Source organism: Ictidomys tridecemlineatus, chromosome 12, assembly GCF_052094955.1.
Source record: "Ictidomys tridecemlineatus isolate mIctTri1 chromosome 12, mIctTri1.hap1, whole genome shotgun sequence".
NCBI classification, from domain to species: Eukaryota; Metazoa; Chordata; class Mammalia; order Rodentia; family Sciuridae; genus Ictidomys; species Ictidomys tridecemlineatus.
The window spans coordinates 8,152,789-8,296,967 of NC_135488.1; positions in this window are offsets into that span (position 1 = coordinate 8,152,789).

The window sequence follows — 144,179 nt, forward strand, 5'->3', positions numbered from 1 at the left end:
TTTCTTAAGAAGACAATCTCATGGGCAAAGCCCCTTGATTATACCTGTTGTGGGTAAGATAATCTCATGGGCAAAGCCCCTTGATTACACTAAATGGGAACCCACAGCACTTGAGCAAGGAGGAGACTCTTGTCTATGTGCTTGGGTTTCTTGGTATTTTGTATTGGCGGTAGGGTTGGGACTCACAGGACCCAATCTGAGGACACATCACTCAGTGGCGCCTCCTCTGAATTCACAAGGGCAAGTCACCATCACTGCACACAGGGCAGCACAGTCCTCACAAATGTGGCCCTGCTCTGTCACACATCCTGGCCCACTGCTGACCCTTAGTTCTGACCCCACTCCATGAGTCCTCAGGGAACTTTCATCATTGCCAGGTTGTGGTCATTACATATCACAAAGTGAAATAAAAAATGCTCATAAATTGCTGATGGGAAGACTTGGCCCAGTGAATACAGAGCCCCAGCAGTCCTGGGCCTGAGAGCTGTGCACAGCTCCCAATATTTAGGGTCCCTCCTGGGCAGGACATAGATACTTACTCAGGGCTTCTGAGATCTGGCCTCTGGGCTTTATTTTAAAAGTGGGGTTTGTTCACATTCTCATGGCAGGTAGATGTCACAACAACTTGTGGGATTTGGGGTCTGTGGACCCAGTGTCTTGACTGTGGATTCCTTCTTTCACATTTTTTAAAAATACTTTTATTTGTAGATAGACACAATGTCTTTATTTTATCTTCATGTGGTGCTGAGGATCGAACTCATTGCCTTCCACATTAGAGATGAGCGCTCTACTACTGAGCCACATCCCCAGCTCTCTTTCACATTCTTGAAGCTGATCTTCTTCCATCTGTCACTGGGCAGAATTCTGTAGGAAATGCAAATGAGTTCTGGAACTAGTTAAGGAGAGAAGACTAACATTTCACAAGAATTTCATACAGATATCCTCATACAATTTTTAAACCTAATAGATATGAACCATTAGGATTTTAAATGGACTTGCCATGATCCACACTCTTGATATGAAATCATTTCAAATATACTTTCTGTCCCCAATGGGAAGCAGGATCTTAGGTTTCTATCGCTGCATTCTGTGTATCACACTGTGTTCTGACATGTGACTGAAATGACCCATTATTACATCGGATGTAAATTTGGAGCACTTCTTCAGATACACCTGTTGAAAGCAAAACATCTGTATGCATTTACAAGTAAAATAAAATCATGTTCAATTTCATGTAATTATGATGTCATGAAAATAATCCACTTTTATATTTTCTTTTAGCAAAAGATCAAAATTCTCATCTTGAAAACTGTTGAAGATATTTATAAAATTCCTAGAATTTGAGGTAAAAATAAAAACCTCTATTTTTCCTGTGCTACATGGTGTATACTTGTTCTTCACTGTTCAGTTTCTGCCCTTTATTTTCAAAACTCACAATAAGAATGGGGTGAACTGCCTTTTCAATCAGTGAACAATAACTGGGGCAAATAAAGTATGTTGGATTAGGATCTATATCTGCCATGATTGTGTTCAAAAGGCAAACATTGCTATAAATAATCCACTTCTCCCTTCTCTAAGGGTTGGTGTATCATATGATTTCCTAAACATGTTTATCAAAAGGGTAGATGGTAAAGTGGATGTGAGAAATTAGGTCAGCGTGAAAAAGGAATTTCTGAATATTACCAAATATGTGAAAAATAACAGCCTACCATTTATTTCCAGCAGGTACTGGACTTCTGTTCTATTGATTTGCACCAATGACCTGATTGTCATGTGGAGTAATTTCTCATCAACTGTGGGCAAATGAGGAAGACTTGGGCTGAGCTGTCACTCAGCTCTGCCTGTCACGCCTCTCTCCTCCTACTGCTCCTCCATTCAGGGCAGCTGTAGAATAGAAGCCTGAATATGTGAACCATGAGCTGTCAGCCTGTTCCCTGAGTTCCTCAGCATCTTCCTCTAATGCAGACTCAAAAACCTGTTGTTAGACAAGCAGCACATATAGCTTTCAGCAGATCAATTTAAAGTAGTGCTCCAAATCTGCATTTGATATATTAACAGGCCATGTCAGTGACATGTCAGAACACAGTGTGATAGAAAGAATGCAGTAATAGAAACCTAAGATCCTGCTTCCTGTTGGGGACATAAAGTATATTTGCTGAGTCACTATTGCAAAGAGATTTTTGTTTGGGGCTGTACACTGTGAGAGGAGCATGTGTACCTTGCCTGCAGTAATACACTCCAGCGTCCTCAGCCTCCTTCCTGCTGATTCTCAGTGCAAAATCTGTCCCTGACCCACTGCCCCTGAACCTGTCTGGGACCCTAGAGAATTGGTTGGAAAATTTGTAGATGAGAAGCTTTGGAGACTTGCCTGGCTTCTGCAGAAACTAACACAAATAGATGTTTCCATTACTATGTAGGAGATGGCAGGTGGCTGTCCAGGGGTGACAGGCTTGGAGACAGGAGTCTGGGACAAAATTGCCACTGGACCATGAAATGATGATAGAAAAGCAAGGTTATGTACCAATACTGTGAGCAATATTCATTATTTTCAGTCTGCTACTTATTTCAATATTTTCTGATTCATGCCAGAAAAAAATAAACCTACAAAAATAATTTGCTATTTTATATATGTCACAAAGTGCTATTTGTTATTCATGATTTTCATTAGAACACTGGTTATTGTTGAGTGGATGCTAATGCTAAAAATATCAAATAATTTTCTGATTCATACCAAGGAAACATAAACCAGTAAGAAATAATTTGCTATTTTATATATAAGTCACAATGTGTTCTGTGTTATCCAAGATCTCCATTAGGGCATTGGTCATTGTTAAGTGGATCCTAATTCTAACAGAAAAAGTATGAAACACCATTCCCTGGAACACAAAATACTTGCCTCTACTGCAAGGGAAGAATAAATATGACAAGAAATGGCACCCTTCCACCCCATTCTTCTTTCCTAAAACCCTCTGGCCTTATCAGGGACCCAAAGCATCAGCAGCCCCAAGATCTGAGCAGTACAGAGCAGAAGGTTAAGTTGAGCAGTCCTGGTGAGTCAAGGCCAGATTAGAGCTAAGCTTTTTCTCAGATTTGTAAGAAAGAGCCTTCCTGTGGGACAGTATGCATATCCCATGGTGGGTGCAGTGGAGTGAGACAACCTGCTGGATGAAGTGGGAGAAGAGAGCAGGATGGGCCCTCCTCTGTAAACAAGGTGACATAAAACATCTCTTGTGGTACATAGATACAGATTAAGTCAGTTTGCTTGTGGAAATATGGAAGAACCATGTGACAGCACCTGATTAGAATATGGTCACATGGTTTTGAGGTGCCACTCTAAGACAGCAAGTCCCTGACAGTGCAGGGTGTCTAGGATTAATCTGAGAGCTGAATGCTATCCAGCTTGTTTTGCTCCCAGAAAATGTGGAGAAGGACACAGCTCTCATAACCACAATTCTGATAGGCAGAGCCTCCAGATGCAAAGGTGGTCTTGAGAAAATTGAAGAGTCTTTCATCTGCGTCACAAGTTGGAGTGCTGGAGAATGTTAGATGCAGGTTTTGGAAGCTGCTTTCCATTGTACCTAAAATCCACAAAAGCATTCTTTTGAAGGTCATGACAAGGAGAAGAGCATGAGTGTGTCTCTTACACATCGAAAGCTGACAGCCCAATTTAAGTAAGAGGAAAATAAGATATAATTCTATACCTTATGTAATAGGTATGAAATTCCTTGTGGTGAGTTGTTACAATTTGATGTATTTCCCATCATAACTTCCTTAACAAATACCAGATAACCCACAGGTGTTTATTAGTAGAAGAACTTCTCAATTTAATGGTACAGAATGAAAATTAAAAGAAAAAAAAGTTTTTTAAGTGAGTGGTGTTAAGAAAAACTCTGGTCACAGTCTTACCTGGCCCTACAGAACCAGTTCCTTCAGGATTCTGCTCCTTGTCACTGTGTGAGGTCACTCATCTCTCCTCTGGCCTGTATGGGGAGCAACAGCCTTAAATCAAGATGCAAGGGAGATTCCCTGTAAGAAAAGAGCAACAATTGCATCCTATGCAGTAATGTCTTGGGGCACCCTGTGCCAGCACTGACATTTTCCTGGGCCTTCATTTAAAAATGGTGCCTGCTCAGGGATCATTCTACCATGTGGCTAGTTACCTCAATAGGGAAGAAACTTCACCTTTTATCATTTGTTATCAATACACTTAATATTAAATTCAACAGATCATGGAAAATGCCTTCTACATAAATAGGAGAGTTACAATCCTGGAAGAAAAAAAACAAATCCTGAGGAAATGGAAAGACAAGTTTGAACTGCAAAGTAATCTTAGATAATTTAACTCAAAGTCATATTTAATAGCTAAAACAAACAAACAATGAAATTGTACACATGATTTCACAAAAATAAAGATTATTTTTAATAGATTTTGGGAAAATGTACCAAACTAAGACTCTTTAACAAGGCTCGAACAGATAATTGACAAAAAATAATGTTTACCTTTAAGGTTAGACATCATGGGAAGAATATGGATTTTCTTCTGTAGATAAATCCAGATTCTGTTAAGCCTAGCTCACCCACACCAAACTGCAGTGAAGCAATATTCCACTTACTACCTAATTATTCAGTGTCTTACAAGTTCTCCTCCTTGTCTCCTAAGATTCCATGTCAGTTTGCATTTTTGAGGACACAGGCCTCTGTCCTCCAAAGAAGCTGTCTATAAATATGGTTCACTTGTGAGATGAGGAATAGATAACCCAAAAAGATTTTAAAGACTGTGAATTTCAATATTTTAAACTTTACTTAAAGCTTCTTCTAAATTTTTCTCATAAAAATTTATAGAACACACCAAAAAGATTGAAGACAAAGGTTTTGGTTTTTTATTTTAGATAAGACATTGAGATTTTACCTGAACATTTTCATAAGTATTCCTTTTTTCATACTGAAATCCAAGAGTCTACAAAATAGTTGTATGGATTTTCAATAAGGGAAATTCAAGATACTCAGAAAACTTAGGATAAAATTCATCCATTTAATATTATTTGTCAATAAAATGTTTTCTTCCTTTTATTCCATAGTAAGAAAAAATCAAAAATTAAGAGCAAGAAAGATACAAGAAATGAATGGATTATTTAGTGCCTGATTTTTGTCTTATTACAACAATCAATGCAGCAACTGCTGGAGGGTGACCCTCTGCCTTAAGGAAGCTGACCTCACAGTAGTGAACTTCACAGTCTCTTGTGTTTCCTGTTCAAGAGCTAAGAATAAGCCAATGTTGAAATGCATTTCAAAGTGTCAACTACCTTCAACATTCAAAGGATCTAGATATTTGAATGCTGGCTCATCAAAACACCTCCAAGCAAAATAATTATGAAGAATCAGCAATAAGTATAAAATAACATAAGCAGGCATGCTCCTAGAGAAAGCATGTGGGAAATCTCCTTCATGTTGGCATTAGTAATAATTGTTTTTTATGTCACATCAAAAGCTAAAACAACAATAGCAGAAATAACCAAATGGGACTGCAGCAACCTAGGATGCTTCATCACAGAAAAGGAGCTATCAACACAATAAAAAGATAGCCCATTAAATGGTAGAAAATATTTGTAAATCACATAACTAATAATGGGTTCATATCCAAAATATATAAGGAACTAACACAACTACATAGACAACAAAAAAGAAAGCAAAAGAAAATCAATAATCCAACTGAAAATTATGAAAATGACCAAATGATATACTTTTGAATTATACATCAATAAAGCAAATTAAAAATTTAAAAAAATCCATCTACACAGTATGGGAATAAACACAGACACACAGCTGTAAGATCCAGAGTTCACAAAGAAAACTTCACATTTAAGGTTTAATGATGCTCAGCCAGGGACATAGTTGAATGGGAGAGAGGACAATCTTTTCAGTAAAGTGTGTAGGGAAAATCAGATACTAAAAATGAATTAAGTTGAATACTTAACTTGATCCATGAATAAACAAATAAACAAAAAATTATTGGCCTAAGAGTAAGAGCAAAAACTGAAAAAGAAAATACAGGGAAATGTTTCATGACATTGGATTTGGCAGTTATTTCTTGGATGTGACACTAAAACCAACGTCAATAAGAGTAAAAATTAAAGTTAAAAACATACGTGTATCAAAGAGTCTCAAAAACTCTATCAACAGAATGAAAATGCAATCCACTTAATGGAAGAAAGTATTTGTAATGACTTTGCTAATTCTTTTTGTTCCATTTGACTGATTTCTCCTTAGAATTCTCAATATCCTCCCCGTGTATCAATCTCATACCTTGTAGAATTTTCATAATTCTATCAAGTCTTGAACTTTTTAATGATTTTTTTCATGTTGTATTTCACCTCATTCTGATAGGTCTCCAGCTTTCTGCTCTAGCTAAACAGTCTTCCATTTTTTAGAGCATCTGTTGTGTCTTCTTCAACAGATATTTCAAAACATTGCATATATCCTGTTATAGTCTCTTATATTTATACTTATAATTTATACATACATCTTATGGATATACTTCTAAATATTAAATATAGTTTTACTGAACTATTTCCTCTCCCAGTTCTCAAGGCTTTTAGCATTTTTCTGCGTACATTTTATGCTTTCTTTAAAGGCAGTATATCTGTAAATATGCCACTTTTAGTAGATGTTCATATAACATAAGGGCTAACACAACTACATAGACAACATGAATGTACAAAATGCGTTTTTTCTGTATTTAAACACAGAAAAGGCACACTGTATAAATTGAAGAAATATGAATTGTACATACAAGCATTTTTGTATATTAATCTTTCAGATCAAGATATAGAGCTCTCCAAACTTCCTTTGTATGTCTTCCAAGTCAACATTTGTCTCTAACCTCTAGCAAAGGAATTGTTACTCTGCAGATTGTCAAATAGTTTTTTTGTTCCTGGATTGGAACATCATGTACACTGAAGTAAGCATACTTTTGTTTCCAGCAACTTTCCCTTATCATTCTGTTTGAGATACAGTGGATTCCTGCTGCTATATAGTAAATGTTCTATTTGTTATATACAGTTGTTCTGTGAATATTCCACAATTCATACATTTGTAGTTAAGTCAGTTAGATTGTATCCAACTTTTGGCCATAAAGTTAGATCTTTTATGCACATTCATCTACATATCCCTTTGTGGACATATTCACTTGTATATCTTGGTAATAATCCTGGAAATTTACTGATGCTCTAATAAAACTTGGATATATTGAGCACCTTTAATGATATTTCTTTCCAATGTACACATCTACATGCAATTTATGAGCACATCAGATTTAAATCTTCACAGATTTAAATTAAGCTGTGCACTGTACATTCATAGTGTCGAATTTTTGTTACATTAAATTGGTGATTATGAATTCACTTACAAGAGATTTCCTTACCTACTTAACATCACATGATGCCTGTTTTCTAAATCTACTAGGTTCTTCAATTCCATTCACATCCCCTTTTTTGTTAATTTCTCTCACATTGCTCTTATGTATGCACCTCAAATTGCATGACATTGCTCTGGCTCTTACATGCAGCAAAAGCTACTCCTCATCTATACATATGTGTCCTCTTTCCAGTGTTGCTCTCTCAAAAAGCTTCATATTTCTATCCAGGATTATGTTCTGTCAGAACTATCCTTTGCTTTATATTTTACACCCTTCTGCTGATTACTAATTATTTTGGTTTTTCAAACAACATGTGTTAGAATGTTCTTTCTGCCAAAATTTTCTCTTCTCTCTTTTTCTGGAACTCCAAATATTCTTTTTTTATTATTAGTTGCTCAAGACAATGCAATGATCTTGACATATAATACATTTGATTCAAATAAGGTATGAATTTTCATTTTTCCACGTATACAAATTGCAGGATCACATTGGTTATACATCCATGTGTACACATACAGCAATTCTAGTGACAGTTGTATTCTGCTGACCTGCCTATCCCCCATCCCCTCCCCTCCCATCATCTCTCTCTACCCATTCTATTGTGATACTTCCCTCTCTCTTTTTTTCCTCCCTTCCCCCTCACACCATCATATATGTATTTTGTGTAACCATGAGGGTCTCCTTCCATCTTCCATGCAATTCCCCTTCTCCCTCCCATTCCCTCCCACCTCTTTTCATTGTTTCGTGGTAATCTTCTTCTCATGCTCTTCCTCCCTACTCTGTTTAAAGCCACCTCCCTTATACCAGAGAAGACATTCAGCGTTTGTTTTTTAGGGATTGGCTAACTGTGCTTAGCATAATCTGCTCTAATGACATTCATTTCCCTGCAAATGCCATGATTTGTTATTTTTAGTGCTGATTAATATTCCATTGTGTATAAATGTCACATTTTTAATCCATTCATCTGTTGAATGGCATCTAGATTGGTTCCACAATCTAGCTATTGTGAATTGTGCTGCTATGAACATTGATGTAGCTGTGTCCCTGTAGTATGATCTTTTTAGGTCTTTTGGGTATAGTCTGAGAAGGAGAATAGCTGGGTCAAATGGTGGTTCCATTCCCAGCTTTCCAAGGAAACTCCATGCTGTGCTCCAAATTGGCTGCACCAATTTGCAGTCCCACCAACAATGTACAAGTGTACCTTTTTCCCCACATCCTCACCAGCACTTGTTATTGTTTGACTTCTTAATGGCTGCCATTCTTACTGAAGTGAGATGGTATTTTAGAGTGGTTTTAATTTGCATTTCTCTGATTGCTACAGATGGTGAGCATTTTTTCATATAATTGTTGATTGATTGTATATCCTTCTCTGTGAAGTATCTGTTTATATCCTTGGCCCATTTAATGATTGGGTTATTTGTTGTTTTTTTTGTTCTTGTTGTTGTTGTTTAACTTTTTGAGTTCTTTGTATACTCTGAAGATTAGTGCTCTATCTGAAGTGTGAGGGGTAAAAATTTGTTCCCAGGATATAGGCTTCCTATTTACCTCACTTATTCTCTTGCTGAGAATAAAAAATTTTTATTTTGAATACATCCCGTTTGTTGATTCTTGATTTTAACTCTTGTGCTATAGGTGTCCTATTAAGGAATTTGGAGCCAGACACCATGAGATGGAGATTAGGGCTAACTTTTTCTTCTATCAGATGCAGAGACTCTGGTTTTATTCCTAGCTCCTTCATACATTTTGAGTTAACTTTTGTGCATAGTGAGAGAAAGGGATTCAATTTCATTTTATTGCATATGGATCTCCAGTTCTCCCAGCACAATTTGTTGAAGATGCTATCCTTTCTCCCTTGCATGCTTTTAGCACCTTTGTCTAATATAAGGTAGTTGTAATTTTGTGGATTGGTCTCTGTGTCCTCTATTCTGTACCATTGGTCTACCTGCCTATTTTGGTACCAATACCATGCTGTTTTTGTTACTATTGCTCTGTAGTATAGTTTAAAACTTGTATTGCTATACCACCTGTTTCACTCTTCCTGCTTAGAATTGCTTTAGATATTCTGTGTCTTTTATTTCTGCAAATAAATTTTATGATTGCTTTTCCCGTTTCTTTGAGGAATGCCATTGGGATTTTGATTGGCATTGCATTAAATCTATAGAGCACTTTTGGTAATATGGCCATTTTAATGATATTAATTTTGCCTATCCATGAACAAGGTATATCTTTCCATCTTCTAAGGTCTTCTTCTATTTCTCTCTTTAGGGTTTTGTATTTTTCATTGTAAAGGTCTTTCACCTCTTTTGTTAGGCTTGATTCCTAAGTATTTTATTTTTATTTTTTGAGGATATTGTGAATGGGGTGGTTGTCATGATTTTCCTTTCAGAGGGTTTGTCACTGATATACAGGAATGTCTTAGACTTATGAGTGTTGATTTTATATCCCACCACTTTGCTGAATTCATTTACTAGTTCTAGAAGTTTCTTGGTAGAACATTTTGGGTCCATTAGGTATAGGATCATGTCATCCACAAATAGTGCTAATTTCAGTTCTTCTCCAATTTTTTTGTCTTCAATTTCTATCATCTATCTTATTGCTCTGGCCAGTGTTTTGAGAACTATGTTGAATAGGAGTGTGAGAGAGGGCATCCCTTTCTTGTTCCAGATTTTAGAGGGAATATCTTCAATTTTTCTCCATTTAGAATGATACTAGCCTGAGGCTTAGCATAAATAGCTTTTACAATGTTGAGGTAAGTACCTGTTATTTCTAGTTTTTCTAATGTTTTGAACATAAAGAGATGCTGTATTTTGTCAAATGCTTTTTCAGCATCTCTTGAGATGATCATATGGTTCTTTTCTTTAAGTATATTGATGTGGTGGATTACATTTATTGATTTCCGTACATTGAACCAGCCTTGCATCCCAGGGATGAATTCTACTTGATTATGGTGCACAATCTTTTTGATATGTTTTTTATCCAATGTGCCAGAATTTTATTGAGGATTTTTGCATCTATGTTCATTAGAGATATAGATCTGTATTTTTCTTTCTTTGAAGTGTCTTTATCTGGTTTAGAAATCAGGGTGATGTTGGCATCATAGAATAAATTTGGAAGTACTCCCTCTTTTTCTACCTCTGGAAAGTTTGAAGAGTATTTGTATTAGTTCTTCATTAAAGTTCTTGTAAAACTCTGCTGTATATCTGTCTGATCCTGGGCTTTTCTTGGTTGGTAGTATTTTTATGGCTTCTTCTATTTCTTCAATTGATATTGGTCAGTTTAGGTTGTCTATATCCTCCTGACTCAATCTGGACAGATCATATGACTTAAAAAATTTATCGATGCCTTCACTATTTTCTATTTTATTGGCATATAAGGTTTCAAATAATTTATTATTATCATCTGTATTTCTGTAGTGTCTATTGTGATATTGCCTTTTTCATTCTGTATGCTAGTAATTTGAGTTTCCTCTCTTCTCTTTGTTAGCATGACTAAGGGTCTGCCAATCTTATTTTTGAAAAAAATAACTTTTAGTTTTATCAATTTTTCAGTTGTTTCTTTTATTTCAATTTCATTGATTTCAGCTCTGATTTTAATTATTTCTTGCCTTTTACTACATTTGATGTTGTTTTGCTCTTCTTTTTCAAGGGCTTTGAGATAAAGTGTGAGATCATTTATTTGTTGTTTTTTTTTTTTTTTTGGTTTTTTATTTTTTTGAGGAATGAACTCCAAGCAATTAATTTTCCTATTAGAACTGCTTTCATTGGGTCCCATAGATTCTGATATGTTGTGTCTGTGTTTGCATTTGTCTCTATGAAGTTTTAATTTCTTTCTTGATGTCTTCTGTAACCCATTGGTCATTCAGTAACACGTTGTTCATTCTCCAAGTGATGTAGAATTTTTCCCTCCTTCTTTATCATTGATTTCGAGTTTCATTCCATTATGATCAGATAAGATGCATGGTATTATCTCTACTCCTTTATAATTGCTAAGAGTTACCCTATGGCATAATATATGGTCAACTTTTGAGAAGGGTCTATGTGCTGCTGAGAAAAAAAGTATATCTGCTTGCTGATGGTTGATATATTCTATATATGTCAGTTAAGTCTAGATTATTAATTGTGTTATTGAGTTCTATAGTTTCTTTATTCAACTTTTGTTTGGAAGATCTGTCCAGTGGTGAGAGAGGTGTGTGGAAGTCACCCATAATTATTGTGTTGTGGTCAATTTGTCCCTTGAACTTTAGGAGAGTTTGTTTTAAGAACATAGCAGCACCATTTTGGGGGGAATATAAATTGATAATTATTGTGTCTTGTTGGTGAATGGTTCCCTTTAACAATATATAGTGTCCTTCTTTATCCCTTTTGATTAATTTAGGCTTGAAGTCAATTTTATTTGCTATTAGTATAGCCACCCCTGCTTGCTTCTGCGGTCCATGTGCAAGGTATGATTTTTCCCAACCTTTCACCTTCAGCCTATGTATGTCTTTTCCTATCGGATGAGTCTCCTGAAGGCAGCATAATGTTGGATCTGCTTTTTAAATCCAGGTTATTAGCCTATGTTGCTTAATTGGTGAGTTTAAGCTATTAACATTTAGAGTTACTATTGATATATGGTTTGTACTTTCAGTCATGTTGATTTATTTATTTTTAAAAATTTGGTTTGTTTTTCCTCTTTGATTAGTTTTTTATCCCCCACCTCTTTACTGAGGTACTTCCCACTGTTGGTTTTTGTTGTTGTTTTTCATTTCTTCTTCGTGTAGTTTTTTACCCAAAATTCTTTGCAATGTTGGTTTTCTAGCTTTGAATTCTTTTAACTTTTGTTTATCATGGAAGAGTTTTTTTCATTGTCAAACTAGTTTTTCTGGATACAATGTTCTTGGTTGGCACCCATTATCTTTCAGTGTTTGAAAAACGTTTTTCCAGGATGTTCTCTCTTTCAGCTTTTTTGGTGAAAAATCAGCCATTAACCTAATTGATTTACCCCTAAATTTTATCTGCCTCCTTTATCTTGTAGCTCTTAATATTCTTTCTTTGTTCGGTATGTTGGACATCTTCATAATAATGTGTCTTGGCACTGATCTGTTGTGGTTTTGTACATTCGGTGTCCTGTAGGCTTCTAGGATTTGGATATCCATTTCATTTTTCATGTCTTGAAAGTTTTCTAAAATTATTCCATTTAACAGATTGCTCATTCCTTTGGATTGGACATCTATATGATCCTCTAGCGTGATGACTCTTAAGTTAGGTTTTTTTATGATATCCCATATCTCTTGGATGTTTTGCAGATGATTTCCTACCAACCTTTCTGAGCTGACTATACTCTTTTCAAGATGATATATTTTGTCTTTGTTGCGTGATGTTCTGTCTTCTACTTGGTCTACTCTGCTGGTAATACTCTCATTTGAGTTTGTAATTTGGCTTATACTTTCCTTCATTTCTAGGATTTCTCTTTGAATTTTTATAACCTCTATCTCCCTGTAGAATTGTTCTTTTGCTTCTTGAATTTGTCTATGTAATTCATTGTTGAAGTGATCTTTGATTGTTTGCATTTGCTGTATAATGACCTCTTTAAGATTCCATTCCATCTGAATCAAGTATGCCTTGAGTTCTTTATCTGACCATTTTTCTGATGCATCTAGCATCTCCTGTATGTTTAAGCTGTCCTGCATTGTTTGTGTTCCTTTTTTTCCTCTTTTTCATGATGCTCATTTTTCTTTCCAGCTCTGTTTGACTGCTGAGTTGGGAACCGGCAGCTTACTCTTTTGATTCCCTCTGATAGCCACGCTCCTGAGAGCTGGAGAGACAGGTTTCGTTTTTTGCCACTGGTGGGAGGAGGAGTTGGAGGTCAGGTGCCTTTTCTGTTCCCCAGGCCTCTGATATTCACACCCACCGAGAGCTAGGGAGAGATTTCATGAGATTTCTCAGCTATATAGGAGGGGGGTTGAGTTTCACACACCTGTTCTGCTTCAGAATTTGCTGTGATGGGATCGGATCTGCGGAAAGCTGACAACAATGACATCAGCCCCCCAATATAGTGGCTGATGGCTTCCTCACTGGTGTGTCCAGTGTGGAGGGCAGATCTGGGCCATTCCTCTCCCCCATCCCAACCCCAGAACTTGGTCTAGAGCACTGTGGAGGCACAGTTGGCAGGGCCCCACAAGATCCATAGGTCGATTTCTCTGCATTGCTGACACTTTGGCGCAGTTAATGTTCTTCTGTCATTTTCATCCCATTGAATTTACGAAAATTTGTGCTCATTGAAATTCTGGCTGCACTCAAATAAAAGGACTCCCTGGAAGGAAAGAATACAGCTGAGCTTTGGCAATTAAATAAACCGTCCTCACAACACTGGACATGAGCTTATCCCATAACATCTGGTGAGGTTTTTCATTGGAACTTAGGTCGATGTCTGGGCTGGGAAATGTGATTGAGTAGCTGGGATAGAAATAGAGAGCAAACCTGCAACATTATTACCCACCCCCTGAAAATGCTACACTGATTGTCCTTCATGTATGTCTGCTACATGGTCCTTAGTCTCCTATTGTACCTCATGGTCCTTAGTCTCCTATTGTACCTCCTGCTGATCTTTCCAGCCCCAGAATTTCCTTCTAGTCCTATTCAGCTTAACGACATGGTCTATTCTGAATGAACATCCTCTCTCAAACAATGTCAGATATATAATTGTTCAGAAACAACTTTTGAAACATTGCTTATGCTCTACTGGATTGATTTAGACTGTATGCCATAACTAAAGCGTATTTCAAAAGGAAGTTCACTAACCATTTTCTTGTTTCAAACCTGGAGTTCTGCATGTCCTACTTCCTCATAAGCTTGCAATCACATGAGGACCTAACCTGAAAAATACAGGTAGGGTTCTTCAAGTCTGTGATTCTTGCTAAGATATACATCTCAGTTTCTGACCAGGTGGTTCAAAGATCTAGCTCAACCCCATCAGCATTCCTTGCCCAGCATGTGAGCCCAAGGTTTGGTGTTGTGTCAAGAGCTGATTACTCCTATGTGCCTTTCATGTCTTTTTTTTATTACACTCTTCCCCAAATCTTCAGATTCTTATTTTTTTATTGGGGGAGGAATCAATGTTTGTGTTTCTCTAATTATTTTTATCCTCTCTAACTTTTCATAATTCAACATTGGAATTCAGATAATGCCCATTTTTTTCTTTTTATTAATTTTTGTTTTAATTTATTTATTTGTTTTAATTAGTTATACATGACAGTAGAATACATTTAAGTACTTTGATATATTATACATAGATGAGATATTATTTCTCATTTTTCTGAGTATACATATTGTAGAATCATATTGGTCATGCAGTCATATATATACATAAAGTAATAATGTCTATTTCATTCTACTATCTTTTCTATTCCCACATCCCCTCCACTCCCCTCCCTTTACTTCCCGCTGCCTAATCTAAGTTAACACTATTCTTCCCTAGTGCCCCCTACCTTATTTTGAATTAGCATATGCATATTAGAGAAAACATTCAGCCTTTGGTTTTTTGGAAATGGTTTATTTTGCTTAGCATGATATTCTCCAACTTTATCCATTTACTGACAAATACCATAAATTCACTCGTCTTTAAAGCTGAGTAATATTGCATTAAGTAAATATACCACATTTTTCACATTTCCTTTTTCCATTCATCTGTTGAAGGACACCTAGGTTGGTTCCATAGTTTAGCTATTGCAATTCAGCTGGTATAAATATAATATATCCAGTTTAAATTAAACCATTTAAATCACATGAATAAGAAAAAAAAAATATTTGGATCAATTTTTCATGAGTGCACATCATATATGATATATGGACATACACACATACAAACATACAACACAAAACACAAGTGTGCACATATAATATAATACATACAACACATAACATAATAGAAAAGGCCTTATAACTTTTATTTTCATTTTTTAATCTAAGTTCATTATTTTATTAATTTTAAGTGTTCAGGATATATTTTCAGTGCACAGAATAATTTAAAAGGCCTTCCAAATCTCAACATCATCATAGCCATGTCTACTAACACAGATTTGCCACTTTCTATGTATCTGTATCAGGAAATCTAATGTACTTCATTTTTCTGGGTAATGCTATGAAGTTTCTTCCTTCATTGTGCACACAAAACAGGCTGTTTTATTTATTTTTTTAAAGTGGTAGATAAAATCCTTTATTATTATTATTATTATTATTATTATTATTATTATTATTATTGATTTTTAAATTCTAATTTGTTATATATGACAGCAGAATGCACTATAATTCATATTACACAATTTTTCATATCTCTTGTTGTATACAAAGTATATTCACACCATTTGTGTCTTCATACATGTACTTTGGATAACAATGTCCATCTCATTCCACCCTCATTTCTATGCCCGTGCCCACTTTCACCCCTCTGCCCTATCTAGAGTTCATCTATTCTTCCCATGATCCCTTTCCCTGCCCCACTATGAATCAGCCTCCTTATATCAGAAAACATAAGCATTTGATTTTTGGGGATTGGCTAACTTCACTTAACATTATCTTCTCTAACTCCATCCATTTGCCTGTAAATGCCATGATTCTATTCTCTTTTATTGCTGAGTAATATTCCATTGTGTGTATATATCACATTTTTTAAAAATCCATTCATCTACTGAAGGACACCTAGGTTGATTCTACAGTTTAGCTATTGTGAATTGTGCTGCTGTAAAGAATTATGTGTCTGTATCCCTGTAGTATGCTGTTTTAAGTCCTTTGGTTATAAACCAAGGAGAGGGATAGCTGGGTCAAATGATGGTTCCATTCCCAGTTTTCCAAGGAAGAAGTGGTAGAAGTGGTAGATACAATTCTATGGAGGTTTAGAGAAAAGAAATTCCTTCTAGTCAGGAGATTCAGTGAGAATGTTATATAATATAAAATTTATAGTATTCACAGGCTGGAAACCTAAAATAACATGATTTAAAAAAATGCCTACTGATCATGTTTAATGGATTTTAGGCTTGTAAAAAATCATCAATGAGTTGGTCATTTGCATGAACAGTGGTGTTTTGGACAATAGATTTTCATTAATTTTCCTGAATTCAGAAGGAAGTGTATAAATCTATGGGTAAAAAGGAAAGTTAACTAAAATGCTTACATACTTTTTTATTTGTTTGGCAATCAAATATTCCTTAATCTCTAATTTTCCTATTGCACATAGAAAACATGGAACTCTCTGATCTGTGGGGAACTGCTAATTCCTCTGACTTGCTGTTGCCTCATGAAGTTCCTAGGAGGAAGCTTGGATTTAGCATTAACAAATAAGGAAGCCATTCTTACCTATCCCTCAAAGATTGCTTGATAAATAGTGTAAAGTTTGCAAAGAATCAAGCATTTACTTAATGCTTTTAAGTTTACTTAATGTGTGCTGGTTTCATTGGATATAGAGTTCATTTGAAGGAAAATTAGAACATTTAAACATATGATATTAAGCATATAAAGTTCAATGCAACCATAGATATTTAAGCTCTATTGAAATGCTATGGTGATTTTAAACATTTTTAAAAATTTGTTCCCTTTAGATATACATGACAGTAGATATGGTGATTTTTTTGATAGAGAGATGGAAAAATTATATTATTGAATCTGCAACTGAATAAATATTATAAATGCATGAAACAGAATGTTCTTTTGATTCAGGTACTCATCTTCTATTCAAAAATTGTGCATCCTGTACTTTGTTTTCATATCCACTAATCTGACACGTAGAAATATTTTATGTACCACAGTGTGAGAGAAGATCCTCTAGCATTTTAGCTTTTAGTACTAATTGTGTCATAGTTATTATTCTATCCACTATTGATCCAAAACAGCATCCTGTGAATCTTGGCTATAGAAGGGGCGATAAATTGCATTCACAAGCTCGTTTTTCCCCATGTGTTTCTCCTAGCAACCAGGCCTCCTGGTATGTGCCACTCAGACGAATTTCAGTGCCAAGGAGATGGTACCTGCATTCCAGACACCTGGGAGTGTGATGGGCATCAAGACTGCACCCAAGGGCCTGATGAGCACCGAGGCTGTGTCACCAAAACCTGCTCTCCGTCTCATTTCCTCTGTAACAACGGAAATTGCATTTACAAAGAGTGGGTCTGCGACGGGGACAATGACTGCAGGAATATGAGTGATGAGAAGGACTGCCCTGCTGAAGCCTTTCACTGTCCTAGCTGGCAGTGGGAGTGTCCTGGCTATAGCGTCTGTGTGAATCTGAGTGCACTGTGTGATGACATCCTTGACTGCCCCAATGGGACAGACGAGTCCCCACTTTGCAGTAAGTTTCCCAACCGCAGTTTACTGGACGTAAATTCCTTCTGAGCAGTAGCCTGGTGTGCCTTGCCATTGTCATAGTCCCTATGTAGCTTTCAGGAAGGAATTTTTAGTTTCTCTATGACTTCAACTCTGTGTAGGGACAAGCATAATTGAATTCAAATAAATCATCACTGGATAATATTTCTCATTAAAACCTTTGCACTTGGCTATGTGTTTTTCCTTATTTTCATGTCACCATTTAGAAAAACGAGGCTAAGTGAGGCCATTAGACTGTCAAATTAAATTTGATTCTGTTGGTAATGTGCTCATGAAGTTTTCTAACTTCAGTATTTTCTAATTTCAATCAGAACTTGCCACAAAACAAATGAAGTCCAGCGATTTGTGTTTGCTGTGATTGGCATGTGATCCTAATTTCTGTCCTTTCTTTCTTTCCTATTTAATCAATGCTCACTCTCAGATGAACCGCAGCCAGGTATGATTGTGAAGTATCTTAGATTTTTATTATTTCATATGTGTTGTGTTTGTGCTGAAAATGTTCTAATTTTTGTAACTTAACCCTGCTAGTGCATGTTCTATGTCATGACTCTTATTTATAAGTTAGAGATTTTATGGAAATAGAGGGGGTTTGTATCCCTAGGCATGTGACTTGTCTTTTTTTTTTATTGTTGGTTGTTCAAAACATTACATAGTTCTTGATATATCATATTTCACACTTTGATTCAAGTGGGTTATGAACTCCCATTTTTATCCTGTATACAGATTGCAGAATCACATCAGTTACACTTCCATTGATTTACATATTGACATACTCATGTCTGTTGTATTCTGCTGCCTTTCCTATCCTCTACTATACCCACTCCCCTCCCCTCCCCTCCCCTCTTCTCTCTCTACCCCCTCTACTGTAATTCATTCCTCCCCCTTGTATTATTTTTCTCTTTCCCATCACGTCCTCTTGTATGTAATTTTGTATAACCCTGAGGGTCTCCTTTCATTTCCATGCAATTTCCCTTCTCTCTCCCTTTCCCTCCCCCATCTCATCGTTGTTTAATGTTGGTCTTCTTCTCGTGCTCTTTTTCCCTAGTCTGTTCTTAGTTACTCTCCTTATATCAAAGAAGACATTTGGCATTTGTTTTTTAGGGCTTGGCTAGCTTCACTTAGCATAATCTGCTCTAATGCCATCCATTTCCCTCCAAGTTCTATGATTTTGTCATTTTTTAATGCAGAGTAATACTCCATTGTGTATAAATGCCACATTTTTTTTTTATCCATTCGTCTATTGAAGGGCATCTAGGTTGGTTCCAAAGTCTTGCTATTCTGAATTGTACTGCTATGAACATCGATGTAGCAGTGTCCCTGTAGCATGCTCTTTTTAGGTCTTTAGGGAATAGACCGAGAAGGGGAGTAGCTGGGTCAAATGGTGGTTCCATAACCAGCTTTCCAAGAAATCTCCATACTGCTTTCCAAATTGGCTGCACCAATTTGCAGTCCCACCAACAATGTAGAAGTGTATCCTTTTCCCCACATCCTCACCAGCACTTGTTGTTGTTTGACTTCATAATGGCTGCCAATCTTACTGGAGTGAGATGGTATCTTAGGATGGTTTTGATTTGCATTTGTCTGACTGTTAGAGATGGTGAGCATTTTTCTATGTACTTGTTGATTGATTGTATGTCCTTCTCTGAGAAGTGTCTGTTCAGGTCCTTGGCCCATTTGTTGATTGGGTTATTTGTTATCTTATTGTCTAATTTTTTGTGTTCTTTATATATTCTGGATATTAGGGCTCTATCTGGAGTGTGAGAAGTAAAGATTTGTTCCCATGATGTAGGCTCCCTATTTACCTCTCTTATTGTTTCTTTTGCTGAGAAAAAACTATTTTAGTTTGAGTAAGTCCCATTTGTTGATTCTAGATGTTAATTCTTATGCTATGGGTGTCCTATTGAGGAATTTGGAGCCCGACCCCACAGTATGTAGGTTGTAGCCAACTTTTTCTTCTATCAGATGTCGTGTCTCTGATTTGATATCAAGCTCTTTGATCCATTTTGAGTTAACTTTTGTGCATGGCGAGAGAAAGGAATTCAGTTACATTTTGTTGCATATGGATTTCCAGTTTTCCCAGCACCATTTGTTGAAGATGCTATCCTTCCTCCATTGCATGCTTATAGCCCCTTTATCAAATATAAGAAAGTTGTAGTTTTGTGGGTTGGTTTCTGTGTCCTCTATTCTGTACCATTGGTCCACACGCCTGTTTTGGTACCAGTACCATGCTGTTTTTGTTACTATTGCTCTGTAGTATAGTTTGAAATCTGGTATCGCTATACCACCTGATTCACACTTCCTGCTTAGCATTATTTTTGCTATTCTGGGTCTTTTATTCTTCCATATGAATTTCATGATTGCTTTCTCTATTTCTACAAGAAATGCCATTGGGATTTTGATTGGCATTGCATTAAACCTATAAAGAACTTTTGGTAATATCACCATTTTGATGATGTTAGTTCTGCCTATCCATGAACAGGGTATATTTTTCCATCTTCTAATATCTTCTTCATTTTCTCTCTTTAGGGTTCTGTAGTTTTCATTGTGTAAGTTTTTCACCTCTTTTGTTAGGTTGATTCCCAAGTATTTTGTTATTTTTGAGGATATTGTGAATGGAGTGGTTGTCCTCATTTCCATTTCAGAGAATTTGTCACTGATATACAAGAATGCCTTTTATTAATGCATGTTGATTTTATACCCTGCCACTTTGCTGAATTCATTTATTAGCTCTAAGAGTTTCTTTGAAGACCCTTTTGGGTCTGCTAGGTATAAAATCATGTCACCTGCAAATAGTGATAATTTAAGTTCTTCTTTTCCTGTTTTTATGCCTTTAATTTCTTTCATCTGTCTAATTGCTCTGGCCAGTGTTTCGAGAACTATGATGAACAGAAGTGGTGAGAGAGGGCATCCCTGTTTTGTTCCAGATTTTAGAGGGAATGCCTGCAATTTTCCTCCATTCAGAATGATGCTAGCCTGAGGCTTAGCATAGATTGCTTTCACAATGTTGAGGTATGTTATCCCTAGTTTTTCGAGAGTTTTGAACATAAAGGGATGCTATACTTTGTCGAATGCTTTTTCCACATCTATTGAGATGATCATATGGTTCTTATTTTTAAGTCTATTGATGTGGTGAATAACATTTATTGATTTCTGTATATTGAACCAGCCTTGCATACCAGGGATGAATCCTACTTGATCATGGTACACAATTTTTTTGATACGTCTTTGTATCTGATTCGCCAAAATTTTATTGAGGATTTTTGCATCTAGGTTCATTAGAGATATTGGTCTGTAGTTTTCTTTCTTTGAAGTGTCTTTGTCTGGTTTCGGAATCAGGGTGATGTTGGCCTCTTAGAATGAATTTGGAAGTTCTCCCTCTTTTTGTATTTCCTGAAATAGCTTGAAAAGTATTGGTATTAGTTCCTCTTTGAAGGTTTTGTAAAACTCTTCTGTATACCCATCCGGTCCTCGGCTTTTCTTAGATGGTAATCTTTTGATGGTTTCTTCTATTTCCTCAATTGATATTGGTCTGTTTAGGTTGTCTATATCCTCCTGAATCAATCTGGGCAGATTATATGACTTAAGAAATTTATTGATGCCTTCACTATCTTCTATTTAATCGGAGTATAAGAATTCAAAATAATTTCTGATTATCTTCTGTATTTCTGAAATGTCTGTTGTGATATTGCCTCTTTCATCCCGTATGCTAGTAATTTGAGTTCTCTCTCTTCTTCTCTTCTTTAGCATGGCTAAGGGTCTGTTGATTTTATTTATTTTTTCAAAGAACCAACTTTTAGTTTTGTCAATATTTTCAACTGTTTCTTTTGTTTCGATTTCATTAATTTCAGCTCTGATTTTAATTATTTCTTGCCTTCTACTTCTTTTGCTGTTGTTTTGCTCTTCTTTTTCTAGGATTTTGAAATGAAGTATAAGATAATTTATTTGTTGTTTTTTTCTTTTTTTAAGGAATGAACTCCAAGCAATGAATTTTCCTTAGAACTGCTTTCAATGTGTCCCATAGATTCTGATATGTTGTGTTTTCATTTAACTCTAAGAATTTATTAATTTCTTCCTTGATGTCTTCTAAAACCCATTGATCATTCAGTAACCTATTGTTCATTCTCCAAGTGATGCATGATTTTTCCTTCCTTCTTTAATCGTTGATTTTCAGTTTCATTCCATTATGATCAGATAAGATGCATGGTATTATCTCTACTCCTTTATATTGTCGAAGAGTTGCCCTGTTATATAATATATGATCTATTTTTGAGAAGGATCCATGTGCTGCTGAGAAAAAAGTGTAACTGCTTGATGTTGGGTGGTATATTCTATATATGTCAATTAAGTCTAGGTTGTTAATTGTGTTACTGAGTTCTATAGTTTCCTTATTCAACTTTTGTTTGGAAGATCTATCTAGTGGTGAGAGAGGGGTGTTGAAGTCTCCCATGATTATTGTATAGTGGTCTATTAGACTCTTGAACTTGAGAAGAGTTTTCTTGATGAACATAGCTGCACCATTGTTTGGGGCATATATATTTATGATTGATATGTCTTGTTGGTGTATGGTTCCCTTGAGCAGTATGTAATGTTCCTCTTTAACCCTTTTGATTAACTTTGGCTTGAAATCTATTTTATTTGATATGAGTATGGACACTCTTGCTTATTTCCGCAGTCCATATGAGTGATATGATTTTTCCCAACTTTTCACCTTCAGTCTATGTATATCTTTTCCTATCAAATGCGTCTCCTGTAGGCAGCATATTGTTGGGTCTTGTTTTGTGATCCATTCAACTAGCCTGTGTCACTTAATTGGTGAGTTTAAGCCATTAACATGTAGGGTTATTATTGAGATATGGTTTGTTCTTCCAGACATATTTGTTTATTAATGTTACTAAACCTGATTTATTTTCCTCTTTGATTATTTTCTCCCCTTTACTGTCCTACCTCCCACTGTTGGTTTTCATTTTTATTTTCCATTTCCTCTTCCTGTAATGTTTTGCCAAGGATTTTTTGAAGAGATGGTTTTCTAGCTGCAAATTCTTTTAACTTTTGTTTATCATGGAAGGTTTTAATTTCATCTTCCATCCTGAAGCTTAACATCGCCGGATACACGATTCTTGGTTGGAATCCATTTTCTTTCAGTGTTTGAAATATGTTATTCCAGGATCTTCTAGCTTTCAGAGTCTGTGTTGAAAGATCAGCTGTTATCCTAATTGGTTTAACCCTAAATGTAGTCTGCTTCTTTTCTCTTGTAGCTTTTAAAATTTTCTCTTTATTCTGTATGTTGGGCATCTTCATTATAATGTGTCAAGGTGTGGATCTCTTATGGTTTTGCATGTTCGGCGTCCTGTAGGCTTCTAGGATTTGGGATTCTCTCTCATTCTTCAAGTCTGGGAAGTTTTCTCTTATTATTTCATGGAATAGATTGTTTTTTTTTTTTTTTTTGTTTGGACTTCTATGCTTTCCTGTATCCAAATGACTCTTAAGTTTGGTCTCTTTATGTTATCCCATATTTCTTGGATGTTCTGCTCATGGTTTCTTAGCAGTCTTGCTGAGCTGTCTATGTTTTTTTCAAGTTTAAATACTTTGTCTTCATTGTCCGGTGTTCTATTTTCTAAGTGTTCTACTCTGCTGGTAGTATTCTCAATTGAGTTTTTAAGTTGGATTATGGCTTTCTGCATTTCTAGGGTTTCTATTTGTTTGTTTTTTATTACCTCTATCTCCCTGTGTAATTGATCTTTTGCTTCTTGGATTTATTTATGTAATTCATTGTCAAAGTGATCTTTCATTGTCTGATTTTGCTGTCTCATGTCTTCCTTGAGACTCCAGATCATCTGAAGCATGTATATTCTGAATTCTTTGTCTGACATTCCATCTGTTGCAGCTATTACCTCTTCTAGAGTTGAGTTGACCTACATTGCTTGTGACCCTTTCTTTCCTTGTCTTTTCATACTGCTTGCATTTCTTTCTGCTTGGTGAAACTGTTGTGTTTTTGAAATTTTCCCTCTATTTATTTATATAGCTCTTGTATAGTTGAAAAAACTCCTTTACAGGTGAAATCTCCTTTGCAATGTTTAAAATCTCCATAGTCAAAAAATAGAACTGATCAGCAAAACATTAACCTAGGTCTGTATGAGCTCAAAAAACAAAATATAACTTTATGATGTGGGAAAGGGCAATAATAAAATAGATATTGAAAAAAAAACATCCTGGTTTCATTAGCCTCCAGGTGTTGAAGAACCACTGTCACAGATGTAAGGATAGCCAAACTGGAGTTCTGGATATCAGCTGATGTGGATTTGAGTCAAATCATCTTCTTTTTGGTCTGTATAAATCCCTTTAGTTAATCTCTCTGGAATCCAAATTGGCTGCTGTTCTCCCTGTGAAAACACACAAAGAGACCCCCGACTCCAGACAATCACTGGGTCAGGACCTCAGTTAATCTCTCTGGAATCCAAATTGGATGTAGTTCTCCCTGTGGAAACACACAAACAGACCCCCAACTCCAGACAATCACTGGGTCAGGACCTTTCCATTGTCCTGTTAGAATATCCTTCCAAAGTACCTTGGGCTTATGTACATTTTTTGGACACATATGCCTTTCAGTAGCACTAAGCCCTGAAGAATTAAAATTTTAAAAGTTTAAAGTAAAAACGGTTATGTTAAGTTTATCTTTGGGGGATATATGCCCCTTCCTGATTCCCTCTTTTTGCTTTAATAAGTACATTTTAATAGTTTGATGAGCTCTTTCAACTATGCCTTGTCCCTGTGGATTTTATGGAATTCCTGTTATATGAGTAATGCCAAATGTTGAGCAAAATTGTTTAAAAGAAGTAGAAGTATAGCCAGGACCGTTATCTCTTTTTAATTGTTTTGGAACGCCTACATGGCAAAGTTTTGTAAGCAATGAGCTATAATATATTTAGTTTTTTCTCTGGCATGAATGGAGCCCATCAAAAATAGGGAAGAAGTATCAACTGTAACATGAAAATATTTTAATTTTCCAAGTTCTGGCAAGTGTGTGACATCCATCTGCCATATATGGTTAGGTATCAGTCCTCTAGGATTGACTCCAAGATTAACTTGTGGTAAAAAGGTCACACAATTTTGACATTGTTTTATTGATTTATTTTTGCTTGTTTCTTAGTTATTTTAAAATGCTTTTGTAAACTATTGATATGGAACCTTTTATGAAAATTTGTAGCTTCTTCTAGTGTAGAGAAAATATGTATGTCATGTGTTGTTTTATCTGCTAAATCATTGCCCAAACTAGGGGTCCAGGCAATCCTGTATTTGCCCTGATATGTCCTATAAAGAATGGATCTTTTCTGTCCGAGATTAAATGTTGTATTATGGAAAACAAAGAGAAAACAGTAGAGGAAGGGAAAATCCTACCAGCATCTTCAAGGGATAATATAGCATTAACTACATATTCACTATCAAAAAATAAGTTAAATACAGAATCTTTCAACATTGCAAAAACCTGTAATACTGCATTAAGCACTACCTTTTGAGCTGATTGTTTGGGTACTAAAAATGTAAAAGTTTGATCAGGGGTAACTACTGCTGCTGTACCATTATTTGACCCATCAGTGAATATATTTGGAGCATTCATGATAGGTGCTTTTTCTTGTCAGTTTTCAAAAAACTTCAGGGTGTTAAGACCAAAAAGACAGCAAAGGATTAGACGGTAAGTGGTTATCAAATGAAACATTACATTTGGACATGATTATTGCCCAAGTATTTAACTCATTAGCTAATTCATAGTATATGGAGTAATAATTTTATTGGGAGAAATTCCAAACACTCACTTTGCTGCTTTTATTCCTTTGAGTATTAATTGTCCTACAGTCCCAGGATACCTAGTAAGAATAGTGTTAGAAGAATAAGATAAATGTATTCATAATAACAGACCTTCTTGCCAAAATACTCCTGTAGGAATATTTTTAGTTGGTAGTACAATAAATAACAGAGACAAATTTATATCAATTCTATCCAACTGCATATTTTCCATACATGTTTCAGTGATTTTTAATGTATTTCTTGCTTCAGGCATTAACATGTGGGGCTAAATTGGATCTGATGGACCTTTTAGGATATCAGATAAAGGTCCCAACTCTCCTGTTGGTATGCCTAGATAAGGCCTTATTCAATTTATGTCTCCTAATACCTTTTGAAAGTCGTTAAGTGATTTGAGTTGATCTATTCATATTTGAATTTTTGGTGGACGGACCATGGTTGAGGATAATAAGAACTCATAAATAATTAATTGGAAAATTTAACTGTGCTTTATCTATAGCTATCTCTAGATTATAATTTTTTAATAAGTTTGTAAGTGTTGTATAACATTCTAGCAATGTGCTTTTATCTTTGTGTTCTAATACCACATCATCCATTTAGTGAAATATTTGTAGTTTAGGATTTTGATTTCTATGTGGCTGGATTACTTTGTTAACATAAATTTGACACATAGTTGGGCTGTTAGCCATCCCTTGAGGAAGTACTTTCCATTCATATCTCTGATCAGGACCTTCCTGATTCAGTGCAGGGATAGTAAATGCAAAACTTGGACTATCCCCAGGATGAATTGGAATTGAAAAAAAAAATCTTTAATATCTATAACTAAAAGATACCAGGTTTTTCCAAAGCAGACAATTAAATAATCCCCAATTGAGCAGGTCCCATAAGAGCCATCTCATTATTAATGGCTCTTAAATCTTGCAATAATCTCCATTTACCAGATTTCTTTTTGATGACAAAAAATGGGAGTATTATGGGGAGATACAGAAGGTTGTATATGTCCTCCGCTAATTGTTGTTTGACCAGGTTATGGGCTGCGTGTATCTTTTCTTTACTTAGGGGCCACTGAGGAACCCATACTGGCCTTTCTGATTTCCAAGTAATTTTTATTGTCTCAGGTACCCTTCCCCAAAACCCAATCCATGTCTATCTATTTCTTGATCTGTTTGTATTGGTGCTACTATACTTTGTCTTTTTTCTTCCAATCCTTTTCCTTTCCTAAATCCTTGTCTAGCCAAAATAGTGGACACACTTGAATTGATGTTATTTGTTAATGATAGTCCTAATTGATCTAGGACATCTCGTCCCCATAAATTTATAGGAATATAATCAAATACATATGGCTGTATAGTTCCCTTATATCCTTCAGGATAATTCCAATCTAATACCATCACACTTCCATGGGGATTAGTTGCCACTTCTAGGCCTCGAAACATTTGAGTGGCTTGTTGTAGTGGCCAATGTTTTGGCCATTCTTGACGAGAGATGATGCTAATGTCTGCACCTGTATCCAGTAGCCCATTAAATTTATGTCTTTGAATACTTAGCTTTATCATGGGGCAAGAATATAAATTTAAAGAAAGCATAGCCCAATCTACACCTGTGGAGCCTAATCCCCTGAAACCTCTTTCTACAGTAGGACTGGAAAATTTATCATTTATGCTGGGTATTATTAATAACTGTGCTATTCTATCTCCTGGTGAAATTACTGATATACCCTTTGGAGAACTGGCTATAATTTTTATTTCACCTTCATAATCAGGATCAATTACCCAATAACTTATCATAAGTCCTTTTAGAGTAGAAGAACTGTGTCTGAATAATAAGCCTACTTTTCCTTGGGGCAGAAACCCTTTTTCCCCTGTAAGAATGATTTGAACTCTCTTCTCTGGAGTTAGTACTGCTCTGGTGGAGGTGCAGATGTCCAATCCTGCACTCCTTCTGGTTTGTCTAGGGAGGGATCTAATGGATAATGTGTTTTGGGCACTACACTGATGGTGTTGCTGGGTTCCTCCAGTGCCCCGTATATTTGTGTTCGTGGGCCCCAGAGCATTGGGCCACCCTGTCTGTCTTTTGGAAATGGAACCTGATACCTTTCTCCATGATATCATGGGTAAACACCTGGTCCTTTTCTATTTTTTGATAATGGAATACCCTCTATGGTAGTTTGAAAATGACATTCATTAGTTCAATTTCTCCCTCTATGGTATCATGGGCAAATACCCAGTAATCTACCCCTTTGATAACTAGTTTTGTGAAACCCTCCTCCTATGGGGCAATTCCTTTTAAAATGTCCTGTTTGTTCACAATTGTAGCATGTTTTTGGCCTGGCATATAAAGCCTGTTGTACTGCAGCTGCCAAGACATGCCCTTGTTCATTATTGTCTCTACATAATTTAATATATGTGTTTAAATCTCCATCATGTTTCCATGGTCTAATGGCCTCCTTACACCATCTGTTTGCTTGTATATAGGCTAGCTGTTTAATTAATGGCATTGCTTGTTCTGTATCCCCAAAAACTCTCGTAGCTGTTTGAACAAGGCTATCTATAGATTCAGCGTAAGGTTCATTATCTCCTTGTATTACCTTAGATAATTGACCTTGTAAATCTCCATGTCATTTTAAAGTCTTCCATGCCCTAACTGCACCTGCAGCAATTTGTGAGTATATGGCAGGATCATATGCAATTTATTGCTTCTGACCTTCATAAGGTCCCTTTCCTAACAACATATCTAGATTTCCCTGAGAATAACCAGCTGCTGCATTTCACCTAGCTATATCCGTGCAAAATTCCTCATTGGCAACCTTTCATAACAGGTGTTGTCCTCCATTTAGCACAGCTTTTCACATACTAGTCCAATCTGCTGGCGTCATGTTCAAATTGGTAATGGATTTGCCCATGCTTACAGTGAAGGGTGCTTGAGGACCATAGGTTGTTACAGCCTCTTTTAGCAGCTTTACTGTTTTGAAATCTAAAGCATGGTGAAGTTGCTGCCCTCCTGCCTGCTCAAATACAGGGCATGCTAATTTTTGAGGTCCTGTCTTAGGATCCCATCTATCACTACGGGGGTTGTCTCCATAGTTGGAGCTGTTGGTTGGACACTTACGCCATCTGGTGATAGAAAGGTGTTAGCAGCAGCCTCCTGTTGTAACTTCTCTCATTATGGCTTTTTCTGCTCTAAACTTTCTTCCCCTTTCTGTCTATCTTGAGAGGCCTCCTCTGTTTCTTTATCTAAAATGTCTTCTCCTTGACTAAACAAACAAGATTGTACCAATGCCCATAACAGTAATGTGCCAACTGGCAGAGTTCCTGGGCTTTCTTTTTCTATCCTTCTTAAATCTTCAACGTATGCCCTAAATGTTCTTGATTTTACTGGGGTGCCTCCTTCCTCTAACAATTTTCTTAACATTCTTTTGGTTTGCTTTTTACTAATTTTTAATTCCATATTTTCATGACAAAGATACCCCTCACTAAGATAATGCTCAACAAAACCGAGACAAAATGAAACAAAAATGGAACAAAGATTTATTATATCAGCCTTTCTATCCTCCTGAAATGTCCATCTGTCCTATCTCCCTATCTGTTCCTCAGATGCAAATAGTTTTTCCTCAGATGTGAGCGCTTTTTCTTCCATCTCACTCATCTCCAGGGACAGGCCACATAAAACAAAAGTGAAACAAAATGAAAGAAGAATCTTAAAATGGCTACCCATCCTCTCGCACTGCCCTCAGGAGCGAGCAGTTTACCTTATCACTTACCCTCAGTCGTTCCCCTTATGGGCTACCAAATGCCACAGTCTGTCTGGGCACAATTCATGTGCCACTTGTCAAGAAGGAACGATCTTTATTTTTAGAACGCTTGCTGCACCACACAAGCTCTCCAGGAATTCCTCGAGAGCCCAACCGCCACCTCTGGCACTTCCGGCGAGTACTGCCAGAACTCTTAGGTCCTGTCCTTGAGGCAGATTTGCTGAGTCTCATGGGAAAAGCCAAAAGAGTCCCCCAATGAGCAGCTCAATGGTCTGAAAGGGTGGGGAAACAGTCCAATGAGCATCACCGCAGAGGAGCCAATCAGCTGGAACTTTACTGGGGCCATTTCGGATGTGGCTCTTAACATACTGGAAAAGAGCATAAGCTAGAAACAGTGGAAGTAGGAAGGCTGGGTAGGAGAGGAACACACTGTCTAAATAATACCAAATATTTTTCTGCTGCAGGTATACTATTAACTGACCAACCAAAAAACCACAGTAAAAACAATATATTAAAAAATGCATGAGTTCTGTATTGCCATGAGTCATTCTTAGCCCCAGCTGTGTGGCTGTGACTGTAGATTTATGTAATAACTGCCTGTGCACAGGTTGAGAAAATTAGGATGGGCTACAAGTCAGATCTCTTGTCTTTTTTTCCTAGCTGTTCCAAGGCAATGGTACCCTCTTCATTCTTCTGCTGCTTAGGTCATATCCAGAATGCAGCAGTGATGAATCTAGCTGAGACATGCCTTATCCAGAGGCATCAGGTGTGCCCTATTCTTCTGAGTTCTCAGCCTCTTCCTCTCACAAAGGGTGTATATCTTACTTCTACATAGTCATCACATGGCAGCTGGGCTACCACAACCAGGGAGGTTTTTGTTCAGAGCTGTACCACTATGTGAGGAAGTGTATACCATCATGGCAATAATAGACTCCAACATCCTCAGCCTCCACCCTGCTTATTTTCAGTGTGAAATCTGTCCCTGACCCACTGCCACTGAACTTTTCTGGGACCCAGAGGCCCTGTTGGAAACCATATAGATCAGAAGCCTTGGAGAGTGGCCTGGCCTCTGCATGTACCAACTCAAATAACTGTTGCCATCACTGTGTAGGAGACTCTGACTGGATTGGCAGGAGATGGAGGCTGGCTGTCCAGGGGTAATTGACAGAGAGAGAGGAGTCTAGGTCATCACATTATCCCTATTGTATCCTATAATTATGACAGAAGCACATGGTTATATATAAATGTTGTAATTTTTGTATTTTTATTCATTTCTGGATAAATGTTTTTCATAGCTTTGATTAACATTGTAAAAATATTCAATAAAAGTCACAGATAGTTTAAAGCATAGAGGGTTCTTAGGAAATCAACTGTAATCTGGCTTTATTACTATTAGTGTTCACCTGATCATAGGTCTTTGCTTATTCTTAAGACTTACTCTTTCTCACAGATTTAAACAGCACATGCACAACCCAACGGACTGAACTGCACATTGCTCATGTGTACACAATACACATGGGCAACAGAGGATCCTCAGAGCTCACCCTCTTTCCCCATTATCCTTCCTTGTGCCCTTACCAGGGATCCAGAGCAGTAGCAGCCCCAGGAGCTGAGCAGGGAGCCTCATTTTGTGAAGCTGAGCTGAGGAGTCCTGGTGACTCAAGGCCAGGTTAGATCTAAGCTTTTATATCAGCCTTGCAGGAAGGTCCTTGCAAGGAAGCAGCATGCAATCACCTGGTAGGTTCAGCTGACCCAATCAGAAGAAACAATAAAATCCTGTGGCCTTCTCTTGTGAGAAAGTGTCATAAAATATCTTCTTTGTTTGGAGAAAATCCAATATGAAGAGCCCATGGTGCACACTACCTAGGTGTCATCCCACAGCTTCAGACTCAAGTATGTGTATGTGTGTGCCAGAAGTTCAGTCTAAGGTCAGAGATTTGAGGGGGCACATTGCCACCATACTTGCCCCCCTCACAGCTACTCTAGAGAAACACACAGGGCACAACCCTTTGGTACTGAACTTGTGGGGTTTATTCAATAATTTCAGGGGCTTGAGCTAGTTGAAGAGGACTTTGAAACATGTTGTTACCAGGTTAGCAGCTTCAGAATATTAGCACCAAGTGTTAGAAGTCGTATTTCTGTGGGACCTAATAAACAAAATTTTGCCAGAACGATCAATTCTAAAGAATTTGACAAGGAGAAAAAAATTCCTATTTCTTATGGGTAGAGAGTTAAGAGTGTTTAAAAAAACAAGAGGAAATGAAATGGGAAGAGAATTTATACGTCATGGTATGAATATAAAATTCTATGTAAGAAAATGTGCATTGTAGTAAATATCCTGTCATACTCACCTCACTGTGTCTGTGCACCAGATGAATCAAATTATTCATTAGGAATTTGCTCTGGTCAATAGGTAAAACAAGGAATATTTTTATTTATGTTATTTCTAATGACATTTTTAATGATATTTAAGGAATTCTCTCCTTTCCTACTCTTTCTGTCCATGCAGACCTAGGTTGCTCAGGATTCCTGTTTCTTCCCCAGTCTCTGTGAGAACATGTATCTTTCATTGGTCTTTGTGTAAGGCTGTGGGTCCTCAGTTGAGACCCAGATTCCTTCCACTAGAGGGGCAAGAACTGCACCCACTGTTTTAATGTGCCAGTGTCACCTGCACCCAGGACAGACATTCTCCTGGACCTTCATCACAAGAGCTGCTAAGGAATAGTGTGCTCAATAAATGGGGAGCAGGAGGAGAGTGCTTTCCTTTTTAGTGTGTATAAAGGGTCTTCTCTTTAAAAGGAAAAAGGCATTGGTGTTCTATCTTCTGGAAGCAGCACATACTACAACTAAGAGCACTAATGACTACTGACCCTAATTTTGACAATACATATTCATGTTCTTCCCAGGAAATAAACAACTTGCTATAAAGCATTTATTTACATTTGGTCAGTTTGCACCAAAATTACCAATTAAGGCAAATAAAGGGGATAAGGTTGTTCATGACATGCAGATAGAAACAAAAGTGATTGATGTTCAATTACAATGTCCCTGAGGGCATTACACTTAAACAAAAAGTATGTCTTTTATTTCTGACTTATTAACATTCCAAATTCAGTAAAAGAAATTTGTCTTTACCAAGAGCCTGAGCCTATCTTGGGGCTTGTGTTGTGGGATGCTACCCCTTGCAGGGTCAGGGTGAGTGTGCTGCTCAAAGGGATGTGTGCAGAGCTCCCAGCCCCACAAAGGAGACTGTGCAATTGCAGTCAGTAGAATTTGTTTGAATGTAATACCACACTTATGAATGTGAGTAGAAATACACTCTGAACATCATCTTTGCATGTGTCAAAAACCACTTGCTATAAAGCATTTATTTACATTTGGTCTGTTAAGATAAGTATTTAATCATACTCACCAGGAAATCTATTATGTTGGGATAGGAAATCATCTCTAAATAATTTATTTCCTTGTCCAAAATTATCATTACCCTATCTACTACTACTTCAAATATTCTTTTACTCCAGTCACAGCATGCCATGAAATACAACTGACATGCTCCATATTGATTCAAAAATCTTCTCAGGGCACTAGTTTACACAGAATTAATTAAAAGTATTCATTTTCTGTACATTACTACCATAAAATACAAATAAGACTCATTTTGAGGTTCTAACCATAGACTGTGAATATAATGCATTTATGCATTGTTTGCAAACATTTTTAGGACAAGGCAGCACTGTCCCAGAGGAGGAGGTGTCTGTGGAGAAGGGTCCTGGGGTTCTCAAAGGAAGGGGGACTCACCCCAGAATCAGCAGGATTCTTGGCACACATGATGGAAATGAAGTTTAGCATGAGCCAGAAAGAGGCACAGACAGGGGTTTATTTAGGAGGTGAGCTGCCTTGAGAGTGGGAAGCCCTGCCCTGGACTGGGGGTCCAATGTTCACACAAGGGCTGTTATAATGGAAGACGGGAGGTGGAGCCAGGGTGGAGCTGCACAATTTCACCCTGGTTTTCCATGAGATTGTTTGTTGTTTTGCCTTATTTTACAAGGAAATGGTCAAGAGCATGTTGCTGGAGATTTGTAACTGTTTTCTGCATCTCAAGGGCTTGTGAGTATTTCCCTTCAGATTCAGTATTTCTCTGATTCAGGGATTCCTACCATCTAAACACAGTAAAAAATTCTAAATCTCAATGAAAAATAAGAAAATTTCACATCCTTTTGTATTTTCAGTGGTATTTTGAAAAGTTCTTTTTTTACATCTTCCAGATAGAGCCACATGCTCTCCTGTCTGTAGGAGAGGTGCTCCTCCCTCAGCATGAGAGAACTCAGCTTCTCCAGCTCTCAGTGCTTTTCTGAAGGCAGCTACAGTGAGTAAAAAACATTACCTATTCTTCCTATGGCTACCCACTTATTTTCCAGGTGTCTTGGTCAGGACTCACAGTGGCCCTCTCCTAGGAAAATGCATTTAGCCCTATTATATGAAATGCATAGCTCTGATACAGTGAGGGATAGAAAGAGGAGCATAAAGTATTTGCATTCTCAAAGTCTTTCTATTTCATGTGAGGAGTAAGGACTGTCATCAGGAAGTCAATTAGTAAAAGGAGTGGACATCAGTGCCCTGGTCATCTACATTAGACATTTTGGCTCAGACATCTAGAAACCCAGGGTTCTGCAGAGAGGCACACTGCATAAAGACAAGGCATTTCTTCTCACATTCTCTCTACCTTTTCTGGAAAGTTCTCATTTCTGATAACTTTAAAGTTCTCCCCACATACTGTCCCCTAACCCAGGTCTTGAGCCAGCTATTCCTGACCTGACCCATCTTCTCCCTCTGCTCCTCAGCCTGTTCCCTACTCTCAATAACTCTGGGGTGAATCTTACAACCTGGAACATTCCAGTGGTTCTCATAGGTCATCCTATGAAATCCTTCCTTATTACACAGGCCATGGTACAGCTGTTTGGAAAGCAGTCTGGCAATTCCTTGAATAGTGAAACCTACAGTGCCCTGCACTCCAGCATCCCCATGCTGGGTTAGGCTCGCTCAAGTGGAAGCACTAGTCCATGGGAACATTGGCACTCCAAAGTTTGGGAATGTCATCTTTAGACTACATTGTTTAGGTAGAGAATTTTTCTAGCATGTGGGAGGCCCTAAGTTCCGTTCTCAGTATCACAGGAAAAAAGTACATAAGTCTTTATAGCAGTTATATTCAAAAACATCATAATTAGCAATACACCAAATATCCATCAGTTGCTGAATGTAAAAATAAAGAGTGTGTATACATACACTGGAATATTACTTGGTCATAAATAGAAGAGGAGAACTCATGGGTTCTACCACAGGATGAACCATATGAAGAAATCCAATTACTAAAGAGCACACAAAATGTGAATTCATTTTTCTGAAATTTCCATGTTTGGCCAAATTATAAAAACAGGTAGTGGATTTGTATTTGCATGGATCTGACGTGTAGATGGGGACATGGAGGGTGACTCTAATCTGTACAAGGCTTCTTTTGGCATGAGGACAGTTTTCTGCAGTAGATTCTTCTGATGGCTACACAACTCTGTGAAGATACTAAAAGCCATTGAACTGTACAATTTAAGTCATGCATTGAGTGATGTGTGAATTATATCACCACAAGGTATTAAGTAGAATTAATTAATACTTGACCTGTTCACCCAGGAGAGGTGCCTGTGCCATGATGCAGGCCTACATGGCCTCTTCCAAGGCTCTGCACCATTCCTACCTTAGCCTGGTTTTCACCATCCCCTGGGCCTCTCAGCTTCTCTTGAACCAAGCGCCTGAGCCTTTCTTGGGGCTTGTGTTGTGGGATGCTGCCCCCTGCAGGAGAAAAGAGAAAAGAGAAAAGAGATTTTGGGCAAGGAATTACAATACCCAAAGCGGGTACTTGTGTCCTCAGTCAAGACCTGTTGTTCTCAGATGTTCTTTACATGTTTCCAGTTTACCCATCTTTACAACTACTAAAACACAGCTTTGTCCTGAAATGGGATTCCCAATTTTTTTGTGATGCTCCTCAACAGTTTGGAGACATTGACCCACAACCATCTTTCTCTATCTGAGCTCTACCTACCTCATCTCTACTGAATGGTGTAGCAGGAATGAAAGTCCTCATGTTTCTGTTCCACCTTACAGTCAGGAAAATTTTCAGTGGCTTCAATGCTTCCTTAAGGACAAAAAAAATCTTTAAACAAAGTGTCTTTATTCCATGAATGTTACTTGATTTGATTCATAAATGTAGGATGAGTGGAAATCATTGTTCTAGTACAAAGCACTTTGAGTAGCTTGGAATTCAGAATTCCAGGACAAATGCTATGAGTGATTTATGTGTCCCTAAGGTCACTAAGCATGTAGGGAACTTGTAAAACTTAGGACTTCTACTGGTTTGTGCAGCGATCTCATATATGACATATCACAGTGAATTTACATTATTATTAAATATCAATTTTATGAAATTGCAACAGAAGTTTGTTTTCAGTAGATTACTTGAAATAACATCATGTTTTGAACATGATTGTTTTGTTTTTATTTTTCAGTACTGGAATTTTAATCCAAAGGTTCTCTATCAAGGAGCTACATCCCCAGCTCACTAATATTTTTTTTGTTTTAAGACAGGGTCTCACAAAGGTGCCCCAAATAACCTCAAACTTGTGATCCTCCAGCCTCAGTCTCCTGAGAAGGTGGAATATCAAGCATGTACCTGGCTATTGATGGTTTTTAAAATATGCTCTTTGGTCGGGTAAATCTCACATTCACAAAACATAATTTTGTCCTTGGATGCAGTGATGCCATATTGAACTGGACATCAGGTATAACTTTAAAGGCATCCACTCATGTGGATCTGATACAATGTGCTTGGCAGAGGAGGTGTTCTTGATCCTAGTTGTGAAATTACATCCAAAGAAAGTCCAGAGATCAGCTGAATTCCTGTAAGCAACTCACTTTCCAGAAACGAGTCTTTGCAGCGCAGCTCCAGCTGAGCAGGCACCACAGAAGCTGCCAATGGAGGGAGCAACTGGTGTGAGCAAAATAACTCCAGTGGTCTTGGAAGGTTTATGTCACACATTGAATAACTTTGGGACATCTGTTACCACAGTAGTAACAGTGGTACACTGCAAACTCCTCAGGCTCCAAGCTGCTGATGGATGTGGTGAAGTCTGTACCTGACCCACTGCCACTGAACCAGGCTGAGACTCCACTGGGCCAGCTAGATGCACCATAGATGAGAACCTGGGAGCCTGCCCAGGATTCTGCTGGTACCAGGCTAAGGAGCTACTAGCACTCACACTGGACCTGCAGGTGAGGGTGTCTCTTTCTTCTTGAGACAAGGACAAGGAGGCTGGAGTCTGTGTCAACAGAGAATGGCCAGTGGCATCTGAAATTGAAAATAAAACAGGAGAGTCACTATGTAATCTGGATCATACACCTGATCTTCCCAGTAGAGCCAGAGAGTTTTATCTGCACTGAGTTTTAAACCCTTTTCTAGCTGAGCATAAATGCCATGACCCAGGACCCAACCACATTGAAATACTTTTTTACAGTGCAGAACAATCCCATGGTCCCTCACAGGAGGCAGAGGAGCTGAATGGGGGCTGCCATGGTTACTTCTGGGTCCCAACTGAGACAGAGCTTTTCAGAGCCCTGACCAGACTCTGATATGGCTCTGGAGAGCAGGGTGGGCTGGGAGGGGCATGCAAAGCAGCTGGGAGTGGTGAACTGAACTTCCAGCTGCCAAGACTGTGCCTCCTCATGTTAACACTTGAGCACCCGATGTCCAGTGGTCATGTCAGAAAAGAACCTGGTCTCAACCTTAGTGTTGAATTTCCACCTATGATCAAAGAGTTTACCCTCCTGTCCTCCTGCCTCACCAAACACCTAGATCAGCCAGAAGGGGTTTAGTGTAAAACTGTTGGGGATGAAATAGAAGTTAATGGGAGGGAGAAGGGGAATTGCATGGAAGATCGAAGGAGACCCTCATCGTTATATAAAATACATGTATGATGATGTGAGGGGGGAGAAAAAAAGAGAAATGTGTCACATTATGTTGGGTAGGGAGAGGTTATGGGAGGGGAGGGGAGGGGAGGGGGGATAGGAAGGGCAGCAGAATAAAATAGACACTAGTATTGCTGTATGTGTATACGTGGCCGTATAACCAATGTGATTCTGCAACCTGTACACTTGAAAAAATGAGAATTCATACCCCATGTGATTTAAATGTATGATATGTGAAGATCATTGTATTGTCATGAGCAATTAATAAAAAATGCAAAAAAATAAAAAGAAAAAAGAAACCATATAAGTTAACAAGAAAAAAATAAAAGAAGTTTGGGCCCTGTTTTCTATCTTTCTTTCTTTCTTTCTTTCTTTCTTTCTTTCTTTCTTTCTTTCTTTCTTTCTTTCTTTCTTTCTTTCTTTCTTTCTTTTTTTTCTCCTTCTCTAATGGGTCTGGCCTTCTCCCCTGATCATGATAGTATCTGGTTTAAATGAACCATGAAGTTTTCTTCAACACATTTTTCCCCTTGCTTATCAATTTTTCCCAAAGTTCTGAAGCAAAATTAATCTATGAGAAATTCTAAAGACCAACATTCAGTTAGCCTTAGCAGTGATGCCCCCTGGATAGCCATGCCTTTACAGAGGGGCAGGACCTGAAACCTCAGCCTTCAGGGTACTGACACCCTGTCCATGAAGACAGTCAGTAGCACTGTCCACACACACAAGAATCTATCCTTGGGTCATTCTCTATAACACTCAGTGGAGTGCACAACACACCCTTCAACAGATGCTCAGGTGCTCCCCCCTTACCAATCATGGAAGGCTCTGTTTATACTCCTGATAAGGTGTCAACTAACATCATAATCAGTGAGAAAATATTTAATATTTATCCTTTAGATTGATTTTAAAAGTATACACTTTAATCACTTTTATTTTATTGGAGGTCCTAGCAAATTCCACAAGGCAAAAAAGGATCTAAAAGGGAAACATTTTGAAAGAAAGAAGTAAAATATTTTTATATTTTAATAACAATATTTTGTGCATAAATTTGTAAAGACTTAACTGAAAAATCTTAACATGAAATAATTTTACAAAGTCTCTAGTCGCTCTTTCAGTATATACAGTACCTGTTGTGGATTAAAAAAAGATTTATATAAATGCTTTATCATAATTATAGAGTAAAAATCTTGATATTATTAAGATATAATTTTTCCCCAAATTTAGATATACATCCACACATTCCAATCAAATCAATGTCTACAAATGATTCCCTGAAATAGATAAACTGGTTATAGAATTTATAAGAAAAATCAAAGGACCTAGTATGACAACAAAAATATAAAGAAGAAAGAATACTGATAATTTTCAATTTTAAAACCTATTGTAGGGAATATATCTCAGTGATAGAACATTTAAGAACATTTGCCCAGGATGCACAATGCCTGAGTAGTTTTTCCCAGTACAGTAGGAAAGAATATGTGTATGTATGTGCATGTGTGTGTGTGTGTGCGCGCGCATGTGTGCATGCACACGTCTATGTAAAACTATATATATGTAAAGTTATATATATGTATGTATACATATATATGTTTTTTATGTAAGAGTGAATTATAGGTACAATACAGTGGATATACAAAAAACCTCTGGAAATTCATGTGGAGCCAAATATATAATGTCACCTCATTTCTAACAAAGGTAATAAAGAGAATCATGAGGAATTTCTTTTTAATTTTTTTTAATAATTTGCAAAGAGCAATTGGGTGTAAAAATAAAATTAACTGGAGTTTAGAAAGATATTATCACCCATATCTTATCTGTAAACATAATTAACAGAGGATCATAGTCTACAGGTAAGAGCTAAAATAATGCAGCTACTAGAGAAGCTGAGAGGGATAAATTCTAACCTAAATGAGGCAGTTTTAAACAGGAAGCAGATGTGTACAGCCATAACAGAAAAAGAATATTGATACATTAAACTAATGAAAGCTAATTAAAGATATTATAGAAGACAAAAATAACTAGATATCCCATGTCCATTAATTGAAATATGTCCATATTACTCAATGAGATAGAGTTTCAATGTCATCCCTCTCAAAGGCCCAGTGGTATTTTTGAAGCAAAATTTGTGTGGATTCCCAAAAGAACGCAAAGAGCCAAAGCAATCTCAGAAAAGAAGAACAACCTGGAGGCATCACAATTCCTGAATTTAAATTGTAATGGAAACACTATGGTACAGGCAAAAGTGGCTGATATATAAGCCATTGGTATACAATGGAAAACCCAGAAATGAACCTAAACATAAATGGTCAACTAATATTTCACAAAAACATTAAGAACACACAGTGGGGAAAGAAAATCTCATCAACAAATAGTTTTGGGAAAAATTGATACACACATGCAAAGAATGAAACTAGACCCTTGTTCTACACTATATACAAAATTTAACTCAAATTTATTAAAGAATTAAAAATCAGACTTGATAATGTAAAATCTAAAAGAAAATATGGGGGAGGAGTACCTTGACATTGGTTTTATTAATGTCTTTCCAGATTTTACACTAAAAGCATGGGCAACAAAAACAATCATAGACAAGTGGGAGTAAAAATTCTGTAAAGCAAAGGAAATAACAAAAGGAAGATGAAACTTACACAATGAGAGAGTATTTACAAAAATTTCTAATAGTTAGTATTCAAGATATCGAAATATTTTACAAAACTCAATGGCAAAATCAAGAACAAAAATAAAAAAACATGATTTAAAATGGGCCAAAAACATGAAGAGACAATTTTTCAAAGAAGATGTATAAGTGGTCACCAAATATTTGAATAGGTACTCAATGTCACTGTTACAATTTAGATATGATATATCACCCAAAAGCTCATGCACAGAACAATGAAAGAAAGCTTAGAGGTGGAATGATGGGATTATGGAAGCTTTATCCTAATCAGTGAATGAACCCACCAGTGCAGATTATATGGTGACAACTATAGGTAGACAAGGTGTAACTGAAGGAGGTGGGTCACTTAGGGTGCCCCTTTGGGTTTATATGTTAGAGGAGCTCTCTCTGCTTCCTCGTGTCCATGTCCTGAGCTGCTCCTCTATGTCTTTTCACCATGATGTCATTCTCAACTTAGGCTCAGTGCTATGGAGACAGTCATCTGTTGTCAGAGACATTTGAATCTATAAGCCAAAATATACTTTTCCTTCTCTGAGTTTTCTTCTCTGGTATTTTGAAAAGTTGACTAAAACGAAAATTCATACCAAGAAGTATGGTTTTTGCTGTGACTAACCTAACCACATTTTTCAGATTCTTTGAAAACTTTTTTGAACTTGTGGGCACAATTTTGAAAAGAGAGAGATGCAAGTTGTAAAAGCTTTAGGTTGTTGTGAGCAGAGTTTAGTGGGTGATTCTGATGAAAACTCATAGACAAGAATGCTGATGGAACTGTGGGCAGTAAATACTGGGCTCATGAGTTTTCAGAGGAGGAAGACTCTATTCCAGGGATGGAATTCAGGGGCACTCAAGCACAGAGCTACATCCCCAGAGCTATCTTTTAATGTTAATCATACATGTTAATGTTTTAATGTTCATCATAATGATTATGGGCATTATATTTACGGCAAGGTGAGCAAACAAGGCAAATGAAGAAAGCACCTTTCTCCTCCATTTAACCAGATGCAGCATTTTGACATTTTCATGATATGCAGGTTGAGTTAATTCATTAACTTGGGTTGATAACTGGCAATAACAAATTTTTGTAGTTTGGGTTCTTTGCCATAGCAACTCCAAGAATGTAATGTGAGCTCTGAAATGGTGTTCATTTTAACATTCTTGAAGCTTTCATGTCTTAATTGGACACCTCTTAAGGCAGGGAACTGTCTGTTAAAAGAATGTCTTCCTCTTTGCTTACCCAGGCCACCAGCAATCTTTTTCAACTGTTATAAATATAAACTGGATGAAACTATGTTGCCTGGATCCCTGTTAAAAGCATTAGCTCCCTGAGAGAAGAAAGAATTCCTAACCAATTGTTTTCATGAACAACGACCCCAGTATAATGTACCTAATGTCCTTTGCAGCAAAACCAAGAAGTCAGGCAACCCTGCTCACCTTGACTAGTTTATCAATAATTTATATACAATATATATTTAAAGCTGATTTCAGACCAGGTATTGCAACCATAATCCCAAGAAACTGTTCAGTTTTAGCCCACTGAGGTTCTGGAAGACGCCAGATCAAGGGAGAAATCATCTCAAAGCAGAGTGCTGGTTCATCATCTTTTACAAGTGAGAGGAAAACATCAATAGAGAAGAAATAAAACAATTTCCTCCTATATTCATTGAATCCTACAGCTGTATTCACAGCCTTAGTTGACAAAATCCAGAGTCTTCAATTTCCTGATACAGGAATCCATTTTCAAGATGATAGCTAATATCAAGAAGATTTTTCAGGCTTTTTTTGCCATAGCCCATGAACTCCAGTCTTTCAATAGGAAACTCTTTCTCTTCTTCTGCTTTCTGGATGCACTGCTGGTAGCTCTTGAAGAGGTCATCATATGGGTCCTCAGAGCCATCTCCCTTGAGGAACTTTTTGGCAAACCAGAGATTGAAGCACTGGTCATACTTGTGCTTCATGTGGGTGCAAGCCTCCCCGATGCTGTTCATAGCTATGGCAGAAGCGACAGAGCCATAGCCAATTTTGATTTTATTTAGAGACAGGGTCTCACTGATTTGCTTAGCACTTCACTTTCGCTGAAGCTTTCTTTGAACTCACCATCCTCCTGCCTCAACCTCCTGAGCTGCTGGGATTACAGGCATATGGTATGTGGATTGAGACTTTCTATGAGAGTGAATTTAAAGCTTATGGACTAATTAGTCTGATGTAAAAAATTTCATCCCTCATATGCTTTAAAACATCTCTTTATGTGGTTTTCTTGTACTATATTATTTAGAGAATACTGTTATGAAAAGAGTCTGTACATATTCAGTACAGATACATTATTTCCTGAAATATATTCAACTTATTATTGGTTGACTCCAAAGATGCAGAACCCATGAATGCAAATGTTTGATTTGTTTTTCAAGAAAATATATTAAAATTCAAAAACAGAAAGCAAATTGGCAATATATCAACTTAGAGAAGATATTACAGTGCATATTTCTAACTGTGATAGTCAATTTATGCTGTCACCTTGACTGGATTAAAGAATGCTTAATCTCTTTTATTGCTGAGTAATATTCCATTGTGTATACTCACCACATTTTCTTTATACATTTATTGACTGAAGGGCATCTGGATTGGTTCCACAATTTTATATTATGAATTGTGTTGCTATAAACATTAATGTGACTTGTTCCTGTAGTATGATGCTTTTAAGTTCTTTGGGTCTTTATATACCTTAAGAAGAATTTTTTTGTCAGTGTACAAGTTGGTGTTCTCCAGAGAAACAGAATACATACATATATACATGCACAAAAATACACGTCTACATACATACCTCTAATATTTAGGTGTAGTAGAATATTAGATTGAGTGACAAAGTCACACAGGCTGAAAGTTCATCAATGAGTATTTTCACTCAGGATAACCAAGGAAACTGGTAGTTACTCAGTACAAAAAGGTGGAGGTTGTGGGGTTGAAAATGCACAATATGCTCCCCTGGTTGTATCCTTAGGTCTGAAAGTCCCTGAAGGTTCACTGGTGCAAGTTCACATTCAAAATCTAAGAAACCTAGTATTTGGCACTCACGGGGAACAGTGGTCAAGTGTGTCAGTGCACTTGGTCAAGTGGGGAAGTGGAGAGAGAAGAGATGTTGGTCTCTCCTACTATTTTGCACATATTCAGGCTGGGTCTTTGACTCACTTCCCTCAACCTGCCAAAAATTTCTTGAAATAACTTCACAGTCACACCCAGAAGTGTGCTGTGTTTCTAAGGGGAAATATCAAAATGGAGGAAAGCATAAAGGTGAGAATCATGTGATTTGATCACTAGCTGATCCTAATGGAAAATATCAAAATGTCTGGATATTCTTGAATATCCAGACATGATAAATTACTCAATTTCACTGCTAATCCAATAAATAGCATTTTAGGTTGTACCAATATAAATACAATTTCACAAAGTTAACAATATCAAATATTACTCGGGAGGTTTTATAGCAACTGCAACTTTTCTGTATGGTACAGGTTGGTAGACTGCAAACATGCCCACAATTTTAGAAAACATTACTATATTATTTTAGTGTTCACTGAAGCTAAACTGCATAGAAAAACTCTGACTCACCACTTTCATACCTAGGAATATACTCAAGACAAGTGAATGCACGCGTCTAACAAGGATGTTGCAAGAATGTCCCTAAAACATTAACAACAGTCTCAAACCTATGCCAGCTCGTTAACATGAAGATTGACTGACATGTTCATATAATAGGAAATTATCTTTAGTTAAAGGGAACCAACTGCTACCATACCCACCACACAGGTGATCTTCAAAGAACATGTATATCAAAAAAAGCAAGATGCCAGATCCAAAATTCTTGGATGGCATTAATTTTCTTTCATACCTTGAAATATATCATTCCAGTACAGCCTAGCTTTGAGGATCTGGGTTGAGAAATCAGTTGAGATCCAAATTAGTTCTTCCTATATGTTATTTTAATTTCCCTCTAATAGCCTTTAAGATTTTATCTTTATTCTTTGTTAGTCATTCTCATTATAATGTGTCTTGGTGTGGGTCTGCAGTAATTTTGTTTATTTTGGGTCCTGTAAGCCTCTAGTATTTGATTTTCCATTCTATTATTTAGGTATGGGAAATTTTCTGCTATTATATCTTTGAAAAGATTGTGCATTCCTATGGTTTGTATCTCTGCTCCTTCATTTATTCTGATACCTCTTAAATTTAGTCTTTTCAGGTTATCCCACAATTCTTATATGTTCTTTTCATGGCTTCTTACCAACATTTCTGCACAGTCAACCTTACTTTCAAGATTATTTATTTTGTCTTCATTGTCTGTGGTTCAGTGTTCCAAGTGGTCTAGTCTGTTGGTGATGCTTTCTATTGAATTTATAATTTGGTTTACTGATTCCTTCATTTTGAGTATTTCTGCTTTTTTTCCCCTACAATCTCTAACTCTTTATTAATTTTTCACTTCCTGTATATTTTCTTTGATTTCACTCCTTATACTACTCTTTACTTCACATGTCAATTTAACTATGAACAATCTGAACTCCTTCTTAGACATTATTCTACTATGTTATCAGTGGTTTCTGTTGTTGAAGCATCTTGGTTTGTTTGGGACACTTTATTTCCCCTTTTATTTTTATATGTTGTTAGTCTGTTTTGCCATCTAGAAGTATAAATTTAAGGGAGCATAAATTTCTACACTGTAGACCTGTAGTGATCCTGAAGGTTTCCAGTGCCTTTTAATGAGACAAATATCAACAGCACCCAGTGCAGACAATATATGTCCTTAAACCTAATAACTCCCACTAAGGTGTTTATGCATTCTAGCATTAAACCAAAATGATGAGTTCAATAACTATATATAGTATAAATAGAAAATTTGTTAAAATGTTTTATAATTTCAAATGGTGAATAAAAGAACAGAGGTAGTGTAGTACACAATATTTGCAAGAAAGGAAGAGGGAAACTAGAAGTAAAAATTCACAGGAAGAAAGGAAGAGGAGTTGATAGAAATTGGCTGTTGTTTAGAGAAAAGTAAGAAAGAAAATAGACAAGAAAGAAGAAGAATAAGAACAAAGAGAAAAAAATTAAAGATATAAGAATACAATGAAAATACAAAACACCATTCATATATCATTGTACTTCACACACTGGTGCATAAAAAAAATCTGTTACAAATATAGTAGAGATGTTAATCAATCAAGAAATAAAATAAAATAAATCTTGCTGGAAAGTCAACCTATCTCTTTCAGTGTTCAACAGTGTCTCAGCCCTGTCTCTGACATCTCTCAAAATCACCAAACCCATAATCAGCCATTGAAAATCCAGTCACTATTCCACCAATCTGGGCTTCAGATACCTCAGGCTCAGTCACCTGTTTGCCCAAGATTTCAGTGCTGCTCCTACTTGCAGAGAGGCCACCAGGGATACACTCATGAAAAGGAGCACCTCAAGATGCAGCAGCAAGTAAAGGCCATCAGCACTCTTAGCAGGAAGACCCCAGGCTCCTCCAAACCCACAGGCACCTCCACATTGAACCTGCAGGTCCCAAATGGAATCCCCAGACAGAGGTTCTTGTGGTGGTAACACCCAGACTCCAGGCCCTGGCTGGTGTCCCAAAATCAGTTTAGCCACGTGCAACCAAACCTAGAGTCTCCCTATAGTAGTCCTCTAGGCCATCATAGCAGCATTAGGGAGGAGGTTGTTGTCAGCATCAGTGGCAGCTGCAACTGAAGCTGTGGGGGCAGCTTCACCTGCCAATCTCTGGGGACAGAAGCAGTGTCAGCTTCAGGTGAATCTGAGACAGCAACAGGGGGTTGCAGCTGTAAGGGCAGCATCACCCAGAAAGAAGATATCCAAGGCAACCTCAGCCTGGCAGCAGTAGAATCAAAGGCAACAGGAATGGCATAGCTGTGCAGGTGGAGTTTATTGACAGGATACCTTGGGTTCAGTGGCAGTGATTCCAGAGGTAGAGTGGAAGTAGCATCTGACTTAGCGTAGACCATGCCCAGAGAAGAGATCTCTGGACATGGCAGCGGCATCTGTGGCCAGTAAAATTAGGTTTCAGATTTGAAGATGAAATTAAAACCTTTCATGATAATATATATATATATATATATATATATATATATATATATATTTCACAACAAGAAAGCCTACACTACAGAACATTCTCAACAAAATATTCCATGAGGATAAAGTGAAGAAAAAAAAGTGATTACCAACAAAGGGAGGTTCTACACTAAAGGGACATCAAAAGAAATGAGAAACTAAGACAAATCAAAAACCAGAAATAAATCAAAATGACAAAGCATACATATCATATCTCAATAATAACCTTGAATGTTAACAGCCTAAACTCATCAATCAAAAGACATAGACTAGTAGATTGGATTAAACAGCAAGACCAAGCAATATCCTGTCTTCAAGAGACTCACCTCATGGAAAAGACATCCACAGGCTGAAGGTGAAAGGATGGGGAAAACTTATCACTTATATGGATTGTGTCAACAAGCAGAGGTTTCCATCCTCATATCAGATAAAGCAGACTTCAAACCAAGGTTAATTAGAAGAGACAAAGAAGGACATTTCATACTTCTTAAGGGAAGTATATAAGCAGAATATAAAAGTTATAAACATTTATGCCCCAAACAATGGAACATCTTTATACATCAAACAAACCCTTCTCAATTTCAAGAGCCAAATAAACTGCAATACAATAATACTTGGTAACTTTTACACAGTTCTCTCACTATTGGACAGATCTCCCAAACAAAAACTAAATAAGGAAACTATAGAACTAAATAATACAATCAATAATTTAGACTTAACAGACATATACAGAATATTTTATCCATAAACCAGCAAATATACTTTCTTTTCAGCAGCAAATGGCTCCTTTTCTAAAATAGGCCATATATTATGCCACAAAATAACTCTTGGTAAATACAAAAAAAAAAAACAGAGATAATACCCTGCATTCTATCAGACCACAATGGAATGAAATTAGAAATAAATGATAAAATAAAAAATACAAGCTACTGTAACAAATTGAGATTAAATAATGCACTATTGAGTGATAAATGGATAGTAGAAGAAATCAAGGATGAAATAAAAACATTCTCAGAGGTTAAAAAGAGCACTACTACAGCATATCAAAATCTCTGGGACACTAAGAGGAAAGTTCATTGCATGAAGTTCATTTCTTAAAAGAAAAAAGTCCTAGAAAAAGAAGAACAAATCAACCCCAAAAGCAGTAGAAGACAGAAAATAATTAAATCAGAGCTGAAATTGAAACAAAAGATATAATTGAAAAAAATGGCAAAACAAAAAGTTGGTTCTTTGAAAAATAAATAAAATAGGTAAACCCCTGGCCATTTTAATGAAGAGAAAATTCAAATTATGAAAATACAAAATAAAAAAGGAAATATCACAATGAACATATCTGAAATACAGAAGATAATTAGAAATTCTATTGAAAATTTATATTCCAATAAAATAGAAAATATTGAAGACATTGACAAATTTCTAGAGACATACGACCTACCCAAACTGAATGACGAGGTCATACATGATTTAAACATATAAATATTAAGTAATGAAATAGAAAATGCCATGAAAAGCTTACCAATCAAGAAAAATCCAGGACCAGAGGGATTCTCAGCTGAATTCTATAATACTTTAAAAGAAGAATTAACATCAATACTTCTCAAAGTATTCCATGAAATATAAAAGGAGGGAACTCTTCCAAACTTATTCTATGAGGCTAATATGACTCTGATACCAAAACCAGACAAAGACACATCAAGAAAAGAAAACTTGAGATCAATATCCCTCATAAACATAGATGCAAAAATTCTCAATAAAATTCTCAAAAATCACATACAAAAACATTAAAAAGATAGTGCACCATGATCAAATGGGCTTCATACCAGGGATGTAGGGTTGGTTCAACATATGGAAATGAATAAATGTAATTCATCATATTAATAGACTTAGAAACAAGGATCTTATGATCATCTCAACAGATTCAGAAAAAGCATTTGACAAAATACAGCACAACTTCATGTTCAAAACACTTGAAAAACTAGGGATAGTAGGAACTTAGCTCAGCATTGTAAAAGCTATCTATGCTAAACCCAAGGCCAACATTATTCAAAATGGAGAAAAATCGAAAGCATTCTCTCCTTGAAACTCCAGCCACAGCAATTAGACAAAAGAAAGAAATTAAAGGTGTACAAATAGGTAAAGAAGAACTCAAACTATCACTATTTTCTGATGACATAATTCTATATCTGAAGATACAAAAAAATTCTACCAAAAAACTTCTAGAACTAATAAATAAATTCAGCAAAGTAGCAGGATATTAAATCAACACCTATTAATCAAATGCATTCCTATACGTCAGCAATGAATCCACTGAAAGAGAAATTAGGAAAACTATCTCATTCAAAATAACCTAAAAAAAACCTGGGAATTGATCTAAAAAAAGAGGTGAAAGACCTCTACAATAAAAACTACAAAACACTAAAGAAAGTAACTGAAGAAAACCTCAGAAGATGGAAAGATTTTCCATGCTCCCAGATAGGCAGAATTAATATGGTAAAAATGCCCATATTACCAAAAATTTTATACAGATGTAATGCAATTCCTATTAAACTCCAATGAAATTCTTCATAGAAATAGAAAAGCAATCACTAAATTTATTTGGAAAAATGAGAGCCACAGTATAGCTAAAGCAATCCTTAGCAAGAACAGTGAAGCAGGAGGCATCACAATACCAAACCTTAAAGTATACCACACATTTACAGTAACAAAAATGGCATGTTATTGGCACCAAAATACACTTGTAGAGCAATGGTACAGAATAGAGGACCCATAGAAAAATTCATATAATATGGTTATGTTATACTAGACAAAGGTGCCAAAAACTGTCACTGGAGAAAAGATAGCCTATTCACCAAATGGTGCTGGCAAAACTGGAAATCCATATGTAGCAAAATGAAATTAAACCTCTATCTCTCATCCTGCACAAAAATCAAATCAAAGTGGATCAAAAACTTAGACACTAGAACAGAGACCCTGTGCCTAATGGAAGAAAAATAGGCCCAAATCTTCACGGTGTCAGTCTAGGATCTAACTTACTTAACAAGACTCCTAAATTGCAAGAAATAAAATCCAGTATTGATCTTAGCAAAGAAAATAATTAATAATGTGAGGAGAGAGACTACAGGTTGGGAGAAAATCTTTACCACATGCACCTCTGACAAAGCATTAATCTCTAGGATATATATAGTATTCAAAAAACTTAACCTCCCCCAAAAAAATAGCCCAATAAATAAATGGGCTAAGGAACTGAACAGATACTTCACAGAAGAAGAAATACAATCGATCAACAAATATATGAAAAAGTGTTCAACATCTCTAGCAATTACAGAAATGCAAATCAAAACTACTCTAATATTTTATCTCACTATTGTCAGAATGGCAATCATCAATAATATAGGCAATAATAAATGTTGGCGAGGATGTGGGGAGAAAGGTTCACTAATACATTGCTGATGGGACTGCAAACTGGTGCAACCACTATGGAAAGCAGTATGGAGGTTCCTCAGAAAATTTGGAGTGGAACCACCATTTGACCCAGCTATACCACTCCTCGATTTATATACAAAGTACTTAAAATCAGCAAACTATAGTGATGCAGCCACATCAATGTTTATAGTAGCTCAATTCAAAATGGCTAAACTATGGAACCAAACTAGGTGTCCTTCAATAAATAAATGGATAAAGAAAATGTGTTATATTTATATAATGAATGGGATATTACTCAGCTTTAAAGAAGAGTGAGATTATGGTATTTGCCAGTAAATGGTTGGAGTTAAGAGAATATCATGCTAGGGCTGGGAATGTGGCTCAAGTGGTAGTGCACTCACCTGGCATGCGTGCGGCCCGGGTTCGATCCTCAGCACCACATACAAACAAAGATGTTGTGTGTGCCAAAAAATAAAAAATAAATATTAAAATTCTCTCTCTCTCTCTCTCTCTCTCTCTCTCTCTCTCTCTCTCTCTCTTGCTTTTAAAAAAAGAGAATATCATGCTAAGCAAAATAAACCAATTCCACAAAACCAAAGACCAAATGTTTTCTCTAATATGCATATGCAGAATAACTCTACCTTAGATTAGGTAGAGGGAAGTGATGGGGGAGAGGGAAGGGGATGTGTGGATAGAAAAGATAATAGAATGAAACAGACATTATTACTTTATGTATATATGTGACTGCATGACCAATATGATTCTACAAAGTTCACAATCAGAAAAATGAGAAGTTATGTCCCATCTATGTGTATCAAAGTGCATAAATACATTCTATTGTCACATTAAAACAAATAAATTAATTAACTTTTTTTTTAAAGAGCAAGATGCCAAAAGGTATGTCCAGGAGGTCCACTGACAGAAAGTTCCTGGAGATCTGACCTGTGTTGATGGGAAGTGGAGGTGGTTGAGTGAGTGGGAGGAGCAGGAGGGCCTGTGAGGGGCTAAGACACCTGTATCCCCCACGGGGCAGTGGCTAAGGAGTGTAGGAAGTTCATGTCCACCCAGCTGGTCACTTTACATTCACTTACTGGAACACGTGTGCTTTTCTGGATTTAATTGCATCTGGCTTTAAATGAAGGCATGAGTGAGAGTTACTAAGCCAGAGCCTCAGAGTCGGTTTCCATCTCTTCTTGCAAACACAGGAAGCAAGCTGAGCTCTGAGAACCTCCAAAGCCACATCTGTAAGGATTACTAGAGATCAGTCACTAGACACTTGAGCCCTTAGTGTGGTTTCAACACCCAGCAATCTCCAAATCTCAGTCCCTGGCCACTGGCTGTGGAGTGTGCGCTGCTGGTCAGTGTCCCTCGTGGTGGTGGTAGTGGAACGGCCTGCTTTCAGAAGTCTGATGTCCCTTTCAGGCCTTTACCATGAGCCCAGCCAGTGCTTTCAACCAGACCCAGTGCCTCTGAGCATGCCCCCTGGCAGAGGGCAGTTGGTGACACCATGTGACCCCCCCGTACCATCCCTGGTTGAGGGTTTGTGCATGGGGCTGTGACTGTGTGGGAGGGAGAGCAGAGTCCTGCTGGCAGTCAGAGCTGGCAGAAACCTCAGCGTCTACCCTGCTGATTTTGAGAGTGAATTTTGTCTGAGACTGTACCCCAGCAAACCCATCTGGGATGCCAGATTATCACTTATCAGCTTCATAGATGAGAATCTTGGGAGCCTGGCCTGGTCTCTGCTGGTACCAGGTGAGAGTGTCACTGATGCTCTTATTGGCAGTGCAGGTGATGGAGGTGCTCTGTTCTTGAGATACACCGAGGGAGTCTGGTGACTGTGTCAGCCCCGGGATCCCACTGGAAGCTGAGAAGGAAGAAACAGCATTCCTGTTGTCAAATGTGTCCCACTGCATTTCCTCCAATAGACCTGGCTGTCCTGGTCCCCTAACCTCAGAGCACTGTGGCCAGATATGCAAATAACCCTGGGAGCATCTCACACTAGGAAGAGAGAACTCCATCAGCTCAGGCTATCTACTGTGCTCGCCCCTCAGCTGGACGCTAGAATAGGAGAAGGCAGAAGAGTGTGGCCAGGTCACCCATGGTTAGATGGGCCCTGCCTGAGGCTCTTGCTGCCCAGGGTCACCAAGAGGCCTGTTCACAAGGACTTTGAGAAGCATAAATGGACTCTGGGGAAACATGCAAATCAGCAAAGGTGGGGCAGACGCGGGTTGGCAGCTGCAGAGCTGGTGTTCTGGGGGCTCAGTTCCTGCTGGTGTCCACCTGTTATCCCAGAGGAGTTTCTTGGCCTTATGAGAGAAAAAAAAATCCCTAATTATTCTGGTTCTTATTTGTGTAAGATTTTGTAGTTAGAATGAGGCATCCTCCTTTTAAGAAAGAGTAAAAAAAAAATAAGTTACTTGATCTCATGGTTTAATCCTTAATATGAACATGTTATCCTTTTCCCCAATACCATAGAATATAAACTTCTAGAAATGATGGAAAAAATGGCTCTGGTTGACATGTGGCTTAGAGGAGATGCTAGGTGCCCTGGGCAAGGATAATTCTTGGATCAAATGCATAGTAAGAAAGATGTTCAAACAGCTAGCTTTACACCCAGGGGAGGAGGACCAGAGGGACCAGCTAAGCCCTGTGTTACCATGAAGAACAGACATTACAAACATCACCAGAACATAGAGATGAGAACAACAATAGAAAATAAGCAAAACTAAATATTGACAGATATATTTGGCAGGTTGTTGATTAGATTAAATTAAAAAGAGTCTCAAATGAAATTAGAAATAAAAGAGAAAATTTAGATCTAGTAACAACCATTCAAAGGACTGTAAGGGAATAGAATGAACAGTTCTCTGCCAATAAATAGAATAACCTGGAAAAAAATGGGTAAAGTCCTAAACAGAACCAACTATCAAGAATAAGTCATGGAGAAACAGACAATCTGAATAGAGCAATATAAAGAAGGAGATGGAGTCAGTAAGTGAGATTCTCCCCTCAAGGGCCAGGGTGTAGCATAGTGGCAGAGGTCTTGCCTAGTGCATGACAAGCCCAGGGTTCATTCCTAAAACTTCAGGAAGGAAGAAACAGAAGGAGGAAAAGAAATCATCTGTTAAAGAATATCTCAGAATTCAATGGCTTAACTGGTGAGTCTGGTGACTGTGTCAGCCCCGGGATCCCACTGGAAGCTGAGAAGGAAGAAACAGCATTCCTGTTGTCAAATGTGTCCCACTGCATTTCCTCCAATAGACCTTTTTATTTAATAAAATCAAATATTTAATAAAATATTTGATTTTATTAAATATTTAAAATATTTCACTGTTGGGATTGAACTCAGGGCCTCTTGCATGCCAGCAAGTGTTCTACCACCCAGCTACATACCCAGCCCCTCAAATATTTAAATAAAATTTATCCTACTTGCCCATCACAGAGGTACATACCTGTAATCTCAGCTGCTCTGGAGGCTGAGGCAAGAGGGTCATAAGTTTTAAGCCAGCCTCAGTAAAAGTGAGGCACTAGGCAACTCAGTGAGACCCTGTCTCTAAATAAAATACAAAACAGGGCTGGGGATGTGGCTTAGAGATTGAGTGCCCCTGAGTTCCATTCCCCATATGACTCCCCACCCACCAAAGAAAGTATTGAGAATTTTTAAACTATCAAAAATTGAAGAGGCAGGAGCACTCCAAACTCTGGACTTGTTTTACCTGCAGAATGTGTGAAGGATACACTGCCCAAGAACCCAGGGCTGACCCTGCAGCACCTACAACCTTCTACCCTTGGAATGTGAAAACTGAGGCTGTCCATTGGAGAGACAGGGGCCACCTGCAGGAGAAGCACCCAGCCCACAGCCACACCCACCCCCACACCTGTGGGCAGCCTGGCCCTGGCACAGCAGGGAGCTAGCTAAGTACTGTGAGCAGGCTCCTTTTTATAGGGAGGAGTGCTCTGCCTCTGGTGCTGTGCAGAAGAGCTCAGGAACATTGACAGAAAACAAAATAAAACAAACAAAATTGGCTTGTCATTAAGAGGAGAACCCAGAAACCCTGGCTGAAAGCAAATCCAACTGTGAGGCAGGTAGATGAGGTCAGCATGAGGCTCTAGCCCAGCTAACCTGCTGTGGACAGCTGCATGCAACAGCCAGGCACAGCTGCAGAGGACCCTTGGCCATGTCACAGCCTCTCAGGAAGAAGTGAACCATCATTCAGTCTGAGGGTCAGGGGTTCTATTATGCAGTCATCAATGATGGAAACCTCCATTCATAAATCCCTCAGCACCTCTCCCCTGGGGTGGAATGTGAGTTGCACACTGTCCTCTGACCCTGCTTCAGCAGATCAGAAAGCACAGCCCTGAGAACATGCAGAGCTGCAGAAAGGCCTCTTCACACATCCCAGACTGCACCCCCTGCAGGGAGCAGGTGTCTGCACCAGGGCAGGATCTGGAACACACAGGGGACATTTCTGCTTGGGCTCAGTCACTGTGAGAGGCTGGCTGAAGTGCTGCTGACAGTAAAACACCCCAACATTTTCAGCTTCCACTCCATGGATGGACAGGGAGAAGTCAAAACCTGAGCCACTTGCCAGGATCTGCTGGCAGCCCTGACAGATGCCCGAAAGATGAGCAGCCTGGGAGCCTTCTGTGGTCTCTGTTGGTATCAGGCCTTGGAGGTACCTACTGCCATGCTGCTTCTACAGGTGATGGAGACAAAGGCACCTGGAGAGACTGCCAGGGTCTCTGGGGACTGAGTCAGGGTGATCTTCCCCCTGCAGCCTACAAAGACACAGCATCCAGGGTGCACCATGAGTTACTACTCTTAAAGGATTGTTAGAAAAATAGTTCCCCCACCTCCTCAGAGAGGCCCAAGGCAGGTTCAGAGCTCCCTGTCTCTGCCTCTCTGTCACCCTGCAGCTTGGCCTTGGGTTCCTAGTAGTGAAAACAACTCACCATATTACACCGTCATTTCCAAAGCACACTGACAAACAGTATCCCTAGGCCTACAGCCAAATTCCTAGCTTAATGTCTTCCACCTGAATGTGCTTACCCTGAAACCCTATCACCAGGAGGCAGAGGAGGTGGACCAAGAGGTTCATCTCGCAGTGTCCTCAGAACCTGCTGCTCTGGACCCAAGGACAAGGCAGGGGGCTGGGCACCTGTTGTAAGTCCACATGCTCTGGAATTGGCACTCATGTCCAGGGGTTAAAGAGGCACAGCTGACCGTGGAGTTCATTTGCATACCTGATGGCCTGAAGCAGAGCTACTCTCCAGGGTCATGCAGGGCTGGCAGGCTCTTTCCACCTGCCCATCTATGAAGGTGGCCAGGGGGTGCATGAACCTCTTATCCCTTGGAGGCTGCACTGTGTGGGACAAAGGTGCTGCCAGCTCCCAAGCTCCTTTCCAGAAGATAGAGTGAGGTCACCCAGAGCCTGCTGGACACCTGTAGAGAGGTCCCTGTGCACTCTTCTGCCATGACAGTTAGGGGCAGCTCTGAGGCTTCTCCAAGTAGATGCCAAGCAGACAGAAACCCAGCACCTAGGTGTCCCAGGAGGACTCAGTCCACTGACCTTCTTCATCACAGGACTCTGTGAGAAGAGAGTCCAGTGAGTCCCTGAACTTCACCTTGAGTGGAATAATGGAAGAACTATGTGGGGCATGTATCTTCAACAGTTCCCAGAATAGCTAAGGGCACAGGAGGGACGGGTGGAGAGGTGATGAATTTTTGAGTTCCAGACCATAAACTTTGGGTATTATATTCCTATATTAAAGATTTCCCCCATCTGATGAGATGAGGCAGGACTAGAAATCTGATTCTAATCAAGCACTGAAAGCATTTCAAATTACTTCATGAAATTAACTAAGTAAATACAACCAACATTGTAGTCTTTTTGTACTTTGGAAGTGTAGTGACATCACTTGGCCAACAACATATGTGCCACCCATGAGGTGGGTCCCAATTTAGCCAGGGTTCACCTGCTCCCTCCTTTCAGCCTTGAAAACAATTCAGGGTCCAGGTAGAAACAACCCAAGATCTCCTCTGTAAGGACCACATCTCCCCCATGGTGGAGGGCCATGCTGGTTGTGTCCAACCTCTGCATGGAAATAGTCACAGGCAGGTCATTCAGCAGCTCTTCCTATGTGAGCCCCTCCAGGGTGCACTTGGAGAAGTGAGGTTACTGGTGACCTTTAAAGAGAAAACCTGAGGGTGCAGGTAGGGAGACACAGTGCTTTGAGAACATGAAGACTTGGTTCTTCACCATTCAGGTCACTGAGTGTGGGGCCACCAGGGCAGGTCCTCCCCTATGCTGGCCTGCCTTGTATGGAAAGTGCCTGGCAGATGTGATGGAGGATATTCACATGGGGAGATGATCTGGAATTAACCAGATGGATCCTAAAGGTGTTCTCATAAGAGAGCAGGAGATCTAACATGGAAGAGGGGAGGCCATGTGAACAGGGACATAGTCACTGCGGGGATGTGGCCTCAGCCAGGGGAGGTGCAGCCTCCAGAAAGTGAAGACAGTGCTGGCTGGTGCAGGAGTCCTTCCACTAGTGCCCTGGGCCTGTCTCATGGAAAGAGACCCAGCCTTCTGCACTCCAAAACCCCGAGTGTCTCTCTGCTGTTTTAAGCCAACAGCTTTTTGATACTGTGTTATGACAGCCCTAATCAGATGACACAAATAGGGCTTAGAAAACCAAGACTGAAGGGTCTGAGGTCATTTATAATCTCATTGACTTTCTAATGCTGCACAGAGTGGATAGAAAGAGGCTTCACTGGTGGAACAAATGCACATCTACCCACAGTGTGTATGATGGCAAGCCAAAGCTCACTGCCTCACAGGGAGAAGACAGGCATGTGCACAACATGGCCTGGGGTTGTAGCAAAGGGAAGGACTTCACTGCAGATCAACCCACATAGAGACAGGAGGACAGCTTACACTTACATTTCCTGCTCTCCTGTGCAGTGGGATTCTAAGGGCTATAAAGAGTCAATGATGTCCTGGGTGGTCTTCATTGGCTGCAGTTGTATCTTTGAAAGTTTTTACTATTGTTTTCTGTGTTCTGATTTCATGGTCAGCACTCCAGCTCTTGATTTTAGGGGGCTGAGGTTACAGTTATGGGTCTAATATTCTGTTGGTTTGAGGATTTTGGTTCTTTCAGGCTCAGGGTCAACCTTAGGTCAGACTTCTAGGTGTGTCCCAGTGCATGTTCTATAAAATATCACACAACAGCTAGAGATGAGACAGTTATTTGGAATGTGAGCAGTAGGGGAGAGGGCATAACTCTACTCTGATTGGAATGATTATGAGGCAAGGGCATGTGGATTCGCAGGAGAGGCAGAGAGCAAAGAAACATGAGGAGGTCAGTGACTTTGGCTGGCATGACCAAAGCCAGGATTCTGCCTCCAGTGGAGTCCTGGAAACAAAGCTCCTATTCCTTTGATGATTCCACTCATGGCAAATGCACTCAGGTCCTTGAGGGATGCTTCTGTGTTGAAAAAGGCTTACATTTGCACTGTAGGCCTTAGTGGTACCCAGGAGAAGCCTTGGCCAAGAGCAGGAGTAGGCTCCAGAGAATTAGGTGACACTGAGGACTTTCAGTTAAGAATGAATACACACTAGGAATATCTTATGTAGTGTCTTCATTCTAAGATATTCAGGGGTGCAAAAAACAGCCCTGGGGATTTTCTCAAATTTATGTGTATATCTCATGGTCCATGGTATGGTCCAGCTGCAGGCAACCTTGGAATCTTTAGTGTTCCATTCACAGATGAGGGGACATTCACAGGATGGGTCATTTGCCCAGAGCCACATGGAGAGATGGGTGGACAAGGGGGGCTGTCAGAGCTGACCCCAGCCTGCCTCCTGGGATGGCCTGAGACCTTCAGCAGCCTCCTGGTGGAGCAGCAGCTGGGTGAGATTTATGTCTTTGCGGTGACAGAGGAGGCACATTCCCTGAAAACAGCACAGCTACTGGCAGAGTAGCATCTGTCCAGATGCACAGGCACCATGGTCAGGGCAGTGAGAGCCAGCAGGAGCTGGGAGCAAAGCCTGGTTTGTGTTGCTGCCAGGCTGAGACCTGTTGGTCCTCAGGCAGACCCTAGAGAGGATAGAGATCCTCTCTTCTGGGACAAAAGGAGGGAAGCTAGAGACATGGTCCATTTTAGGATTCCACTAGCCTCTAAGTCAGAAGTAACATGAAGACCCTCAAGTATCAACAGCAAGCACATGTTCACTCCATGTGCTTTGACTCTGATCAGACACCAAACAGGTGGACAACATCATGTGCAAAGAAACATCACATGTCACACGCTGAGGATGAAGGTCCTCCTTCCTCATGAGTCAGACGAGCAGGAGAGAGAGGAGGCCAGCAGGTCCATGTCCATGAGGTTGATCCTGAGGATGCTCCTGCTCAGGGAAGGTCAAGATTCTGAAGTAATATTCAGGAACTGTCACAGGGAGACACATCACCCCAGTCTCAGTGGCTCTGATAGTAAAGATATGTCCTCTCAATGTTCTGCAGCCTGAAGTTCCAAAGTCAAGGGGCAGAAAATGACAGCTTTGTCATAGGCTCTCTTCCTTGCGCTCCCTTTTTGTCTGTCCTCACAGGCTTCTCATTGTGGCCTGAGAGGAACTGAGAGGCTCTCTGGACAGAGAGCTCCCTGGACGTCTATTCAGAAGGTCATGGTTCCTGTGGGATCAGCCTCACATGGATGACCTTGTTTAACCTCCATCCCTTCTTATAGATTACTTCTTCAAACACACCTACAATGAGGTGAGGCATCAACATATGAATGGGGGCAGTTTTACTAATTCTAAAGAAGTGGCCTTCATGACTATGTGGAGGGGTACAAAGGCAGGGCTGGGCATCCACTCTCAGAGCACCAACACAGAGAGCTTTGTCCACACCTCAGCTCCAAGGCAGGTCCTCCACATGTTCCTGGCCACACAGAGTCCCCATTAAAGCCTGGGAATCTCCCTGTAAGTAAAGGACAGTATCACTCTATTACTTACCTATCATTTCCAAGAGCAAGCTTCTCTTTGCAAATTGTGGTCTGTTCTGACATCTACTGGTTGACTATTGGTATTGCATTTCACAGGATCAGAGATGGTACCAAGGGGGCTTCCTGGCGTCTTTTCTTTCTTCCTGATGGAGCTCATTCTATTGTTTCCATCACCAGAGGGATTCTGTAGAGAACAGAAAATTATCCCTCCTCTGATGCAGACATCAATTGAAGACACAATATCAACAGACCATTTTATATTCAGAAGACATAATAGTCCTAGGACAATAGGGTCTGAACACTTTGATCCAGGTGAGAAGCCACAGGTGTGGATTTACAAAGGCTCCTGAGGGCTGCAGGGCATACTGTCAGAGGTGGCTGGAACCCTTTTCTCCTGATCTAGATCTGGCCATGCAGCCCCATTCCCATCATCCCAGAAACCTTCCAGAGCAGACTCTGGACCACAGCAGCTTTACAAGCTGAGGAAGGACAGGATTGTGCCCAGTGGCTGGGGAGATTTGTGTTCTGCGCTTCAGCTCCATGAAAGACCTTGTGAAACTTTTAAACCAACACTGACCAAAAGAATCTTCTGCCATGATGAAGAGATCTGCATCTGAGCTGTCCCATTTGGCAGCTGTTAGCCACACATGGCCTGAAAGATTCAACATGGGAAAGAACCAAGTGCAAAGGAAATGTTCATTGTAAAATTTAACTGAATCTGAGTTTATAGAGTCCCTGTGGCTAGTGCGCTCCACATGAGCTGAGTAGGACAGCTCTAAAAGCAGCATTAGCACAATATCTGTGGCCATAGGATGCTAATTTACAGGCACACATTCTGCCCCATGCCATGGCAATAGTGATGGATAGTGGCATCCTCAGCCTCTAAGCTGCTATGTCAAGGTTGACATCACTGTCAGACCCATGGTATGGGAATCACAGGGGATCCTGGGAGTAAATGGGTACCTGGTGAGCCAGGCTGACCCGAGGTCTGTTGGACACTCTCTAGGTACATTTCCCATCTGTACCTGCTACTGTGAGCACCAGGTGTCCCCACAGGACCATGAGCTAAAGGCTTGACCACAGGGTGGTGCTGTTGGAAGGTGCCATGGACCTTGAGGAAGGGACCTTGGTGACCCCAATCTTTTGTCTTCCTGCTCCTCTTTGTTTCCTGGTTCCTGAGGTAAGTGATTGGCTTTGTCTCAAAACCTCCAATGATGTGCTGTTTCTGCCCAGGGGTCAAGACAGTGGGGCCATCTAGCCTTGAACAGAAACCTCCAGAAATGAAGCCAGATGAAACTGTCCTCCTTGTAAGTTAATTTCCATGGTATTTCATTATAGTCATGTAAAATGAAGTGCAGCAAAACTGGTGGAACTTAGGAAGAAGCTGTAGGAGCTCTGGAGATTCGTGTGGACACAGCCTGGAGGCTGTGAACTCTGGGCCTTCTGTCCCTGCCCTGTCCCTGCTTGCCTTTGCAGATATCCTCAGAGAGGCAGGTGGGAGGACTCCCTTTCCCAGGGTCTGCAGAAGCCTCCCAAGTCTCAGGAGGCCCTGAGTAGACACAACATGGAGCACACACTTTCCAGCCACTCTCCCCATCTGAAGGCCTGAGCCAGGAGGATTCTCTACTGACATTGTCCGGAGGAAAATGGAGTGAGTATCCACCTACGTCCTGGATAGCTGAGGCCACTGCCTCAGGAGGTGCATCTGGGGATGTGATTTAGCTTTTAGTGTAACAAGCTCCTGGACCTGGCTGAGAAGGTGAATTGGAAGGAGTTTCCGTGTGGGCATCACCAGCCACGCCTCAGACAAAAATGTATGCTGGGTGTGTTTTTCCGATTCAGGAGATGACATTACATCCTTTTATGGAAAGAAATACAAAATGCAAAAAATCTATTGTCTATATCCACTAAAATATAAAATTCATTACAATATAATTTCTTTTGAACATCAAAATCATCTATATCACCAGCTGGTTGGGCTGGCCACCTCTGCTGGGTTCACCAAGTCTGGCTACATCAATAACTGAGAAAACAGAGAAAGAAGCACACAACACACAGAAATACCTTTTTGAAATCCAGGATGGCTCTCTAACTTAGGGGTCTGTTGAAAAGAGAGAGCTTGTACCTGGATTCTTTATGTTTATAGGGTGGGGCACACTAAAGGAGGTTCAATCTAATATTCTTTCCAAATAAGGCAGGAGGAAGGAATCTGAAGGCTGAGCCTGGCTTCCTGATGTCTGAAGTCAGCAGCTTGATTGACATCTTGGAGGCCACACCCATCCCAGGTGCTATGTGGGGGTCATGGGCAGAGTGAGGAAAGGAGACAGATTGCTTCAGCCCAACCAGAGGCACTCTCAGTCCACCCTCATGTCCTCAGTGCTCACAGCTCACAAACAGCCCACGGGTGGCCCAGCACTTCTACATGGACTTTTCATTTTACAGAGACTGTACTATTAGGGTTGAGCCTAGAAACGTAAGATGAATATGAGTCCAGCAGGTCTATTACTTCCTTAAGAAGACATGTTTTTTTTTTTTCTTGCTTTTGAATGTAAAACTTAAGGTGGTCAATTTACTGAAATAGGAAATTGAAAGTTGTATCTTTGAAGTGGCAGATGGTGCAGTAAAACACAGCTTTGGTGAACTACTCTCTCAAAAAAGATAAAGCATAACATCCCCAGGGAACTCCTGGAACAGGAGGTAAGGTCCATAAGTGCTTAAGTTCTACTGCCTGGTTGATCAAGATACTTGTTCCCTGAGTCAGAGGCTGAGTCTTAGAAGGCCAGGGTCACCAGAGGTATCACATTGACCTGCACCTGCTGTCAGTCAGACACCTCAGAAACCCTAAGTGCTTCTGTGCGTGGTCAGTCAGGGTTCTCCAGAGAAGGAAACCAACGGGAGCCAGAGGACTGTGTATGTGGTCACGGGTGTGGGTCATCTTATGAAAATTTCATACACAGTTTTCAGGAGGCCTAGCAGTCCCACAATAAGCAGTGGGCAAGCAGTGGACACAGGAGACCCAGTGGTGGGCTCCAGACTGATGTCAGCAGATTCCAGGTCCATGAAACCCTTGTTTCTGGGCTGGTTCCTCAGCAGAGCAACACCAATGTGAGCCCAGTCAGGCAGCAGGGGTCCTTCCCTAATCCCAGGAAGGTGGGCAGTGTTCTATTAGGCCCAGTTGTGAGGTCCTCCCACATGAGGAAAGGCAGGCTGCTTAACTCAGCCCACAAAGTCAAAGGCTGATCTGATCCCAAACCCTCATGGGCATTTCCAGGGTATGCCAGATCCTTGGGCACCTTATAACCAAAGTAAGTGGACACAGAAGCCTGACCATCACAGTTATGAAGAGAGTGACCATCAACCCAGCTGCTATAAATCTGCCCCTTCAAAGTGTCTCCAAGCCACTCATCTCAGGGTCCTCATCATGGGTTGATGACCTCGTAGTTAGTTTACCAGGAGTTGAGCTTTGAAGACGGCATCTGCTGAAGGTCAGTATTGTACAAATGTTGGTTGTCACCACTATAACAGAAGCTCCACAGGGCAGGATGGTGTTGAGTTTTGTGTGAGTGATCAAAAAGCTATGCAAATTATCTGAAATGCATTAAGTAACTGTTTGTAAGAGTTACTCAGCTCCAGACCATTGCTCTACACATGGAGCAGTATCATTGCCCATCTTGAGTTTTTTTTAATTATTATTATGAGTTAAAAATAATAATAATAGAACTTTTGATGTTTTAAACATTTTAAGGATACACCTTGTAGCACATCTGTTGTAAATAATGTTGTACAATTATCATAGCTGTCTATCTCTGGAATTTCAGGTTAATTTTCTTGTGGCGTAAGAGGGATAGAGAGAGCTCCCTGGACAGAGAGCTCCCTGGTCATCTATTCAGAAGGACATGGTTCCTGTGGGATCAGCCTCCCTGGATGACCTTGTTTAACCTCCATTACTTCTTATAGAGGACTTCTGCATACACACCAACAATGAGGTGAGGCGTAAACATATGAATGGGGGCAGTTTTACTAATACTAAAGAAATGGCCTTAGTGACTATGTGGAGGGTTGCAAAGGCAGGGCTGGGCATCCAGTCTCAGAGCACCAACATAAAGAGCTTTGTCCCACCCCTCAGACCCAAGGCAGGTCCTGCAAATGCTCCTGGCCACACAGAATCCCCATTCAAGCCTGGGGATCTCCCTGTAGGTAAAGGACAATATCACTCTCTTACTTACCTAGCATTTCCAAGATCACGCTTCTCTTTGCAAATTGTGGTCTGTTCTGACCCCTACTGGTTTATTATTAGTATTGCATCTTACAGGGTCAGAAATGGTACCAAGGTGGCTTCCTGGAGTCCCTCCTCTCTTCATGATGGAGCTCATTCTATTGCTACAGTCACCAGAGCGATTCTGCAGAGAAGAGAAAATGATCCCTCCTCTTATGCAGAATCAACTTGAAGGCACAAGATCAACAGACAATTTCATGCTCAGAAAAGGAAATAGTCCTAGGACAGTAGAACACACGTGGACACTGATCCAGGTGATATGCCACAGGTGTGGATTTACTAAGATTCCTGAGGGCTGCAGTGCATACTGTCAGAGGTGGCTGGAACCATGTTCTCCTGGTCTAGATCTATCCATGAAGCCCCATTCCCATCATCCCAGGAGCCTTCCAGAGCCTACCCTAGGCCATAATAGCTACACCAACTGGGGGAAGCACCTTATGCCACCCAGTAGATGATAAGATTTGTGTTCTGAGTTGCAGCATCATGAAAGACATTGTGAATCTTTTAGATCAACACTGGCCAATAGAATCTCCTGCCATGATGAAGAGATCTATATCTGTGCTGTCCCATATGGTAGCTGTTAGCCACACATGGCCTGTGAGCTGAAGCACAGGAAAGAACCAAGTGCAAAGGAAATGTTCATTATAAAATTTAACTGAATCTGAGTTTATAGAGTCACTGTGGCTAGTTGCTCCACATGAGACAGCACAGTTGTAAAAGCAGCATCAGCAAAATCTCTGTGACCACCAGGATACTAATTGACAGGCACACAGTTTTCCCTCCCCATGTGATAGCAATAATGATTGACAGTGGCATCCTCATCCTCTAAGCTGCCTCTGTAAGGCAGAAATTAAAAGGTGATATCCTGTCATTCTGATGTCTTTTTCTGCTGGGGTGGTTTCTAAAGATTTTTGTTCCTTTGAATGGCTCACGTTTCCCTGCTCCTTTGTGTGCCTTGCCATCTTCTGTTGAACTGCAGACTTTGAATTAAACATTCACCTGCCCCAGTCTTTTAATTCTGATGTGGAACCTCTTCACTGATGATCTAAGGCTTGGGGTCTGCCTGGGTAAAGGCTTTGGTCTTTCCTGGGCATACAGGTGCCTGAGTATGTGCTTCCCCTCCCAGCTTCCCCAGAATCCATGGTGGTTTAGAAATGAGCTGGTTACCTGAGGGTTACATGGAAGCTTCTTTAGGGCCTGTGTGTGTTGTGTGTTTCCTGATCCCTTTTCCTTCATGCAATGGTCACACACTGGGGCACACACCACAGCTGTCCATAGTTCCCTCACCTGAGACCTGAGCCCTGCACTTGTCCATGTCTGAGTTCTGAGTCATGTGATAGAGAGAGCAGTCTACCAGGCAGCCCACAGACAATGTAGAAAGTCACAAGTAAGTGCTATGCTGTTCCTCCTGGGCCATGGGAGGGATCAGAGAACTGGGCCCTTTGTTATCTATCCTGCCTCTTCCTGCAGGGATGGGGTAGGGAAAGGTGCACAAAGTTCCAGGTGATTCCTGCTGTAACTCTGTTGGTCTTTTCTTGACCAGGCTTTCACTTTTATGTTTCAGAAAAATTTGGAGTGTAATCAGAATTTTTATCGGGTTTTCATATTTAGTTTTCAGTTTTCTTAATTTATTTCATTTTTGTTTTAATAGGGAAAAAATTGCCAGAAATCCTTATTTAAATAGTGTTACTCTGACCCTGTCATCAATTTTAAAAAGATATTTATTGATGAAATTGATTTAAATTTTTTAAAAAAAATATATTTAATGAGACCATTCTTTTCAATTTGAAGGATTAAGTATTCTAACTGCAATATTTTTTTACATTACACTAACAAATTACTTACTTTAACTTTAGTTGTATTCTTGATGGAATATGTTAAGTTGGAAGTCTCAACCTTAAGCACAGTATATTTCCATAAGTAGGATAATTTGTTAATTTAGTTCATTTTTTAAAATTTCTGTTATACAATATTAACACACTTGTTCATAGGTCACTGTAGTTAGTAGAACACAATTTGAAACAGATAAAATGAAGCATTATGTCCCTGCCCTCACCCTGGGATATGGAGCCCTCCCTGTCAGTCATGTGAGCTCGGCTTCAATCATCATCATTTCTTTAGGCTTTTCTTTATTTTCACCATTTGTGTCCATGTAGGATACAGGTTTTTCTGTCTCTAGATCTAGATGTTTAAAACTCAATACAAAAGCTGGAACCCATACATTATATTAGCTTAAAAAATGAACTTCCACTTTCACTTAGGTTGTAGCAGGCCTCAGCAGACCATCAGAATCGCTGCACTAAGGACAGAAGAAAATAACCATAAATACTCACTTTAACTCAAGCTTTTCATGCCAATCAGAATCCTTGGAAGAAATAAAGAGGAGACCTATAACTCCTGAGATAGCCTAGGACTTTTAGGTGAGCTGAAGTTCATAGATTTTTTTCATTTCCTCTTTAACATCTTGAGTGTCCCCAGCACTCTGGTGTGGCCCTAGCAAAGAGGCTGCCCTAGGGAAGAGGACCTGACTGGGATTTGGGAGTTGCCTTGAGCTGTGAGGTTGATTGACATACCTGAGTCCACAACTGCAGGCTGCGTTTCTCCTGTGGGCATTAGCTAAGGTCAGGGGAGGCAAAAGTGGCCAGATACCAAGTTCTTGTGGGGCCTCCTCTCCTGTGATTGTGCACTGACCATCTCTGTATGTATCTGGGACATGGCCTTGGACTCCTGTATGTCTGCTCATCTTTTCAGCTCAGCTTTGCCTCCTGGTAAAACCTCCTTTCCCTATTGTCTCCGTGGTCCCTCCTGAGTGCACATTGTCTCTGGACTCAACCCCAGGTCTATCTTGTGGAAAGGGTCACCTGGTGGGAACTCTCCCCTTCCCCAATGGGTGGACTAGGATTGTGTGATGTGAGAGAAGCACATTTGGACAGGAGCTTCACTGGCCCTTGATTCATTGGGCCCCTGGAGAGTGCAAGACACAACACATTTCCATAAGGCTTGCAGTAGGCAAGAACAAACTTGAGGGCCTGGCAGGGTCTGTGACATTTGAAATTCTCTCTGAGAAAGAGAAGAGATTCCATCTAGCTGTCTAGGTAAGGTTGAACCCCAGCAATGTGCACGGTTGTGTGCTGAACAATACTTTACCTTTACCACCCCCCTTCACCTTCTCATTCAGTGCCATGGCCCTAAGAGTAATAGTATTTTTCTCCATTTGAGCAAGTATTGGCTTACAAATTCTTACACTCACCCACAGTTTTTGGAATGTGGCATCTATTTTAAGTTCCTAAATTCTTTCACATTTGGCTCATTATTTAAAAATATGTCCATGGATTCATACCACGCCCTTTTTATTTCAGAACCCATGACTGACTCTGGTCAAAGGTATCAACATGAGGCCTCCCTGGGAGAGTGGTGTAAAATGTTGAGCCCAACCCTGAGCTGGAGAGGGACATGGGCCAGAGATAAAGAAAGTACAAAGGAGGGTGATGAAGAGGAGGTCATCACAGCCCTGCTCAAGTCCAGCCATGTGCAGATGAGGTTTACACCAGAATAAATGCTAAAGAAACCACATAGTTTGTGTTGCCACAAACCACCTGATTCTGTGCCTGGTACTGGTGAAGGCACCTGATGGGAGAAAGCCCCAGTGTGAGCTGTCATTAAGCTACCCTTCCATCATGTTGGGTTTACCAGAGGCTCCCAAAGACCCTTAACACTTCCTCCTGTTCCTGCTCTGCCCTTCTGACAAGGTCTTAAAAAGAGCTTAAGCTCTAAGCTAGGTTCATGGTCCAGAGACTGACTACTCTCTGTGCCCCTGAGATCCCAGGATCTTTCTATCCAACAGACAGAGAATCTGCAGTGCCTCTCTCCTGAAAATAGAACATGTGGCAGCTGGGCCCACCATGGAGGTTTGTGGGGGTTTATACCATAATTTTTATATATAACTTTTATAGCTTTCACACAGCAATAACACCAGCCTCCTCAACCCCCACTCTCCTGAGGTCCAGCATGAAATCTGCCCCTGACCCTCTGCCATTGAAGTTGCCTGAGACCCAGAGTCAACTGGAAGCCCAAAAGATAAGAAGCCACATAGACTCTCCTGCCTTCTGCAAGAATCAATGTACCCATCTGTTTGTAGAAGGTTCTGTGTGGACCTGCAGCAGGTAGATGGGTGAGAAGCAGGAGGGAGAAGCCTGGGTCATCACAGTAGCACCTGTGTGTCCTCAAATGAGAGAGAAATGAAAGCTTATGCTACCATTATGGGCCATGTTCATGATTTTTCTCCCAACCTTAATCTCAGGCTACTGTGGGGTGTGTGTGTGTGTTTGTGTGTTTCTAGGTGTGATTGTGTGTGAGTTTGTCTGTGAGTATGTGTGAGTGTGTGCATTTGTGTGTCTGTGTGTATGTGTGTCTGTATGTGGCTTTGTCTGTGTGTGTGTATGTCTGTGTGTATGTCTATGTGTGTGTGTGAGTGTTTGTGAATGTGTGTCTTTGTGTCTGTGTGTGTGTGTGTGTCTGTGTCTGTGCATGAGGCTGTGTGTCTGTGTGTGTCTGTGTGTGTGTTTGTGTGCATGTGTCTCTGTGAGTGTGAGTGTGTGTGTTTCTGGGTGTGAGTGTGTGTGTGTGTGTGAGTCTGTGCACGTGTGTGTGTCTGTGTGTGTGTGTTCTGTGTGTGTATGTCTGTGTTGTGTCTATGTGTGTGTGTGAGTGTGTATGTGTGTATCTGTGTATATCTGTTTGAGTGAGTGTGTATGAGTGTATTGTGAGAGTGTGTATCTCTGTGTGTGGCTGTGTGTGTGAGTGTGTGTATGTGTGTGTGTGTCTGTGTGTGTGTATGAGTGTCTGTGTGTATGTGCCCTAGCAGTGGTAACCACAGACCTAAGGGTCCCAGCCCCAGCAGGCCTGCTCTCCCTGGAGCCCACCTGCTCTCACCTGATTGGCAGGGGCTGCTATTTCACTGCTGGGCTCTCCTAACCCCACCTGTCTAGATCAATGCAGGAGGATCCCAAGGTGAAGGCCTCAGAGCCCACCCTTGGCTGGGCTGTACTGCTGGGAGGAAAGCAGGTGGGCAGAGTAGCTTGGAGCTTCACAACTCACATGCCACACACATGGTTGTGTCTCCTGACCTCAGCACACACAGGCACAGGGTGAGGGGATAAGGGCTGCAAGTAGCCTGAACCTGCTCCTCCTGCCTCCTGATCCTAGTCCAGGGCCATGATCAGACCTTAGCTTAGGCAGCCAGGATGGCTTCTGTTATACCCAGGTGACACTATGACATCACAGTGAGGAAGGAAGGAACTGGACCCCATGATTCTCAGCCACAGGCTAACCAGGAGGCTGTGGCTAGAGGTCACATCTCCCTGTCTCCCTGTGCAGGTCACATTTCCTGTGCCCCATTATGCTGCCTGGACCTGTGCTGGCCACCTCCTGGATCACCTGAAGCTCCATGCTGACACCTGCTGAACTGACCTACTGAAAGGTTAATAAAATAGGTACTTGTCACTCCGTTTTTCTGTATGCTCAACAAAACACTGTTGAAATCCTGAGAACTGTTTGTGAATCTTGTTTCCAGAATGTGCTGTCTCCAACTGCCAAACTGCAGAATGCACTCCCTCACTTGGTTGCAGGCAAACTGCCCACTCGCCCTGACCCGTCAATGAACTTCCCTCCATGCCCTCTCCAAGAAAAGTATATAAGCTCTGCATAAGCTGTTCTCAGGGCTCTATCTCTCTTTGCTCTAGTGAGCTCTGAGCCCCAGCATGCTGGTCCCCAAATAAACCCTTTTGCTGTTGCATGAGACAGTCTCTTGGTGGTCTCTTCCTCCGATGTTTCGCCAATCCCTTACACTACCAGCTATCACCAGTGACAATGTTATCGGAGGACCATTCCTGAAGCTCTTCCAGAATTGACACATTTTCCCTTCACTTTTTTAAAATGCGTAGATAGATTTCTATTAGCCATTGATCACCAGGATCTGTAGTCCTAGCCTCAAAAATGGGACCCTTTCTTCACAATTAGTCCCTTGTCCTATGGGATCTGATGACCATGTGTTCATCATTACACTCAGTTTAATGTAAGAGTGACCATGAAAAACTTTGGGGTCAAGAACTTTTGACCAGAAAACCAAAGTGAACAGATAGAAGTTCTCAAGGTGTTCCACGGGCACAATAGAGAGGGTGGTGATGATCCCTCGATTCTGAATAGCTAATATTCTATGTCTGGGAGAAATAGAATCACACAGGGTCAGTGTTGATGAGCGTTCTCCACACCAGGCAGGACAGGAAATTAACCTCACAGGGCCCAGGGCCAGCATAGCTTGATTTGTGTGGGTTTCTCTTTGTTAACACCACTGTACCTGCATTTATGATAATATCATGGTCAAGTGCACTAGGTTGATTATTTTTCTGTAAATGAGTTGCTTGGTTGAATGGTGTATTATGGAAGAATTATAGCACCCATGAAAGCTCTCAGGAGATCTCCACATGTTTCTGGCTGACACAGGACTGAACCCAAAGGCACAGAGGAGAACCTTCCCAGCCTTCCAGTGTCGGTCAGGTCCACTATGGTCAGGTGGATATCAGGTGTCATTCTGATCTCATGGTGTGGATAGAATAATGGGGGTCAACAGTGTGCAGCCCTCTTGGTGAGTTGGATGCCTTCAAGTGCCAGTGGTCACAAGAACTGGGTGAAAAGAGACTGATATTTTAGGAGTCCAGGGGGGGACCTCCATGACAATGGTTCATGAGCCTAAATGGGGGAGTAGATGACTATGTATAATCTTTGTTTGTTCATGCTAATTATTGGCAGTCTCTGCTCAGTAATAACCTTTAAATGATAATTTATTTGGAAAGGACTTATTTTAAATTCTGACCTATTTTTAAATATCTGGCCATACCTCTTCCAAAAGGGAATTGTCCCTAATATACCCACTTTTTTTCCTCCAAGGCCTGGTAATTTGTCAAAACAGGCTGTCAAAAACATTTCCTTGCCCATCTCTGTTTGGATCTCAGTCCAAGAGGCCACGAAACTCAGAAGAAGAGAGACCAGGTGCATTCCCAGTCCATGTCTCCAGGTCTCTTAACCCAAGAGAGGACAGCAGGTGCAACTCAGGTCCACATGCCAAAAGACTCAGGTTTGATGTCCATGCAACCTAGCAAGGACCTAAAAACTTACAGAGATACTGTCTCAAAAAAAAAAAAATAAATAAATAGAGGCATAGATAGATACACAAATGGATAATACATAGATAGATAGATAGATAGATAGATAGATAGATAGATAGATAGAGATAAATACAAATATGACCATGAATGTAGCTGAGTGGTAGTGCCTGACTGGGTTCAATACCAAGTTTGAAGAAAAATTTGAAGAGAAAAAAAAAGAACAAAGGAAACAACTCTCTATGCTGTAGTGAAAACCCCTGGAGGAGGTTTGTGTGCACAGCACTCAAGGTGACAGGCCAGTCTAAACATCTTCATGCTGTGAGTTCCAGGAAATGGCAGCCCAGGTGAAACTACAGGATGGAAAATCATGATGGTCTGCAGCAGAGAGGGGGGGTGAGGAGCAGCTGGAGCTAAGACAGTATGAGGGCGGGACCTGCACTGTGCCAGGCCACACTCCTGGACACATGTCACTGTCCATTTGTCTAGTTCCACAAAATGCACAAAATGACCCTGGTGTAACCTGTAGACTTGGGCAGAGGTTGATGAATTGTAAAGGAGCAACAGAGTCTGAGGGTGGTGATGGAGAAGCTCTGGAAGCACAGGGGACACAGGAGAACCCTGTACTTCACCCCAATTTTCCTGGGAACTTAAAGTATACTAAAAAATAAAGTCTTAAAATATTCCTGTGTGGAACACATGGAGAGTTCTGTTTTTGCTGCACAACCCCTGATACTGCCTAATTCAGTCTCTTCAGGTCTTAAATTACTTTCTTTATCATACAGTGAGCTCATTGCCTGCTGGGGCTGAGCTGAATGGTCAGGGTGCAGAAGAGCCCCCTGTTCCTCTGACTGACCCTTCTTGTAGTGCTCAGGGCCTGGCTGCCTCTGAGCAGTGCCCTCAGCAGGTGGAGGCAGCAGGAGGAGCAGCTGGGGCAGCCAGCCTCACACTTCTGCTCCCTGGGAGGTTTTTGTCATGGCCTGTGTCACTGTGGGAGGGGAACTGTAGTCTTGTATACAGTAATAATTGGCAACATCTTCAGGCTCCAGGCTTCTGATGGTGAGAGTGAAATCTGTCCCAGATCCACTGCCACTGAACCTCAAGGGGACCCCAGATTTCAAAGTGTTTGCATATTTGATGAGGAGCTTAGGAGCATGCCCTGGTTTCTGCTGGTACCAGTGTAAATTATTGCTAATGCCCTGACTGGCCCTGCAGGTGAGGGTGACTCTGTCTCCAAGAGACACAGGAAAAAAGGATGGAGACTTGGTCATCGTGATGTCCCATCTGACACCTGCCATTGAAATATAAAAAATAAATATTCTTATCACTGTTATATTACAAGAGGACTTTCCTGAGTAGCCAGGCAGCACTGACCACACTGTGACTAGTAAATCCCCTGTACTTTCCCCCCTTACCTGGGAGGCAGAGCAGCAGGAGTCCCAGTAGCTGAGCAAGGGCCCTCATGGCCATGCTGTGTCCTGATAGGGACTAACTCCTGCACAGGTTTGAGAAAGCTTTTAAGAAATCCCCAGGGCAGTGGGCTGTGCTGTGGCCACATGAAAATCAGCAGGGCTGGGCAGGCTGGGCAGAGCTGCAGGGAGGCTCCTCCTGGTGAATCAACACAGGCTCAGTGTGTCCAGGTGTCCCAGGTCAGACCAGGGCAGCTCAGATTTTCTTAGGGTAAACATGGTTCCCTAAGGACAGAGGACACAGTGAGCCCTCTGAGCTGTGAGGGGTGATCTGTAGTCACTTTCTGGTTCAGGACAGGATGTCCTTGTGTCTTAAGCACAGTTCTGAATTGGTGACTCTCTGAGTAGGAAGAACTCTTGCAGAAGCAAGGGGGTAGTTTATGCTTTGGGAGTAAAAACAGAAATAAAGACAGAGAGGAAGATGTATAAACTAACTGAGGTGTTTGGGGTTTCTGAACATTGGCACAGCATTGGTAAGAGGCAGGGAGGAGGACCCACCCATGGACCCAGCCCTCCCTGCCTCAGAGTCCCACAGAGCACACTCATACCCATTATGGTGTCCATCTTCTCCCGACCAGAAAGTCTAAGGCCAGCCAGGCTCTTCAACTTAACTATCTTATAAAAGAAGGAAGAATAATTTTACAAACAATGAAGGTATTTTAAAGATTTCAGTTTGGAGAATGTAGGCATGGTCAGCATCTTAGTAAAAACAGTAGAGATCCAGATTCTGTATATAATTCTACTTTACCCATATTACCAAATGGGTTTTTAAGTCCTAATAATGCCTCATGACTTCAAGAGGGTGGCAGTGTCTCTAAACATCATATCCTCCATCAGGTCCTCTTGTAACTTTTCCAGAAAGTTCTTCTCAGAGTTATCAAAAAATCTTCCCAATAACTGCCCACAATCTTCTTTTACTTTCTTCTTCTTTTTCTTTTGTTTTCTTTCTTTTTCTTTTTCTTCTCTTTCTTTTTTTTTCTTTAATTGCTGCACAATTGGTGCTGATGACTGAACCCAAAGCCTGGTGGATGCTGCACAGTTCTTTACCTCTGAGTCAGATCCCCATACCCTCCCTCCCTCAGTTACACATTATTTCTGGGATCATCAGTTGTCTCCAGATACTTACTACTGCCCTTATCTGGGAGGGCTCACCTGTTCCTACCACAAACAGCAGGACAGAGCTCATGATCAGTAAACTAAAGGAAAAAGGGGAAGGTTTAAAAGCTTCACCCTATTTTAAATATTTCTATACTTGGGCTAAGTTCCTTAGGGAAGAGAGACTACAATGAAATCTTTACTGTGGGGCTAGGAAAAGTACATTCAGGTCAAGTTTCTTCTTATCAAGTCACAACCTGCAGGTGGAAAATTGCGGGAATGTGTGCAGAGCATCTGAGGAAGGAAGGACTTTGCTGGTGACGTAGATGGGAGAGGCTGCGGCAGGAGCTCATGCAAGACCGAGTTCAGGCTGGAGCTAACTGAGAGCTGCAGGCTCTGGCCCTGGACTCTGAAGAGGAGGTTCTCCTGGGCAGTGTGGTGAGGACCTGGGGAAGCAGAGGCCCTGGTCTCAGGCTGCCTGGCTGGGGACCCAGGAGAGAAATGTGCTCCACTCCCCAGGACTGACCCAAGCAGAGAGGCCACAACCAAGGGAGATTCAGAGACCAGGAGACAGCTCTCCCCTGGCTCTGCACTCAGTGCTGAGCTCACTGTCCTGGGAAGAGACACTGCTACCAGAGGAGGGTCAGCAAAGACCTCCAGAGCCTCTTCTCAACCAGAGTTCAATTTAAAAGTAAAGGAATACTCCATGCCACATATATAATATTTAAAATATAAATTCTATGGACATGTCTGTGTTTACTCTGTAACTCTAATATGAATGTGTATGAACAAAGATATTTCTTGACTTTTTGTTAAACATATGCTTTTATATTTATTTATTTATTTATTCATTTGATTATTTATTTATTTACCTATTCATTAGTTTCTCAGCTGCAGTGATGCAGTCAGGTTTCTGACGGTCTAGGCCACAATGAACTACATCCAAGTCAGCTCCCTTTGTTTACATACTGTGTTCTATAGTTTTCCTGGGGTGTCCTTGAACCTGCAGTCCTCCTCCCTCAGTCTCAAGGTATCTGGGATTATCCGTGTGTGCCACCCTACCCATAGTACTCTAAGTGCAGATACCCTGAGCCTGGGTAAAGCTGGCATCTCTTCCCTAAACCCATGGTTGCCTCTCCACTCTCAGGACTGAGCATGAGCACCATGGAGTTCAGGGTCCTCCTGCTGCCTGAAACACTGACCTTCCCATTGCTCAGGACACTGGGGGACATGATGGGCTCCAGTGACAGAGAGAAGCAAGTGCCATAGTGATGGGAAGTTGTTCTGTGGACCAAATAGAGTTTCTATGTCCAGAGCTGGGCATGGGCAGCTCCTGTATGGTTGCTTCCACACACAGGGCAGAAGAGCTGGCTCAATGACTGCATGGCCACAGGACAAAGCCATCCACACATGCTGGTGGTCACTCCTCTGACTAGAAGGACACAAGTGTCTCTGGAAGCTCCACAGTTCATATGATGGAGGGACTCTGCTCACAGTGGACCATGTTGGCCACACGTACAACCCTGAACATCTGCTGCTCTCCTTTCTGCTCTCTAAAGACCACCATGCACCATCTTTGACTCTCCCATGAGAATCCAAGGGGTGGAGTCAGAGGCAGGCCAAGGGCCAGGATGTGTAGGAGAACAGGGTTGTGACCCACATGAGGACAGCCATGTGGGGAGTGAGGAGTGACAGGTGTGAACTCAGAGCAGAAGGGGAAAGGACAGAGAAGACACAGGCAGGAGGGCAGAGGAGAGACACTGGAGGAGCCCAGGTACAGGGAGAAGGGATAGGAGGTGTAGGGAGGGTGTGACTTCAGAGCAGTCCCCAACCTGCTCCCCTGAGGGTCCTCAGACTGTCAGCAGCCCTGTGTACAAGCAGCATCTAAGTGGAGGTTTGTCCCCTAGTGAGGGCAGGAAGAAGTTCAAGTTCCTTGGAAGGAAGTGTGGCTGCTGGTGGTCATAGTAACCAGTGTCCCTGCCCCACAGCCCTCTCAGGAAGGCAGGGTGTACAGAAGGCAGCAGCAGACAGCAGGCACTCAGCAGTCAAGCCTTGTCCTGATGGTGCCAGGCTGGATGCTGCTAATACTCTTGCTAGGCCTTCAGGAGAATGTGATCTCTTACCTGGGAAACAAAAAGAAAGAGTAACATGAGTGAGACCCTGTGTGTTTTCACTTTACCAAAAGTGAGTCCTCTCTCCAGGTTTCTGATGGATAGTTGACAAAGGCAGGAGGAAGTGACTCGGAGGATGATGAGGCAGTAGGTGGTGTCAGTGTGCAGGAAGAACCCTACTAGGATCCTGACAGTCAGGAGGGCATCACAGTACATTAGGGTCTGTTTTGCAAGGCTAGGTGGCCATTTCCTAAAAGTCCTTGTGGCCTGAGCCCTCAACAATAAGTGACAAAGTGTCTCTGTGGACATCCTGGATATGCCGTGGCCTGGCTTTGCACACAAGTGTCTATGCTTTGTCTCAGGCCTGCCTGGCCTCCTCTAAGGCACTGCACTGTCCCCTGAGCCCAGCCTCGTGTTCAGCATCCCCTGGGCTTTGCAGCTGCTCCTGCTGTACCTGAAAGCTGCCCTTCCTGGGGGCTGGTGCTGTGGCTGCTGCACCTGCAGGGCCTGGTGAGGGTCCTGCTCAGGAGAGTGGGCAGCAGCTCCAGGACACACACAGGGCATTGTGCAGGTGACATCCATACACTCAATACAAAATGAAAACACACAGAGTCTACCCATGGACTGGGAGGTGAGAGCAGAGTCTGAGGCTCTTCATGCAGGTGGAAAATGTGATGGTGCCTCTTCACAGGAACATGGTTCTCTGGGGGCAGTTACCATGTTCTGCATGTGAGATACTGAGCTTGTGACTTCTAAAGTTCCTTGGCCAGGACAGCTGGCATTGTCTTGCATTTTCACTGATGGAAAACCATAGCAAAATGTCCTTGAATGGATTCTGGAGGGTTTCACCAGACATCTCCCTCAGTGGTTTACTATTTAAGAAAATCATGTCCAGGTGTGTTTAGCTAGAGTTGTATTCACACTCTTTCCCATTAAGGGTCAGACACCAGGAGGCAGGATTATGACAGGATAAAGAAAGGTAGGACAGGTCACTCAGATTTCAGCTCCATGGGATGGTCCTGGGAAAGCCACCCTTCCACAAATTCCCACCTCCTGGGAACCCTGGGCCCTCTATCTGTGGAGAAACAGGAATAGCAGAGAGAGCCTCCTTGTGGTACACACAGAGCAAAAATGCTATGGTTGCATCCACATCCCAGGGTCAGAAGGTGGGAGATCACCTCTCCTACCTTGGCTTAAATGTGAGCAGGACCTGGGAACAACTTCTGGACCATTGTTGACAGTGTCTGTGCTTGGAGAGATTTAACCACATACTGTTGAGGTCAAAATGAGGAGAATATAAATGTCTGGGAACCAAACTACACTTAGGGATTCACCTTTAACTGCCTGTGCTTGGGATCTTATGGCTTTTCTGGAGACTCCATCCTCACCTGGTAAATAGGGAAATAATACCAGGTGTCCCCATCCTCTCTAATCACATTTGTTCCAGGGAAGCAAAGAGGGCCTAGGAGACCATGAATCTTTCAGACCTGAATGAAGCTTGGTTTCCACTCACACAACCTTTCCAGGTGAAGTGGGAAGAGAAAAATGCAAAGGATTTGACTGGATGCCTCTGGGGGCAGCTGCTATACTCTAGGGGGAGGGTGGCAGAGGGGACTGTGAGGTTTCTGTGGGGGACTGAACCACTGTGGTAACCTGTGTGGCCTTGCAGAGTCAAACACTGCAGCCTCCCCAGGCTCCAGGCTGTGATGGGAGGGTGTAGTCTGTCCCTGACCCACGGCCACTGAACCAGGCTGGGACTCCACTGGACCTGCTGGATGCACTATAGATGAGGCAACTGGGAGCCTGCCCAGGCCTCTGCTGGTACCAGGAGAAGGAGCTGCCAACACTCTGACTGGCCCTGCAGGTGAGAGTGGCTCTTTCCCCTTGAGACAAAGGCACAGAAGCTGGAGTCTGTGTCAGCACAATTTCTCCTGTGGGCCCTGAGATGGAAAGAGAATAGAAAGGTCACCTGTGCAGTCTAGGTCATACCCCAGTCTTTACAGTAGAGCCAGGACCTTGCAGCACCCTGAGATTGAATCACTAGGCTTGCTAAACAGAGGTGCCAGGACACAGGACCCAACCACAATGATAGCGGTTTCACAGGTGTATAAAACCATCCCATGATCTCTCACCTGGGATCCAGAGTAACAAGAGGCAGAGGAGCTGACTGGGAGCTGCCATGGCTCCCTCTGGGTCCCAGCTGAGGCAGAGCTTCCCAGAGCCCTGCTCACCATGTCCCAGCAACATGATGTCATCCACGTTTCTGAGCTTTATTTACTAAATGAGCAACTTTAGCCACCAGGGAAAACTTGTAAAGGACACTATATGTACATCTATTGAAAGGAAAGGGGAATGTATCTGCAACAACGTTTCTCTAGTTTGAAAGTTGACAGATGGTACTGATGACAATTTCGTGCAGTGACCTGGTTCAACTCTGCTGGGGTGGGAGAGGCTTCAAATATCAGCTGTGCCTGCAAAGTTCAGAAACAGAATATGGTATAGCCAAGTGTCTCTGTTCAGACAGAAACAGGGACCAGATACATTGCCCAGCAACAGAGCTGACACTACCTGCCCCAGACATCTAGCTGAACCTGTAGTCTCCTGGAATCCATAGCATCTCAAGCCTCAGACCTGAACTCAGCCAAAGATAACTCTCTTGCTCTAGGTCACAGCCTGAAGTGACGGTGGTCACACGGACACCAGGCAGCACCACCCCATGTGACTCTGCATGGATGACCTCATGGTGCTTGGACATGATGAGGAGGAAATGGCAAGAACTCTGGTGTCTAGAGAAAATCATGCTCTCCAGACTGTGGGCTGCAGACCTACAGCAACTGATAGGCCTGTAACATTGAAAAGATGTTGGGGCCCAGATGTATGAGGCCTGCTGCCTCCTCCCCTTCAAAGGACAAGGAATGGCTCCTTGCTCCTCTAACCACTGATAAGGAAGCTCAGTACTGGCTGGGCTCTGTGCAGAGCTGAGATGGCACCCTCCATGCTGTGTGAGCCGCACCAACCATTCATCAGCTACTTGGGAAGCCTGTCTGTACTGAGGGGTCCAGAGCAGGACACACTACAGCAGCCCTGTGCTGTGACCCAGTAGCCCTGCTGTGTGGCCATGGGGCCCAGCACATTGCTAGGGGTAAGGTTGTTTTTACTAGTTGAGGACAGTGTGTGTGCCTCTGACAAGTCCCCAATAAGAGTCACAGCAGAGACCTGCAGAGCACTAGAGAAAAGCAGGCATTCCCAGGAAATAAAAAGAAAGAAAGAACTATTGACTCTTTTAAAAGCAGCTCTAAGGCATCCCTGAGCCCTGGCACCATGCCCTGGGCACTGAGTGACTGAGTGACTGAGCTGCTCACCAGAGGGGAGTGTGGGACTCAGCACAAAACAGCACCAGCTGGGTCCAGCTCTGCTTACATTAAGATGGAAGTGGCACAATGAGATTGGACTTGAGGAGATGCAGAGACTCCACTCAAAGCACACACAGTGTCACAGGGTCCCAAGAGTCTTCCCTTTCCTTATGGCATCACTTGACCCCTGTGACCTCATTGATTTTACACATATGTTAATGCCACAAGGAAAGAAGCTAGACTGTCCTCAAATGGCACAAAGAGGGTGCACTGTCTTCCCAGTGCATCCATGGTAATGGGGACAACTGACATATTACTTGAGGTTAGCAGATGTCTGAGAAGAGCATATGGTCGTAACCTTAATGGGGACAGAAGAGTGATCTGAGTCCAAGATGTGAGCATAGTTTTCTGGGGTCTGTGAAGGCTGGCGAGCATGGCCCTGTTAAGAGCAGCCACACTCTCAAGCTCCAGGGCCTGCAGCTTGTGCTGACCCCACCTGTCTGCATAAGCCAGGAAACCACAGTTTCAAAACTACTGCAGTGATGGTCTCCTGTTCCTTACTAGAGGGCTCAGAAAAGATCACCTGGGAGTGAATCAGAACCCAGGAAACTTGATAGACACGTGTCAAAAGCAGATGATAAGTTGCCACCAGAGAAGATAAGGTAAGATCGGGAGCCATCAGAGGATGAGTAGGTAGAATTGTCATGGGTCCTGCCCAGGCCAAGACACCACAGAGAGGAGGTACTGGCACCTGGTATGGGATGCCTAGAGAGGAGGAGGATTAAAGGATAAATCAGCACAGTGAGCTGATATTGCTTTTGCTATTGGTACCAGGGATTTGTCCCAGGGAAACTTAACCACTGATCCACACCCCATACCTTTTCTGTTTTCTTTGCTGTGTGTGGGAATCACAACAGCTATGTGCACATTATCATCTGTGCTGTAGTTTGGGTGTGAGTGTCCCTGAGGTGCTCCTGGGCCACTGCAGGAATCTGCAGGCTCCACCTTCACTCACAGAAGATGTGGCTTCTGGGGAGCAGGTCCCCTTCTCATGCACAGATCTCAATCTTTGAAAGCTGTGACTTAGACTGAGAGTCCATGGATTTCAAATTTGAGGTAGGAATTCAAACTGATACAGAGAGCTGGACTCCTCCCACAAAGTGACAAAATCACTCACTAAACCTGGAGGAAATGGTCATATCTCACCTGTTGGGGCTGAGAAGGAAAGTGGGTGGGGTGCAGAGGAGTCTCCCTGGCGCTCCCTACCAAAGTCTACTAGAGACCTCCAGAGCCTGGTGCCCCCAAGCACTGCCCTCAGCAGGTAGAGGCAGCAGGAGGAGCAGCTGGAGCAGCCCAGCCTCACACTTCTGCTCCCTGGGAGGTTTTTGCCATGGTCTGTAACACTATGGGAGGGGTACTGTCATTCTGTTGAAAGAAATAAGTGGCAACATCTTCAGACTCCAGGCTGCTGATGGTGAGAGTGTAATCTGTTCCAGATCCACTGCCACTGAACCTCAAGGGGACCCCAGATTGCAAATTGGATGCTTTATATACCAGGGGTTTAGGAGTATGCCCTGTCTTCTGTTGATACCAAGCTAACCAACTGTTAATATTCTGACTGGCCCTGCAGGTGATGGTGACCCTGTCTCCAGGAGAAACAGGCAAGAAGGATAGAGACTAGGTCATCATGATGTCACATCTAGCACCTGACATTGGAAACATAATCATAAATATCCTTGTAATTAGTCATGTTTCAGGAGGACTTCCCTGAAGACCCAGGCAGCACTGACCACACTGTGCTGAACACATCCCCAGTATTGTGCCTCCTTACCTTGGAGGCAGAGCAGCAGGAGCCCCAGGAGCTGAGTGGGGACCCTCATGGCCATGCTGTGTCCTGATGGGGACTGCCTCCTGCATGGGGTGTGAGCAGCCTATTAACACATCCTCAGGGCAGTGGGCTGTGCTGTGGGCAGATGTAAATCAGCAGGCTGGGCACAGCTGCAGGGATAGCTCATTTGTCACTCATCACAGGCCAATGACCCCAGGTGTCCTACGTCAGACTAAAACAGCATAGCTTTGGTGCAGAAAATATGTTTCCCTCTGGGGGCCACAGGACAGATTCAGTGTACTGTTCTGTGAGTGATGACAGATTGCTCTCCTCAAGGTTCTGAAAATGGAAATGGTTCATATTGTTTCTTTTTTCTTTATTCCTTTCTTCCTTCCTTTTTTTTTTTTTTTTTTTTTTGGTGCTGGGATTGAACCCAGGGCCTTGTGCTATATTCCCAGCCCCTTCTTTCTTTCTTTCTTTCTTTCTTTCTTTCTTTCTTTCTTTCTTTCTTTCTTTCTTTCTTTTTTTCTTTCTTTCTCTCTCTCTCTCTCTCTCTCTCTCTCTCTCTCTCTCTCTCTCTCTCTTTCTCTCTCTCTCCCTTCCTTCCTTCCTTCCTTCCTTCCTTCCTTCCTTCCTTTCTTTTCTTTTGTTGGGGGGTAGCATGGATTGTACCATATACAAGAAGTGCTTAGCCATACAGCAACATCCCCAGTCTATATATATATATATATTCTTCATGTTAAGAAAAAAATTACCATTCATGCATGTTTAGGTCCATCCTTTACTAAAGCAGAAGGGACAACCAGTGTCAAAATAAATATATTTTGCCTGCATAAAGCATGTATGTATCTGAGGGGCACTTTGAAGTTGTGATCCTCTTGCTTCAGCCTTCCAAGTCCCTGAGATTGCAGTCATACATCACTACAACCAACTCTAGGGTTAAATCCTTTCTTTATTTTCTTTTTGGTACCAGGATTTGAATTCAGGAGCACTCAACCACTGAATCACATCCCCAGCCTTATTTTGTATTTATTTAGAGACAGGGTCTCCCTGAATTCCTCAGTTCCTTGCTTTTGCTGAGTCTGACTTTGAACCCATGTTTCTCTTTGTTAGCCTCCCAAGCCAGTGGGGTTACAGGCATGTGCCACCATGTAGTGTTTCTTAATGACAATTCTCTTGGAGTATGACAAGAACCTTGGAGCAGGGAGGAATAGGAAATAGGGGACATTTTTTATGTTTAGAATATAAACAGAGCACTGAAGATAGGAAGAGAGTTGAATTTTTAAAGCTTTGGAGGTGTTGGGGTTTCACTGGACATTGGCTGGGCCTGACTCAGTCCCCAGAGGAGGACGGAGCCTATTATGATTCCAGCCCTTTGACCTCACTTTCCCCAATGCACTTAACAAGATCAATGCCTCTCTCCAGAGCAGCAGGGTTCAAGCCCAGGAAGACTCCTTCACATAAGTGTCTTTTCTACAGAACGTAGATGATGCTAGAAGCAAATCTTAGTTTCTTTCATCCCTCCATGGAAGGTTTAAGAAATAAATCAACTAAGAAAGTTGGAGCACATGAGGATTTGCAATATCTCAGCAAAAGCAGAAAGGACCCAGGTTCGCTCTGTGTTTTTCCATCCTCAGCACATTGGACATCCAAACCTGGGTTTCATTCTTCCTGGCCAAGTAAGGCCCATGTCTGGGCCATGGAGAATAATGGCCAAGGGCTTCAGCTCCACTCTGCTCATGAGGAATAATAATCCTGCCAGAAACCATGCCCAACCCTCTCTGCTCTCATAGGCCCCTGAGCTGATCCCATGTGCCCCTATCCCTGTTCCTGCCTGGGCTGGGAGAGGCTCACCTGTCCTCACTGTGCACAGCCTCCGTGGGAGAGTGGTGTAAAATGCTGAGCCCAACCCTGACCTGGAGAGGGACATGGGCCAGAGATAAAAGAAGTACAAAGAAGGGTGTGAGAGAGGAGGTCATCACAGCCCTGCTCAAATCCAGCCATGTGCAGACAAGATTTACACCAAAATAAATGCTAAATAAAACACATACTGTTGTGTTGTTACAAACCTCCAGATTCTGTCCCTGGTCCTGGTGAAGGCAACTGATTGAAGGAAGCCCCAGCCTGAGCTGTCATTCAGCTCCCCTTCCATTTTGCTGGGTTGACCAGAGGCTCCAGAAGACCCTTCACACTCCCTCCTGCTCCTGCCCTGCCCCTCTGACAAGGTCTTAAAAAGAGCTTGAGCTCTAAGCTAAGTACATGGTCTAGAGTCCTTGACTACACTCTGTGCCCCTGAGATCCCAGGACCTTTCTCTCCAACAGACAGAGAATCTGCACTGCCTCTCCTCTGACAAGCAGCACACATGTCATCTGGGCCACCCAGCAGGGAGTTTTGTGGGGTATTACATCTTAATTTTTATAGTTAACTTTTATAGCTTGCACACAGCAATAACACCAGTCTCCTCATCCTCCACCATCCTGAGGTCCAGCATGAAATCTGACCCTGACCCTCTGCCACTAAAGTTGCCTGAGACCCAGAGATAATTGGAAGCCCAAAAGTTCAGAAGCCACATAGACTCTCCTGCCTTCTGCAAGAATCAATGTATCTATCTGTCTGTAGAAGGCTCTGTGTGGACCTGCAGGAGGTGGATGGGTGAGAGGCAGGAGGGAGGAGCCTGGGTCATCACAGTAGCACGTGTGGGTCCTCAAGTGAGAGAGAAATGGAAGGTTATGCTACCATTATGAACCATGTTCATGATTTCTTTCCCAACCTTAATATCAGTCTACTATAATGAGTGTGTGTCTGTGTGTGAGTGTGTGCTTGTGTCTGTGGCTTGTGTGTGTGTATGTATGTGTTGGGGGGCAATGGAGGGGACTGAATTGGGTTCATGTTCAAAAAATACCCACCTCCTATTGAGATATAGAATTGCCAGGTGCATTGTCTCCCAAATTCACCTGCAGAACCCCTCTCTTTATATCTCCCAGTGTCCACTGGTACGAAGATTGTTTACCTCATAAATCTTCATCAGTTTTATCCATCACAACCCTGCATGTCTATCCTGGAGAGAAATCTTGCATTTGTAGCACACAGAAAGAGCAAACATGGGTTCAGTGAAGCCCCAGAGCTCACGCTCCTCCCCTTCTCCTTCCTCATACCTCCGTCCTCACCAGAGATCCATGGGATCAGCAGCCCCAGGAGCTGAGAAAGGAGCCAAACCTTTCTTTTGTGGGGGGGGGGCAAGTATCAGGATTGGACTTACGACACTGGACCACAGAGCCACATCCCAGCCCTATTTTCTATTTTATTTGGACACAGGGCTTCACTGAGTTGCTTAGCTCACGATCCTCCTGTCAGCCCCGTGAGGTCCTAGAACCACAGTCCTGGCCCAATGCAGACAAGGGAGCCTCATTTTTTGAAGTTGAGTTGAGGAGTCCTGGTCAGTCAAGGCCAGGTTTTAGCTGAGCTCTTATCTCAGAGTTTATCTTGGATGCAGCAGTGTATGGTGCACCAAGAGGACATGAGTTCTATCCTTTAAACAAAGTCACTTAAAATATCTTGTACGTTTGGAGGAAAACCAGTGAGAAAAAGTCCTTGCTGCTGCCTGCAGTAGAGGGATAGATCTGACTGTGGACGTTTAAATCCATATGGAAATCATGTTAAGATGAGGGGATCCCCTAAACAGATTCAGGGAACTGACACTGTGTTGCAGAAACTCCCTGTTTTTCTATGTCCCTTACCTGACATGTGGGGGACCAGGAGGGTTTCATATTATAGTGTTTTTTATATTTTAGAAACTTTGAGTCAACTTTACCAACTGAGCATCCCCATCTCTAATTCCAAACCCCCTGGAACCATCCCATGTCTCATATTGTGGAGCCCTTTGGATTCTGGATATTAGGAGAGGGGGTGCTCAGCTTGCCCTCCAGTAGAGTGACACAGATTGAAAAGCACAGAGAGTGCCGTGTAGAGGAAGGTGTCACTGTGGTTTTTTTTTTGTGTGTGTGTGTGTATGTGTGTGTGTTTGTGTGTGTATGTGTGTGTATGAATGAGTATGTGTGTATGTGTGGGGGAGTGAGTGTGTGTGTGAGTGTGTGTGTCTGTGAGTGTGTGTGAGTGTGTGTGTCTATTTGTATATGTGTGTGAGTGTGTGTCTGTGTGAGTATGTATGTGTGTGTCTGTGTGTGAGTGTGTGTTTCTATGTGTGTGTGTCTGTGAGTGTGAGATTGTGTGTGTGTTTGTGTCTGTGTGTGTGAGTGTGTCTGTGTGTCTGTGGGTGTGTCTGTGTGTCTGTGGGTCTGTCTGTGTGTGTGAGTGTGTTTCTTTGTGTGTGTGAGTGTGTCTGTGTGTGCCCCAGCAGTAGTGACCACAAAACTAAGGGTCCCACCCACAGCGGCCCTGTTCTCCCTGGAGCCCACCTGCTCTCACCTGATGGGCAGGTGCTGCTCTTTCACTGCTGGGTTCCCCTAACCCCACCAGTCTGAGATCAATGCAGGAGGACCCTGAGGTAAAGGCCTCAGAGCCCACCCCTGGCTGATCTGTGCTGCTGAGAGGAGAGCAGGTGGGCAGAGCAGCTTGGAGTTTCATAGACACATCTGCCACACACGTGGCTGTGTCTCCTGACCTTGACACACACAGCCCAGGGTGAGGGGGTTAGGGCTGCAAGTAGCCTGAACCTGCTCCTCCTGCCTCCTGATCCTAGTCCACGGCCATGATCAGACCTTGGCCAAGCAGCCAGGATGGCTTCTGTTATATCCAGGTGACACTATGACATCACAGGGAGAAAGGAAGAGACTGGACCCCATGATTCTCAGCCTCAGGCTGACCAGGAGGCTGGGCTAGAGGTCACGTCTCCCTGTCTCTCTGTGCAGGTCACATTCCCTGTGCCCCATGATGCTGCCTGGACCTGTGCTGGCCACCTCCTGCATCACCTGAAGCTTCATGCTGACACTTGCTCAACTGTCCTACCAACTGTCACCAGTGGCAATGTCATCGGAGGACCATTCCTTAAGCTCTTCCAGAATTGACACATTTTCCAGTCACTTTTTTTAAAATGCATAGATAGATTCCTATTAGCCATTGATCACCAGGATCTATAGTCCTAGCCTCAAAAATGTGGATGCTTTCTTCACAATTAGTCACTTGTCCTATGGGATCTGATGACCCTGTGTTCATCATTTCACTCAGTTTAATGGAAGAGTGACCATGACAATCCTTTGGGTCAATAACTTTGAACAGAAAAGCAAAAGTTGCGCATATAGAAAGTTTCCAAGGTGCTCCATGGGCACAATAGAGAGGGTAAGGATGACCCCATGATTTTGAAGAGCTAATATTCCATGTCTGAGAGAAACAGAACCACACAGGGTCAGTGTCACTGAGCCTTCTCCACACCAGGCAGGAAAGAAAATCAACTCCATGGGACCCACGGCCAGCATAGCTTGATTTGTGTGGGTTTCTCTTCTGTTAAGACCACTGCACCTGCATTTATGATAATATCATGGTCAAGTGCACTAGGTTGATTATTTTTTTCTAAATGAGTTGCTTGTTGAATGGTGTATTATATAAGAATTATAGCACCCATGAAAGCTCTCAGGAGAGCTCCACATGTTTCTGGCTGACACAGGACTGAACCCAAATGCACAGATGAGAACATTCCCAGCCTTCCAGTGTTGGTTTGGTCCACTGTGGTCAGGTGGATGTCGGGTGTCAGCCTGGTCTCATGGTGTGGATAGACTAATGGGGGTGACTAAGCCCAGGTGAAACTACATGATGGAAAATCAAGAAGGTCTGCAGCAGAGGAGGGGGGTGAGGACAGCTGGAGCTCAGACAGTTTGAGGGTGGGACATGAACTTTGCCAGGCCACATTGTTGGACCCACGTCACTTTCCACTTGTCTACTTCCACAGAATGCACAAAGTGACCCTGGTGTGACCTGTAGACTTGGGCAAAGGTTGATGAATTGTACCAGAAGCAAAAGAGTCTGGGATGGTGATGGAAGGGTTATGGGAGCAGGGGGGACACAGGAGAACTCTGTACTTCACCCAGTTTTGCTAGGAACTCAAACTACACTGAAAATCAAAGTCTTAAAATATTCCCCTGTGGAATAAGTGGAGAAGTCTGTCTCTGCTGCACGACAACAACTATTGCCTGTTTCAGGCCTTTGGGATCTAAATTCTGTCCTGTAATATGTCAGTGAGGCCGTTATCATGGTCATCTGCTGGGGCTGAGTTGAAGAAAAGAGTCAGGGTGCAGAGGAACCCACTGGATCCTTTCCCAAACCCTCCCTGTGGCCCTGGGACCCTGGTGCTTCTGAACTGTGCCCTCAGCCGGTGGAGGCAGCAGGAGGAGCAGCTGGGGCAGCCCAGCCTCACACTTATGCTCTCTGGGAGGGTTTTGCCATGGCCTGTGTCACTGTGGGAGGGACACTGTATCCTTTATACAGAAATAAATGACAGCATCTGAAGGCTCTGATGGTGAGAGAATAATCTGTTCCAAACCCACTGCCACTGAACCTCAAGGGGACTTCAGATTCCAAACTGTTTGCATTTCTGATGAGGAGCTTAGAAGCTTCTCCTGGTTTCTGCTGATATCAATGTAAATTGCTCCTAATGCCCAGACTGGCCCTGCAGGTGATGATGACTCTGTCTCCATGAGACACAGGCAAGGAGGATAGAGACTGGGTCATTGTGATGTCTCATCTGACACCTGCCATTGGAAACATGAAAAGAAATATTCTTATAAGTAGTGATATTCTAAGAGGACTTTCCTGAGTAGCCAGGCAGTACTGACCACACTGTGTTTAGTAAATACCCAGTGCTGTCCCTCCTTACCTGAGAGGCATAGCAGCAGGAGCCCCAGGAGCTGAGCAGGGGCCCTCATGGCCATGCTGTCTCCTGACTGGGACTGACTCCTGCACAGGGTGTGAGCAGCCTCTTAAGCAGTCCTCAGGGCAGGGGGGCCGTGCTGTGGGCACATGCAAATCAGCAGGGCTTGGCAGGCTGGGCACAGCTGCAGGGAGGCCCCTCCTGGTCAATCAACACAGGCTCAGTGTGTCTAGGTGTCCCAGGTCAAACCAGAGCAGCTCAGATTTGCTTGGAGGAACATGGTTCCCTGGGGCCACAGGACACAGTGAGCCCCCTGAGGGTGATCTGTAGTCACTTTCTGGTTCAGAACAGGCTGTCCTTGTGTCTTAAGCACAGTTATGTGTTGGTGACCCTTGGAGGCGGAGGGGGACATTAGAGAAGTAAGGGGATAGTTTATGCTTTGGAAATATAAACAGAAATAAAGACAGAAAGAGAGGAAGATGTGTAAACCCACTGAGATGTTTGTGGTTTCTGGAATTGGCACAGCGTGGGTAAGAGGCAGGGAGGAGGAACCCACCCATGGACCCAGCCCTCCTGCCTCTGTGTCCATGGAGCCCTCAGCCTGCTGTGTGTGGAGGAGAAGCCACAGCTGGGCAATTTCTGCAGAGACACAAAGAATGAAGGAGATGGACCCCCACATTTGAGGCCCACAATACACAGTACTGTCCCAAGGCCTTATCCTGGAATGCTGAGGAAATGCCCTGTTAGTAGGACCTGAGGACAATTGCTGCAGCCATCATTAGCAGGCTTTGTCCTGTACAGAGGAGGCCATCACTGGATCAGGAAGAGGGGAATGTAAACAGGGACCCTGGCACACAGTTTTTCTTGGGTACTCACTGTTACCCTGAGCATAGCCCTGGGTGTTTATAGGTCTCCCTGAGCCTCCATTTCCCCCTGCTCACCTGCATGTAATAGCAAATACTCCCCCATCCTGCTTAACTTCTGCCATGTACCTGGGGAAGCAAAAGAAGATCAAAGGGAACAAGCATCTCTCATACATGAATGAAGGTGGGTTTTCTGTCTCCTACAATCTCCTTTTCAGAGGGCAGAGGACACAGAAAACTGTAGAAGTCTAACTTTGTGTAATTGGAGAGAGCAGTTATGTACCAGGCAGAAGTGTACTGAAGGCAGATGGCAGCTGTTATTTCCTTCTGGAATCATCTGGGCTGCTGTGTTGGCCCCTGAGGCTTCCTGAGAGTAAGGAACTGTGGCATCCCAGCTGCAGGGTGCTGATCGACAGGGGGAAGTCTCTCCATGACCCACTGCCCCTGAGCCAGGCTGGGACACCACTGGGCTTGCATGATGCAGCACAGATGAGGCCTCCAGGTGTCTTCCCAGGTTTCTGCTGGTGCCAAGGTCATGAGATGCCCACACTTTAGCTTGCTGTTCCCATGGAGACATAGACAATGAGGCTGAGGTCTGTATCAGCACAATATAGAGCAAGAGTTCACCTGTCACATGGTCCTTAAAAATGGAGATAAGATTGAATCATCACTTGTTCACTTTAAGTCTAACCACAGTCTCCACAGTAGAACCAGATCAGTGCAGTACATTGGGTTTTGGTCACTGGGCTTGCTGATCTGAGGTGCCAGGACACAGGCCCACAGCATTGAAGGGGTTTTTACAGACATGCAGAACCATCCCATGTTCCCCTCAGCTGGGAGCCAGGGGAACAGGAGGCAGAGGAGCTAAATGGGGCTCCATGGCTCCCTCTGGTTTCCACTGAGGCAGAGCTCCCCAGGGATCTGGCCCAGGCACAGATATGGCTCTGACCCCAAGGAGGGATGGGAAGAGCAAGAAACCTCATGTCTTGTGAGATTTAGTGAAGAGCTACACTCCCTAGTCCTGGCAGTATGTACAGGTAAACCTCAAGTGCACAGAGGAGCAGGGCCAGGCTCTTACCCCCTTAGTGTAGTGGCACCTGGTTCCTGAGGCAGAGGGTGGTGCTGTCCAGCAGGCAGGAGCTCTGCCTCCCATGATCCTCTGTGCTCTGTGACAATCCTGCCTGCACAGTGCACACTGCCAGCCTGCTCAGGCCTTGTTTCCTTAACAGGGGGACATCTGTCACCTGTAAAGCTGCCACATCCTCCAGCAGGTGAACTCTTGCTCTCCTGACTTTCCTCTGTCTCCAGGAAGCTCCTGCACTGATGCTACTCCATGCTCCCATGGAGTCCCCATCATCCAGCTGTGACAGCTTCACCACAGCTGCACAGTGACCACCAGTGGCCTGGCTGTCATGCTGGATCCTGAGTCAGGCCATCAGGTTGGGGACACAGCTGTCCCACAGATCAAGGACATGGGTGGAGTTTCCTACAGCTGCCCTCACCTCACATTCCACATCAGTGAAGCTCTGACACTAGCAGCACCCTTTTTGCAGGTGTGACTTCTAGTTAATCAAAATGATCCCTTGACCAATGACACACGACACCTCTGTTCTGGTTCTGATGTCATTGTCTCCATGGTGAAAATGATCCTCAGAACTGTCAGAAGAGCAGCTTCACATAGACCCACAGGATTCAGCCTTAATTTCCCTCCACAGCCTCACTGAGCTCTGGGTGGTCTCTCCACTACGTGCTCTCAGCTCTTGAATCCTAACTATTTGTCTTGATCTGCAATGAAATATCTACTTGACTGTCCATCACAGCCACCAGAGCTGACCTCTGTGCTCTTCTCACCATCCACGTTCAGACCATCACCTCAGGAAACCCTCACAGGCCATGTCCCAGCCTTCCTGCTCAGGGGACTCTTGTTTTGTCTTTCAACCTTCGCTCTAATATTTACAGATAACTTGCAAAAAGGAAAAGCCCACTACCTCCACTTGGGGTCTGCTGCACTAGAATTCCTTCAGCTTTCTCTTCTAGGGTCTCTGGAAATGCACAAGAGGCACATTTTCTAAGACAGGGTGTTAGAAAATGGGGGGATGGGGTGTCAATTTGGGGCTAATAAATCTATTTAGAATTTTTTAATTTTAAGGCATTATATTTGTACTTAATCTTGGTCTATGGTGTTCCTGTTTATATGTGCTCATGGTCAAACATTGTAATGATGGAAAGTAAAACACAGGTTGAAGATCCTTTTTCTAATAGTGGGAACCTGGAAGTGTTTCAGACTTCAGTGTTTCTCAGATTTTGTAAACTTTTCATGATTTATCAACTAAGCATTCCCATACAAAAATCCTAAGTCCACTGGAATTCATGCCAAACTTTCAGACTTCTGATCTTTTTGGACATGGGAAATTAGGACTAAAAAGGCTCAGCTTGCTCTATAATAAAGTGCACTAGAACAGAGTCACCCAGAGAACCCAGAATGTGATGGTGGATGGTGGGAGCATTGCTAGGTGGAATCTGTGTGTGAGGCACCTGCTGTGTGTTGTGGTCCACTCTCTATTTCCTGATATTTCTAAGACAAAGTGACTGGTTGGCTGTGGCTTGTCTGCCACCTACTGGTGGATCTTGAGCATAACATGGTTAGGATTTTAGACTCTGGGTCCCATGAGGCTGCACTGTTAATCTTCACTATTGCTCAGGGAGCTGACCCTATAGCATCCATCACTGGGACAGATTCTGTAGGGAACACAGATGTCCAGCTCATATCAATAATCTTTCTTGTAGCTGATGACAAATGACTAACAGACAACCAGTGATTCAAAAGTAAAAATTGAGAAGAGGGTGAAGGTCTGGACTCTGTTGCAGGTGAGAGGCCAAGACTATGAGTTCAGAGAGGCTCCTGAGGATGAAGGTTTGGAGGAAGAGTGGGGAATCACAGGCCTCCAGGACTCTCTGTCAGTGAAGCCTCATTCTTGGCCACTCAGGATGATCCTGGGGACAACTCAAGTCCACACCACCTGTGCCTACTAAGAAGGCCTGTAGGTCACACAGGCTTGTGACCAGCCTCTGGGAGGTTTATGCTGTTGGCTACAACATCAAAGATATTCAAACTAACATTTACACAACATTGATCACCAGTCACCAGTGTGTATTGACCACTTGTGACACAGCAAGTGCATATGAAAGATTCAATTTAAACTTTAATTTTGTTTTAATTTTATAGTCACTCATGGCCAGTCTTCATCACAGAGGCCAGCATTGTTCTAAAAGTAACAATCAGGAATGTCACCAAGACTCCCAGTGTGATAGTTTTTAAGCATGTTCTCTGCCCTGTGCCACCATAAGATTGATGGATAGAGGCATCCCAGCCGCCAGGCTGCTGTGTCAAGGTGACATGGCTGTCGGACCCACTGCCACTAACACACTGAAACAACCCCAGAGACCTGAAGATGCAGAGACTGTGACCAGGTCTCTCTCTGGGAGCTTCACCCTTCCCAGCCAACAGGTAGAAGGGAGATGCCCACACCCACCAGGGCTGCTGGCAACACTTTCCCCAGAGAAGTCCACACACCTGGACTCCTAAAGCATCATTCCTGGGTGAAATCTTGGCTATGTCCACTTTCTTATCCACCTGCATCCTCTGTAATGAAACCTAGGGAATTAAAGAAAGGGAGTCATAAACTGCTAGTGACCATCACCCCAGGTTCAGAGTCCAGTGGATTTTATTTCTAGGGACCTTTGGCCCCTTTCTGCCTTCACTGCTGTGCACTGGCCCCCATCTAGTGGCCACATGCAGAGGAACACCCTGAGGAGTTTCCTGTCCACAGTCATTGCTAGAGCAACAGGTGCTTTCTTGCACATTGTGAAGCATGCTTTGCTGTTGTGCTTATTTCTTTCCACAAATAATTAGTCCTAAGTGGATTTCAAGCACTATTCTAAACCGGGTTCCAACAGAAAATGAAACATAGTTTCCAGCTACATGTTAGCAGTTCAGGAATTGGGATTCCTCCACCATGTCTGGAATCCGAAGCCACACAATATTCTGCTGCTCAACACTCTCTAGGCAGAAATGGAGGGACCAGAGACTCATGGTGCTTGGGGTCCAGCTCTTCAGTTTTTATATAGTTCAAGGACAACTTGGTTGACCAGTTCTAGTCACCATCAGTACTTTGTAATAAATAAAATATTCCAAAATATATTTTTAATTAGGAGGGGTGGAGAATGCAGAGAAGTTGGAGATATGGAAATTAATCAGATAACATAGGCCAAAACAAAACACTCTGCTCCATGCTCTTGAGTGTTAGTTGCATCATTTAAAATGATAATAATAATAATAATAATAATAACAATAATAATAATAACAACAACAACAACAACCCACCCTGAGGACATTCAACCTTAATGACTCTGAAACTTCTGTTTGTCAACTCCACTTAACCAGTAGCAGCAAGTGTGTCCCTAGGAATGCCCACTTATCCTAAAGTTTGTTCCTATTTGTGTGATTTTACCATTTTATCCACAATGCTTGTCATCTCACTGTAAATAATCTATGCATTCCTTCCCTGAACTTTCATTCCAAAAATGTTCTTGGCTTTCAGGGTAAGTGGACCTGTTTCCAGTTGCTATGGAGCCTGGCCACTGGCCACATCTGGAGAATGTTGCAGCAAGTGGTGCTTTTTCCAAGAGTCTCTGGAGAGGCAGGTGGTCCAGTTAATATAAGAGAACTGGTGTCTCCAGAGGTTTGGGTCAACAGACAGTGACCATTTTCCCTCCCTTGCGCATATGCAGGGTCCTTGGGGCACATCAGGAGGACAGAGTGATGGACACACAGAGAACTGGCCTCAAGCCCTCAGTGAAGATCTCAGCTTCCATTAAATTGCAGGGATGATGGAGGGAGGGAGCCTCCATATCTCTCTAATTCAGGTTTGTCCTGTATATTATGAGGGTTCAACCTGATGATGACAGGAAGATTCAAACGCTTTCTTCCAAACTGCACTTAATTCAGTGTCTAAGGCCTGGGAAGGATGCAACTGTGCTCCCCACAGTAGAGTGTGTGATCCCTAATAACCCTCCACAGTCCTTGACCTGGTTCCCATATGGGATGGATGAGGGCCCATCAGTGGTCATTCTGCCTTGTGGCTGGATGCTCAGAACTATCAGGATACCTGAGCCCTGGCTGATGGCCCCTGCAGGAACCTCACTGGAAAGCTTGGGAGGGTGGCTGATGGGTCCTTCTGTTTAGCATGTGGGTGACTGGGAGCCCCCTGCTGAGCAGAGGCCAGCTGATTTGTATCCACTTGGAATGTCATTATTTCCAATCAAGGCCAGTTTGAAATGTCCAGTCACAACAGGTCCAAAATCAATTTTGTCTCCAGACTTTTAGTTGTGTTTACTCTTGGTGTGATATACTGTCAAAAGGAGCCTTCAGTGTCACTGAAGTGCCCCCTGCTGTTTGCAAAGGCCCAGTGAGGGGCAGCCCCTGGATTTCCCCAGTGCTATCTCCAGTCTCCCAGGGAATCCCTGACTCAGACCATGGAAGGACATAGTACAGTATAAGCATTTGTCAAATGTCAAGGCAGACACACCCCAAATCCAGAAATAACTCAGAAACAGACAAAGTGCCTGGAGGAGCCGAGATGCCCTGTGTCACCTCAGGCCGAGGGCAGTGGAGTGGCCAACGATGGACTGAACACTGAAACCATGAGCACCAAGGAAATGTCCCTCCTCTAGATCTGTTCTTCTCAGGTCTTTTGGTCACAGTGTGAAAAGTTCACTACAACCCTGGACCACCAGCTGTCAACCCTATTCATCAGTGTCATTCCTGAAGGACATCTTCCATTAACACTGTCCAGTCCTTTTTTCCTGAAGGGTTGCTCAGGAGAGACCAAGGAGAGAGAATCCTGTGCAACCCCAGCACCTGTGCTAAGACCTGTGCCCACAGTGGGGACAGAGGAGTCCCTAGGAGGGGAGAGCACTGAGGGAATCTCCACCCTCACCCTGCAGTCCCAGAGAGTTGAGGGCCTCATGGGTAGAGGTTCCCATCTTTTTACACAGATGACATTGATGACTGGGGAGGACCACAGCACCTTCATGTCTAGAATCTGTGCCTTCTCTTGCCAAATGCCCAGGGCTTTGATAGACTCACCAGAAATAAATGGCAAATGTCTAAGGTGAGGAGTGTAATAATTAGAAAATTTTGTGACCCTTAGCAGCTCCCAGGGGCTTTCTGGCCCAGGGCCAGCACTCAGCAGATGGGGAGGGGTCACCCAGGGACCCTGGGGAGTAGCCATGAAGGTCCCAGAGGTGCTGAAGCTCCAGGCACCACCAGACTCTGAGCCATTCCCCTCAGCCTCTGCAATTGTTGAGCAAGGTAGTCACCTAATCCTGGCACTCTGAGGACCCTGCTCAGACCCCCACCTTTTCTGTAGGAGACCTGGGGCTCCAGGTTCACCTGTGACTAGTGTGTTCTCTGTCCAGGTGAGAGCTGCTCATATTTTTCTTTCTTAATCAAAACCAAGTTTATTGGATTATTTTTATATCAAGAAAAGACCCACTTGGAGGTGGGAAAGAGGATGGTGACCCTGGGGCTCTCCAGGGGAGGGTGTGTCAGGAGCTTGGTCCCTGGCTGAGGTTTGGAGTCTGCTGTAGCCTGGGAGGTTCAGCACATCACAGCTATGACTCATCCCAGCCACAAACACAGGGACAGAGAACATGAAAATAGGAGGGGAAAGTGAAGGTGTCCAAGGTCACCTACACAGGAACCCTCTGCAGAGGTCAAGATGAAGAAGAAAACAGATTATTTTGCAGTCCCTAGAAACAGATCAGAAAGTCACGTGTGGAGGGGGAAGAAGAGGATGATAAGTAAGGAAAATCATGCACATGTATGCCTTGTCAGCCTTTTTAATGTTGGCTTTTCTAGCTGAGGACTGTGGTCAATTAACTAGTGATTTTTATTTGAATTATTTTGAAAAGGTTATCAATTACTGTAGGCTTGGTTGATTTTGCACACTGCAGAAGTAAAAAAAAGTGAATATATATATATGCTTTTCAATGAATAATATACTTCTGAGATCTTGGGGCTCCTGCTGTTCCCAGGGGTACCTTGTGGCCTTTGCTTTGCTGACCTTTATTGGTCATGGGTATCCCACCTCCCATCTCAGATGCATCTCCAGATGCCCCTGTGCTTTCCTGGATCCACAGAGGGGAAGAGCCACACCCTCCACACCCCACTCAGCACAGCAGCCCACACATAGTTCATCAGGGTTAAAATGATTCTGCCCACTTTCACTCCTGCAGTCACTCTTTCCTTCATGTTTTGGTCCCCATGACCACAAGGACATCAAAGCCTAGATCACACACTGGCTCAAGTGCACTTGACCCTATGTGGGGGCTGTAACTTGTTCCAGCAAACTCTGCAATGAACCTTAAAACCTTCAAACATCAGAGAATATCTGGGCTTTATATTGAAAAGAAAATGGTGAATTCCACTAAACTTCAGGTACAATTACCTTCACAGTTGAAAAAAAAATATCTATTGGGAAATGGAAAAGAAAGTTACAAGAGCAACAAGGATTTTTTAAAGTGATACAAAGATAGCTTTTGCAAAAATTTTTTAATGTACCCCAAATAGAGGAGGAAGAGACCCCAGGAGGGTGGTGCTTCATGGAAGGGTCAATCTTGGGAAGGAAGTTGGAATTGAGGAGCAGCCTCAGGACAAGGTGACTAATCACAGCTCTCTTTCCTTGAGTTTTGACCTGAAGGGAGTGGGGAAGCTATCTACATGGACTAGAGTATGTGGAATAGAACTTGAAAATATCCTGTTTCTAATCCAGTGCACAGAGCCCACACACATGCACACCTGTTGTCCTACAGAAGCTCCCCCTCACTCAGCTTATTTTCACATTCGAATTCAATACTCTTGGAACAATTCCAGGCTATAAATGTGATGTTCTCCTGTATGAATTTTTTGTGAAGATAATTGGTGAGTGTGTCTATCAGAAGCAAAAGTGTAGAAATTTCATTTTATTATTTTTTGCAATGTTTGGGATAAAATCTGTGCAATGCTGAAAAATAAATACTAAAAAGTGATATAAACCAATTTGTGAAAATTATTAACAGTGTCATTAGCTGAGATCAAAATTTGTATTTTCAATGTTGGGGTTTTATGCCAAATATCATTTTGAAAAAGTGAAAGAGTAGATAGAAAACACTTTATTCTAAGATGCAGATGACACCTCTGGGAATCAGCAGATTCAGAGCAAAGTTATAATTCATGTACAGAGACAGGGTGTCCAGTACCAAGTTTCTTTCTTACCCTACACCTCATCATGAGCTCCCTCTGAGAACCATGAGGATTGTCCTCATCAGTTAATGCCAAGGGGTATGGGGGTGTGGAGAGGCTTTGACTTGAATTAATTAGCACATAAGATGGTAAGGTAGCCAGAATGATGGGTGGCTCTTATGTATTCTATCAAGACCATATTTAAGAAGAGTGCATGGTCACAAGCTCTTTGTGGAAAGATGTGTGTCCTTTTCAAAGATCTGTGCATGCATTCCTGGAAAGCAGGTTGGTTCGGGGCATGGAGGAAAGGACAGAAATCAGAATGCAAGTGATCCGAAGAAGATACACACTTGTCAAAAGCAGATGAGAGCTGTCCTCAAATGAAGCTAGAGTAAAATTGGGAACAATTGGAAGAAACAAAAATAGGGACAATGTTTTAATTCCTATCCCTGCAAACACAGGGCTCAGCAGAGGCTGCAGCTTTGCTGTGGCAGGCTAGAGACGGAAAGAGAAAAGGGAACAGTCACAGTGAGGACTTCTTAGTTTTCTGTTCCATGATGTACTTCCCTCAGATAATGGGCCATGTGTGGTATCTGGTTCCAGACTATGAGTCACTGTTTTAAGAAAAAGAAATTCTGCTAGAATCAAAAGAGTTATATTGATGTCAAGGCATGTGCATATCTGTAGACTGTGCTTTGGTTTCAATTTCAGGTGACCCCCTATACCTGCTGTGTTAATGCAGGAATATTCAGAGGTGAAATGACAAGACTAGGAGAGCTGAGGTTATTCAGTCCTTCCTGGCCTGAGTGGACTAACTGGGTGGTGACTGAAGGCAGGGGGGAGTGGCTGGAAAAGGTGGTCACTAGGGGTGGGCCCTGGAAGGTGCATCCTCCCTGAGGCCCCTTCCTGCTTTCTCTACACTTCCTGGCCACCAAGAGTGAAGCAGCTCTCCTCCCCCACAGCCTTCTGCCCTGATGTTCTTCCCAACTGGGCCCAGAGCAATGGGGTCAGCTGACCATGGACTGACTTTCTGAACCAATGTACTTAAGTAAATCTTTTCTCCTCTAAATTAGATGACTGTTGTAGTTTTGTCCCACTGATATGAAATGGACCACGAGTGATTAAGAGGATTTGCCTTGAATTCAGGCATCTGTGGGGACTAAGTGTGTCCAAGGAGAATGTGCTTCCTGGACCTAGCAAGAAAAGAAACCTTTATTTTGGGTGAACTGTGGCCCTCTATAGACCAGAAATCAAAGCACTGGCACTAAATAGGAGCTTGCTAGACATTAAGAATTTTAGGCCTATGAGGGACCCAATACCAGTAATGTACAGGTAAAAAAGAAAACATTCTTCATTATATGAAAACCTGGATAGACTCATGTGAATGAGAAAGTTCAGTCAGTTCACATTAACACTGAGTTGAAATGTGTCTAAGAAATATCTGAAAAGGATTTTAAAGCAGCCACCATAAAAATGCATCAACGAGCATCTGCAAATATGTTTGAAAGAAATTAAAAAACAATCAGAAAGAATCAACAAGAGTATAGAAACTGTACAAAGGCAAAAATGAAAGTTTCAGAACTGAAAAATGCATCCACCACAATGAAAGCAGAGGTGAGCTCAGCAGGTGAATGGAGCAGACAGAGGAAGGAGGCAGCAGGAGGGACAGCAAAGGTCACAGCCAGCTAGAGAACCATGAGAAGGCAAGTGCACAGGGACTCAGAATGAACCAGGAGGTGCCTCTCAGCTCCCCTCACAGCACACAGCCAGCTTCTGAAGACAGAGACAGAATCCTTAGCTTTATGGGAGAAGCAACTAGAATCACCAGAGAATTTCTCCAAGAAAACAGGGAGGACAAGGGAAAGGACACACTTACAAGTGCTCAAGGACAATTCGGTTGACCTAGAGCTCTAGATCCAGGGAAATGTACTTCAGAAATCAAGGTAAAATCAAGAGCCCCTCAGGTATAGAAAAACAAAGAGAATAATACATAGCCAACCCCAAAGTGGGGGCAAAGTGCTCTATAAAGAAATAATGTTTGATAGGAACACGGATCTTGGAACACAGGATGGAGAAGTATCATAAAGGGAGGGACAGATGACAAGCATTTGATAGCCAGGCTGACCACTGCACATTGCGGACATCTGTTCAAACATCACTGTGACATCCCAGGTCACCAGGAAAATTCAAATTATAACACATGAGAAAACACCTCTGTGAAGGAATGGCCAAGATACACTTGGGACACATATCACTGTCCATTTGTCTAATTCCATAGAATGCAAAAAGGGACCCTAGTGTGACTGTAAACATGGCAGAGGCTGATGAATTGTAAGAAATGCAATAGTGTCTGAGAGATGCTGATGATGGAGGGTCTATGGGAGAAGAGGGGACATGGGAAAACTCTGCACTTCACCCCAGTTTTTCTGGGACTTACACTATACTAAAAGTAAATTCTTACAATATTTCCATGTGGAATACATGGAGAGGCCTAGCTTTGCTGCACAACCCCTGATACTGTTTAATTCCTTATCTTCAGGTCTTAAATTATTTTATTTATCATACCAGTGAGAATATTGTCATGGTTGCCTGCTGGGATTGAATGAAGGAAAGAGTCAGGGTGCAGAGGATCCTCCCTGGATCCTCTGACTAACCCTCCTTGTAATGCTCAGGGCCTGGCTGCCTCTGAGCAGTGCCCTCAGCAGGTGGAGGCAGCAGGAGGAACAGCTGGGGAAGCCCAACCTCACACTTCTGCTCCCTGGGAGGTTTTAGCCATGGCCTGTGTCACTGTGGGAGGGGAACTCCAAATCTCTTGACAGAAATAAATGGAACATCTTCAGGCTCCAGGATGCTGATGGTGAGAGAATAATCTGTCCCAGATTCACTGCCACTAAACCTTGAGTGGACACCAGGTTGCAGATTGGATGCTCCATAGATGAGTTGCTTAGGAGCTTGCCCTGGTTTCTGCTGATACCAGTTTAAATAATCATAAATGTCCTCACTGTCTCTGCAGGTGATGGTAACTCAGTCTCCATGAGACACAGGCAAGGAGGATGGAGACTGGGTCATCGTGATGTCACATCTGACACCTGCCATTGGAAATATAAAAAGAAATATCCTTGTAAGTAGTCAACAAGAGGACTTTCCTGAGTAGCCAGGCAGCACTGACCACACTGTGATTTGTAAATCCCCAGTGCTGTCCCTCCTTACCTGGGGGGCAGAGCAGCAAGAGCCCCAGGACTTGAGCTTGAACCCTCATGGCCATGCTGTGTATTGACTGGGACTGACTCCTGCATAGGGTGTGAGCAGCCTCTTAAGAAGTCCTCAGGGAGGTGGGCTGTGCTGTGGGTACATGCAAATCAGCAGGGCTGGGTAGGCTGGGCACAGCTGCAGGGAGGCTCCTCCTGGTCAATCAACACAGGCTCAGTGTGTCCAGCTGTCCCAGTTCATACCAGGGCAGCTCAGGTTTGCTTGGGGTGAACATGGTTCCCTGGGGCCACAGGACACAGTCAGCCCTCTGAGCTGTGAGGGGTGATCTGTATTATTTCCTGGTTCAGGAAGGATGTTCTTGTGTTTTAAGTGTTAAGGCAATATTGCAATAAATCACCAAGTGGATCTTAGAGCAAGAGACAGAAACGTTATTCACCAGTCAGTGTTCTGGATCTACCACCTGGCAGGCCAAGGGCAAGGTTGCAAGTCTACACACTCTGAACCCCTCCTGGGGTTTGAGTACACCCTTTATAGTCCAAAACCACATTAAAACATAAGTGGCTGTTGCTATGATTAAAAATCATGAACAAACATCATGAGATCTAAAATTATAAGCAGAAAGGGAGTGGGCCCAAATTCCCTTGTTGAGTACAAGTTAAAAAAATTTAGTAACAATTAATCTCTGACAGGGTACTTTATCCAAGAAAAATGGGAACAAAGAAAATAACATTTTTACATGGTATAAGAATTGCCATTTTGTGCTGCCAAACATGCTGTTCTCAGCCCCTATTGAGGGGCATAGAGGCGGGGCTTTCCCTGGGAGAAGCACTTCTTACAGGACATGGAGTCTCGGGGCAAAATGGAGTCTGTGTGGTCACTGCATATGTAGCCTGGCCCATAACATAAACACAGTTTTGTGTTACTGACCCTTGGAGGATAAGGAGGAGGCATGAAAGAAACAAGGGGATAGTTTATGCTTTGGAAGTAAAAACAAAAATAAACATAAAAAGAGGAAGATGTATAAACTCTATGATGGTTTGGGTTTTTGAACATTGGCACAGAATGAGTAAGAGGTGCACCGCTCAGTTTCCAATGTGTTGTGCCCAGCACCAGAGCTACCAGAGGGATCTTCCTAGTCGAGTAAAGACAGAGGTCATGTGCATTGGGCAATCCATTGAGTGAGAGGAGACACAACATAGTTCTCAATGCCAAACCTAAATTTCGCCATCTTTCACAAGAGAAGTCCCTCAAGTAATTCATGGGTGGCTTTTCACAGGAGTCTATGAATACCACCACACATGGAAAAGGAATTTGGTGCATGTGATTGAGTTGAGAATTATAAGATGTGGAGAGTGTCCAGAATTACCTGGAAGAGAGCAACATAGTCCTCAATGTTGAGAGAGAGAATCTCAAGCAGAGAAGGGCCTTGAACATGGAAAAGGGTCTTAAGTGATGGGGAAGGGGCCAGGAGCAGGGAGGATGTTGCAACTGGGACATGGAAAGATTTTAGGTAGATTTGCTCCCAGGAGCCTCCTGGAGGAACTCAGCTATCCTGAGCCCTTGATCTTGGCTCAGGACCAATTCTGAAATCAGGACTCAGAGATAATCAGTTTGTGCTGCTTAAAGCCAGGAACCCATTGTGATCTGTTGGAGTTGCAGCAGGGTGGTCAGAGAGGGATGAAATCTTCTGTAGTCTCCCAGAGAGGGTGTCAGTCTCTGATTCCCCAAGTATTTCCACTATGTCATGATTTGGTGTCATTTTGACAGAAGCCATAGGCCATTTTAATATAGGGAGAACTTGCAAAGTGATCTTAGGTAGAAAGTCTTTATGTGGATCATGCAACCTCTTGCCAATTACCTGATGTGAGTGCCTGGCATAGCTGACAGACACGGGGTGATGGGGAGGGCAGTTAGATGTCTTGTTTTTTGTGTTTTTTTTTTTCATCTAAGAGGGGATGATTATGTTTGCATTATGGAATATGAGAGGAAAAAAGTGAGTCAGAAGGATGCGATGAGAAGGACAAGAGAGGACCCTAGGACATGGAGAAGCACCCTGCCCCCAATTCTGAAATGAATTGGGAGAATGAGGAAGAGACATTAGGATCATGGTCATTATGTTGTGGGTGGGAACAACAGGAAGGTCAACTTTACAGAATCCTTCTGGATTTGACTCTTTTCTCTGAAATACATCTGGCCTCATAGAAGATGTACTTCAGGTAAAAATGGTTTAACTGCTTTCAAATCACAGCCCTGCATCAGTGACTCATAACTCTGGGAAAATGACCTGTGATTTGATGGTTTGGTGAAATGCAGGACAAAAGGTATCAAGGGTATTGAGAGTTTAACCAGATGATCCTCGGGAACACATTCCCACCCCTCTTTCCACGCACTTTAATGAACACAGAAAGAATTCTCTGTGTAGGATATTCCCAGGCATTCATCATTTTTTTCCAAGAGTCATCAATATTTATTCTACAGCAGCCACAAGCTCCTCAATGCCCCCTGCGTTTCCATGTGCTTTTTTTCCAACTTACAAATTCTTAACAATTCATTTATGTGCAGCAATATAAAAGGAAGCAGGAGGCACAAGCACACAGACCTGCTCTGGGGTTCCTGAGCCCTGTCTGCCCTGTTTTCAAGGATTGTTGTAACAAATGGGCACACAGTGTGGTTGGAAGCCACAGCAATGCCCACCAGCACAGCTCTGTAGGACACATGCTGGACTCAATTACAGTGAGCCACCATTAGGGTGTTGGCAGGTCAGGCCACCTGCAGAGCCAGGGGGAGTCTGTTCTAGAACATCAGCTTCTAGAAGCTAAAGTTCTCCCTGGCCGTGGCCACATCACTCCAGTCTCTGTCTCTGTGTCCACACGACCTCCCCTCTTTCTGTCTGTGTTAAAACTATCTTTGTCTCTCTCTCAGGAGGATGGCTCTGACTGCATTCAGACCCCTGGCTAACTCAGGATTATCTCTCCTGTAAATACCATGCATTCACACCTGAATAGTCACTCTTCCCAGTAAGGTGCATTGAAATCCTTATGGAATGAACCTGATATTATGGTGGCCACAACCAGTCTGTGAACTCTGAGAGCACAGCTCCCTCTGTCTGCACACCCCACAGTCTCTCCCTCTCTCTTCTCCAACTCTTTCTCTACACCTATCTGAGCTCTATTATAATTCAATCCACCTCCCTTGTGTATCCTTTGACACTGTGTCCACACTCAGAAAGGCTCAAAAGGCAAGAGTTCTTAGATCTTACCTGAAGATCTGCTCTGGCACACTTGTCCCCAGGAGGTGGGACAGAGCCAGATAGGCCCCTTATCCAACGCAGGGCATCTGTCTACACAGGGTCCCCCTTATCCAACTGCAGGGCATCTGTCGACACCGGGTCCCTCTAATCCAACTGCAGGGCATCTGTTTACACAAGATTTCATTCATGACCCACTCAGATGAGACAAAGAGGGCTTAAATGGGCTGGCTGACACTTTGAGCTAAGGAGAAAGTAAAAAATCACACAACTCACAGACATAATTTTCAAATAGAGAGCAGGATGGCTCTGTGACCTTAAGGGTCCTACTTTCACATTGGAAGGCAAGAGAGTGAGAGAGCATGTGCACCTGGAATCCATTTATTTTTAGGGACATTAACAATGAATTTTTGATAGAATGTTCTTCACCAAATAAGGCAGTGGTCAGCTGCCATATCCCCAGTGGGTAATGGCCAGGCCCAGAACAATAAGAAAGCAGATTTCTTTGCCAAGCAAAGGTGGAGGCCATGTGCATCACACAGCTCAACATGCAATGCCAGACCAACACCCAGGCTCAAGGCTGAGAGAGGATGCTTAACATCTTGTGGGTGGCCACCCACATATTCTCCCTTTGTACTTTGAAAGAGTAAATGATGATCTGTTATCTTGACTTCCTGGATTCTTGTTCTGAGGACATGAAATTTTATTGTCACAATAAAAAGAGAATTAATAACATAGATAACATTCAAATAATATGCCATGCAGACTGTTTCAGCATGTTTTCAGAATTAAAGCCATTTAACTCTTAAAGTATTTAATCAGCAGAGAGGTAGGATCCAAAAGATCAATTTTATTTATTTGAATGTCCTGCATATGGTAATATAACTAAAAAAATACAGACTATTATTATTATTGTTCTGCCAAATACTCATTAGATGATTTTTAACGTGTTTCCAATCCCATTGTATTTAGCTGCAGTAATAGACATGGTTATAATCACTTGGGAGTAGAAAGCTCATGAGCAATATTTATTACAGTTGCTTCTAGAGCATTCAATTTAGTTTCAATCTTTTCATCAATATTTATCTGATTATAGATGGCTCTAGAAGTATTTTGATATAGCCACAGAGGCTGTAACCATAGAAGCAATGAATGAAATTAAAGAGCCACTCCAAGGATTATGAGACCAAGAGCTCACTTAGGTCTAGTTAACTGAGCATGCATCTGTTGTAAAATCTGAATACCAACATCAGTATAACACTTTTCTGAGACATTTGCTGATAATAAAGGAGGGATGGTGAAGAACCAATGTTCCTTTCCCTCTATTATATCTAGTGATGCAATTGCTACTTAAAAGTTGCATTTTTTAATAGCTACCATATATTTATCACTCTTTCTCTATATTTAACATTTATAATAATTAGAGCATAAGAAGATTGAACTTAGGCCTGCAGGCCATAGCAGTAACCCTCCTGATGATTCCTGCCTATGAAATCTGACATGGGGCTATCAGTATAATACAGGACATCTGAGGCTGAAATTAAGCACCAAACATCCTTTTTGATGCCACCTTGGCTGAAGGTTAGGATATTACCAATGAAACCTCCAGGGGTCCTGGCATCCTTACATAATTTTCTTTTGTCAATTCTAGGAGACCAGTCTAAAATATATCCACTATTTCTAGACACTTTATGTTGCACTGGCAAGGTATTTGCACAATCCATCCATTTAGAAAAGGTGTCAAATTCTATTGCAGAATGATTAGGACAGTAAGGTATAGGTGGATGTTTTGCAGAAATTACTAGCTTGTTATGACAGTCCCATTTTAAAAAATGTCCTAACATATATGGCATTGAGTCTAAGGGGCCAGTACAATTGGCTGGTCTAGGCTTCCCATATGCTGTCTTTTTCTCAAAAGATATCTTTAGAGAGCCAGCATGCTTACCATGGGACCAACAAACAGGTAGCTGGCCACTATAAATAGTATAATTAAACCCAGTCACATGGATGGATTTTTCAGTCCATATTGTAAGTTATATTAAAGGTGGACTTGGGGAAATGGGTCCACAGAAGTCTCTTAATAGGTTTCTCTTACCTGGCAGCTGGTGAAGCCTGCATGGCTGTCAATTCTGCAGTGGGATTTACCTGCCTGTGTTAGGTTTTTCAGCTGTTTCCATGATGACAGTTTTGAATTTCATCCTTTGAAATCTGATTTAACTAACTGAATCATGTGCAGCTGTAGTAAGATTGTTAGTATCACAATTAAAGTAAAAGGTTTGAAATATTTTATGAGACTTAGTTTGGGCATGTAGGGTCCTTCTTTTCCCCTTTTTTATTTATTAAATTGAATAAAAAGCTGACAAAATTCATAGTATCACTAATCTTGAGGTATAGAAAATAGTTTAATATAGTACTAAAATCTGGAACAAGACAGGGATGTCCTCTATCACCACTTCTATTCAATGTAGTTCTCGAAGTACTAGCCAGAGCAATTAGACAGACAAAAAAAATTAAAGGCATAAAAATAGGAAAAGAAGAAATTAAATTATCGCTATTTGCGGATGACATGATAATATACTTAACAGACCCAAAAGGATCTACAAAGAAGCTGCTAGAGTTAATAAATGAATTCAGCAAAGTGGCAGGATATAAAATCAACACGCACAAATCAAAGGCTTTCCTATATATCAGCAACAAAACCTCTGAAATGGAAATAAGGAAAACCACTCCATTCACAATATCCTCAAAGAAAATAAGATACTTGGGAATCAACCTAACAAAAGAGGTGAAAGATTTATACAATGAAAACTACATAACCCTAAAGAGAGAGATAGAAGAAGATCTCAGAAGATGGAAAAATATACCCTGTTCATGGATAAGCAGAACTAACATCATCAAAATGGCGATATTACCCAAAGTTCTCTACAGGTTTAATGCGATGCCAATCAGAATCCCAAAGGCATTTCTTGTAGAAATAGATAAAGCAATCATGAAATTCATATGGAAAAACAAAAGACCCAGAATAGCAAAAGCAATTCTAAGCAGGAAGTGTGAATCTAGAGGTATAGCGATACCGAAGCTCAAACTGTACTACAAAGCAATAGTAACAAAAACAGCATGGTACTGGTACCAAAACAGGCAGGTGGACCAATGGTACAGAATAGAGGACACAGAGACTAATCCACAAAGTTGCAACTATCTTATATTTGATAAAGGGGCTAAAAACATGCAATGGAGGAAGGATAGCATCTTCAACAAATGGTGTTGGGAAAATTGGAAATCCATATGCAACAAAATGAAATTGAATCCCTTTCTCTCACCAGCCACAAAAGTTAACTCAAAATGGATCAAGGAGCTAGATATAAAAACAGAGACACTACGTCTGATAGAAGGAAAAGTTGGCTACAATCTACATATTGTGGGGTCGGGCTCCAAATTCCTTAATAGAACGCCCGTAGCCCAAGAGTTAATAACAAGAATAAACAAATGGGACCTACTTAAACTAAAAAGTTTTTTCTAAGCAAGAGAAACAGTAAAAGAGGTAAATAGAGAGCCTACATCCTGGGAACAAATTTTTACCCCTCACACCTCAAATAGAGCCCTAATATCCAGAATGTACAAAGAACTCAAAAAATTAAACAATAAGATAACAAATAATCCAATCAACAAATGGGCCAAGGACCTGAACAGACACTTCTCAGAGGAGGACATACAATCAATCCACAAGTACATGAGAAAATTCTCACCATCTCTAGCAATCAGAGAAATGCAAATCAAAACCACCCTAAGATACCATTTTACTCCAGTAAGATTGGAAGCCATTATGAATCCAAAAAACAATAAGTGTTGGCGAGGATGTGGGGAAAAGGGCACACTTGTACACTGCTGGTGGGACTGCAAAATGGTGAGGCCAATTTGGAAAGCAGTATGGAGATTCCTGGGAAAGCTGGGAATGGATTCACCATTTGACCCAGCTATTGCCCTTCTTGGACTATTCCCTGAGGACCGTAAAAGAGCGCACTATACGAATACGGCCACATCAATGATTATAGCAGCACAATTCACAATAGCTAGACTGTGGAACCAACCTAGATGCCCTTCAATAGATGAGTGGATAAAAAAATTGTGACAGCTATACACAATGGAGTATTACGCATCACTAAGAAATGACAAAATCATAGAATTTGCAGGGAAATGGATGGCATTAGAGCAGATTATGCTAAGTGAAGCTAGCCAAGCCCTAAAAAACAAATGTCAAATGTCTTCTTTGATATAAAGAGAGCCACTAAGAATAGAACAGGAAGAAAGAGCATGAGGAAAAGACTAACAGTAAACTAAGACGAATGGGGGGAGAGAAAGGGAGAGAGAAGGGAAAACATATGGAAATGGTAGGAGACCTTCAGTGATACACAAAATTATAAGAGGTTATGAGGGGCAAAGGGGAGGGGGAAAAAAGGGGGAGAAAATTGAACAACAGCAGAGGAGGTAGAGAGGGAAGATGGGAGGGGAGGGGAGGGGAGGGGGGGATAGTAGGGGATAGGAAAGGTAGCAGAATACAACAGTCACTAATATGCCATTATGTAAAAATGTGAATATGTAACAGAAGTGAGTCTGCATTATGTATTTGGGGAGTTCAAAACCCAATTGAGTCAAATAAATGTATGAAAGATAATATATCATGAGCTCTGTAATGTTTTGAACAATCAATAAAAAAAGGAAAAAAAAAGAAATGCATGCTTACATAACATATGCTTTCTTACATTATTGGATTTGGTTTGCCAAAATCCTTTATTAAAGAGTTTTCCCTCTTAAGAAAAAAAAAAAAAGGAGCTATGTTAGGGCCAACATTATTGAGTTGGAAAAAGACCATGGTAAATAGAGCCTTAATTTTTCTCAAATGCATAATTTGATTTTGACTTTAACAGAATTATGAAATGAAGAATATAATAGGTTGTATATAAAAATTTATATTTTGAAACTAGCTCTAGATGAACATAAATGATTATCTTAATTTGGAATGAGGTGAGAGAAAGAATTTTAACTTAGAGGGGGTGGCCTTTACCAGGGGTATGAGAGATATATACAGACACCTTTTTAAAACAGAATGTACATATATTTAATAAGCATAGAAAAGATATTCTGTTTTGCCATGAATAAAAAATGAAATAGAAAAATGAATAGTCTTTCCTTACAAATCTATGAAAAAGTTTTATTATTATTATTATTAAACCTAGTGTTCATTTAAGTATGTGGATTCAGTACCTTAAATATTTATGGTAAAAATAAGTCAACATATTGTTTAGGATAGTGATCCAATTTAGAATTTTATGTGGCATTGAATTAGCAATGATATTTTAGGGGACCAGCATCAAAATAAACTTTATATATAAAGATATAGTTGTATGAATATATTTAATACCTTTACTAAATGTAATAATATTAGCTCAAATAATTATGTACAATTTTACTAATTTTAAAAATATCAATGTTTGTTGTAGGGCACTAGCTTATTTTTTATTAAGTTTGAAAATGAGCTTATTATGTTGATCTTTTTACTGAGATAAGCTATGGGCTTTTTAGCTGGTTTGTTTATGACTGTCTGTTAGTATATTGAGGGGGACTATTTTTAGGATCATTTTTCTCAGTGACAAACTGATTAAATTTGGTTCAGAGGACAGGGGCTCAAAATAATGCTCTGTTTTAATGTCCTTCAGGCTTCCAAAGCCCACTCATAATTTAGAGGGTGGGTAAAGTCTCCACCCAGGAATTGTATTCCTTCTGGGGCTAAGACAAGCACTTCAGTCTTTTCCTATCTCTGTGCTCTTGATTTCTTTTTACTTGATCTCTATTCAAACTGTGGGGTAACATCTAAGGATTGACCAGGGACATAAGTCAAATTTTGTCATTTCCTCTGAATGTCTGGGGCCAACTGAATGATAAATCTATCCTTTAAAAATGTGCAGCCATTCATAGGTTTAGGATTTAGGGTGTCATGCATGATCTCCCTGAGTCCCTCCATTAAAAGAGCAGGACCTTCCTGAAGGTCCACCACAATTATTTTCCAGGCATTCTACCCATTACCCAGATCCCAGCTTGTTCCAGGGAATTGCCCACACTCCAGACAAACAAGTCTATATTGTTGGGGCATGGGCAATATGCAGGTCTTCCCCACATTGCTTTTAGGGTGGCCTCCTTCCTGTTGGAGGCTAAAGTTTGGCTAAGTAGTAGTGCACTATCCTTTCAGGTGAGGTCAAACACCTGGCATGAGTCCTGAAATATTACAATATATGTATTTGGATCTTTGAAAATCTTTCTGAATTTGTTCTTATGTGTATTAAGTTGGGAGGGTCCCCTTAAATTTTCTTTCTTAGTGGATGATTTCTTAAGACTTTGTTTCATGATAGGATTGGGGTTAGATCCTGCAACGCATGAAAATGAGGTACATTTGTGAATCATTTGTAATTTTCCAGTATGAAGACTAGTTGATCCTTTTTAATGTCACATCTAGAATGCAAAATGGAAAAATTAAGAGATTTCCAATTCCTTTCTGAGAGAAGGTCTCAGAGTAGGAGTCTAGGGGGATCAGAGCAGAAGCAGCAGAAATAGTGTTGCCTTGTTCACTGTCTGTCCCTTGCTTCAGGATGAAAGCACTGGGAGGTAAGGGTCTTTTTTTTTAAACACTGTTCTTTTTTTTTAAATTGGTTGTTCACAATATTACAAAGCTCTTGACATATCATATTTCATACATTAGATTGAAGTGGGTTATGAACTCCCAATTTTACCCCAAATGCAGATTGCAGAATCACGTCGGTTACACATCCACAATTTTACATAATGCCCAATTAGTAATTGTTGTATTCTGCTACCTTTCCTATCCCCTACTATCCCCCCTCCCCTCCCCTCCCATCTTCTCTCTCTACCCCATCTACTGTAATTCATTACTCTCCTTGTTTATTTTCCCATTCCCCTCACAACCTCTTATATGTAATTTTGTATAGCAATGAGGGTCTCCCTTCATTTCCATGCAATTTCCCTTTTCTCTCCCTTTCCCTCCCATCTCATGACTCTGTTAAATGTTAGTCTTTTCTTCCTGCTCTTCCTCCTTGCTCTGTTCATAGTTGCTCTCATTATATCAAAGAAGACATTTGGTATTTGTTTTTTAGGGATTGACTAGCTTCACTAAGCATAATCTGCTCTAGTGCCATCCATTTCCCTGAAAATTCTATGATTTTGTCATTTTTTATTGCTGCATAGTACTCCATTGTGTATAGATGCCACATTTTTTTTTATCCATTCATCTATTGAAGGGCATCTATGTTGGTTCCACAGTCTAGCTATTGTGAATTGTGCTGCTGTGAACATTGATATGGCAGCATCCCTGTAGCATGGTCTTTTAAGGTCTTCAGGGAATAGTCCGAGAAAGGAAATAGCAGGGTCAAATGATGGTTCCATTCCCAGCTTTCCCAGGAATCTCCAAACTGCTTTCCAAATTGGCCGCACCAATTTGCAGTCCCACCAGCAATGTACAAGAGTACACTTTTCTCCACATCCTCGCCAGCACTTGTTGTTGTTTGACTTCATAGTGGCTGCCAATCTTACTGGAGTGAGATGGTATCTTAGGGTGGTTTTGATTTCCATTTCTCTGACTGCAAGAGATGGTGAGCATTTTTTCATGTACTTGTTGATTGATTGTATGTCCTCCTCTGAGAAGTGTCTGTTCAGATCCTTGGCCCATTTGTTGATTGGGTTATTTGTTATCTTATTGTCTAATTTTTTGAGTTCTTTGTATACTCTGGATATTAGGGCTCTATCTGAAGTGTGAGGAGTAAAAATTTGTTCCCAGGATGTAGGCTCCCTATTTACCTCTCTTATTGTTTCTCTTGCTGAGAAAAAACTTTTTAGTTTAAGTAAGTCCCATTTGTTGATTTTTGTTATTAACTCTTGTGCTATGGGTGTCCTATTAAGGAATTTGGAGCCCGACCCCACAATATGTAGATCGGAGCCAACTTTTTCTTCTATCAGATGCAGAGTCTCTGATTTGATATCAAGCTCCTTGATCCATTTAGAGTTAACTTTTGTGCATGGAGAGAGGAAGGGATTCAGTTTCATTTTTTTGCATATGGATTTCCAGTTTTCCCAACACCATTTGTTGAAGATGCTATCCTTCCTCCATTGCATGCTTTTAGCCCCTTTATCAAATATAAGATAGTTGTAACTTTGTAGATTAGTCTCTGTGTCCTCTATTCTATACCATTGGTCCACTCGCCTGTTTTGGTACCAGTACCATGCTGTTTTTGTCACTATTGCCCTGTAATATAGTTTGAAATCTGGTATCGCTATACCGCCTGATTCACACTTCCTGCTTAAAATTACTTTTGCTATTCTGGGTCTTTTATTTTTCCATATGAATTTCATGATTGCTTTATCTATTTCTACAAGAAATGCCATTGGGATTTTGATTGGCATTGCATTAAACCTACAGAGAACTTTTGGTAATATCGCCATTTTGATAATGTTAGTTCTGCCTATCCATGAACAGGGTATATTTTTCCATCTTCTAAGATCTTCTTCTACTTCTCTTTTTAGGGTTTTATAGTTTTCATTGTATAAATCTTTCACCTCTTTTGTTAGGTTGATTCCCAAGTATTTTATTTTTTTGGAGGATATTGTGAATGGAGTGTTTTTCCTCATTTCCGTTTCAGAAGTTTTGTCGCTGATATACAGAAATGCCTTTGATTTATGCGTGTTGATTTTATATCCTGCCACTTTGCTGAATTCATTAATTAGTTCTAGTAGTTTCTTTGTAGACCCTTTTGGGTCTTCTAAATATAGAATCATGTCATCTGCAAATAGTGATAATTTAACTTCTTCCTTTCCTATTTTTATGCCTTTAATTTCTTTCGTCTGTCTAATTGCTCTGGCCAGTGTTTCGAGAACTATATTGAATAGAAGTGGTGATAGAGGGCATCCCTGTCTTGTTCCAGATTTTAGAGGGAATGCCTTCAACTTTTGTCCATTCAGAATGATGCTAGCCTGAGGCTTAGCATAGATAGCTTTTACAATGTCAAGGTACGTTTCTGTTATCCCTAGTTTTTCAAGTGTTTTGAACATAAAGGTAAGGGTCTTTTTGAATCATTTAGAGTACCTATGATGCAAAAATTCTGATTGATACTGTTATTTGTGTACGGTTGTGTGTAAATAATGATGCTGTTATTTCTATAATTTATTCATATTTTTGTTTGGTGTGGGAAAATTGAACAATTGTTCTACCACAGCAATTTGGGAGCTGAAACTATTAAATTTATTACCCACAAAGGGCACCAGGGAACCTTAGTTCTGCTAGTGACCAAGGGATTGAGAAGTATGTGCCTTATTTGAGAAAGGTATCTCACCTTGTGGTTTATACTCCTGGTGATGCATCTCCATGTGCAAAGCATTTCAGTCATTTCTTTCTATGGGGGGCTGAGCAGCCTGGACTCTGCCAGTCTGTTGTCCCCTTACCTCAGGATGTGAGTTCCCAGCACACACTGCACTTATACATGCAGAATATAAGAAAACTTGAGTGTATAGAGAGAGAACTGGGTCAGCCTGAGGCCTGCCAAGGAATTTTATGCATACACCTTCCAACAGCCATTTTGAACAGACTCCATGGACTCAGAGAAAATCATACCCAGGGAAGGCTCCCATATGTAACAGTGGGACAGCTGGCCACACTCTTTTTCTTTGTGCCATATACTATCCCCCAAATAGTGCAGACATGGTAAATGACACCCAAAGAAAAAATAACCATCATAATTGCTGTGAGCAGGAGGGTCTTTTTCATACAGGAAATATGATTGAATATGTCCCTGGAGGGTGACCTGGTCATGAAGATGAGTGTGTAGGAGGACAAGGAGGGATGCGCTCCTAATCCAGGTGAAGAAAGTGCGGCATCTCTCTAGGTGAGAGGTCCTGGCTTTGGAGATGAGGCTCACATTCTCATCTGTTGATGTGCAGAGTCCCCTCCTGGCTCCAGAGACAGGAACAGGTGGCCGAGTTTCCTCAGTCCTGAGCAGCTGTGGAAACACCCTTTCAATGAGGAAAAGGACAATGGAAAACCGTGCATTTGCTGAGATTTGTGACAACATTAAAAAAAACAAAGTCAGGCACAGAAGGTATACCTCAGCCCCAAAGACAAATGACAGCCTGGGGCCTTTGTTCTCCTACACTGATCTTTGAGGTTCTGTTTAAGGTGGACCATGCCCAGGAGCCACACTGAGTTTCCTATGGTGGGATCCTGTGGTTGGAATCAGAGTTGTTGATAGCTATTCAAAGTTCTGTACAAGAAAAGAATGTGGGCTGTTTAGCTGCTTCTGCCTCAGGCTTAAAAATAAAGCTCAACACTGATCTTCCTCACTCTGGCTGAAACCATGTTGCCAGAGAGTCCCCAACCGGGAGCAGGTCCCCTGGCTGGGGTGCTCTGTGGTCTATGGGATCCTGTCTACATATGAGTGACTTGCAGGATAAGAACTGTGCAGGCTATTTCCATTCAGTTTATAGGACAATTGAGAAAAACATGTATGTATTTATTATCTTTCAGACATTGACTCAAGCAGACAGTTTCTTAAAATCTTAGGAAAAAACTTATACAATGCTTCATATTTATTTGCAAAATATTTGAATATGATGCATCATTTTTCTCTGTCTCAATTTTTGTTTTGTGATTATGGTCATATTTTACAATGGAGAGTTTCTTGGTTGTGTATATTTCTGGAGGGCTGCCATGCTGACTCAGTCTGCATCCCTCCTGACTTCACTCACAGGAGGGAGCATCTCCAAGCTCTGCACAGCCTCTCTCCCTCCAGTCACAGTCCTGGAAGCACCTCTGTGACTGGTTCCAGCAGAAGCCACACTGTCCCCTCAGCCAGCTCCTGGGCTGTCAACAGGGGTCTGGGGTGCCAGCCTGGTTCTATGGAAGCAGGTTTCTTAAGGTTTATGACTCACAGTCTGGCTGAGGGCTGCAATTGCTGCACTCTACTATGGGCAGGACACTCACAGGACCTCCAAAAAAAGGGGCAAACACAAATCTCCCTTGTGGGGCCAGCACACTGCTCAGAGGAGGGCCAAGCTGGGCTGAGGTGGAAATAGCTGGGAGCCAAGGAGGGGAGCAGAAGGACTCTTAGGGAGTGGCTGTAGCTCAGGACTTTTTCTCAGACAGTGTGTCAAATAAATCTGAGCTGCAAATATGAGAGAAGTGACATTTCAGCCTTCCTCCATTTTCTCTTCTAAGGAACTGGTGTCCCCCTCCCTATGCTGTAGTACTGCAGTGCTCTGCTCTTTACCACTGTCCCAGACACATTGCCACTTCTCCTGAAAAGTTTAGTTTTCCTTGAATATCTGGTGGTTCTTCTTTGCTGTTAAATTTCTGAAGAACATCTCACCTCCCCTCTATTTCTTCATTCACTAAAAATCTAAGGGCAAAATCCTGTTGATTGTCAAATTGAAAACAGATTGAAACAAGAAAAACCACAGAATTCCAGAAACAAGTGCCATATATATGGAGCTACACATTCTTCAGGGAGATGAAATAACTTAAATCTCAGGGGGATGCCACCCTGAAGGAAGTAAATGTGTGTCTCCAAAGAGAAAGACTGGGGAGAGCTGTGTCTGTGTGGCCTATGATTTCGGCTTTCTCCCTTGGACTGCTCACCAGCCATGTCCACTTCTCCTCAGCAGTGATAGCTTGTTGTCCTTGTGTGACTCCAGGTATGGTGCAATCAGTGTCACCAAGGGCAGCTCCACCCCTCAGCCCCTTGGAAGAAGCTCTGTACCTGCTCCACCTGTCCATTTGACTTAAGCAGAAACCGAATGGTGCAAATGTCCATTCATTTACCCAAATATGTGACTCAGCCACAGCTGTTCTCTAGTGAACTCTCCCATGATTTAATGAGCCCATTCTTGTGTTCCTTTCTCCATTTCAGCCATTAGTGTACATCTGTTGAAGAGACAAATGAGGCAAGGCACCGAAGATAGCAGAAACAGTTTTATTTGGCTGCAGCAGTAAGGGTCCGGCGGAGCGTCGGAGAAAGAGACCACACAAGAGACTGACTCCATGCAATTGGCAAAAGGGGATTTATTGAACCAGCATGCTGGGGCTCAAGGCTCACTCAGGAAGGGAGAGCAGCCCAGAGCCCAGAGCAGAGGTCAAGCAGAGCTTAAGTACACTTTCTGGAGAGGGCGGTGGGCTTTGCATACATCAGAACAGATCATCATGAGGCACGGGAAAATTGAACAACAACTCTGAGACACGATTAGCACATTCATTGGCGGGAATAATCTGGGCAGGGGTGATTGGTCATTTCTAAGCGGGGTACACATTTAAACAGATTGGTTTTGGAGCCTAGATGCTTACGTGCCATGCTACCTAGAGCCCTTAGCTATTAAACAACGAGGGAATCAATGGAGATATTTACTGGGCAGTTCCAACATTGTCCTAACAGCTACAGAGATTACAGGTTCCGGGGTAGCAGAAGAATTTTAACAATACCTAGTCTTTACTTTTTAGCCCAGGCCTTGCCATTTAGAAGCTTTACAATGCCCAATCTTTTACACTTTAACTCAAGCTTTTGCAGCTTAGAATCAGCTTAGAAATTTTACCTTTACACAGCCAGGTTCAGAGGGCATAGCTTTTGCTGTAATCAATAAATTCCCTGAACCCTGACTTCAGGGAGTTTCAGAGTTTTATACCCAGTATGTAAGTGGAGGAGCTCAGAAGTTCAGTCTGTAGAAGTTCACATAAAATCCGCTTTTTCTTTCACTGTTCTGGGCAAGTTAACTCTTCAAGGACAACACCTGAGAAGGGGAGAGCTTCTTCTCTCCTTTCTTTCCCCACCCCCTGCCAGTTTTTACCATGGAGCCCATTTGTAACTTATCTTAAAAATATAGATATCTATGTGAAGCCCAACTCAAAGCCAGAGGCCTTGTTTGCACTTTTCTTCAATGTACTATACTGGATATATTTGTGAAAAACTAGTAAGGGGCTGTCCAGCACCTGGAGTGCTAGTATCTTCCCAGCCAGTGTCCAAGTAAAGAGGGTGACATGGAAATAGGAAATTTATCTACATTAAACTCTTTCATAGATTCTTTTGCTGACAGTCCTAAAATCAGCCATGGATAAGATGGCTTTTCTGTGGGGAAAGGAGGTGCCACTTCACATCATAGAATCATTTGTCATGTAAGTTAAAAGAATTTATTTCTTCACTCTTCTTTATTGGAAAGCAAGTTCAAATAGAACTGACTCTTAAAACACAGGCTCAGCTAGAGAAAGACTATTCTTAATACTAGAGAAGCTGTGACCAGGTAGGTTTCCTGACCTCATCTCCTTCACACAGAGTGCTCCATAGTCATGTTTGTTTATCCTCCCCAGAAATGTCACATTGTCACTTGTAAGCCCTGATATGATGCGGCAAGGAGAAGCATTCCTTTTGAAACATTCCTATAAATATATATAATGTGAATCTGATCAATAGAAAAAATAAAACAGAAAAACCTGGTCAGAGGGACATTATGAAAAATAGCCTATCTGTACCCTTTGGAAATGTTAAGGTCATGAATGAAAAGAACAAACAAACTACACACACAAAAAAAATAACAAATCGTAGGAAAATAATGACACATGACAACTAATACCTGTCCCCCTCCCGCAAAAAAGAAAGGAATTTGAAATTAGGTCCAGGAACATAAAAATGGCATTAGTGGGGGGAAGAAATCAGTGTAATTAAATCCCAGACTGGACTCCTCAGCAGCACTGTGTCCATGCTGATTGTCCCTTTGCATAATCACATGTGGTTTTGTGAAAGGGGAGCTTGGAGGAGCTTAAGGAGGAGAACAGAGGGGATGTGTTTCCATGGTTTCATGTCTGATTGGCACTTAGTGACTATGCACAGTCCTGGAGGAGTGTGTGGGGCCAGAGCACAGGTGCACTGTGCAGTGGTCACCTCAGGAATCTGCAGGTCCCTTTCCTGCCCAGCCCTGTGTCTGCAGCCTCAGGCATCCTTCCTGTGGCTGCTTATAAAGCAGCAGACTGTGAGGGCAGAGCCCTGCTGTGGACAGACCAGGAGCCTTTCATCTCCCTGTGGATGACCACTACTTCTCATCATCTGGGTTTATATTTTAAATTTTTCACGTCTAAAATTATTTCAGAATAAATTTGACTATGCTATTGAGGGAGCAGGAGCCTTTCTGAGTAACTCCCAGCTCTTCAGCTGATCCCTCCTCTCCTCGTCTGCAATTCCTCTCTGAACCCTGGTGTTGGCATGTGTCCTTGTCCCATAATCTCCCATGTGTGGACTGACTTGTCCTAATCCTATTACTTACATGGAATGTTCATAGACACTGCTGTGCACACCTCTGAGTGCAAACGTCTCCAGATTGGAGTTCAGTGTGTGCTTAGGGTTTGGTTTCTCTGTGACAGGAGAGCACTGAGCCCAAAGCCTGGTTTCCCATCCATGTGATGCTGAAGGAGCCCAGATCCTGCACATACTTCCCTAGTGCTCTGCACCCAGCTTCACCCAGCCCAATTACAGGCTCAAAGGTACTTGTGTGGGGCACCAAGTTGCCCAGCCCTTCAGCTTCAGGGAGGCAAAATCAGAATTTAAACTCACTTGGGAAGGTGCATCCAGCTCTGCTGCTACAAGCAACTTGGTGCATCCTCTGAACACAACAGACCAAGAAAACCAGCAGAAAACTGAAAATAAATCATTAAAAAATGGCTCTGTTCTTTGGAAATTATTTCAGGAATAAAGCAGACTGAGAAGTTCATTCTTGTAAAGCCCTGGAGATTAGGGCAAGAGTAGGGGAGTCTGTGGCCTGTCTTCTGAGACCCAACCTTCCACACCTGGCCCAAGGGATCTGCAGTGTCCCCAACAGGAGTGTGGCAGCACACTCAGGCAGCTGGTGACCATATGGGTGGACATGGGTTGGGTGAACAGAGAGTGAGACCCCTCTAGCTGATTCATGTATATATCACAGCAACCTGTCAGGTCCCTCTCTTGCCCAGCCCTGTGTCTGCAGCCTCAGGCACCCTTCCTGTGGTTGCTTATTAAGCAGCAGACTTGAGGGCAGAGCCCTGCTCTGGACAGATCATGAGCCCTTCACCTCCCTCTGGCTTACCGCTGGTTCTCATCATCTGGGTTTATATTTTAAATTTTCCACAAATTATTATGAAATAATTCTAAAATTATTTCATAATAATTTTAACTATGCTATTGAGGGAGCAGGAGCCTTTCTGAGTAACCCCTGGCTCTCCTGCTGATACCTCCTCTCTCCACCTGCAATTCCTCTCTGAACCCTGGTGTTGGCATATGTGCATACGCCGGTTGTGGAAAGTTAGGTTCCAGAATAGGATAAGATTTTTAACACCACACACTACAGCTAAAATGCTGAAAGGGAGAACTGAGAGAAAATCCTAAATGAACCAGTGAAAACTGACTCTCTGCACACAGTCACAAGCCATTGGCCAACTGTCACTGTGACCAAGGAACACTGAATCACAGTGGAGTGAGTGACATTGAAAGGAAAGTTAGAGAAGAATTCCACACCCCTAAATAGACCTTAACAATAGAGACAAATTAGCACAAATGAAAACAACATTGGCCAGACAGACAGCCCTACCTGAATCCCTAGAAGAAGACATCTAAGACCCCAGGAAATGACAACAGACAGGTCTAGAGGCCACAGGGAGCAAGAAAGGACTCAATATGGTAAGAAAACAAGAGAGGCTTGGACACAAGGCAACACTGAATTTCACATGAAGTTCAAGTTCACGAAGACCCAAGCAATTGTGCTAGACCTCAGAATAGAGCCACCTTGGGAGGCTATCGATGGTGAGAAGGCAGCATGAGGGAGAAGGAGAAATGGTATCTCCTGTAGCTCCTCCAGGGTCAGGACTGTACTTTAAAATCCATTCTGGTTTACATTTAAGTGTCTGCGCTTTGCTCTGTGTGTGTTATGTCACTAAAAGTAATCACACCTTGATGGTTCATACTAATGTGAACAAAGAAATAACATTTGCCACAAGATTATGGAAACTTGGCATTATTAAAAAAAATAAACTAATATGTTCCTGGGAAAGTAATAAAAATTGCAAATCTCCAAGGAAAAACAGGAAGAAACTATAAATAATTTTTGTTCTCCCACTCAGGGAACAAGTTTTTTTTCTGTTAGCTTCCTAAGAGAGGACCTGCCATGTTAACTTGCTGTTAGAACAGAAGTTCACTCTTACCATTGGGTCCTCCACCCCAGAGCACCCACCTGGGTATTTGGATGCTGCTCTCTGGGAAGGGCCTTTTTGCAAGGCTAACATAAAAGCTCAGCTCTAACCTTGCCTTGACTCCCCAGGACTCCTCAGCTCAGCTTCTAAAAATGAGGCTCCCGGCTCAGCTCCTGGGTCTGCTGCTGCTTTATATCCCTGGTGAGGACAGAGGGGATGAAGAAGGAGAAAGGGTGTCTGCCACACAACCAGCACTGGCTTCATGAAAGAAGGTTTGATTCATCAGTAACTGCTAGGGAGTTTTAAATTAAAGAGAGAAGACCCTTATTACCTTTAACACCAGCTCCCGGACGGCTGGTAAGTTGTGCATTTTCATTGCACTTTCAACTTTTTTAAAGCTGGTCTACCCTCTATTGTCAGCTGACATGGAGAGGTTGGAGAAGGATCTTTTTTCAAAATCTGAAATAAAGGACTTAAATCAGAAGTAGTTAGACTTAAGGATGGCCTCAGCCAATTAATATCTTCTAATAATTTTTGAAAGTCATTAAGGGTATGTAATTCCTTAACTTTTATCTGTAGATTTTGAGGACATATGTATGTCCGTGAATTATCTGACCTAAATATTGAAAGGGAGGAATATTTTGTATCTTTTGAGGAGAAATGCACAAACCCATTGCTGTAAGTGAAGCCTCTAACTGAGTAAAAATTTTTGAAAGTACTTCTGGATAAGCATGAGCCAATAATATATCATCCATAAAATGAATAATATATGCATCAGTAACTTTATCTCTTATAGGAGCTATCGATTGACCCTCAAATTTTTGACATAAAGTAGGACTATTATGCATCCTTTGAGGCAAGACCTTCCAGCAATACTTTTAACAGGTTCTTTAAAATTAGTTAGTGGGACACTGAAAGCAATTTTTTTACAATCCTCAGGATGAAACCTTATTGAGAAAACATAATTTTTTTAGATCTATTACGATTAATTTATAATTTAAGAAAATTGCTGAGGGGGAAGGAAGTCCAGGCTGCAATGATGTCATAGGCTGAATTGCATCATTTATTGCCCTTAAATCCTGTAGTAAACTCCAATTACCTAACGTTTTCTTAATAACAAAAATGGGGGTGTTTCAAGGACTAAGCATTGATTCTATATGACTAGCCTGAAGTTGTTCCTCAGCTAACATATAAATTATCTTAAGTTTTTCTCCTGAGATGGGCAACTGAGAAATCCATATAGGCTCTCCTGTGAGCCATGTGATCTTTTCTGCTGACTATTGGATCAGGAAGACACTCAGGGCCCCTAGTAAAAATTTGGGTTTGGAGTATTTAATAATCTCTGTTAAGTAGACTGATTTGTAAGTAGATACACTTTCTGATAAGTTTCCTCATTATTTCCAGGAAGAAGCCATTGATTAATTTCCTCAAATGATCTCATAGAATTTGGAGTTACTAATAATAATCCTATTTTGCTTAATATATCTCTTTTCCATAGGTTTACTGGTAAGGACTCTAACATATAAGGTATAAAAACTCCACTGTTCCCATCAGGATCCTCCCAACAGAGATAATTTGCACTTTGAGCAGGCTGTGAGATTTGTCCAATTCCTTCTAGGTTAGTTGATGCTATATGTAAGGGCCAATTCTTAGGCCAGAAGTGACTAGACAGGACTGATATGTTGGCCCCTGTGTACACTACACCTTTGAACTTTTAATGATTAATTTTAATTTCGAGTAAGGGGAGCTCCTGCCACACTAATTGAGACCAGTACACTCAGTCTGGCGGTTTGGAAACTGAATGTAAGTGTGAGTGTCCATCCGAATTACAGGGTAATATAATTAATTGAGCAAATGTATTTTTTGGAGTAAGCCGAATGACATGATTTGATTTTAGAGTAACATTTAATTCTCCTTCAAAACAAGAATCTACTACTCCAGGTATCACCTCAATGGCCCTTTTTAAATCATTATGTCCCAAAATTAACCCCATACTTTCTTTAGGGAGTGGCCCAAAAATCCCAGTAGGGATTTGTTGTGGCACTAATTCAGGATTTAATGCAATTGTCATTGAGGGTGGTAAAGAAACTGTGAGATTCACTTCCATAAAAATGGCGGCTCCCCATGGTCGGCAGTGCTGACGTTAAATTGCGTGACTTTCCTTCTGGTTCCCCTTTTTTTTCAGCCTGGGGATGGACCAGAGTTTTTTGTCTTCTTACCAGGAGGAAGTGAGGGCAAGAAGGTGGGCTGATCAGCGCCATCTTGGTCCTCCAAGTGGTCTTCAACCCTGTAATACTACTACCAACAGCAGAGGGAGCCCTGGGCTTAAAATTAGGAGCATTACAATTTTGGGAGTAATGGCTGCTCCTCCCACAATGAAAGCATCTCCTGCGGGGTCTGTGTACTAATTCTTGGGGATGCAGAGTTTGTTTTAAAGCAGCAGTGAGCGCGTAATTGTTTGTAAATGGGCTGAATCAATATCAGAATATAAGTGAATAAATTCTGAAACTGGGACCTTTTTTCTGTGGAGTCTAAGAATACCCTGACAATATTTATTTGCATTTTCAAATTCCAATTGCTTAACAATAAACTTACAACCACCCTGATCACCAATGGAACAGTTTGTAGTTTGGTAGAGTCGCACTACGAAATAAAAATAAAGCTCATTGGCACCTTGTTTAACTTTAGTCAGAACTAATCTTAATTGGTCCCTGGAGGCAATTTGTCTCCAGGCATGCTTTGCACAGGCTGAAATCTGATCATACACTGCAAATTCATAATTTAGCTGCCTTTCCAAATCAATAAATTCACCCGTTTCTAAAAATATCTCTACAGGTGTTTGGAGACCTTGCCTATGATTTCTCTCTGCTTGCTCGGAACAAAAATCAGTCCAGTATGACCTCCAAAGTAGAAAATCCCCCCCACTCAAGCAAGCCCTGGTGATGCAAATCCAGTCACTTGGTGGGAGTGGTTTAGAGCAAATAGTCTCTCACAAGCAACCTGCTCGAATGGTGAATTTGGACCATAGACCTCAAAGGCATTTTTTAACTCTTTAATAGTTTTAAAACGAATTACCACGTGGATGTGAACATGATGATCTTGATCATTAACCTGGGAAGAGCTGAAATTCATTATTATCTTCGCCAATTTCTTGTGCCTTCCTAATCCCCCACTGAAATGGAGTAAGAAAAGTCACTGCTAACTCAGAGTATCTGTTAAAGTTTGTCCTTTTAACAGACAATGGCTGAATTCGAATGGCCAGGGCAGGTGCTGTTAAGCACAGCCTGTTGAAATTCCCTGATAAATCCTGCATTTCATTGTCCAATTTCTCTCCCTCAGATTGCAATTCCTCCATAGATTCTCCCCTGTTGACATCTTGAATTGAGCTTGTAAGCCACTTGAAAGAGAAAGACTTTCTATCTCTCTATGAATCTCTTCCAGGTATTCTTCTCCAGGAGAAGGCCTTTCTATCCCCCCAGAGGCATCCTCTCTATGATCTACCTCTCCATGGTCTTCCTCCAGACTACTGTGGTTTGGCTCAGGCAAGGCTAAGTTTTTTACTTTCAGTTTTGATCAGAGGTTTTTTGTTTGAATATAATTTGGCTTAGTTTTTAGCCAGTTTAGAGGAAAGGAGATTTCCTTAGCCTCAGGCAATTTTTCCATTTGAATAGACTTAATGGCCCTCTGAATACCTTTCAATAGTTCTTCTGGGGACCAAGGACTATGGCTCATGTAATCAAAAAAACAAATCTCTAACACAGTCCAAACATTTTGTATATTCTCAAAGTTTCCAGGTAATTCATTAGAAAAGCAAATTTTATGTAATTTCTTTCCTAATTTGTCCCATGTATGTAAATTTGGTGAATCTTGGTCACAAAATCAAGGGCAAAATTTACCCACAACCTTTAAGTATTGTAGCAACTGAATATTTTTAACTTACTTTCCTTTCTGATTAATTATTGTCTCTAAAATAGTAAAATACATGTCTTTATCAGTAGAAGCTGAATTCCCCATTATTAAAATTTTTAACATCCCTTCACTCCAAAAACTGCCTGGTACTTCCATGACCCTAAAAGGGTCACAAATTTCATATTTCTATAGCCTGCTCCCTAACTCAACCTAGTCATTTTACTCATGCCCCACGTTTGGTGCCACTTCTGCCACTCGACCAGTGCTGGCTTCATGAAAGAAGGTTCAATTCATGAGTAATTGCTAGGGAGTTTAAAATTAAAGAGACAAGACTCATATTACCTTTAACATCAGCTCCAGAAAGGCTTCTCCTAGCTCCCACCTCCAGCCACTAATGTGGTGGCAAGGTTTACAGAAGAGACGAGAGAGAGAGAGAGAGAGAGAGAGAGAGAGAGAGAGAGAGAGAGAGAGAGAGAGAGCACACCAGGGAGTGGGCTTTTATTGGGGAACAAAAAATTCCAGGGAAAATCCCATCCAATGAAGGTTAAGGGGGGACAGCATCCCACGGTCAGGGGCAACAATTGGGTCTTTGGGGCAGTGGCCAAGCATTTCTCTGCATGAACAATTCCTCAGACCTGGAAAAAGGTGGGGAATAGCTCTGACACAGCTGTTTCTAAGTGCCTCAAACCCAGCCAGGGAGGTAACTCAAATCACATGCAAGGATGGCCTCCCACAGGGGAGGAGGGTGAACCCTAGGAATCCACGTGAAGATGTGTTGGTCTTGTACTCCAGATGGGCCAGGTGAGGGTTAGTAAGGAGCTGTGATCCTGTGAAGACAGAGAAAGAGGGAAATGAAGTTGGGATAATCTTAGAGAACAAATAGACCTGAGTTAACTGACATGTTTTGAAATTGAACATTTGGGTGGAAAGAAACAAAATAATGCACATGAAAACTGATTCAAGCTCAAAGAAACAATAATTCATGAAAATGGCTAATGATGTAGATAACCTTGCATTTCAATGTCATTACTTCAGGATCAGTGGGCATATTGTGCTGCCCACACTGCCCTCTCCATGCCCATCACCCCTGCACAGCCAGCCTCCATCTCCTGCAGGTCCAGTCAGGGCCTCCTACACAGTGATGGAAACATCTATGTCTATTGGGCTGTACAGAAGCCAGGCCAGGCTCCAGAAGGCCTAGTATGTGTCCACACAGGTTTCTGGAGTCTCAAGCAGAGTCAGTGGCATGGGTCAGGGTCAGACTTCACTGTGACATCTGAGCACAGGATGTGGAGCTGTGAATGCTGGAGCTGAGGATGCTGGAGTGCATTACTGTATCCAAGGGACTCGTGCTCCTCCCACAGAGGTACAGGCCTGAACACAATCCTCCTGCTGGTGGCCCAGCTGCCACCTGTGCTGTCTGGAGGGCACAGCAGTTGAGACACCAGGGCTCCTAACTCCTGAATCCTGTACCCAGTGCTCACAACAAATTTTCTGTTACACAAACTTGTCTCTCTTATTTTCTGAGAACTCTGAACTAGACACTCTGGGATTTCAGATCCTCTGTTCCTCATCTTCTGTCCCTTACACAAGAGGAGACATTATTCTGAAGCAGGACAAGCTGCACTCACTGCTCTGCTCCTCTGGGTGGCACTATACACAACCTCTAATCTGAGCTTTGGTTTGGATAAATGTCCCCCAAGACCTATGAGTTAAGCTGGGCTTCTTGCCAAAGGAATATTGGGAGGTGGTTTCCATCTTGAGTAGGATAGGGCTTGGGGGTCTTCTGGTTGAGGGGCATGACCCCTCTCTCCATTTCAACCTCTTTCTGGTGCCTGACCCTGCATTGTGTGGAGTGAGGCTGCAGGTTCTCTCAAGGGCACCTTCAGCTTAGAATTTACCCTTAGTTATGAATATAATTAATTGTGACTATCTACCTCCAGGACTCAGATTCCCATTAGTCGAGGAAGGTTTCAGTCATGACATCTGCTTTGTCCTCATGGCTCCGTGCAGACATGCTATGGAAGGGCAGCTGCTCAGTCAAAGCACACCTCATGCTCCATGTCTGACCTTCCTCCTGGAATCCTCCAGGGATGTCACCAAGCTCCACCACCTTTCTTCTGGAGGAGCAGTGCTGGGTAATTGGGTAACATCCGGAAGTGTTTCTGCAGGTGACAGGACAAACACAGTGCCTCAGAGGAGTGGCAGTCACACCCAGGACCCTGGGCTTCATGCATCATGAGGTGCCACTGCTCTCCCCAGCTGTGAGGGATTTTATTCAGGGATGTGTCACTGTGGTCTCCTGGCCACTCAATGCAGTAATAAGTGCCAGTACCATTTGTCTCCACGTTGCTGATGGTGAGGGTAAAATATGCTCCCAAATGACTGCCACTGAACTGTGCTGGGACTCCTGAAGCCAGGGTGAATGTGCCATGCATCAGGAGGTTAGGAACCTGGCCTGGTTTCTGCTGGTACCAAGAAAACTTGGAGTTCTCCTTGGGGTTGGTTGTGCAGGTGATGGTGGTTCTTTCCCCAGGATAGACAGCAAGGAGAGCTGGGGACTGGGTAAGGGCAGTACCCATTTTCACACCTGCAATCTCATAAGACTTTTCAAGATCAGTGTAAGGATACAAACAATTTAACCCGGGCAAAGCATACATACTGCACTATTGAAAGGAAACATTTGGGTTGAGGAATCCATTTCCTTTGGAGAAAGGTTGTCTCAGGCACATGCTCAGTGGGTCTCCTCTAGCAATGTCCATGGGAAGGTGGCTCAGAGCACCATGTCCCCTTCCTTTGCTCACCTGAGATGAAGAGCAGCAGAAAGCACAGGAGCTGAGATGGGGACAAGACAGCCTCTTCAACAAATGGTGTTTGGAAAACTGAAAAGCCATATGCAGCAAAATGAAATTAAGCCCCTAACTCTCACCATGCACAAAACTCAACTCAAAATGGGTCAAGGACCTAGGAATTAGACCAGAGACCCTGTGCCTCATAGAAGAAAATGGAGGCCAAAATCTCCATCATGATAGATTAGATAGCCACTTCTTTAACAAGACTCCTAAAGTGCAAGAAATAAAATCAAGAATTTGATTAATAATTTATCTCTGAACTGATCTTGTGTTAACTGTAGACAGGTGGGGCAAGGCTGGGGGAGATGGGTCATGGGGGCATTTCCTGGAACAATTGTTTTGCCTGTGCCCCTTGCCCCCCTTCCCCTGGAGACCTTGTCATGTCCTAAGCTGCTTCTCTCTGCCGTGTCTTCTGCCATGATGTTCTGCCTCACCCAGAGCCCAGAGATATGGAGCCAGTTGGCCATGGATTGAATCTCTGAAGCCAAGAACATCACTATGCCCTATGACCAACTAAGTTGTTTCTGTCTGCTCTTTGTGTCTCAGGGATGAAGAACTGAGTAAAACCTATACATTGACCCAGTTCTTACATATGAGTATGTTATTTTCCTCATATCTGTGAATTTTCCAGTTTACATGCTGCTGTTAATTTGTAAATTCATACCATTTTCTTCAGAGGAGACAATTTGCATGTTCTATGTTCTAAGGCTTTATAACATCATTGAGATTTGTTTTGTGGCCTAACACATTCAAGATTGGAGAACATTCCACGTGCACTTGAGCAATCGTGTAACAAGCCATTGTGGGTGGAATCCTCCTACTTGTCTGTTAGGTGGGTCATATTGCTGCAGATCTCTATTTTCTGACTTTTCCTCTGTCTGTTTGTTGCAAGGACTATTGAAAGTACAATAGAGGGGTCCCTTCGGTTACTGTATTATAGTCTGTTTGTCCCTCCTAGCTGTCCCTGTTTCTAAATGTGTTTTGGAGCCCTGATGTTTAGTGCACATGTATGTGGCTGTTCTGGTGAATTGACTCTGTTTTCATTATATAATTTCCTCCTTTGTCCCTAAAGCAATTTTGACAAACTTACAGATGTCAGATAAGAGCATAACTCATTTCTTGTCTCTTGCTCAGTATTTGCCTATGATATTTTCCCGTGTTTTCACTGTCAAGCTCTGCTTGTTCTAAGACCTAGGGTGAGACTATTGGACACAGCATGTAGACATACAGTTTCAATAAATGTTGCCAATCTACATATTTTAATGGGAGGTTAATTTATTAACATTAGCAGAATTACAGAAGGGGAAAAATTTCCCTTTGCCATTTTTTTTAAACCTTTCTTTCTGTGTCATATCTATTTGTACATCTTCTCTTTTATCTTTAGTTGACTTGGGGTAAAATATTTTTATTTCCTTCCCATTTTCTTTTTTCCTGTGTATATGACAGCTTATTGTTTCCTTTGTTTTGATGAATTTGGGGTTGAAATATAACACACTAAATGTATAACATCTTAACATGAGCTGGTGACAATTTGACTTCAGTTTCCTTAAATCACTGCCCTCTCTTACATCTCCGCATCCTCTGATGTGACTAATGTCAATTCACACCTGTTTGTTGTGCAGATGTTAACGTAATGCTTAGAGACAATGACCATTAATATATTTCCTAAAAATCCTGTGAAAAACAAGACTAGGGTTATAATGAAATTACACTAATGATTTAAAAATCATTTCCTGTGTTTGTTTTGACAGAAGAACTCTGTAGTTTTGAACGGTTTCTAGTTGCTCTTTAGCCTACTTCATTTCAACTTGGAGCACATCTTTTCCCCAGAAATCTCCCTTGTGCCAGTGACACACTAGGGCTTCTGCAGCTGCTGGGACCTTGGTAGATGGTGACTGAGCTGTGGCCATGGCACTCAAGGTCCAGAGCCCTAAGCTGCAGCTTCTTCCTCTCAATCTGCTGAGCTGCTGACGAGACCAGCAGCACAGGTGGCAGCTGGGCCACCCAGACCGGGAGGTTTTGGTTCGGGGCTTCACCACTGTGGGAGGAACATGTGTAGCTTGAAAGCAGTAATACACCCCAGCATCCTCAGCCTCCAGCCTGCTGATTCTCAGTGTGAAATTTGTCTCTGACCCACTGCCACTTAACTTGTCTGGGACTCCAGTGAACCGGTTGGAAACCTTATAGATCAGAAGCTATGGAGACTGGCCTGGCTTCTGCAGATACCAACTCAAATAGGTGTTTCCATTACTGTGTAGGAGGCTCTGACTGGACCTGCAGGAGATGGAGGCTGGCTGTCCAGGGGTAACAGGCAGAGAGAGAGGAGTCTGGGTCAGCACAACATCTCCACTGGATCCTGAAATAATGACAGAAATGAAAGTTTATGCACAGTATTATGAAATATTTTCATGATTTCTCTCTTGTTTTTTTTTCTTAACTAATTATTTGTGTGTGCAGTGTATGTAGTTTGGGTTCCTACCAAAAAAATACAATGTCATATAAGACAGAGGTTGGCGTGGACAATGCCTGTCTAGAGGTCGATCACATAATCTCTTTCTAGGTCATGGTCTCCACCAGGACACAAATCTTTCTTTTTCCTTTAGATACTTCCTCTCTTTCATGGATCTAAACATCTCATTCCCCATTTTTTGAGCTGAATCTCACACCACAAACCTGGGCAGGGGTAACATGTAAGAGGCAATGAGCTCACCCCCCTCCTTCTTCTCCATCTTTGTTTCCTCTGTCCTCACCTGGGATCCAGAGCAGTAGCAGCCCCAGGAGCTGAGCAGGGAGCCTCATTTTGAGAAGGTGAGCTGAGGAGTCCTTGTGAGTCAAGGGAAGGTTAGAGCTGAGCTTTATGTCAGCCTTACAGGAAGCCTCCCCCCCCCAGTGAGCAGCATGCAAATGCCCTTGTGGGTGCAGCTGGGTGGAAAGAACCAATGGGGTGGGTAGGGTGGACTGACATTAAATGAACAAAATGTCTTCTGTGACAGGAGGGAAACCAAGGAGATGAAGTCCAGGCTGCCTGCAGTAGTGGGCAAAGGATCTGATGGTGAAAGTGAAAATCTTTGGCAAAGACTTAGATTTTCTATGAGTTCAGTAGGAAGCACAAATACATCACCAGAGACATGAAGATGTAGTCAGTGTGTCCAGGGCAATCTCTGGAGAGTGATGTCCAGGCTGTTGGACTCTCTCCCAGCAGCAAACTTGGAGAAAGAAATCATCCCACACCCACTAGAACTGACAGGAAATTTCCTCAAAAAAAAAAAAAGCCTCATCCCCTTTAGGAACTTCAGTCTTTTGTGGAAGCTCCATGTTAACAAGTGTTGGAAATGATCTCTCCTGGGCCCTTTCATAAATCTAAAGTACCTGACAGGGAGAAAGAAAACTTTCTCTGACACTCAAAATCCATAATTGATTTTTAATTTTCATTGGATCCTGGGAAAAGGATCTCCCACAGGGGTCTTTCTCACCATGTTCAACCAGGTCACACCAGATGTCCTGTTCCTTCTTTGCTGTAGGTGAGAATTTTCTCTCTCCCCTGCCCTTTTTGTGTGGGGTAGCCACACCCATGAGTTCTCAGCTCAGAAGGTGACACAGTTCATGAGAGGTAAGGAACCCTCAGCTATCAGGACTTAAATTCCCAGGCCACTGATTGGCATCTCCTGGGCCTTCATTTAAACATGGTTCACCCTGTAGAAGGAGGCTGGGCCACAGCTGCTCAAGGTCAGTCCAAATGTGAATCTTATTTTAATAGAAAACAGCATGCTCACTCCCCAGGTGATCAAATGACAACTTGCCTCAGATCACCTTGAGTCTCACACCTCACCTCCTGCAGATTGGTGCCATGGTCAAATTTCTTTTGTCCTGAACTCAGAATTCTGCTGTAATTGAAAGAATGAAGTCATGTAACATTGTTGACCAATTTAACAAAGAAGCTAGGCATTTATTTGCTCTGGGAAATCTCCAAGAGTAAGATCTGTTAAACTGGTTGGAGGAGAAACTGAAGTAACATTGACCTTCACACTGATTTCCACTGTATCAACCAGATTGACAAACATCTAGGGGATGGGTGTAGAATTTCACATGTCATATTTACCTAGTTGACATTTTTAGCCCTCATGTTTTGCTACATTCTGTGAATTTGCTGTTCTTCTACCTGATATGTGATGATACACACAGTTATTCTGAGTCCTCATTCTGAAAATATGGGTCTTCTAATTAGCCAAGCTAGTGTCAGAGTTGGGAAGAAAAGAGCAGAAAACCAACATACAAAGAACATGTGCACAAATGTCACTATTACAGCTCATATGTAAGAACTATTCTAATGGGTGTCCAGTGAAAACTTAGTTTTACCCAGTGTCATGGATTAATTATATTTTTCCCAAAACATGGTGACAGTCTATCACTCAGTAACTGGGAATGTGACATGACATGGCCTAATGATATTAGTGGTAGGTGATTAAGGAAAGGTCCCCCTGGAGCACAGGGGAAAACTGAAGGCCACTGTTGATATGACAGGAGGACACAGGGCCCAAGCAGAAGCCCACAGGCAGAAGGAGAGCACAGGGACCCTGGGCAGACCCTGGGTTCAGCTGCTACCAGGCAAGCAGGGCCTGGGACAGCAGAGCCTGTAAGGGACAGGGAAGGGGCCCATCTTCAACTGCAGAGAGAGCTTGGCCTGCTGTCCCTGGGCTCCAGACTTGAGCCTCCAGAGCTGGGAGTGAACTCCTCTTGAGTCAGGCCAGGTGTGTGGTGCCTATTGAGCAGCCCTGGGAAACTCACGTGCCCATTCCCACTGTGGAAACCTCGATTTGGGAAAACCAGGAACAGAAAGAAATCTGTAGGATCTGATTAGTAATAAATCAGGTTTAGAAAAATGTTGGGTTTACAAAGTATTCTATTATAGAATAAAGTTTCAGAGAATGCTGCTATTTTTATTTGAAATGAACATAAGATCTTTAAAATCTTCCTATCTGATTGGTTATTTTATCTCAGAAATTGTTGACATGATAAAATATCTTAGAAATTCTTTGTTGACCAGAAACATTTTCCTATATGCCTATAGAAAGACAAGAAAAGGCAGATCCTTTATTCCAAGGCAGACTCTCAGGCTCCTGTGAATAGCACACCATGCTGTGTGTGGACATCAAAATTGAGAAGTGTCACAGCTGCTCTCTCTCCCCTGGACACACATTACCAAGGTTCTAAGGGTGAGATTAAATTCCCCATGGGCCCAGGTGGGAGGAGCCTGTGTGTGTCTAAGGTGGCCAGTTTCAACTGAAAGAGAAGGGATGCATGTGGGTTTCTTGTGGTTTTGACTCTGATGCCAGATGCTGTCATTTGGGTCCATGAAGCTGTAAGCCATTGTGTGACCCCTGGGAGCTGGGAGGCTACTGGGCACTGGACCTGTGTGGATGTGGTCAGGTCAGAGTGCTGAATGCAGAGTTGGCACTGTCACTCCAGCACTAGGCTATGCTCTGAGGACACTGCAGCCCAGTGACACACAGCCCTGTGTGGCCAGGAGTAGAGACACAGCCCTCTGCCCCTGCCTGGGCCCAAAAGGAGGTCTCTTCAGTGTGAGCTGAGAGTGGGTCCCTGATGAGACTAGAGATCCATGCTCCCAGAGGGGCTTCTCCAAAACCAAGTGTCAGGGTGGATTCTGAGCTCAGAGGCCCCAGAGGGCAGCAGGCCACCTTCTCTAAGTCACAACCTGTCATCACTCAGTGGAGGATCCATTCATGGACATACCAGGTACAGGGAGTCAGGGAAAGCTATGCCCCAAACATTGTGGGACACTTGCCTGTTTACACTCTTAGTTCTCAGGATTCTCAAGATTGGTTGCACCAAAATTTATATGATAAGCAAACACATAAATTTCCAGAAATTCTATGCAGTTTATTCTTTTTTTTTTTCAATTATGACTTACTTTTAATTTTTCTAAATAACATAATGAATGATTATTGTTCATTCAAATTCTAAAGTTAAAAACATTCTAATGAAATGAGTAGATGTGAAAATATTAAATGTCAGCATTTCCACAATGAGGAGTTTTATTTCAATGGTGCCAGTGCATTCTGAGCACACACAGCAGTGAGGTGTGGATGTCACACTGTGCCCAGTCTCCTGCCCAGTCCTTTCCCATCCCGTCTTTGTTCTCCCTCTGATCCAGCTGCTCTGCCCTCTGCTGTCTCCTGTTCCTATTTTCACATGTGCATTACCATGACGTGGGAACTTGAGAGTCATTGTGGACAAGAATGACATCTACAGAATTCTCATGGGAGGTTGCAGGAGGAATCCAAGTGCCCAACCAAGCTGGACAATGCAGCAATTGATCAAGTAGTTGAGAAATGCCTGTCCACATTCTGCTTTGTTAAGGGCAATAATGTACAAATATGTCACTTAATTACATATTAATTATAAGGTGAAATTTGAGGTTGCTGATGTCCTAGTTGGTCCTCCTCTAGGAGTTTCTGTATTGGAGGTTTGGCCCCAGTGTGGCCATGATAGGAAATGGTGGGTTCTTTAAGAGGTGAAGCCTAATGGGAGGGGCCAGGTCAGTGGAGATGCTGACCCTGGAAGGACCAGTGCTGGACTCACATACAGAGGGAGTCCTCTCCAGAGTGGGTGTTCATAAGTGAGGCCACAAAACAGGCCTGGCCACTGCAATGGGCAGCTGGTACCCTTCCCTAAACCCTAACCCTAACCCTAACCCTTCCCACACACATACCATGCTGTGACACTGCCCAGGGACCTCACCTGTTGACAAAAGGTGAGACTGCCCAACCTTGTACTTTAAGGCTTGAAAACTATGAAACAATACTTTCTTTTACACAGCACTTACTTAGCTCAGGAATTTTGCTATAGCAACAGAAAAATGACTAATAGGTGTTTTTTTATTAATAAGTGTTTAAATTGAAATTTCATTAAATGGCCTTGTTGCAGATTAAGAACTCTATCTAAAATAATTGTATCCTACAGGTAGTCCCCCAATCTCATGTGTATGAACCACTGCACATTCTAGAAGTGCAAAGTCTCATCCAGCATGCCTGGGTGGCTCTGAAACTCTGCTCTCAGAACAGCTCTCAGACACAGATGACACTGTTCAGCCTGACACCTTGAACAGGATGGGAAATCACTTCACATCCACACTTGGTTTGCTTTTCAATTGGTAGGAAGATTTCATTGTTTTAAGAAAGGATTTGTGCCTATTGCTTGTAATTTCTTCCTTTACTGTGGACTCTGTGACTTAATGAATCTTTCATAATGTGATTCCAAATTGCTGAAGGCACTTTGTGGCACATAGAAAATACTCTGTGTATATCCTTCCTGACAGAACTCCAAGAGATGGAAATAATAACTGCCTTTGTGAGGCTGAGACTCAGGCCCAGGAAGTGAGGCTCAGGATCTGGCAGTTGAAGGATGTGAGGCAGGTGGGAATGCTGGTCATCCTTTATACAGAGGGGCTAATAACCTGTAGCCAGACCCCATCCCCGAGTCATTTCCCTAGGCTCTTTTAATGTGCAGTTCAAAAAAGAAGGCCCCTGCCAACAAGGTACACAGGGCTCCTGCTAACAGGTTATACTTTATGACCTTGAGAGGCATGCCCTGACTCAGAGGGATTATGGCCTTGACCACACAGTAACCATGACAACTACATCATGACCTTAGATACACACTAAAAACATAAAATCCAGCAGCCCAACAGAAACCTCAGCAAGGGAGCCTACCTATGGACACAGGGAAAGGTAAGCTCGTAACTGCAGGACTCACCATGGCTTCTGGAAACACAGTCTCTAGGACCCTGATTCTGACTCATGGGGAGAAGTTCCACAAGGGACCTCATCTAAGCTAGGGAGGATGCAAAAGAGGAAGATTCAACACCACCCACTGAACCTGCAGGAGACACGTGGACCAGGTTGAGGACTGGGGAGTCACCTGGGAGATGTAGCATGCCACTCAAGTCATCACCACACATCTGAGCTCCCCTGCAGGTCCAAAGAAGATAGGGCCACCAGCCTGGGCTTTTAGTGGCAGGTGAGTTCTTGTTTTGGGGCAGCACCAGGGAATCTCCCATGTCCAGCATCTGCATTCCTATCAAGTGGCCCTGGTCTTTCAAACCTTGCGACTTGGACTCAAATGATCCATATTCTATGATTCCTCCAAGGACTACCTCTGCAGAGGTGCTCTGGGCTCTGACAGAGGAACAGAGGGTCCTCCATTGTCACAGCTGCCCTCTCTGTGTTCTGTTTCTGTATCTGCCTCTTCATGACCACACTCCCAGAGCTGTGAGAGCCTGCAGTTTACATTACCATTCCCTGTAATTTAAGGGACTTCCTGTTTGGAACACACACAGTGACTTCTCATTTATATTTAAATCCAAACTCTTACTATAAACCAAAACCCTCAGATCCACTGATGTTTTCCCTTTATTAAATCAGGAGAGACACCAGTGAATCCAGAGGTTTGAGAAGAGACTGGTTTTCTGCTCTGCCAATTTCCTTCATGGAATAGAATTCATGACAATAATGGAAGGGAAGGGTAAATGTAGTAGGATTTATTTCAAGGAAAAATGAGAGAAGTCCCTCAACAATGGAGAGGGCCTGATACACCCTTTGGGTGTGCTAATTAATGGGCCTATGTGGTTTACTGTCTGAGCTTAGATCAGTCTATGTTAAAGTGGTGTTGAGAAAAGGTCAAGGTCATTAATTTGCACTTCAAGCTGAAGGCTTAATCCTTCCTGTGATTTCCATCTGGGTTCACTGCCACCTTCTATTTTTCCACATCTCTGGGAGAAGGAGTTAGCTGGAGTGTTCCCACATATGAGCCTCATGGGATTTTACATCTGGAAAAGGTCTTCAAGAGCCTCATTAGTATTTGTACAGGTTAGGCTTCTGGTGTGGTCTCTGCCTTTGAGCAAGACTTCCACTGGGGCCTATTCCTTCTGAGTTCTGACCTTTGACTATTCACTGTCATCTCTGCCTGCTTGGCCTAAGAAGCAGAAAGAGGTTTCATGTGCAGAGGCACCTTTCTGGAATCTTCTACCAATGTCTCCCAGAGCCTAGCTACCTCTGATAGGTGTATTCAGCAGGAGGAGGCAGCAGGAAGAGCAGCTGGGGCAGCCCAGCCTCAAACTCCCTGGGAGGTTTTTGTCATGGCCTGTATCCTGTGGGAGGACACTCATCATACTGTTCACAGTAATAAGTGAAAATATCTTCAGAATCAGGGAGCTTATAGTGAGTGGAATCTTTCCTAGATGCCCTGCCACTGAACCTCAAGGGCCCCCCAGATCGCAAGCAGTTTGCACCATAGATCAGGAGCTTAGGAGCTTGTCCTGGTTTCTGCCAGTACCAGTTTAAGTAATTGCTAATGCCCTTACTGGCCCTGCAGGTGACAGTGACTTTTTCTCCTTGAGATTGAGACAAGGAGGAAGGTCAATTTGATGTCACATCTGAAACCTGACATTGAACACATGAAAAGAAATAGCACAATATTAGTCATGTTAAAAGAGCATTTCCCTGAGGATCCAGGCAGCACTGACCACACTGTGCTGAGTAAATCCCAAGGACTATTCCTCTTTCCCATGTGGCAGAGCAGCAGGAGCCCCAGGAGCTGAGCAGGGGCCCTCATGGCCATGCTGTTTCCTGATGGGGGACTGACTCCTTCACAGGGTGTGTGCAGCCTCTTAAGAAGCCCTCAAGGCAGTGGGCTGTGCTGTTGGCACATGCAAATCAGCAGGGCTGGGCAGGCTGGGTACAGCTGCAGGGCTGCTCCTGTCAGTCACTCAGCACAGGCCCCAGGTCCTGAGTTCCAGGTCAGACAGGAAAGCTCAGAATTGGTGACAGAAAGTGCTCTGCTTTCTAGGCCGAAGGCAGTATTTTTGTTGAGTCCTGCATGTGACATGCTTTTGGAGGACCTCTGGTTTTATCTGTGCATCCTTCCATCTCTGACAGAGGACATGGGCCATGGCACAACCCCAGAAGCTTCAGGAATGCTTGTGATATACTTACATTTGGCACCTGAGACCAGTAATGAGCCCAGAGTGGCTGACTGCTTGCTCTGAGTCCCTGATGGTGAAGTAGAAAGGCAATACAAACAAAAAAAACATTGATTCATAAGAAGGGCAGGATCTTTCCTCCCTCATCTTCCTTCTCCAGCTGTTCACACTCTTTTCCTCTGTTCATCCCTCTTCTGTCCCACTGTGTTTATCAAGATAAGCCAAAATCAAATATTTTCCCTTCTACATGAATGGCACAGCACTTGTCCTAGCTCTGCCTCTGATTGCCCACATCCATGCCTGATGTCCCCTGCATGCTCAGGTTATCACTCCCACTCTCTCTGGCCTTACAGTCCAGTGTCATCAGAGGTGGCAGTCCTCTCTCCTCCATCCCTCATCCTTCCTGTGTCACCAGAGAGCAGAGCATTTTTTTTCAGCAAAGTCTACCATGTTCCCTACCCCCTGAATATTCTGCCCTGCGCAAGCCTGTAAGTATACACAAAAACTTCATCTAGAGCTTGGTTTTGAACAGTGGTATGGCTCAAATAAGTAAATTGACAATCAGTAATTAGACCTAAGAGATTCACTGTTGAGAAAACAAGTGACTTATCTGACAGAAGAATTATTAAACAAAGTCTGTGTTTTAGAATGTAATTAAATGTTATCATGTAAAACCATGGATTTTGTCAATAGAACATGAGCAAGTATCATTGTGTATAGTTAAGGGGTGATTTGATAAATGGAAAAATGCATACAATCTTGAAGAAATCATCCTGTTCTCTCAGAAAGAACCTATAATTTCTAAAACAATTATTCACTAATGGAACTGTGAGTTTCTGGGAAATGTTCAGAATATAGGATAGGAGAAAGACAAACTAGGACCATTTTGAAACACAAGATGCAGTGAAATATTGAGAGGTCATAGAAAAACATAACAGAAGACAATTTGTATGTGACAGCAAGTAGACAAATTTGTAGAATTTGAAGTGTTAAAATAATTAGTGATCACAATATTCTGACCATTGAATAACATATAAACTCATTAGTGTATAATGATATTTCAAAGGACAAATTCTTATTAGTTATAAAGGGGAAACAATCATTGGAGAACTCTGGTGACACCCTGAGTCCAGGTTCCGAGAGCATCACTAAGATGTAGCACATGAAGCCATAACCCACCTGGCAGGAGGCCATGAGAAGAGCAGAGTGTCCCTCTGCACACTCCTGCCCACCCACTATGGGTTGAGCTGTTTCCCCTCAAAATTCAAAGGTTGGGGCTGTGGTCTGCACAACTTCACAGTGTGTTGGAAGAAGTAATTATGCAAGTGTGAGGTTTAAGTTTGAGGTCTAATCCAATATGGCTGGTATCCTAATCAAAGAGAAATTAGGTCTCAGAGACACCAGGGAAAGACCACATGACACACAGGAGGATGGCCATCTGAGAGCCAAGGGAGAGCTGGTCAGCCCTGCTGGTGCCCTTATGTCTGCCTGAGATTCCACAGTCATGGGAAAGTCCATTTCTGTTGAAGTCGCCCACTGGTGGTGGTGGTGGGGGAGTGGGGGCTATTTTATGACAGCAGATTGACCACAATGCTGGATGCAGGAGAAGAATTAAGTCCTGAGGGACACTGAGTCCTCTGTGAGGATATTCTACAGGGCCACTGGCACAGCACCTTTAACAGACACAGGACCACAAGATCGAAGGAAACAGAGGCTGCCATCCCAGGCTGGAGGAGGCTGAGGAGACCTGGCTCCACAGCAGCTGGGGAGTCTCCACTGGACCATTTGCTACAGAAGACACCATGGGGCAACTGGCCACATGTGAAGTGGCATGAAAACAGAATGGGACAGGGCACTAATGTCCAATGTCCTGCTCACAGGATGTACTGCGGTTATGTGCGGTGAGCTGTCTGTAGAGAGTCCTGCTGAGGTGTGGGGTGTTTTCACCTCACCCTCACATGATTCCAGGAAGGAAAAACAGACTTCTCCATCCTTAGGGCAGCTGGTGGTCAGAATCCACATGAAGCAGCATGTGAAGCACCACTTCTCTTCCTTAAGTGGAAGATGGTGTCCTCAGCCCCTGAAGAGCTGGACTCTAGACCATGCCCATGACCTCTCTGGAGTCAGGAGGAGACTATGAATGTGACCAACCAAGAGTCTGAGTCACAGACCCCCAAAGGCTCACCCACTGACCTGGGAGACCCTGCAGGGTGGGCACCCTCTCCCACCTGGATGAGGAGCCCTGGATCCTTTTCTTCCTGCTGCCCATCAGTGGTCAGTGCCAGATCACTCTGTGGGGACCCAGTGCACAATATTTTCCTCTACAGGACAGACCAGCCTGCACATGGCACATTATCCTATGTGTTTTCTGTGGCATCATTTCCCCATAATTTCACTCTATGGGGACAGGACATGACACAGGGGAGGGGGTTTAGCCAGCACACTACTATGAGGTCCATGAGTAAAATTGCTCTGTATCCATGAAGTTCACAGGAAGACAGACTATAAGAGGTGTGTGCAGAGCAGTTCTGCAGGTGGCCTTGGACTGACCCAGGCTCTCCTGTGACTCACTTGTGGTTCCCCAAACACATACTGAGTGCACTGGGTGTAGCACCTTGAGACCCAGGGGACCTAGCAAAAGAGCTCAGGTCCTTCCAGTCCCCACAGAGGAGGAACTGGGCTTCAGTGCTTTGAATCAGGGAATATAATTGCTCAGAGAATAAAAGCCAAGATGCACGTCTGTGAGTTCCCTTGGTTGTCACGCAGGGAGCGTTTGCAGAGATTCATGAAGAGTGTTCTCCTGGGACTTGTTTCTCTCAAAGGATGCCTGTTCTGGGAATGAGAAACCTTTCCATGAAAGCCACATGTATGAAGACATGAATGGCTTTGAACATACTTTATATACAGAGATATGAAAAAATGTGCTCTATGTGTAATAAGGATTGTAATGCATTCCACTGCCAAGTTTTTTAAACTAAAATCAATTAAATATTCTTTAAAAGAAAGAAATTAGCACCAAATCAGGGTTACTGCCTGGTGCATGCAAAAGTCTATACGATGACATGAGTTCTTATAAAAATAAACTGCCAGGTGTGAGGTGAACTGGCAAGGGGTCAGGAGCAGGAAGCTCAGATCTGCTTCCCCACTAGGGGGCAGCAGTGGGGTTGGCAGACAGGGATAGTGGAAGAACCACTTGTTGATTGGAAAGTGAGAATGTGCTTGGGGAGTTTCACAGGGTGCAGAAAGCCATTGTCCTCTCCACAAGTCACAGGCTCCCTCTGGAGGAGGTGTCAGGATCTAAATGAAGGATCATGAAATGGTGATGTCAGAAAAGCTGCCCCTATGCCATGTCCATCCTGTCAGAGCTTGTTTCAAACCATACTTGAGCGGACTCTGAATGCATTTTCTGAAAAATGCCTGAAGCACTTTGTGACTCAGTGAATTGATGTCCAGGTATGTCCTTGTCTTAGCTGAGTTCACTATTTACACTTTCAGGTTCTAGCAAAAAGAAGAATTATGGTTTGTGAGAAGAAAAAGAGACACACAACACACTGTTAGGATACCAGATCCTGGAAATGGGCACAATAAACTAGCTCCAGGAAATCCTGCCTGTCCACAAATCCCCTCCTCCCTGGAACCCTGAGCCTGCTGTGTGTGGAGAAGAAGCCACAGATGGGTGATTTCTGCAGAGACACAAAGCATGAAGGAACTGGAGCCCCATATTTGAGGGTCACAATACACAGAACTGTCCCAAGGCCTTATCCTGGAATGCAGAGGAAATGCCTTTTTAGCAAGACCTGAGGACAATTGCTGCAGCCATCATTAGCAGCCTCTGTCCTGGACAAAGGAGGCCATCACTGGGTCAGGAAGAGAGAAGTATGCAGGGACCCTAGCACACAGTTGTGCTTGTGTAGTCACTGTTAACCCTGAGCATAGCACTGAGTGTTTATGGCTCTCCCTGAGCCTCCATTTCCTCCTGCTCACCTGCCTGTAATAGCAAATACTCCCCCATCCTGTTTAACCTCTGCCATGTACCTGGGGAAGCAAAAGAAGGTCTTAGGGACCAAGCATCTCTCATACATGAATGAAGGTGGGTTTTCTCTCTGCTTTTCAGGGGGCATGGAACACAGAAAACTGCAGAAGTCTAACTTTGTATCTCTGGAGAGAGCAGTTATGTACCAGGCAGAAAGGGATTGAAGGCAGATGGCAGCTGTTATTTCCCACTGGAATCAACTGGACTGCTGTGGTAACCCCTGAGGCTTCCTGAGAGTAAGGGCTGTAGCATCCCAGGTCCAGAATGCTGATGGACAAGGGGAAGTCTCTCCATTACCCACTGCCCCTCAGCCAGGCTTGGACACTACTGGGCATGCAGGATGCAGCACAGATGAGGATTCCAGGTGTTTGCCCAGGCCTTCTGCTGGTGCCAAGGTCAGGAGCTGCCCACACTCCAGCTTGCTGTTTCCTGGAGACAGAGACAGTGAGGCTGAAGTCTGTGTCAGCACAATATCTCACATGGTCCCTAAAATTGGAGATAAGACTGTTCCAGCCTTCCTGCTCATGGGACCCTTGTTTTGTCTTTTAACTTTCTCTCTCATATTTGTCAAATGACTCACAAAAAGAAAAACCCTCCACCTCCACTTTGGGTCAGCTACAGTAGAATTCCTTCAGCTTTCTCTTCTAGGGCCTCTGGAAACACACAAGAAGTATATTACCTGAAATAGTCTTTTAGAAAATGCGGTGGTTTATCAATTTGGGGCTAATAAATTTATTTAGAAATTTTTTTAATTTTAAGGCATTACAGTTATATATAATCTTGGTCTATGGTGTTCCTTTTTGTATGTGCTCATGATCAAACATTTTAATGATGAAAATAGAACACAGGTTGAATATTCTTTTTCTTAATGTGAGAAGCTGAAAGTTCTTTGGACTTCAATGTTTTTTGGATTTGGGGAAATTTTTGTCATTTACTAATTGAGCGTTTCCATACAATATTCCAAAATCCCCTGGAATCCATACCGAAATCTTCAGATTTCTGAGCTTTTTGGATATGGGAAATTGGGATTAGAAAGGCTCAGCTTGCTCTACAATTAGGTGCACTAGAACAGAGTCACCCAGAGCACCCAGGATATGACTGTGAACTGGTGGGAGCATTGCTACATGGACTCTGTGTGTGAGGCACGTGCTGTGTGCTGTGGTCCACTCTCTATTTCCTGATATTTAGAAGTCTAGGTGACTGGTTGGCTGTAGCTTTTCTGCTACCTACTGATCGATCTTAGGCATAACATGGTTTGGATTTTAGACTCTGGGTCCCACGAGGCTTCACTGCTAATCTTCACTATTGCTCAGGGAGCTGACCCTATTGCATCCATCACTGGGACAGATTCTGTAGGGAACACAGATGTCCAGCTCGTATCACTGATCTTTCTTGTAGCTGAGGACAACTGACTAGCAGACAACCAGGTATTCAAAACTGATGAGTGAGAAGAGGTTTAAGAGCTGGACTCTGTGGTGCTGGTCAGAGGAAAGGCTGTGGCTTCAGAGAGGTTCCTGTGGATGCAGGTGTGGAGACAGAGTGGGGGAGCTCAGGTCTCCTGGCCTCCCTGTCAGTGCAGCCTCATTTCTACCCTCTCAGAAAGATCCCTGCAGCAACTTGTGCCTACTAAGAAGGCCCGGGGGTCACACAGGCTTGTGACCAGCAGCTGGGAGGTTTGTGCTCTTAGACACAACATCAAAGATGGTCAAACCAACCTTTTAGACCAACATTGGCCAACAGAACATCCCGTTGCTGCAGACCACCAATGTGTATTGACCACTTGAGACAAAGCAAGTGCATCTGAAAAATTCAATTTAAACTTTAATTCGATTTTAATTTTATAAACTCACAAATGGCTAATCATTCATCGTGTCTGGAATCTCTCAGCCACACACTGTTCTGCTGCTCAACAATCTCTAGGTAGCAATGGAGGGACCAGAGAATTATGGTGCTCGGGGTCCAAGCTGTGCAGTTTCTCTGTGGTTCAAGGACAACTTTGTTGACCCATTTCAGTCATCACCAATGCACTGTGATAAATAAAATATTCCAAGATGTCCTCAGTGTAATTACAAGAGATGAAGAATGCAGGGTAGATGGAGATTTAAAAATGAATCAGATTTCTGAGTCCCAATTCAAAACCTCTGCTCCATATTCTTGATTGATAGTTGGAATCATCAAAACACATGACCAACCACAGGAATTCAGTCTTAATGACTGTGAAGCTTTTGTCCATCAAGTTCACTTAACCAATAGCAACAAGTATGTCCCTTAGAAATGCCCACTTATCATGAAGATTGTCACTGTCTGTGCTATTTAACCACTTTTTCCACACTCATTATATTCTCAGTGTAAACAATCTATGCCTCCTCCCTGAACTTTCATTCCAAAAATGTTCTTGGCTTTCAGGGTGAGTGCACCTGCTACTAGGTGGGATGAAGCCTAACCACTAGCCACATCTGGTGTCCCAGCACCTGGGGTTATTTTCAAGAGTATCTGAAGAGGAAGATGACTCATTTTATATTTAAGAAACTAGAGTCTCCAGAGGTTTGGGTCAACAGACAGTGACCATTTCCCCTCCCTTGGACATGTGCAGCTTTCCTGGGACACATCAGGAGGTCAGAGTAATGGACACACAGAGAACTGGACTCAAGCCCTCAGTTCAGACCTCAGCTTCCATTAAAATGCCTCAGAGGTCCAAGGCAGGCCTGCAGGGATGGTGGAGGGGGAGCCCCTCATGTCTCTAATTCAGGTGTGTCCTTTATTTTATGGGTGTTCAACCTAATTTTGACAGAAAGGTTCAAATACTTTCTTCCAAACTGCACTGAATTCAGTGTCTGAGGCCTAGGAAGGATGCATCTGTGCTCCCCACAGTAGTGTATGATCCCTAATAAGCCTCCACAGTCCTTGACCTGGTCCCCATGTGAAATAAATGAGGGCCCATGAGTGGTCATTATGCATGGTGGCTGGGTACTCAGAAGTATCAGGATCCCTGTGAGCCCTGGCTGATGGCATCTGCAGGAGCATCACTGGAAAGGCTGGGAGGGTGGCTGAGGGTCCTTGTGTTAGGCCATGTGGGTGACTGAGAGCCCCCTGCTGAGCAGAGACCAGCTGATTTGTATCTACGTGAAATGTCATTATTTCCAATCATAGCCATTTTTAAAAGTCCAATAACAAAAGGTCCAAAACCAATTTTGTCTCCAGACTCTTAGTCGTGTTTACTCTTGGGTGTGATATTCTTTCAAAAGAAAGCTTCAGTGTCACTGAAGTGCCCATGCTCTTTGCCAAGGCACAGTGAGGGGTGGCCCCTAGATTTCCCCAGTGCTATCTCCAGTCTCCCAGGGAATCCCTGACTCAGGCCATGGAGGGACATAGTACAGTATAAGCATTTGACAGAGGTCAAGGCAGACACACCCCAAATCCAGAAATAACTCAGAAACAGACAAAGTGCCTGGAGGAGCTGAGATGCCCTGCCTCACCTCAGGCCCAGGGCAGTGGAGTGGCTGACCATGGACTGAACACTGAAACCATAAGAACCAAATAAATGTCCCTCCTCTGGATCTGTTCTTCTCAGGTCTTTTGGTCACATTGTGAAAAGTTCACTACCACCCTGGGCCACCAGCAGTCAACCCCATTCATCAGTTTTATTTGTGAAGGACATCTGCCATTTACACTGCCCAGTCCTTTTTTTCCTGGAGGGTTGCTCAGGAGGGACCAAGGAGGGTGAATCCTGTGCAGCCCCAGCACCTGTGCTAAGACCTGTGCCCACAGGGGGGATAGAGGAGCCCTGGGAGGGATGAGCACTGTGGGCATCTTCACCCACAACCTGGGGTCCCAGAGAGTCAAGAGCCTCATGGGTAGAGGTTTCCACCTTCTGTGGCAGATGACACTGATGGCTAGGGAGGACCACAGCACCTCCATGTCTAGAATCTGTACCTTCTCTTGCCAAATGCTCAGGCTTTGAAAGACTCACCAGAAATCAATGGTAAATGTCTAAGGTGAGGAGTTTGATAATTAGAAAATTATATGACCCTTATCAGCTCCCAGGGGCTCTCAGGCCCAGGCCAGCACTCAGTAGTTGTGTGAGGTAACCCAGGGCCCAGGGGAGTAGCAGGGAAGGTCCCAGAGGTGGTGCAGCTCCAGGTGCCACAATACACTGGCCTTTCCCCTCAGCCTCTGCAGATACTGAGCAAGGGATGGATCTACCCCTGGTCCCCTAAGGACCCTGCTCAGACCCCCACCTTCCTGTAGGAGTCCTGGGGCTCCAGGGTGTCCTCTGCCCAGGTGAGAGCAGCTTTGATTTTTCTTTTTTAATCAAGTTTTTTTACATTATTTTTGTATCAATAACAGACCCACTTGGAGGTGGGCCAGGAGGATATTGACCCTGGGGTCTGCAGGAGAGGGTGTGTCAGGAGCTGGGTCCCTGGCTGAGGTCTAGATTCCACTGTGGCCAGGAGGTTTAGCACATCACAGCTGTGACTCATCCCAGCCACTAACACAGTGACAGAGGACATAGAAACAGGAGGGGTATGTGAAGGTCACCTACACTGGGGAAAGCAGATACTATGGAGGTCACATTGAAAGAGAAAACAGTTTGTTTCTCAGCCCTGGAGAAAGATCAGAAAGTCTCATGTGAGGGGGAAGTAAAGAAAACTATGTACAGTTATGTCTTCACAGCACTGTTGAATGTCGGCTCATACAGGCTGTAGGATTATGGTCAATTAACTAATATGTTTTATTTGAATTATTTTAAAAAGGTTATCAATCACTGTAGGCCTGGTTGGTTTTACACACACAGCAGAAATTATATATATATATATTATATGTATATATATATTTTTTTTTTTTCCAAAGAACAATGTTCTTTTGAGATCTTGAGG